The sequence below is a fragment of the Taurulus bubalis genome (genome assembly GCF_910589615.1).
Source record: "Taurulus bubalis genome assembly, chromosome: 7".
In the NCBI taxonomy this organism is placed as follows: domain Eukaryota; kingdom Metazoa; phylum Chordata; class Actinopteri; order Perciformes; family Cottidae; genus Taurulus; species Taurulus bubalis.
In genome coordinates this window covers 17,412,493-17,556,671 of record NC_136595.1, presented here as the reverse complement: position 1 = coordinate 17,556,671, position 144,179 = coordinate 17,412,493, and the positions used below count along the sequence as shown (strand labels likewise).

The window sequence follows — 144,179 nt, the reverse complement described above, 5'->3', positions numbered from 1 at the left end:
AGGTCACCCCAAAAGTCTCTCTCTCTCTCTCTCTCTCTCTCTCTCTCTCTCTCTCTCTCTCTATCTCTCTATCTCTCTCTCTCTCTCTGGGGTGTCTGGAGGGATAAATGGGCGGCAACAGCGTGAAAAGTTTTGTGTTTTGTTTTGTGTGTTTCACTAGATTTAATGTCAACATTTAAGTAATTTTATTACCCAAAGCGATTTATGGCAAGTGAATAAGTGATCACTGGCTTGACCCCGGTAACCAGGTTACAAGTCAATCAAACCAAAGTGGACATGTGGTTGTGTGTTTGTTTATTAGCAGATTGGGTCGTGTTAATGTGTGTGCAGGAGTGTGCGTATATCTGCCATTGACTGAACACTTACTGTGAAGTGGATACTATAAATGGAAGGCTGTCTATGCCCATATGCTTTTTTCTGCGTATGTTTCACTTGTTTCAACATGCATGAATGTTCCATGGAAATGCAGCTACAACATGTACAGTACAACAGGCTGTGCTCCTTGAGCTGCATCAGAAAATAATTAGAGATATTTTATATATATGTGATATTTTCATATAATTAAACACACATTTTGAAAGATAATAATTCTTTCATATAGCGCTTTTCTGAATACTCAAAGACACTTTACATAAGGATCATTCACCCACTGATGAGAGGAGCTACATCAGGACTATCTAGGATTCATACACCGTAGGCGCAACTACAAGAGTAATTTAGGGTTAAGTGTCTTGCTCAAGGACACATCGACACAGGCTGGCAGAGCTGAGGATCGAACCGCCGACCTTCTGATCTTCTGGTTGGAGGACGACCCTGCTCACCACTGCGCCACAGTCACCCCCATGGTGCAAAAGATCCCTTTAATGATGTCGCACAGCAATTATCCTGTCACTTGTAATATTATGCATGTGTGTGAGAGGAATTCACTGCAAAACATACATTTCAATATATTTATTTTTTATATCAACGGTTACTTTATACATTTTTGGCTCATATTCTTTGTGTGGTCTTGTTTATGAAGTCATGAAAACTTTAACTTTCTCCGAACAGAATCTTGGCATTGCAATGACACTGCGTCTGTGCAGGAGCTTCAGACAACCAAGTGACTTGAAAGCCTCTGGAGAATACTTCTGTTCTCCACCCACACTGCCTCTGGTTTATCCACAGAGACTTACAGATATGTCACAAAACTCAGGTGAAAACCCCTATGATGACATTATTACAGTTGCAGTAGTCAACCTATTCTGTAGGGAGATAACAAGAAGACAAAGTTCATTGTAGAATATATTATCAAATACAATCAATGTGATTAAAAAAACATGTTTTAAAAAAAATAACAGGAACACATAACAATATCCATCAAGTCCACACCAGAAACAATTCCTAAAAATGAATCACAGAGTCTATTAAAGACGTTTTGAGGCAGAAAGGGTACTATTTCTTGTAGGATTGGATTACATTATGTCACTGTTGTTGAGGTCATTGTATTGAACCCTTGCATTATCTATCAGTCACTAATAATTGTTGAAGTGTACATAGCATGCATCACAAAATATGCACAGTGTGTTTAATGTGTGAAGATAAAACAATCACTATCAAAATCAAATTTTTACGGGAGCCAAAAATAACAGTCTCTGTCATTGGTTTGACGCCTTTGCATGTTTGATTCATTCTCATAGCTTTTTAAAAGGTATCACACAGTATAGTCAAGTGTTTTCTTAGCAGAGAGTATTGTATTCCTTCAGTTGAAGTTAAAAGATGAAATTACAATAATCAGAAGTTTTCCTCTCAAGCGTAATTAAATTAAACCAGTGCCCCTAATGAGACATGAGTCAGTTATCTTTATAGTTTGTGCTAGTTTTCAATCGGCTCCTCTGTGAAACGCGTGTGCAGTAGTCGTCCCCCGTGACACTGACGAAGTGTCAGATCATAATGATGACCCTGAGGATGTGCCCACATTCCTCTACCCAGCACGCTCCCTCTCTCTCTCTCTCTCTCTCTCTCTCTCTCTCTCTCTCTCTCTCTCTCTCTCTCTCTCTCTCTCTCTCTCACAACTCCACCATGCAGACCCCCAGCCATCATGTAATAAATGTTCAGTGCCATAATCAATTTGCAATGCTCGGGGAGCATCTCTCTTGATTTAGCCTGTAAAAAAAAAAGGGAAAGAGAGAGAGAAAAGGATGAGACAGAACAGAGAGGACAAGAGGGGTCCCTGTGAATGTGTCGAGAGCGCGAGGCGAAGAAGAGGGAACCGGGGGGTCTATTAGAGAAAAGACTTCCCGTGGCGTAAATAGTATTCATGGATGACAGAGTGGTCATGGGGGATAGACGAGGGTCTTCTTCTCTGCGGTGCTCAAACTGACTCATTCTCCGCCTGGCTTTTCTTCCTGACGCGGCCCGCCAAGGGGCTCCTTTGTGCCGGAGCAGCAGGTAGCAATGGAGTGGCAGGTCAACTTTCGGGCCAACACCACTATCCTCTTCTCCCGCTGACCCCTGCTGTGGGTTTCTGTGTGCACGTGGGAAAGCGTAATATTAGCTCCCTGTGTGAGAGGAATTCACTGCAAAACATACATTTCAATATATTTATTTTTTAGATCAATGATTGCTACTGTATACATTTCTTGGCTCATATTCTTCGTGTGGTCTTGTTTATGAACCCTTTGAATCTCATCTTTTGATATGATACACTCACTTTATTTTGTGTGAGAGTTGCCTTCACAGCCAATAAAAAACATATCTAGTTTCGGGTTCATTCAAATTATTCCTAGAAAAACGGAAAGACATATTTTGATGACTCTTGCTACCACCGCACACCTTTGACCCACAGCAGCCGTTGCTTTCATGTTGTAGGTTTTCCAACCGATTGGATGCTTTTTATCCCAGACTATTTTCTTTCTCTCCCCATGGTAACTCAAACAGTTTTCCCAGTGGGTGGTTCGCTCGGCCACGGGGCTGCAGAATGGAGTTGCCCACATAGCACGCAGCCTAATCGAATAAGCGCCCCAGCATGGCGCCCAGCGTGAGTGTCGTCCCCAGAGGGGAGCTTGACCGGAGGCTGCAGGTACTTTTCATTGCCGCCTGGCATGCCGGCTCCTTTCCCCAGCGTCCTGCTGCTAAAAATTTGTCGGCCCCCTCTGGGTTTCTTTTCTGGGAGTGTCAGCTGTGGGGCCCCTGATGGGAGATTTGTTGATATGATAACTCGATTAGACTACAGAATGGATGACATGGTGGCAGCGAGCCAGTCGGCAGCACACAGGGAGGTGTTGACTCTTCTCCTTAACCTCTCCTCAGGAGCCCGACACTCAGCACCTGCCCTCAGCTAATCAGCCTCACTGCCCAGTGTGGTGGCTGGAGGAAAAGGTGGAGGTCATTGCCTGGTTAGATGTGAATTATGGTCCAAACTGACATTGGCCTGTTGCCCCTTTAGCCTCAGGATATCTAAAGACTTTCACTCAGGGTAGGCATCTGAAACATCAGAGGTGTCTCTTATTATGACCTCCATTAAAATATCATGAGCAGAAGCAGACAGCCAAGCACTAAACTTTCTATTTAGGACTATATTGTAATTGGTTGCAGTAGTAATTGTCATGTGAGGTAGGCCTCTGTGATTGCATTACCACTGGTATGTAAAAGGATGCACAGTTTCTAGTTGACCTCACTGGAGAAGTAGTTTCCAGTAATTACGTGTGAAAATAATTCTACATTCTATCATTCATAATAGTGGTCACTGCAGAGGAGTCTTGTGATCTTGTTCAGCATGTCATCTCTCTACATTGCTGTTAACAACCACAGTTCAGCTACATTTCAAAGTTGAAATCAGATGGTATAAAAATTCTCCAGGGTTTCATTAGCTGGAATCGCAGGGGTCGTAAAACCTTCGTCACAGGTTTTCTTTCAGACGCACAATACCTTCTCTGTATCTCCTCCAGGTTATTTCCTACAAGGTGCACCACTGGGGCCACTCAAGTCAATTAAGTTCACATCTCCACTTTGGCCAAACAAGGGATTGTGGTGATATGAGGAGCGCTAAAGACCAACAGGATCCTCCCCTTCCCAGCGCAGGCATTGAGGAGCAGCAAAAAGGACACCAAACAAAGGGCGGCCCCTCTGTGTTTCAATGACTCCTCTCTTTGTTGCCTTCTCGGGCCCCATAAAGGAAGAGGGACGCTCTTGTTTGCCCAGGAGGTGGTTTAATGGCCCCGGGTAGAACAATGCCGCCACATTCAAGCCATCCAGAGGGGCTCATTATATGGGGCCGTCCCAAAGCGCAAGGTCCCTGGACGTTCCCACTAGAGCGCTGGGTGAATGGTGGCGATGGGCGGGGCGGGCCAGGGAGGGCATAAAGGGGGGAGAATAGAGACCATTGAGGTGACAAGCAGGTTCCATCTGCCCCCAGTGCCTCCTCACCTTGCATCACGACAGCTAGGGGCCTCTCCATGCACAAAGGGCAAATTTAGTGTGTCGAGCTGGCTTAAAACGTTCACTTTGGAAGAGACTATTGAGGGAAATATCAACACTGTAGACCATGGACCGGTGCATTCAACCTCTCCTGCCCCCTTCCCATTGACAGAGTTCCTTTTCCTTTCAGTCCTTTTCTCCTTTTGGCTCCATTCAAGTCCCACTTCTCTCATCTCCCAAACTCTTCAGTCCAGGCCATTTTTCCCATACCTTGCAAAGGGGCGGATGACAAGAATTAAGTTAGTTCTGGCCCGGCCCAAAGGTTTTGTCCCCTCTGAGCTGTGGCAGGTAACTGTGGCCATGATGAGATGGATCATCAATCACAAGCCAATCCTCTCTGGTGATGTGACACAGGCAACAAGGACCCTAGAGGTCAACAGACGCCAGTAACAAATAGATTTAGCTCATTTCTAGATGTTGGTGTGCGTGGAGAGGTTTGGTAAAGTTACTGTGATGGCAGGCAATTCTTGAATATTCTCAGTGCTATAAAACCTTTTCTTCTTCTTTCTAGGTTTGTCACAATTCCAGTCAATTTAAAGTTCTTCTTTGCAGAGACTCTTTCCGCTTACATCAAGTGGTTACATCATGTGACATAAATAGACTGGCTTTTGATCTTCATCAGGCCAAACCTGCCTTGGGATTAAGCTAAACATGATGTTCTTCAAACACTGGCTTCCAACAAATGTAATTTCAGACATAATAATGTAATGTAATAATGTAAACCCACAATTTATGTTTGATTCAGATCTATGTTTTCATTCAGAACTATGTTTCAACTTTTTTCAACATTCACCAAATTGCTTTTATTGCCATGCAGATTTATTAGTTCAGTTTCCTCTAAAAAACCTTCAGATAAACATATTCATGTTCAAACCACACAAAATATATGGAGCAATACACTTTCAGTGAGCGAAGATCTCCCATTAAACTAGACTTTAGAGTTGACATATTACAGGAAGTTTGATTTAACACATTAGTAAAGTTTTAGCTTTTCACACATTCACATGTGGAAGCTGCCCTGTAAAAGAACTGTCCTCTATTTTTAGTAACTCAGCATATGGGGGGTAAAGAGCCCAAGGACACCCTGATGGGAGTTAATGAGGAAGAGTTTAGTTTTCTCTCTCATCTTTTTCATAAAAGGCCTACAGACCTTCTAGTCACAACTCTACATCTTAAACAGCTGCCACAGGAAACCCAAGTTGTTTGTAAAATGACAAAAAACTACAAAAACATTTGCTCTGTTTCAAAAACGGAATGTGAACAATCACCTTTAAATATTCAGATCAAAGAGACACAACTGGTACATTTTCATGTAAAGACCACAATTTAACTAATTTGTTAATGAGAATGGATATTTATTGAGGACTGCAAACATATATATTTTGTTTAGTAGACATTGTATATCAAAAATCGAAATAAACATCATCAGGAAGACTCTAACTCATCCAACAGTTCCTGCTCATATATTGTCTTAACTTGAAATGTCAAGAAACCTCTATAATTGTCTGCTTTCATTGATTGTGAAGACTTAAATGTTCAATTTTCAACTGTTCCAATTAAGTTGACCCTTGCTCCTCATAGTTGTGATGCCTCTGTGACGTCAAGCGCATTATCAAAACTCTCATCAGAGATGACACATCTGTCCAGCAGTTGCTGGATGTGACACATATAAAGTCTATTAAATGTTAATTTTTTTCATGGGCCTTTAACGATGAAAACGATGATTAAGCGCTCTGAAATAATTTTCTCAGGACCCTTCAGGTTAAGGCCATGGGAACAGAGATTGCAAAGGCATCGACACAATCGTCCATGTCTAAGAGCATATGACTGGGCCTGAGAAATGCTCTGTCTTCGCGGCCTGTCTGAAGGACAAGGCCTTCATGGTCAACACACCAGTCCTGGCCTTATAGTCTCCACCGCATCTCCCAGACACCCCGCTGTGCATAGCAGTTGGCTCTGGAGCTCCCACTGGGCAAGCTCAGCAGGGGCTGTGGGCGTCGGGCAAGCTCCCCGGGGGCCAGATTGCACCCATTTTGCGCCAGGCTTTTGTGTATGTGTCTGCGTATGTGCGTGTTTTCTAAAAATCTACATCTCTGCACACTACTTAAGAATATTTGTGTGAGTAGGTATCTGTGTGTTTGCCCTATTAGGCCCCATGAGTCTGAGTGGGAGGAAGACGCTTTCCACCAGATGCCTTTGCTCCCAGAGCTCTTGGCGGGGTGCCAGTGATGTCCCACTGGGCCACCACAGTAGGAACATACATCTCGCCGCAGGGGACGGCCATCAGCCCTAATGATGAGTCACATCAGTCTTCCTCTCAGCCTGGCCTGACATGCCCAAGTGTCTTGTTCATGGTGGCATATCCATGGCGAAAGAATGCATATGGTAGGGGTGCTTTATCAAGCCCTGTGGGAACCTGTGTTCACTCTCAGCGGTGGAGAGCATTTAAACACTGTTCAGCGCTGTTGGTGCAGTTTATTCGCTTAGCGGGAGGTTGTGATCTCATTTCTCTGCGCATGGTTTCCCTCCTGTGTCTGCAATTGTGTAATTAAGTTTTTTTTATTTACTTCTCAATCATTGTACTAAAATAAACTGATTTTAAAGGTTATTCATAGGATTGTGGCTGCTTGTAAACTATGAATCAGTCGTCATACCTCTGGTGGTTTGAGCAGAACTGAGTTTCAGGGTTTTGTAGCTTTACCAAAAATACAGAAGTACTGATGTGGGGAGGGATTAAACAGCCTGGAGTATCCGTGTTGAGTTTTGGTTTCAGAGAGCCACATAAAGAAAACGGGCAAAACAGGGTGGCAGGTGTACTTTGAAATCGCCTACGAAGGCGACGCAGTCTTCAGGCCCAGAACAAAAACGGCTGTTTTGGGTTTTTCAGCGATGATACCAGCAAGACTCTTTCCAAAAAGGAGACATCAGAGGTCACTATGTTCTGCCTCGCCAGCACACATCTCCCCCACTTTGCTTTCAACATCTCCATCACTGGGAGCTATCCGCTGCTGCCGATTATATAATGACAAGAATTTTACTTCTGGAGCTAAAGCGCAACGGAAAAAATGAAACAAACTGTGGAGAGAGTTGGAGGAGCAGAGGGAGGAAAAGAGAATAAAGAGACAACGGCCCATGCCTGGCCATGGATGACTCCAGAGGTTGTTTTTGCATGAAAGACTGCTTTTCTCTCTCTCTCTCTCTCTCTCTCTCTCTCTGTCTCTCTCTCTCTCACTCTCTCTCTCTCTCTCTTTCTTTATCGCTCTCTCTCTCTCTTCCTTTCTTGCTTGCTGTGCGGAGAGCGAGTGAGGCTTCGCTTGCCTCCAGCCAGGAGGTAAAACTGAACTGTAGAGCAAGGCTGCCAAATGATGAAAGACTCTGGCATCCAGGGATGCTCTGAGCCTGGACCAAGAGCTCAGAGCGAGAGAAAATGCTCGCTTTTCAACTTAACACTTTTTTTCCTACTACATTTCTTCTCTCTCGTTTTTTTTGGTGTCGGTTTTTCCATCATCAGGGCGAGCAATTTCTTTTCTTTTTTTATGAGTGCTTGCGCCGCAGCCTTGGAGCAAGAGCTCCTCGTGGGAGATGGGTGGATGGATGGAAGTAGTGAAGAGAAGGAGGAGGAGGAGGAGTAGGAGGAGGAGGAGGAGGGCAAAAGAGTGTTTGTGTGTGCGCGTGTGTAGTCTAAACGTGGGTGTGCAGTTTTTTTTTTCCATCAATGATTTCATACCTGACACCCCCAATCTGGTGTTTGAACACAGTGATCAGTTTTCAGGACTGAAATTTAAAAGGTCTTCAGTTTTCCCAAAATCTCATTTCCACATCATCCCAACACTTATAATGATAGCATGTTAATTACATTTTCCCAAAATACACTTTCCAAGAGGTTTTATTTACAAGATTCTGAGGAAAAAAATTATGTCATTCAGAATTACAAACAGTTACAAAGATGGCTTGTATTCATCTAAAAGCCCGTTATATTTATTTGCAGCACAAACACACTAAACATATTTGTCATTTCTCTGTTGTAATTTCAACTTCTTTTATGTTTTTGAGACTGTTCCATTGGATCCATTGTTGTCTCTCAAATGACTGATTTTACCTCAGTGGAGTTCTGCTAGTTGGCTTATGTTGCTTTGAAACCTCACATCAGTCATCAGTCCTCAAGACAAAATCTCTCTAGCTTGCATTTAATCTAATTTGACTCACGTTTACAACAATGGACAACAGAGTTTAATTATTTTGAAAAATAGCTTTCAGTTCACAAGGTTTGATTTGACATGGCATTTCAAGCATGGCTTATTGCCTGTCTTGTCTTCTTCTTTGCATTCCCCAGCATGACGTTTTATTTTATGGGTTGGTGAGAAATGTTTGACTTTTTCTTCCAAGAATTTTTATAATTTACCTCACCTCACAGAAGCACAATAATCTGCCTATATGCAAAAGATAGTGTGCGTGCGTGCGTGCGTGCGTGCGTGCGTGCGTGCGTGTGTGCGTGCGTGCGTGCGTGCGTGCGTGCGGCGGCGTGTGTACACCGGGGCTGAATTCAACCACTAACACAGTGGAATCCTCTGATTCTCAGGTCAGGCTGAGAGTGCCATGCCAAGACTCTGGTTCCCTACCATAATCCTGTCTCAAACAGAGGGGAAATGTGATGCAAGGTGTCAGCAACACCATCAAGATTGTATTTTTCTGTCTTTACAGTAAAGCTACTCCCTTCAAAATTCCAGCCAGGGGTGTAATCCTCCATCTTACACCATTCCCTCTATTCATCACACTTCATTTTTCATCCCTGTGTGAAGAAGGGAAGGTGAGGAAACTGGAGGAAAGACTTGACTGTGTTTGTATGTGCAACAAAGAGACCGTCGCCCGCAACACAATCAGACAGGGAGTTAGAGAAGAAAACACACTGAGGATGTGCAGGGGCATACGGGAATTTTATGGCAGTGGGTTGTGTGTGTGTGTGTGTGTGTGTGTGTGTGCGCGCATGTGTGTGTGTGTGTGTGTGTGTCTGTGTGTCTATGTGTGTGTGTGTCTTTGTTTGTTTGTGTGAGTGTATCTGTCTCTGTGTCTGTATAGCCTGTGAGTAAGGCTGTCTGTCTACAGCTCTGTTACTGTACAATTCCTCAGTGTGATTTAGTCAACCGCCCTTGTTAATGTAGAACAGTAAGCAGAAGTGCGTGTGTATGTGTGTGTGTGTGTGTGTGTGTGTGTGCGTGCGTGCGTGCATGCGTGCGTGCGTGCGCGTGTGTGTGTGTGTGTGTGACTGGTGCGAGCATAAAGAGGAAAAAAGCTCCAAGCAGTGGCCAGAGTCCAGATCTAAAACAAAATCAGTCTCATATGTGGAGGCTGTGTGTGTGCTTGTTGAGGGGGGGCTGTAACCTGGGCCTGTTTATGTACCACACTATGTCTGTGGGGAGGCTTTAAATTGGAGCCATGCTGCAGGGGATTAGGCCAGCACTGCAAAAAATATCCATCTTAACAAGACTTTTAGTCTTGTAACCAGTCTGGAGAACTAATTCTATTATAAACAAGTCTGTCAGTAGTAGAGAGAGCAAAGCACTTTCAAATATAGATGAAGTAGTTCACAGTAATAATCAAAATAATACACACATTTAACCACAATTAAATTAATTTAAGAGTGATTAACTGATTATAAAACTACTCCTGTAGTCAGAATCATGTCAGATGTCAGAAATCAGATTGTTGTTATACTGAATGTTACAGACCATAACAGGTTTTACTGTGAACCTGGAAAGAAAAATTATTTGAAGTATACATGTGATCAGCCCTCTGCCCCGTGAAATTAATTTAAGAATTAATTTAAGAATATCGGGTCGTAGTAGTGGTGCTGGTGACATGAGGTCCAACCCATGTAACCGCAACAACAAAGCAACTTTATGTTGCATGACGTCTTTCTCATGCGTTTCCACAGCTTTCCTGCTGCACTCAACTTAAACCTAAAACTTGCCCTTAAAATTATGCTTATTATTTTCGGTGGGTGAGGTCTTAGACTTGGATCGGGCGTAGGGACTTAAGTAGTGGTGGTAGGTTCAAATAATGTGCTCGTGGGATTGGGAAACCGGCAACCAGTCGCCCAGCCAGCCAGCAGAAGCCAAGACGGATCAGTGCAGTCCTCCATGTGTGGCGGATGTTTTCCACAAGCCAAGCAGCCAGCTTGAACGCAGCTGTCCAAACCGCAGGCCCTGGGAGAAGATGAGGAGGAGGAGGGAGGGATGGGGAAGGAGGAAAGAGGCTCAGGGGGGCAGTGGGGAGGGTGGCGGGCTTGGCAAAGGTCAGACAGGCTGAGGCGGCCGGGAGTGTGGGAACTGTCCGGGAAGGCATGTGCGAAATGCTCCGAGACGAGGTATCATCTTACAGCCAGACCGCCTGAGGGAAAGTGCTGTGTGCCTGCACGTGTAAGTGTGTGTGTGTGTGTGTGTGTGTGTGTGTGTGTGTGTGTGTGTGTGTGTGTGTGCGCGCACGCGCGCTTGCTTATGCCTGCTGCATGCCTCTGTGTCTGTGTGTGTACATTTTGGAGCTACTGTGAAAGAGTGAGCATTTTTTTATATGAAAAGATAGGGAGCAAGGAAAGGAAAAATGGGCTCAAGCATGGAGAGTGAAGGAAATAACACACACACACACACACACACACACTCTCCCCCACCCCCCATCACACATCACACACACAACTGTGAACATTCCTGCTGTTGAATAGGGTTGTCCTTGAGCGCAAGTCATGTCAGCACTAAAGACTGTGTACAGAGGTATGTAGCACATGTGTGTAACATGATTTCATGTCAGGGGAGCACTGACAATCTTAACCGCCCCATCACTGGGAAATTAGCCTGCTGCACCATTAATATTGTTGTGGTTCGGTGGAGTAATGTATGGCGTGTGCTGCTAAACCGTGTGTACGTTATAAATAGCTGTGGAGAGTCTCAGTGAGCTCCTCAGAGCTGCGGCAGTCAGATTCCCTCACGTTTTGTGGGAAACTAGCTTCATAATGATCCCTGTTTGTCTGCATGCTGAGACACACTGATGGTTTTAATGAAACGCAGACATCCTCGGTTGAACTTTAGTTGCACTCAAAGATGGGATGAGAAGTTTCCACACACAAATGCACATGTACACACATCCTGGCATTGGTAGTCTTGCAATCCTGGCTTTGCTCGGCTGAGCATCAGACTCACACAACGAGCAGGTGAGGTGAAGTTTGATTTCTGCAGTGTTGATGCCCAAACATGCAATGCCAACACTACCCTCGCCCCCCGACCCCTTCCTCATGTGCTTGGTCTTCTTAGAAAAACGGAAAAAAACAGCCAAACAAACCCACAATTCGGCTGGATGGAGTTCCATACATCACCCCAACTTTCTGTGTGTGTGTGTGTGTCTGTGTGTGTCTGTGTGTGTCTGTGTGTGTGTGTGTATGTGTGTGTGTGTGTGAGTGTTACTGTCATAACCGTAAGTGTGTGTGTGTACTGCAAACTCCCACTTTTTTCTGCTCCTCCTCCTCCTCCCATCTTTCACCAGGCCAGGCCTTTGAAGAAGACTAATCTGGGTTATTTGCTTTCCCATGCTTGTGTCAGGTCCCGCTCTGAATTGACTGGAAAATACACTCTAGTCTGCCGACCGCTCCCTCTGTCCCTGATTAATCCGAATAGGATGTGGCCGATGGGCGTACATAAAGCAGGCTGAATGGTGGGTAAATATGATCTCACCGCCAGTCTTTTATCCACAAGGCAACACTCTCACTGTTCCTCAAAAACCTTTATGTAGACTGACATCCATTCAGGGCTTGTTGCATTCAGCCTGCCTCAATGAGAGGTCCCCAAAGAGCGCCACGCTCACAATGGGGCCCAGTTCATTACAGTAAATAACAGTGGCAGCCGTCGCATTGTTTCCGCAATGCAAGTTGATTAAGAACACTTAAATGGGTAATTGTTTTAGTCCCCTCTCTTCCTCTCTGGGTAGAGAACCGAAAACAGACCCTGGTGCCACCCCCACCCCCCTTCCTTCAGCCCTCGGGAAGGAGAAGGAGAGCAGCTTAAGAGAAAGAGGCTTTAAGCTGTTTCACGGGGAGAAAGGTGAGGCCTGATGTGTCCTGCTGGGAGAGCAAAAGAGAAAGTTGGTTAACAAATGTGTATGTGGCCTGTTTGAAACGAGAGAGAAAGTATGTGTGCGGGAATCTGCATCTGCTATCCAAATGTATCAAACGTGTGCCGATACAACATGTGGCAGCAAGATTATTTGTGTCTACATGTTTCGATGACATGCATGCACATTTATGGACACCAATGCCCTATATTACTGCACTAGACTTCTCTTTCATGTATGTTTGCGTGTGTAGTTTCTCAGACAGCCAATCTTTCCCAGTGTAGTTCCCCGGCGTTACGCACGAGTCATCGCTCTCCCACAGTCACGCGATGTCCGACTGTGGGCGCCTGCCAAGGCCTTTGCGGCCTCCACAAAGCTGTGCAGCGTTTTCCGTTCCCAGGGGCCCTCGGGACTCAGCCTGGCCTCAGCGCACCGTGTTTATGTCCTGTGTAATTGCAGACCTCAGTCTGAGCAGGAGGCCAGCGTCTGTCAAAATAGCCATGTGTTCCCTTAAAGCAAGGCCTAAATCACATCAACTCCCGCAGTCAGACCGCTTTTCCCACAACCCCCTGCCTGACGAGGCTGGAGGCCCCCAGGCCTGCTGATTGGATAAGATGGAAATGGAAATTCCACTATGAACAATACAACTACCTCTCAAGCACACCAAAACTATAGCTACAGCAGTCTAGTAAGTCAGAACACTTTTACACACACACACACACACACACGTTATATGCACAAAAAATCAAAATACATTATTTCTATTTCATAGCCCCCAACCAGCCGTGGGCCCCTGTGTTTGGTCCCACACCTTGAGCAGGCAGCCGTGAAATGGGGCCCTGTCTGGGAACTGTTGGCAGGCCTGATGGAAACAGCAAAAGCGTGGTCCTCGTTAGCTGTGATGACGCTAGCTAGCCCGTCGTCTCTGGGGAGCATGCTTGGCTGCTGCTGCTGCTACTGCCAGGAGGCTGAGAAAGGAAAGGTGAAACATAAGCAGCTCTGGGGCCAAGGAGTGAATCAGAGGCAGCTGTGAGGCAATTACATCTTCATAAACCAATTATTAAATAGCTAGTTAATAAGTTGATCTGACCCCAGACAACACCTCATTCTCTTGTTACAGTATCAGCAGCTATGACAACAGCCACCGACCTCCAGGTCACCCAACCCACTGACCTATTCTGACCAGGGAGGCCTGACCACATACTTCTCTTGACCTCAGACGCGTCTCTCCCCTCCCACCCTCTTTCTCTTCCCCTGTTGGGAAACAGGAGCAGATCAAGGGATGGGTGGGGTGATGGGTGGGATGGTGACAGGAGAATATAAGAAGAGTGGAAAATTCCTGAGTGCTTGAATCTCTTCACATCCACCCTGGAATCAGGGAATCCGGCTCACATTCTGCCCACACAAACCCAGCCCCTGTGACACTCCTGGAATGCTTTTTTTCTTCTTCGCCAATTTAGGTAATTACCGCAGCGGTCACGGTGCTCACAACAGAGACCGTGACCCTGGGCGGTGCACAGTGACAGCCCATGTTGCTGAGGCGGCGTTCTGCTTTGTGCTGCCGAAAAACAAACCTGCCGACAAATTCATCACTGACTTCTCTGCAACAGCCCATATTTGGTGGCTTTAATGCCTGCCAACTGGTGTATTGTGTCGCACCAGTGATGCCAAACATTCCCATGGAGTGTGTTGGAATAATGATGGCGCACCATTAATTGTGTTTTATGTGAAATAGTTAAGCCCGCCCTTCTTAAATACAAGGCAGGCACATATTACAGGACATTTTAACCCATTTATCCTTATTTTGCTTTTCTGCAGGGCTTCTTATTTGGGGTGCTAGTTGTTGCAGATGTTTGATACCTAATATTCATGTATGTAAATAGTTCACAGATAAAATAGGGACCCAAAAGATGACATGGCATGGAAGCTGGTGCGGCAGGTGAATGAAAATATGTCCAGAACTGCTGAGGCTTCAACTGTACAAATGAAGCTGAGTCGGGGGAAACTCATAATAGCACGTTGCGTGTTATTTTCTAATCTATTATTGTGATTCCGTTTGTGGTTATAGAAGAGAGTATCCTTGAAAATGTCTTCTTATGTGTGTGATGCAATCTAAATAGGAAATAGGATTTTAAAACTCTTAAAGCAAACCCTGTTCAGGAGGTGTTTGCTGACCTTGTAATCCACATATAGTGGCTGAACATATTCTGTGGTTGTTTTTGCCTCCAGGTATGAACTGCCAGCAGTTAGAGCTATCATACATCTTTGCTGTGTCATCAAGTCCTAAATAAGCAAGACTGTTTCTTGTTTGTGCTTTTTTGAAGACAGCTGATGTCTTGTTTTTCTACCCAGTAAGACCAGTTCATATTTGAAAGTGCTCGAAAAATAATCTGTCAAATTTAACAGTTTACAGTTTACAACATCAAGATCTATAGACAATCAGGAAATTCAGTGCATAAATGAGGAATCGACATTACTACACAATGACAGAAATGCATTAGGTTTTTGCCATCTACTGAGCAGAAAGTGGATGAAGATAATACACACAGCCATTTTGATCAGGCACCTATTACAGTGTCAGAAGTCAGTCCAGACTGTATTGTTAAAGCATGCTTTTGAAGCAGGTTAAACTCAGATACTCTCCATAGCAGAGGCCTTGTGAGAGGTTTCAGGGCTCTCTGATATCACCCTTACATCCAGTGGCACTGACGTAAACCTTATATTAGCCTCGGCAACAGCAACCTATAATAATCTTCAAAGGCATGGTGGTGGTATGTCTGGAGTCCAACACACGCTCAGGCCCCCGACCCCGCGCGGGTCCCACAACCCTCCATCTGTGTGGGGTTCAGGTTGCACAGTGTCCAGTAAAGATCTTGTTTCACTGCAGGTGTTCCATCAAAGTGCTTGCTGGTGCACCGCTGGACTCAGACCCCGGCTCCGTTAAACGCCTGACTGGCTACAAAGAGCCAGCCAGTGATTAGACTGCACGCGTGTGCCGTGGGCCCGACGATGGGGCCCACCGCTGTAGCACATCTGAGACTTGTGGCCAGAGGTGTCATCCAGAGGATTCACTCAGACTCCTTGAGGGTCCTCCTCCCTCCTCCCCCCTCTCCGCCTCTTCCTTTTTGTTCCCCGGTGCTTGTAATTGAAAATGTATTTATTGCAGGGCCAGAGGCTGGACTGGGGAGAGGGAGCCGCTGCAGCTTATGAAGATGTGGCCGATGTGAGGGCTGCAGGGTTTGGCTCCTCTTCAGCACCACCAATTCACCCACACAGTCAATTTATTTTTCTCTCTCTCTTTTTTGGCTGCTCTCTTTGTTTATTGCTCCCTCACATACTTCTCCCTTCTAACTACTCTCTGTTTGCTCGTCTTTTCTTTCAACATCTTGCCTTTCATTTTTGCCCTCCTGTCGCTTTTATCCTTTGTCTCTCTTTATCGTACTTGATTGGGCGTGTATAAGGTCCATTTCAAATGAAAATGGTGCCGCTTGGATTGATAGAAGTTATGTGCTGCCATTAGCAATTTGTTCAAAGGGAAGTTTTGTCCACTTTAAATCCAGTTGTTCTTATTTTTATACTTGTTGAGGCTTTCTGAAGTTTGAAATACATTAACTCTACCAAAAAGCAGGCTGCCATGTGATTTGCGTCATTTACAAGATGATCTGTCAAATTTGCTGAAATGAAATATGTTTGATTTCTGTTCATTTTCTTTGATTTGACTTGAAATTTCATTTTTCATAAAATGTGTGCTCTTTGTTGTACATGTTAACAGCAAACCTCAGGTGAACCAGTGACAAAAGGAAAATGTATTCTACGATATTTACATTTTTTCTATTGAAAAAAAAGAAAATACTGGTGCAAGAAGTGACGTTATTGGTAAATTTGAGGGACATATTTTTGTCAAGCCTTAATCAACTTCTGGCAATAATTTCAAAAAGCTGTACAGAGGATTCTCAACCCTCTCACCTTACTGCTTGGGATAGTACACAAACATTTGGAACACACAGGTTTTAAAAAGTATTTGTAAAAAACCTGGCAGAATGACAGTGTGTCAAAAATGTGAATATTAGGGTTGTTTATGGGTAATGCCTTGTTTCTGGTCTCCCTGTGTAACTAAACAGTGATCTCTGGTAGTCTCAGCACTCCACTCTGCTCACCATTAGACTGCAAGACAAAAATGGCCTTTCCCTCAGCAGACCCCTTGAGAGGCCCTCATAGAGTCCCATCTCATTCCCAGGTCTGGCTTGTTGGGGCGCACAGTGCATCCACTTGGCCCCACAGCTGTATCAGACCTGTGGACAGGGAGGAGGGAGGGATCGATGGTGAGGAGAGGTGAATGAGGTGCTGGGAACCTTTCCCCCCCAAAAAACTCTTTGTGTTTGTGCAGGCACTAGATAGAAAGTCATAACCTGAAACATATGTCATACGGGTTTTGGTTCAGTGCATGACAGATTATGTTGCCCACAGCCCTGTTTCCTTTTTGAATTTTTGCCAGGATGGTAAAATAGCTCAAATAGTATTTGAAACTCGGAGCCTCCTCCTCCTTTTCACTTCAGTGAACTCTGATTCATAACTTCTGGAGTTTACCTGGGCGCGAGCTAACAGCGAGCTAGCGCAGACCTGAAAGCAGGGTGAGATGCGTTGTGGGGCGGGAAGGACAGCAGTTCCAAGTGTTGTATAGTGTCCACAGGAAAGTCTGCAGAAAGTTCTTCTTCTTCAAGTTTAAATAGCAGATCGCAACCAACTTGACTAGGTGCATACCGCCACCTACTGTACCGGAGTGTGCAGATTCAGGTCGCTGCTGCTGCTGCTGCTGCTGCTGCTGCTGCTGCTGCTGCTGCTGTTGCTGCTGCTGCTGCTGCTGCTGCTGCTGCTGCTGCTGCTGTTGCTGCTGCTGCTGCTGCTGCTGCTGCTCCTTGTCTCTGTGAAGAATCACACGTACAGAACCCTCCTTGCTGGCAGGATTGTGGAAAACAATGAAATTATAAAATAGATATAACTTTTAATTTATAAAAAAAATTAACAATTTAAAAATAGCTATAACTTTGTGATTCTGTTTAGGCCAGCAGAGAAGGCTTAGCAGGCCCTGACGGCCCGCCACTTGTATACCCTATTGCCTCTCCTCCCTACATATGTCTCGGCTTTGACACAACCTATTTCTAAACCAGTGAAGATCATCAGCAGGAAAGCTTATGATGGCACTAAAATGTGTTTTATTTTTATTTTTCTTTACATCTGAGAGAAATGTTGCAAATTGCATCCCTTTTCTGGAGAGGCTAGGAGGGCGGATGTGCAGGATGGCGTGAGTGTGCCTTGAAATCCCCCACAAAGAGATTCAAGGCTCTGTAGTCTTTGGCTGGGGATGGTTATCACTGACATCCGCTGCCACTGCCTCCAAGACATGCTGGCTGAAACACCAGCACTCCTGGAATCTGTCAAACTGTAAGCAACAACAGGAAAATAAATAGAAGGGAGAGATGAAGTAAGAGTAAAGACCCTTGGCTAACTGAAAAACCTATTCCTGCGAATGGCCGATTGGTAGCTGGCCCGGGGTATGCATTTTGGCAGCGAGCAGCATGACAATGGCGTTTCTGAAATTAGATAGAGAGTCTGAGCTACGATTGTCTTCGTAGCGATTCTTTGACTTCCCTATGACAAATCCTAGTAACACGGACACTTGGCAGACCAAAGTGGGCCACTTTGTACTATAGAGAGCCCTGCACTTGAGAAGCCAAAAAGAACCTTTAAAAACGAAGCAAGATGTAATGCAGCTTTTTTATGCTCATTCTGGGCCTGTGATAGCTGCAGTGGCATGGATTTGTATCCCAGCTACACTGAAAGGGCTGCTGAATTGGATGGAGCTTTAAAGTGAAGCAAGAAAGCTCTGGAAAATCGGCCCTCAAAGGCACATTTCAACTGGAAAGCGTTTCTTTTAAGCTGTCACTCCTTGGTAGTTGACAATCCTATTATGGCACCAACTCATTGTAATTAAGAGGGAGAAGAGATATATGGGCAAAAACACATTAATCGCACCATCTAAGATACAAAGAAGTTTGTTGTTGTTCTGTGTTTGTGGGCAAACGCAGTGCTGAGCAGCCAGATCACACTATTTGCATTCCCATGTGAGTGATGCAAACGGTATCCAGAAGCCAATTTTTCTTTCTCTCCCTGTCCCTCCATCCCTTCACTTGCGGGCACCGCTTTAAAAAGACGTAATGGAAAATAGGTTTTATGGCTTTTCTTCTCTCCCATTTTTAGAGGTCAGAGAAATGGAGCCTTCAAACGGAAATCCTGAGGAGGTAACGATCCCTCACCTCATCAACTCTTCTGCTAAAGTCTAAATATGCTTTGCACTGAAATTGCACCCAAAGCCATATATAAAGCGGCTGGGAAAGGATTGTGACCGGAAAGTCCATATGCTGCCATTTATTTGTCTGATAATAAAAGGATTGCATTTATTTCTTCTTCACCCTCTGCACAATGGGCAGCTTCTGAAGCAGGAACAGATGATGGAGTGGCATCAGCTACCATTGTAGTAACAGAGATGTCCTAAATTTAGGACCGATGAGAGTAATACAAAGCCCCCTGTGCATTGTAAGTATGAGGTGTGCACGTGGTTATTTGGCAAGTGGCTGTCTCTAGGGCCAATAAAACCTAACCTTTGAACTCTCTTTTACTTTTACTCTCTTTTTTGCTACCACATAGCTATGATTGTGACTATGATTTAAAATGAACCTATATCTTATTAATTACACCTTTACATTGAGAAATTGTGCTCAATAATATTTTATTTGTGTTTTTCTTTTTGTTTACCACATACATAAATAGGGCTAGTAAGGTAAGGGGTCAATGGGGTAGATGTGTCTTTTGATCTGATACTCCCATTTACCTCTTTGATCTCCATTCTCTGCTTCTTCTCTATGGACCTGTCTTGTGTTATAAATGAAGGTGCTGAGAGGGTCAAAATATTAAGGGCCAGACTGCTGACATACAAATACGTGGAGATACTCCTTCAGTGCTTCTCCACACCTACCAGCTGTATTTTAGGGCTGTCACTGAGCTCATCTATAGAGACTCTGCAGCTGTCTCACAAATACCCACAACATCATGATTGTTCAGTGGAGAATTGTCCATTTTATCTTCATTTCAGGGCTTTCACATATATTTAAATCACTTTTTGTTTTGGCACTGACTAAAATGGGTTTTCTGGATCTGGTGATTATTCTCCTTTTGAATGTGTGAAATAATGTATGTAGACAAAAACCTATTGACAATTTCAATATGTCATTGCATTTATACATTATATCTTTGGGGCAGATGATGTTTCCTTGTTCTTTCTTCGTAGAGCAACTCTGTGTCCGAGAAATTATGTTTATTTACTAATTTGATTTGCCAATTATGTTTTGACAGTAATCACTTGCATGGATTATGTTCAGTGGCTTTGTGGGAGACTATATCACAAAGACTACATGTTTTAATATGTAGTCTGCACATGTCTAGGAAGATTGTTTGCTGCCAGATTACTTATTCAACCAGACTCATTTTTGCTTATGCATCTAAAAAGCTGAAACTGAAACAAGTAATAAGTAATTTCTTCAAACTAAAATTATTAGTTCTGCAGTCAAAAGCATGGCCAAAAATAAACCTTGTTGTTTGCCAGGCAAAAATTATGTTTGCAAATAAGTTTGAACCTGTCTCTGTTTAAAATGTATGAGCAGCAAAAACTCATGGACAATTATCTTTTTTGTCATCCCGAAAATAGCGAGGTAAGCAAAAATAACTTTTCTCACAAAATAGATTAATTATAAAAAAAATAAAGAATTGAAAAATTCAACTCAAAATTCAATTCAAATTCAACGAGCTGACTGTATTCAAATAGCTGACAGGGTTTCATTTTTTCACACAGGACTGATCGCTATCTAGTCTCGTATAAACTCAACCAGTTCAGATGTTTTGCTTTTGATGACCTGCAGTATTCGATTATCAGTAGTAGTGTGTTAAGGCATACACTAAGACAGACACGCTAAACCCTATGCTATATGAAACGGACAGCTACTCTATTTACTGAATTTTATTAACTGTTTCAAAATACAGTAAAGCTGTTTTAAATGGTTTCTGTATAGTTACTCAACAACGGCCCGCTTTAGAAGGCATCGCGTGACCGGGCATTTTCAATCCACTTGACAAGGGCAGCTTCAAACAAAGCGCTTTGCCCGTTTACTTTCTGTCTCCATCACTAGCAGCCATGACTGTTTCCTGTTTTTTTAATAGACTACAAAAGGTATCCTGAGGAACATTGAGTTCCCAGCTGCATCTCATTGGCTTGTTTTCGACAGTTTTTCATAAACTTTTAAAGATTACATTTTTCATGGAGAGAAAATTTGTTTTTGTCATGAATAAATGTACATGCGGCACCGGTCTCAGGAAACCAATGGAAACACTCCATGAGGCAAAGAAAGTAAAGTGAAAAAACATTATTTAACCATAAGTTAAAGACACAAAATAAACACTGTGACCAGACTACTTGATAGAAGTGAAATATTCAAACAGCATTTGGATAGGAATTACATTACATTTAGCTGATGCTTTTACATTTTTGCTCTATACACCATAGACACAGCAACAGGGAGCAATTAGGGGTTAAGTGTCTTGCTCAAGGACACATCGACATGGACTAGCGGAGCCGGGGCTCGAACCACTGATTCTGTCCCATGCTTTTTTGCCCATATAAGCGGTCGATCAATGTAACCTTGATCACTATAATTGGTCTCCACTGTACCTACACATAATGGCCTTATCCTTGAACCAACCTTCTGGGTTCACAGTTCTTTATTCTATAATCCTCAAGTATCATGAGTGTGCTGCTGTATGGAGGCCCAGAATTTCTAGCTGCAGCCCTGCACGTGCACATACGCTCGCATTTTTAAAAAAAAAAACACAAACACACAGGTAGTATTTCTCAGCAGGAGGCAAGCTGGCTCAGCTCCCCCCCTGTGCCTGTGAGCTTGGCTAGAGTGATTTACATTGTGTGTGAAAGAGAGCGGTTGGCTGTGTCTTAATGCAGAGCACCGTGAGGGAGGGAGAAGTGGCCCGTAATGAATTGGTGTTAATGAGCTGTTAACTCTGCTCCAGCCCAAAGCACCACAGTAACCCCTGCTGCCTGGCTTCCAAGACAATTCAAATATATATATACAATCTCACATCCACGCACACCTACACACAGTGGAATGCATAAGTTTGCTGAGAAGGACATGATTCAGCTCAAACACCAGTCGTCCAAGTGCACATACAGACGTCACGTCACCCGCAGGGTCTCTCACACACACTCACTCGTACATATGTTCACTGTCACGAGTGTGCGTATGCGTGCACACATACTTTCACAAGCACCCATGCACACACACACTCCCCATCCCAACACATACTCAGTCAATCAGCCTCTCACTCCCAGGCTAAATAGGCCCCTGGCTCAGAGGCAGTAAATCTTCCTCATGCTGACATGTACTTGTGGATGGCTTACACCCAGCCGAGCTGCTGAGCAGATCAGAGTCAAATAACATTTGCAAATGATTCTCAGTGTTTGTTTTTTCCTAATGGAGCGCCAGGTGGACAGGGTTTACCATATTTCACATAAGGTCAAGTGTCAGACACCAGCAGAAAAGTGTTTTGACTGTATTTTCAAGTCATTAACTGTGTTGCACAACATTTTCTCCCACTCATATTGTCCTATGTTGTAAACTCAGGATTTACACTTACATGCAACGCTACAGAATTTATGCTTTACTATTTGAAAGGTCCCATTTTTTGCTGCGACATGTTTCAGGATGTACTGGATTATGCAGCTTCATTCAGAACAATGATTCTCATAACTAATCATGTATTAAGTGTTTCTGAAAAGTCTGAAAAGGGCAGTCTGAAATTAATTCTTCTCTCAAGTCAATGTTTGTTGATCTTGACTAGTACTTACAATATTTTTATAAAGATACATTATGATTATGATGACATGCCATCTTGTAAAGTCTGAGGCATTTTGGCAGACCGATAAAACATTCTTCTTTGTTGAGCAATCCGTCATAGTAATGCATCTAATCATGCATGTTGATGCAGTTAATACAACTTCATGAGTGATACCACCAGAATTGCAATGTACCATTAGTTGCCTGTATGTCTCCACTATGTTTTCCTCCGTATATAAATGACTGAGCTGGTGGCTGCTGAGGCAGGATCCCAGCCTGCTCTCTGCCAGCAGGACAAAGGCGCTCTCTCTGCACCCGCACAACGCTGACTGCGAGCAAATCGTCCCAGAGCTGATGTTGAGCCAGATAAGCCGGCTCTACACTTCCTCACACTGTTTCTCTCTCACACACGCAGACATAGACACACATATTCAGTCTTGATGCCCGCTGCCCGCTTCTGCTGTGAGAAATGGAAAAAAGGGAGATCTGCTTGCAGTGTTTAACTCACCTGTGTGTGTGTGTGTGTGTGTGTGTGTGTGTGTGTGTGTGTGTGTGTGTGTGTGTGTGTGTGTGTGTGTGTGTGTGTGTGTGTGTGTGTGTGTGAGTGCATTATACTGTTCTGAGTGTGCATGTCTGCGTACAAATGTATGCCCCCCCACCCCTAATAGCCTGTTGGAGGTAAGAGGCCAATTAACGGAGGATGCTGTTAAGTGATTTTAGAGGCATCGCTGGAGATTTAGGGGAAGGAAGAAAGATGGTTGCCCGCAAGGTGCTTTGATAGTCTCTGACAGCGCTGGTGCTTTATAGCTAGCAGCTGGTCCAGGTGTTAGCCTGAGCACACATGCACGTACACAACGCCTGCCTCATTAAGGTCGGCCCTAACAGGAGGGCTTCTTTGCGGTTTAGAATTGAGTCAGACGCAGTGTGTATTTTCAGCCTGTCTGAACACACATTAAACTGCTAGCTGCTTGCCTCGAAGGGGAGGAAGAGAGGAAAGGAAGGAGAGATTGGCTTGGTTGTCATGCTCAGGCATTCAAATTGCCATTTGTTGTGGCATATAAAATACTCTCAGAAACAACTGGCACGTTTATAGTTTCTCTTCCCAACGCCAGGCAGAGTTTTACAGTCCGATGGTTACAGTCATCACGACCACCACATTTGTGTTGTTGTGTAAGTGACCTTTTACGGTGCTTTACGGTCTTTATTTTCTCCTTTCTTCCAAAACCTGTGTGTATAACATTAGCATGAGCATTAACCAGACTTCTACTGTGCAGTGTTTAACACACGCTGCGGTTCGAGGAAGTCCACACCCTGAAGTGGGAGGGAAGTGTTGCTGTGTCATGCAAAAAAAAAGGATTTATTCGTTTCCGGTTTTGTAATCTCTCATGACTGAACTAGACAACATTGAAAAAGACCACGTGAGTAATTTGAATGAAACACTGATTATATTTGTATTAGAGGCACCTCATCAGCAAACCCTTCCTCTGTGATCATAGCAAGTGTGTGTGTGTGTGTGTGTGTGTGTGTGTGTGTGTGTGTGTGTGTGTGTGTGTGTGTGTGTGTGTGTGCGCTGCGGGGAGATCACCCCATGCAATAATTGTAATTTGGCGATAAGTAGCTTTTCCAACGAGGGGAAGGGGGCAGGGTGCTGGAAATAAAGAGCACCATGGGGGAAGGAATACAAGAGATTATCCGTTTGGAGGGTGCTGCTTCGCCTCTTCTCCTCACCCCCCGCCATGGCACTCTCTTTCCCTCAGCGAGGCCAACATTCACTTCAGGTCAGCCATATCTAATGTTGCTGGACCTTTACTGGCATAGGGTGATAGAACAAAGGTGTACCCTCCATTCTTGTCGTCCACTCTCTTACCAGGTCTGCTAATGAACATTACCGACCGGTTCACTGAGAAGCTAAAGATGCTCGCCACTGGTATTCAGTCCCCCTGTGGTTTCCCAGGAGGACGACCATCCTCAAAGAAAGTGTTTTCTTTTACAGGCCTTTCACTTCTTGGAGTGTCCCTCTTCTTATCATGCATGTCCCACGTCAACTGTATTACTCTCTCATTGTGTGTGTGAGTGTGTGTGTGTTTCTCATTTTATGTACCCCTGATCTGATGTTTGGAATAGAGAAACCTGAAAGAAGACACATTGTTTTCAATCTTAATTACACATGCATGTTGCAAAATCCTATACTTGTATTCACTCAACTGAGACTAATGTTACATATTGTATTTAAATCAAGATGCATGTAGTTCACACTATATACAGTACAATATAGGATACATCCTGAAATTCCTCTGTTCAGCAGGATAATCATTGTCACTTCCTATATTCACCATTCTTGACTTATTGTCTAGTGTTAGGACAATAACAAGTGGGATACAAATGATTCAAGCTGTGAAAAATCATCCATTGCCTCTGATAGTACAGATGCTGACTGTACGAACCAAACATAAGCTCTCTCTGTCTGCCCAGACACCCACAAAACGTGTGCTTTGATCTCAGCATGAATGTGTCTATTTGTGTCACTTCTGACAAAACTTCTGACAGGAAGTCCGACCAGGGTTATACATTTGTTGAGGCAGTGATTTTTCGGGATGTGGTTTTTCTGTAGGATTTAGATCTCAGATGATACAGTTAGCCACAGACAGTCTTTGCTTTGTCATTAACCCTTTTTCTTTGATGGTTTCAAATGTTACGTGTTTTTGCATTCAGATGTGAAACTGTATACTCATCCTAACCAAGTTGAAAGCAGTAAATTATATCACAATATTATGATAATCTGACCAAAAACATATGGCATGAAGAGACAGCAGAAGTATGCAACTGATGAATCAGCACAAAGTGACATTATGGTCCTGATATTTTCCATGGCTTCTGTACATTTTGGCAGGAAGAAATACATACTGTAGAATGTTAAACACAGGCATGTCTCCCAATCTGTAACTGCATGTGTGGGCATGTGTGTCTGGATGCAGTATATAAAGAGGAAGCATGGTGCAGACATGCAGGAACATGACACAGTTCCTCCAGCGTATCCTCACAAACCACAGTGAAGCAGCATTAATGATAAGCACCTGGATTCCCACAAGCTCTCAGTTAGGCCCAATTGGCGGTAACTGATAAATTGGGATGAGTGGGAGTTAGACTGTAGGGCCCAGTGAATGAACCCTTTTCACATCAGGATGCAAAAGAGAGAGATGAAGAGATCCTTTATACTTGCAGCGTGTTCACATGAGAGGAGACCACACTCTTGAAAGAGAATGAGATAGAAAAAGAGAGAGAGGGACAGTGTCTTTCCCAGACAGCCCATGAGAATCCAATACACTCCCACGCGTCTGGGCTTGTGTGTGGCCGCTGCTCACACACACACACACACACACACACGCTACACGCCACATGTGTCCGTGTTCATCCCCTCTTCGTAACATCAACCCTTCGCTCTCTCAATCCGGGCCACACTTCCCGCCGACTTTGATGCGTTTTTTTGCTCGATGTTGTACGACAATAATCTTTTTCACCCCTCCAAAAGAGTGGGCCATGGGAAGAAAGGCCCTGCTCTCGAGGCTTTGCTTCATCTTTTGCTCCGGCTCTCCAGCGAGACAAAATCGCTTCGCCGGCACCACAGTGCGGTTCAACTCCAGCTGAAAAGAGACGGGGACCAAATCCCTCTCATACACAACAAAACAACACTGTAGCCTTTTCAGTGTGACTGCCCACAAGGAAAGGGTCCTTTCTGCTTGTAGAGGACACAGTGTCTATCTATCTATCTACTCCCCACAGATGTTGACACTGTTTGTTGCGGGTTAAGATGCCCTCTAAAGACCATTGTTCCCCTTGTATCTTCTCTGTTATTGAGTTTTCCCTCTCTTTCTAGGCGAGGGCCGGAGGTAGAGAGGGGAGAAAGCGGTGAAAGACCTCCGGATGGCAGTCAACGCTCCGGGGGGCCTTTCTGCCCAGAGAGACCCCGGCAATGGGCTTCATTGTGGGTAGCAGCAGGCAGCCACCAAGGACTGTATGCTGGAAGTATTGTGTTTCTGGATAGACCCGAGTCCCTCTCCTGAACAAGGGCAAAGGTTAGCCCCCCTGTGGGCTGCTCCATACCTGCCCTGCCCCGTCTCCCCCTTCCACTCTCATAGGCCCGCAGAGACACAGCTACACACAATGGAAACCAGTCAACACTACTAAGGAGACTCTTAAGATTGAGAGGTAGCAGAGCGGAGAGACTAATTCAGTGCGCTCTCCACTTTTCGATGAATAGCTAATTCGATTAATGGGTCCATGAGAGGGAATAATGTGCAAGGCAGGTCAGAGACTCTTCTCTGCAGATTACAAGTCCATGTCTCAGCACTTCAGCAGGATTAAAATCTTATCACAAACTCAAAACAAAACCTTTTGATGACATCTCAGCTATCACCGTTATTGATGCGGGTGTGTGAGTCATAAGCTGGTGTATGCATCTGTGTATGTGTGTGTGTGTGTGTGTTTTTGTGTGTGTTTTTGTGTGTGTATGTGTGTGTGTGTGTGTGTGTGTGTGTGTGTGTGTGTGTGTGTGTGTGTGTGTGTGTGTGTGTGTGTGTGTGTGTCTGTGTGGGTGACTATGTGGCTATGTGGATGTGTAAATAAGTGCGCTTTTAGAGCATGTCAAACATTTGAATCTGTGCTGAGCCAGCTCTCGCTCTTATCACCTTATCTTGACACCCCTGTGCATTTAGGGAATGCTTGCTCTCATGCCTCCATGCACCTTTAGATAATGTGATCTGCAGTTCAACCCCTATACAGTCTTCAACCACAGCCATTAACTTGCCATGTATTTTTGTAGGCTGATTTTTATGTTCATATATCAATTTGCCTGTTTATATATCTATTTGTTAGCTGGGACCTCCCAAGGATAAGGAAGTATTGCTAATGGATGAATGGCTATATATATTTAACTCTGGCTGTGAAATTGCTATTCATGAAAATACAACAGTACACTTGTCCATTTAACATGGGACCATTTAAAACTTTTATGGGACATTTTATAGCTGCTAGAATTTTGAAAAGCTGTATAACAGCTTAACTTTGATCAGTTTCATTCTAGGTATTCTTTTACCCATTTCTTCTTAGCAGTTATGATTTATCTGACGGTTTTATTAGTTGTTAACACACTTGAATGGCTCCGCCGGATGAGGGAAGCGAAAGTGCTCTTTTCTGGACACAGAGAGTCATTTAGCTATGGCACCAATGTGCAGTGTTTATGGCCGAGGATTCATACTGGTAGTCATCACTGATTGTTGCTGTCAGTGGTGATGTATGAGTGTGAAGGGGCATCTCTGACCTCAGATTAACAGTACATTAACCCTCTCCCTAGGCGAGGCCAGCGTGCCTCTTAAACCCTGACCCCCTGTCCCCTCACACCACCACAGGGGGCCCGCAGTCACTGCTCTCCCTTCCAAACTCTGCAAGATGCCACATTGTGTTCCCTCTGGACTATGGTGTGCAGCACTAAATAATATGCCGTCCACGTCCCCAAGTTCCCATGCTTACTTCCAGGGAATGTTCATGGCTGCAGGGCCGGAGTTGTAGTGTCCAGTTTGAGTGTCATCCCAGAGGGGAGCTTGACCACAAGCTGCAGGTAGCTTTCATGGCCGCCTTCCCCCAGTGTCCTGCTGCTAGAAATTTGTTGTCCCCCTCCGGGTGTCTTTTTTGGAGTGTCAGCCGTGGGGCCCCTGATGGGAGATTTGTTGATATGATAACTCGATTAGGCTCCAGGATGGATGACATTTTGGCAGAGAGCCAGTCGGCAGTACCCAGGGAGTCACTGACTCGTCTCCTTAACCTCTCCTCAGGAGGCAACAATTAGTGGTAGTAATTGGTGAATTAGCAGTGTTGCTACAAGTATTCTCTACTTCCTTCTCGCTCTCTGTGGGATGTGGGTTGACTAGAAGCCGAGCAGCCGAAGACTTCAGCACCTTCTCAGTCAACAGTTCTGCCTCAGTGTATACATTTCTTTGCATTTCATGTAATTATTTCTCCCACTGTGTGCCTCTGAAAACACAAAGTTACTGTCCAAATATTTAAAGGAAGGTTGGCCATGGGGACTGCTTTTTCTTATTCTCACAGATGCCATTCTTTATGTGGTACCTTGCCTGCAGTTCAGAGGAGATAATTCAAGTAATGCAGCCAAGGTCAGCATTTCAAAACCTGGCCTTTTTGTCTGAGAGATTTGCATCATAAAACTCTGCCACGCAGCTGAAGGTCCTCTAACGTTGTTATGCTTTTAAAATGTTAAGTGTGAAGATGGCAAACTGAAATATACATTAACTTTCAAATAAGGTTGTTACCTCGAGAAATTGACATCTCCATTGTTGTCTCATGTTAATGTATAACTGCATAATGTTCATGAAAATGTCAGTTCATTACAAAATACAAAGGAACAACCTGTTGGCATTTTTTAGATGTGGTTTAGGTGTTACCTTTAAGATTTCCTTGAATGGTGACAGGAAATTACTTTTACTTCAAAAGTCTGGTGGAAACGGAAAGAATGTTTCTCAGTTGTACAACTGGTGTGCTTTTCCATTTCCACAATGAAAAGCTGAAATGAAAAGTCATTATGGCCATGGTTTAGTACAATCAGAGAATTAAAAAAACAGGAATATTTCATTTAAATGTTTTAGTTTACCGATCTTCGCATTTATTTATGTCAAGATTCTTATTTTGATTATTACTCAAAATAAACTACAATAGATGTGATAATATGACATTTGGAATGCATTCTGGGAGATAATTTCATTTCTTATTATTACATTACATTTCTGAGAAGGATTCACAAAGTAAACACTTTCAAAGCCCCAAACGAGAGCACACACAACTCAATTAATCATAACTGAAATCTAGTAAATTTGTTAAATTATCTATTAACATGTGTGATTAGATTTTCCTCTAATTCTAATTAATTCAGGGTTTGTTGTGTGTGGTTTGCCGTGGTTTGCTGTTCTTTGCGAATCCAGAAAGATCTTACAGGCCCCTTCCAACGTAATTACCTCGCATCATCTTCCACTCGGGTCTGTAGAGCTTGTCGACTCTGCTGACCTCCGACCTGTCATGCATTGTAGGTTTAGCCTGACGTATTCAAGGTGTTGCCATCTGTGCCATGCCCCCTGTCCCCAGTCTCTCTCTGAGGACAAGTCTTCTGTGTCCAGGCCCACTGGGCTGGAAAAGTTGCTTACAGTGGACTGTTTGTTTGGCTTTGTAAATGTCTCAGCCCTGGAGAAAGGATGGAGAGAGGAGAAGCAGGGCTCCCAGAGGACACTTGTGTTTTCTATTTTTTTTTTCTCTCTTTTTGGTTAACAGTGCTCCAGAGGACTGTGAGTCTCTGCACCTACGAGTTAACTTGTAAACCAGTGACCTCTGACTCGATGTACCTAAACAGAACAATAGCTGTTTCCAAACTTTACCTGTGTGTTTGTGTCGTATATGAACTGCCTCAAGCAGCCAATATATTTCACAGTGGGAAGACCAGAGATGGTCAGAAACTCTAACTGATTAAAACAAATATATTACAGTAACTTAACACTATTCTATATTTATATATATATATCTATATATATACAGTATAGTTACTATATTCCATAAACACATATTGTAACACTTTAGTCACATTTTGTATAACATAAGAGAAAAACTGATCAGTATGTATCATGCTGATTTATCATGTAAAATATACAGCAATCTTTTATGATAACGTTTTTTTTTTTAAACGAAAAATAATAAAACAATTTAAGGGCTAAAACAAAAGCCTGTAGTCCCTTTATTGACTTTAAATTTGTTTTGAAAGATCCTCAAAAGTTGATGGCAGCATCTTGTAACACAGAAGTTACAACAGGTGGCAACATATATTCACAATGATGTGTCTGCACATTGAATGTTTAGCTTGTTTTAGCATCTAAATTAACATGTGAATATGTGAAACGGATCCCTAGTTTATGGATTCATCTGGTCAGCTCTGTCAGTAAGTGCCGGTGGTGGAATAAATATTCAGATATTACACTGTAGTAAAAGTAGCAATACAACACTATATAAAATACTCCAATGCATGTTTAAAGTCCTGGCTGAACGGTAAAGTATGAAAAGGCAAATGTCCTTGTGAAGCAGCACAATTATATTGTGACTGGTTGAAGTCACAATATAAATGGTGGTTGAAGACATTTCAAACTACCTTCTATATTAATGGGTTTCAGCAAACATTTTCGATAATACATCTTAAACTACAAACTAACTGCAGCTGTCAGTATAATGGAGTGGAATGGAAGTTAATGTATCATTAAATGGAAGTACAGCACTCAAGTAAAGTATGGTGCATACCTATAGTAAGTACTTACTTTCCACCACTGTTGTTTTTCCAGTGTGTGTGTCTGTGAAGCCTCTGGGTCATTCTCCACGTTAACAGTGGTGCTTCTTGTGTGAGTGGGTCATTCGTTTCCAGCCCTTTGCATGCCTGAAGTTTTGCCAAGCAGCCACAGCTTTTACTGTGTCATCCTGCTGACGTGTCACTGACGCTCGAGGGCGACTGTCAATTGAGAACCATCTTTTGAAGGGAATTTCAGTGACCTCTTCGTGGTTTAAATAATTTCTGACAGCCAGTGTACAAACAGCTCAACCAGCTAACCCTTGTCCCAAAGCTTTAACAGATGGCTTTGTGGCGTGCGTACACACACACGCACACGCACACACACACACACGCACACACACACACATACACACACACACACACACACACACACACACACAGGACAAGCTCTGTGAGTGATTCTGTAGTAATGACATTGTAAACAGGATGACTTGTCCCAGACCCTGAGCACACATCCAATGTCACTCATATTCATTGTTGCCTCTCCCAAAGGATGTTTTTTAATGCTGATAGTGAGAGAATATTTCATTCCTCTCTCGCATCCATTGAGTTTTACATCAATAAGACTGTGGTATTTTTGATGTATTTCATAACATGCAATACATGATGCTTCTTGGGAGGAAGTATCAGGGGAAACTATCACTCACTGAGTAGGAAGACACTGTCACCTAGTGGGCAAAAGTCTGCATAAACTTGAGCTGCTGAAAAGCTTGGGCAGATTTTTCTGGAGAAATTATGTAAACTGTGACAGATTATACTGGGAAATTAAATGAAACATTTGCATCAGTAATTTAAAAGGAAAAATACAAATGTATTTCACTCTTCATAGCTCAAAGCTTTTTCTCACTGTTTACTTTAACGGCCCAATTTATTTGAATTACTTATGATGTGGCTTAACCCGTGACTGTGCTTAATCTAAGCGTTTAAACATACAAATAGAATATATCATAATTAAAGGAATACATTCCGTTTGTTTTCTGTCCCCAATATGTATTGTTGCACACAAGTTAGTCTTTGAGATTTTTACTGGGATCAATTGTAAAACTGTGAAAGCAGCATTGGACAACAAATTAATTGATAGTGATTACAAATCAGAAAACGATTTCATAAACACAAGTTAGAACAAAGTTATGACAAATTAAATAGTGTAGTAAAAAGAAAACTCATTCACTAAGGTGTACGCTAGCTGTCAAATTAGTAACATTGTCCCTCATACCAAGAACATATAACCACAGGAAGTACACATTAGGTTCTCAATGGAATTACAACACAGTAAACAATCTAGTCAAAATACACTGAATCCACAGTAGTAAAAGTATGAGACATCAAATGAACAGCTGTTATCCCTACTGTTGCTTAATTTAACAGAAAATTCAAATGTTGCATTAGGAACACATAGAACGTCAAATTATCACAAAGTTTCGAGGAATAAAATCTCTCTACATAATTTTTCTTACAGGCTACTACAGTGCCCTCTTGTGGAATAACTTAATAACTACATGCATGCGTAAGCAATTCCCATCAGAAGAGTTAGAGGGCCCCCAATAGCCAAATGGTTGTTGCATGTAATACCCGTATGTCTCTCTCCCCATGACTATCCGCTTTCCAATAATGGAAAAATGCCACAAAAAAACCTTAAAAAAGTAATAATTATACAACATCAAGACACTGTTCACCTCACAAAAGTGATGGGTCAGCAGATAAACCTTTGGAAGTTATGTGACTATGAAAAGTTATAGTTAATTATGTTGCTTTCATGACACAAAGTGGTGATGTTTAGCTTTGATCATTTAAAGAAGAGTCATTAGTTTGATTCTCTTTATCAGATGACACTTAATCTAAACAACTTGTTCTTCATTACATTTCACTGACCCTTTCATCCAAAGTGACTTACATTTTTTGCTCTATACACCGTAGACAGAGCAACGGGGAGCAATTCAGGGATAAGTTTCTTGCTCAAGGACACATTGACGTGGACTAGCGGAGCCGGGGCTCAAACCACTGATCCTCTGAATGAAAGACAGGCATGCTAACCACTGAGCCACAGTCGCCCCAATTATAGACTCCATATTATATTCGTAAGTTGCTGCAGATATTTGCCTGCTTGTTGATCCTGCCATACTGCGTGAACTATATAAAAATATATATATATTTATTATCCACCCCTTTTTTAATTACAAATGAAATATAGTAGCAACAATGTTATTAGCAAGGACAGTCAAAGAATTAGCAAGATCATATCAAGAAATCAGAAAAATGTAAGTTTTGTAAGAATAGTGAAAATCAGCATATCATGAAAGAAGAAACATTGTGTGGAGTTCTCATGTTCAGGAATTTCCCTTCAGAAGTGACATAACTGCAGAAACCGGTTTTGGTGTCTCAGTTTACAAAGGCACATCGATGCATTCTTCTACCATCACTCCAATGGAAGCATTTATGTTTTATTTAATTTAATGCTTTTTTCACATTTTAGGACTCAAGACAATAAAACTATAACATTTTAAAGTCTGTGTAGATTTTACTGAATGATGATGTTAATGCTTTACTGTATGCACATTATATTTTTCTTCTACATGATTAATGTAAAAAATGTTGTACTCTGTTTACATTTCTATTTTTGTTTTAATATTGAGTTAAAACTTCCAATGTGCTAAGCTTGATTTAAATGAGAATGTTTGTTTATCTGTCTATATATATATATATATATATATATATATATATATATATATATATATATATATATATATATATATATATATAATGTGTGTGCGTGTGCGTGTGTGTGATAATAATAATGTAGTGTAAGTAATACAGATAAGTTGTATAGTACTTTAGTATTTCCCCCAACACTCTAATGTTTCAGCCTTTGTGAAGAGACAAAACCTGCTGAAATGTAATACCCACTAAACAAGGTCTGGTTCACTGAGTGTTGTTTAAAACTAGGCCATTGCAAAGTTTCTTCTCCTTCTCCAATGCGTTTACCTTTTTGCTCAGCATGAGAAACAGGACAGCTTGTTTCGGGGCTCTGCAGTTCAGAAGGACCATAGTTGGTGTTGGTTACTTGTTTTTCTTCTTGCTTCTTGGAGCCATATTCGTTGGTAAGCTATTTATACGATCAAATTAATGACAAAAAAATGTGTTTGTGCTGTTTGACAGCGTTGTGTGTCACTCTGGCTTTCCATGATGACACCAGTACCATTATTGTTATTGTATAGTTAAATGTAATTGGCATTGTTGACCATGTTTGACAATAATGTAAGAAAACAGTTTATAAAAATGCAACGATGACCATAAAGTGTTAAAGAGAAAACAGACATTTGTAATCTATGTATATATATATATATATTTAGGTCAAACAAGACAAGTTGTATTTTGTGAAAGTGACCATAACAGAAGTTATTAACACATCCAATTAATGCCAAGCATGAAGCTATATGGCCACAGCTGTGACTGACATGAAACAAGTTATCGCTCTTTTATAAGAACATAGTTCTTGGAAGTGGAGAGCACAAAATGAAGTGGTAGCACATAAGCTAGGATATAGAAAAGTGGAAAAAGTTAATTTTATGGCACTACAATTATTGAACTGCAATGAACTTCACAATATCCACTTTTATTTGTAAGACAGGTGTCGTTGTTTATTTAAAGCTGTGTACCTTCACTGCTATATTCTTCTTATCAGTGTGTTGCTTTTTTCTCATCGGAAGTTTCTAATTTCAAATCTCTAAAGTTTCAAACACGGCAGTTTATAATGAACATGGAAAACTCAAACAATTACAGGATTAGAGACACTGCAATGCCATTCTGTTAGTTTGACCTTCACCAAATAAAATGTCTCAGGTTCTCAGGCGGAGTCTAATTCGGGGAGAAGAGCTGCCTCCAGGTCATCTGAGGATCAAGCCCTCCTCCAGACTCCACATGACACCAACATGACAGAACACAATGTCAGAAGAAGAAGAAGAAGAAGCAGCAGCGCTCCCGACACTGACACTGGAAACTCTGTTTTGCCTCCAAAGTTTCTGACTGCGTCTCATCTTTCTTCTCTCAGAGAGCTGGTGTCAGACAAGAAAAGCACAGGTTGCAGAACTTTACCAAACCTCCTCACCCAACTCAAAACAGCATGATGAAATACAAAAAAAATTATCTGTCAACTGAAGACAGGTTGACCTGGTCAGAGGACTTTTAGCAAATATTTTATCTTGTTGTTTGTTTCCCTTTGCTCCAGTGTCAGATGGGTACAGAGCCAAAACATGAGAAATATTTAGCATTTAAAAAGGCCCATCTGCACTCGTGCTTGTCTACATCCTGTAGCTAATTTAAAATGTTTAGGCGATTGAGAAAGGTGATTAAATAACAGATGCACTGAATCAAAAGCACTCTACTCTATAGGTCAAATCACTGCACAGCTGTAAAACAAAACCTTTGGCGGTGGGACAGACAGAGCATGCGCCATTTTCAACCACAAGATGGCAGCTAAAGAATGAATTTTCATATCTGATTATTTGTATGCCAAAGCTACTTAAAGTATTTACTGTTTCTTATAAGGTTATATTTCCTGTGCAGGTGTGAAAGTGTTTTATTAAAACAGTAAGAGAGAGAAATGTTGAACAGGTACAGATAGCAACTGTGGCCATAAAGAGAAAATAAGACACTTGGGAGGTTTACCTCAGCGCACACATCCCTCCATCATTGGTCACTAAAAATCTTCACCACTGAATTGATCTAGTGCGTTACCTTTATTGTTGTTGTATGCTTGTGATTTATTCACAACAGAAAGGACATTGTGTTACTGTGTCTATGAAATCTGGTCTGACTTGGATAACTCTGGGATGTATTGCCAAGTTAAAGATTACTTCATTCACTGGTCAAATTACTGAAGATTTTTTTAATAGTGAACATCCATAACAGAGACAAATTGACTGGTTGATATCTGATAAATGACCAAAATAACCAATATATCAGTGAGCCCAATATATCCCAGAGTGCACACTTTTAGCCCAAGTCTGAACATAAAAGCTCAAAACTGATGTGTGACTTTTTTGGCACATGCAAACTGAAACCATTTCAATTTATGCCACCGAAGCTTGATTTTATATTATCACTATGAAGCGATTCACTGAGAACGTCTCTTTTATTGCAGTTCACTTAGTTCTCCGGTACTCTCTCACTGGTCCAAGTGAGCTCCTTGACCCTCAGCTCCTCCTTCACCTCAACAAAGATGTCAGTAAGTTATATAACACACTTGCATATCTTTAAATGCAAATAAATGTGTATTGTGTTCTTTAAAATGTGAACCGTATTATTATACAGCTTTCCCTTGTAAAAAAAGATGTGGTGCATGTAGTTTGGAGGGATTGCAGATTTGATTGAAAGGAATATCAACAGTGTTTAAGAAGTGAAACTGTTACAGCCTGCCTAGGGTTCCTAGGGGTACACAGGCCTAACACACATGTAAAGGGTAAATAGCCTTGGCAAAAGGTGGAACAAGGAAGAGAAACAACAAGGCAGGTGAGATTTAAGCGGCAATAAAATAATTTATTTACAGCTTTATCAGGTAAATCAACTAAAATCTAAAGGGTCTCAAAGGCCAAAACAAACAAAACCCCCACACTAGCTAGAATAAAGTATTTCTTGCCTATCGTAGCAGAAAGAAAAAACAATACTGACCTCCCTGTCTAGCCACAAAACAGGAGAAAACAGAAATGACAGAGAACCCCTACACAGCTTCCCCCAAAATGCCATAAACGGTAGCCTGCACTCCGGCACCATACAACCCCAGGTCCAACCGCTCGCGGCTCAGAGAAGCTGAGAGAGAGAGAGCACTGGATCTGGGCGGCTATATTTCCAGCCCACTGATTATCTGATGGCGCTCAGGTGGCGCTGCTCCAGGTGCGCCAGATCTGAAACAATCAGATAGTAAGAGGGCGAAGTTAAATCAGGGGGGCGTAACAGAAACAGTAACCTCTGTCAGTTGGACTGTAGGCTAATGACATGACATCTGTTGGAAGAAAAGCCAAACAACAAACACAACGCCCAGATAGTCAAAGTTCAGCAAGTCCAAAGGCCAAAGGCCCAAACCTCTGTGTTGGCTTTGATCAGACTTTATGGTTTTATCATTTATTCAACAGTACACAATAAGTCAATCCCACACAGACTGAGTAGCTGAAATTATTTCATTTTGAAGTAAATTCATGAACTCAGTGGCAAATCAAACTAACAGCACATTTTATTTAAAGACATGTTTGGATTAAAGGATTAGAGTCTAAAGGACTCAGCAGACTGCTGGTGGGGATTTAAGAGTGAAAGGCATTTTTGAGTTTACAAAGAAATCAAAGTTGACTGCTAAGTGTAAGTTGAAGTTAGTGCTTATGACTTTCCTCTCTTTGTTTCTTCTTTTCTGTATGAAGCCAGGAATCTACAACATTGGAGGGAAGGCAGGACTCTTTTCAATGAAAATAGTGGGAATAAAGAGAGTGACCTCTGCACCCTGATTCCATCATCCCAAATCTATCCCACAATCTCTTAGATTATTTCTGAGTATTTTTTTCAAACAACTCTTCCTTCTTCGTGTTATATGATGTTGTGTAAAACCAATGTTTTGTTTTTAGTTCAGTCATCCATTAAAGTTTTTTGTGGATATTTTTGCTGTTTTTAATGCTTTATTATTTTCATATGCCTATCGTTGATACATTTCTTATTATTTAAATATCTTGACACCTATTTTTGACCTTTTTACTTTTTGTTTTCTGTCACCCAAACATAAACAAACAAACAAAGTAGGCTATGATGCTTAATTATCGAAGTATACGTTTAATATTTCATGATTATTTATATAATATGTTGTTTATCAGTTACTTTTACTGTATTTAAAGAAAGCACATTGTTTTCCAAAAACGTTTTGGGTTTATTCATTTTGTAAAATTCCTTTTCAATACTACATATGTCCTCTACTTTTTCCCAGCCACTTGTTGACTTGGGAGGTTCCTTTTTTTGTAATGTAATTCTCAGGATTCCAAAAAGATAATATGAGTAATTACTTACGTATTCTGTTTTCTAGGTATCCCGCTTCTAAAATATCTGACCATGCAGCTCCTTTGTGTAATTTTTACATGTAAAGAATGTATGTATATGGTCTGCATTGTTTCCCCCACATTGAGCAACTGGAGTTGTGTATATAATTATCAGTTCTTCCATTTGTCTTATAAGCAAAATGTTCCTTTAGTTTTCCTGGAGAATTTGGTTGATTTGTTCAGTTGTGTATAGGTGGTTTGGGGCTTTTATGAGTCTTTAATATCTATCTCAGAAGCGGCTGGGGACCCCTAACCTTTCCAATTTGGACCTTTTCTCTCTCACTGGCAAATATGTGATTACTAAAGTGATTACTAAAACATTTATACTTTATATATTTGAAAAAGAAACTCTTTAATCTTCGTTATACATTTAGTTCAAAACAATTATTCAAACAAAGTTTTATATTTAGTTTTACTTCAAGTTTAACGTCATTAAATTTGAAACAAGCCAAGTTGTATTCGGTCACGACAGTTGGCTCCGCCCACCAAAAAGACCAGCCAATAGACATCGACGCTAAGTCTTTAGGCCCACCCTCCCTACTAGCGTTACTGATGACCGTGAGGAAGTTTTCCAACAGGGTAGTAGTGAATGGCTTGACGGCTCGTTGTAAATAAAACGGATCCGCGCAGACGTGTTGGCGCAAGGATGGCAGCCTTCCATGAGCTACCCGAGGACGAGAGGGAGTTCCAGAAGATTGTAGCTTTAATCGGAGGTAAAGATCGGATTTATTTGGTGAGTGATGCCTGTACAAGTAAAGAGGTGGACGGGGATGACGCTGGAATATTGCAGGAGTTCATCCGGGAAATGTTTCACAGCAGCAGTCCGGCGACCAGCAGCGGACAGCCTCAAACCTCTCCGTCAAGCAGTCACGTCGAGGCCCCAAGTGCAAACCCACCTTGCGGCAAGCCAGAGACTGTTAAAAGCAATGAAATACCTTTAATAGCGAGGCCCATGGATTTGGATTTGAGAGCCTGTCCGGTGGAAGAGGACGGGGACAAGGAGAAGCAACCAACGCGCAATGGCAACGCTCAGAAAACAGCAACAAGGAGGGCGAACATATACAGCCTAGAGCGAACCATAGACTCTCCTATCATCATATTCCTCTTCAGACAGACATTTATCAGCAAACCATCCAACGAAGTGTCATTAAAAGAGACACTGAAGGACGTAAAGGCACGCACGAAACGTGCCAGGATCGCCCGACCAGCTCTGATTGGATTAATACGCACTGGACAGGAGAGCGCCGAGACGCATCAGTGTGCGCAACTCCTCGAGCGCTTGATCCGCTCAGTGTTCTACAAACAGTCCCCAGAGACGATATGGGTCGGCAGTTTCATCCCGAAGACAGAGGCCAAAATGCTCAGCATCAAGAAAAACGCCTGCAAAGTTATATACTCTTCTCAAACAGCAGGTGTAATAACATACATCTCCCACGTTCTTTTAAGTTTGACACGTATCAATTCACTGCAGGCAATATATGCCTCTGCGTTGGTGTAACGCACATCTTGTTTTCTCGTTTGCTCAAGCACAGGTCAGCAGGGTAGATTTGTCAACTTGGAGTTTGAACCGTGGTGTGTTTAATCAGACCACCCTGCAGATTTGATGATGCACAAAATATTGGATTGCCAAAGTTAGGAGCTACAGAACTACAGATTTGAAGACTTTTAAAAACACATTAAAGGGAGTCTTACTGTACAGATATGACTCAAGCCTACAACCAATTTACATAATTATTACTGATTTCATTTAGAATAAACATTATAACCCGACAAGTGACTGAAGGGATATGACAGGTATTCATAGTAGACACATTTACTTATGATACGATTGTTGTTATTGTAAGCTCAGTATTGAGCACTGTAAGTTCTATGAGAATAGTTGGCAAACACTATAGTGATTTGTGTTAGTGAACTCCATGTAGGTCAATTCACAAGATTCACATGTTTCTTCCCAGGCATGGCTGCAAAGGCCCGAGAACAAAAGAAGCATTCATGAAACAATCAAGCCCTTAGATAAGCTGCCAAATTGTTAAACGCTCATTATTGCCTTTCAGATAATACCGGGTATAGAGGGAACCAGCTTTTCTGGCCATTCCAATGTTTGTTCTGGGCTCAGAGAAGAGGCCAAGCCACCAACTCTTCAACCGGCAGGCAAAGAGGTAGTATCATTCCAAAGTTCAGTTTGACTGAGGCATTTCCATTTCCACATGATTGTTTCAACTCGTCTTTTCTTCATCCAATTCATCCACCACCTTAGTAAAGGGATGCAGGGGACTGGAGCTGAACCCAAAGTGCACTACGTGGGCAAAAAGCATGACTACAGGTTCCCAGTCTATCCCGTGGCCAACAGTTAGACAAAGACATTGCCACATATACTCTTTATGGGCTTTTCTTTGGATCAGATTATATGCAGTGAAGATCAAATAAAACAGTGTCTAACCTTTTTTAATTTAAGAAATATTTTTGCTCTCACTATCACTGTCTGCCAATTGAGGCAGACAGTGATAGTGAGAGCAAAAGTAATGTACAATTGGGAGAGAGAAAAACACCTGATGAGGCAGGTTGAAAGAAAATGGGTGCAAAAAAAAGTAGATTGAAACACTTACAAATGATTTATGTAATCCATCAGATTGATCCTGCACAGAATGAAATTATTTTTTTATAGGGATCACATAAATACTTAAATTCCCCGACAGCCAAATTGTATCATATTTAACTCACCGTAAGTTACAATGTTTCATTTTTTTTTTTTAGGTGACACTGGAAGTAAAGAGGAAGGCATCCCTTTGAAAATCAGTTCGTTATCTGCTGGACCTCATGTGAATGGAGAGCCAGCTGGAGGAGATAGCTGATGGCGTGACATGGCCTGCAGACAATCCTGTTTTAACTTGGAAGTGGTTAGCCTTGTGATGCTAAATAGCCTTACTACATGTTACAGTGTTGCTTCATAGTGTTCATTATTCCCACTGCTGAGCTATCATGATTCTTGTCCTGAAAAAATATTTAGCAAAATATTCAAATCTGTCCTGCTGATTTACACATTGTCTCTGATGTACAATGGTAAAATGTATTTACTGTGTATGTTTGGGGATGATTCAAGTAACTGTTAAGTCATATGAACTATACCAAATCATAACACCACTTTTGAGGCCTATAGAGAGATTTGTCTGTTATTTTAATACATGTTCAAACCGCAGTATGGCTAATTTAAAGCAAAAGCGTAAGGCAAAAGTAGACCAACCCTATTAACATGATGCAAGTAGAGGGCTGGGTTGACAACTGGTCCCTAGAACTCCAGTGGTTTCAAAAGGCTTATTGGGTGTCATTTGAAATATACATCACCAAAGCACAACATCAACGGTCATAATAAGGGTCTTAAATGAGGTCCTACTTCATTAATAGGGACCAAGCCCCAGAAAGTCAATCCAGCCATGATCAAGTACTGTGAATCTTTTCTCTTTTTTCTTGGTAATTTATTAGAATGATGTGCCTTAGATGAGTGCTGATGACAAAAGCATTATCTGCAATAGAAGTGGATTAAACAAATGTTCACTTGTTATGTATTTATGTAGGCTATTCATTTGTAAATAAACACATATAAGTTTTTTATGAGTGTGCAGCTCTCTTTCTATGGACATTCACTTTAAATGATTCCAGAAACTAAATGTGGAGATTTGGTTGACATCCCAGTATCAATTCCTTAATTAACACTGACCTGTCATATATTTAGTCATTACTGACTTGACAGCCACGTTGTAGCTTTGAATTCTGTAAACATATCATGGAGCTGGTCATCCATATATAAAGGTAACTTAGATCACGAGACCTTCTTCTACAACTATATTGATTTTACGGCAGTCTAGTTGCATATAGCACATTGTCTCCACTCCCAACGTGGCCACTTCCCCAAACAAAATATGCCTTTCTTCTGATGCAGTGCAGTCTCCATCACTTCACATTCATTACAGTTCCCATCCTGTTAACAACAGTCATCCCTTCAACCTTCCGTACCAGAGTCTGATATACCACCTTGGAAAAAGCCAGTACATAAATCGAATTTTTTCAATTACTACATCTCCATAATTGTTTTGAAGGGTCATGGACAATTGTACGATAGTATTCGATGTTTTTGAGTTACTACGTGTTGATCAGACCAAGAAGGATAAAATGGATAATATTATATGTCTGCGTTTTAATCAGGCGTATGAGAGGCCAGTCAACGTTGAGGTCCTCAGGAAGGGGACTTGCGGCATTGGACAAAAAGAGATAGCAGAGTCTGCGATTGTTCCCCACTGTTGTGGATTTTCAGAAACGACAAATCTTTTCGTTTCATTATCCAACCGAGAATCGCACGGTTTTCAACCGTTGAACCTGAATCGTGGGGCTGAGGAGGGAATAAAGAGCCAATCATGATAACGTCTGCCGGTAAGCCGTAGAAACTGCTTGTATTTTGCTAGCCGCAACTTTAGCTAGCTGCCATTGATTTAGCTGAGTCACACGGCTAATGTAGCAGTTATCCGCCAGTTGTTAACCGGCGATAGCTTATAACTCCACCACCAGAATGGAATAACACCTTGAAATGTGACTTTGGTAAATCTATGCGGTCGTTTTGATTACGGCAAGGCTGTTTTAAAGACAATAATTCGCATTAAGTTATCGTAACGTCGATGCTAACATTCAAGTCATCGTTACCGTTGCACTGTACAGGATCTTAGCTCTTCAGCTTTGACGACAAGGTGTTTATGTTTTTACATACATGAACGTTTTTCATCTTGAAAATAATTCTCAAGAAACGCGTGCTAAAGTATTATCTTATATACGTTGTATTCTTTTGTCCTTTAACTGTCAGTGTAGTTTGGTAAAACCGGTTCGGATTTCAGCATTGACCCTGTGCTTTCGGCTTGTTAGCTAAACTACAATATTTTAAATAATTTGAATGTATTATCAGCTGTGTAACTTTTGATCAAATGCACCTGACATCTTATATCTGTTAAACAATGATTATGGACATACTGTATTTCAACCTAATACTAATATGTTTACCGTTTGTAATTCTCCAGACGGCATTGCAATGTAACATGTGGCTTGTTTTGTAAAAACATGTGACATTTATAATCCGTACAGTGTATGAAAGCGAAGAATCAAGAAACCGCTAATAGATTTGGTTTCTCTCCTTTTTTTTTCAGCTGGAATTATTTCCCTCCTTGATGAGGAAGAGCCACAACTCAAGGTAAAATCTGGTTTGAGAGTATCTGAAGATAGCAACCTCCCATACAGAGATGATGTAATGTCCGATCATATCATGTGAAACGGAATTAAGGAGATTACATGTTATTACTTATTTGTAAAAGCACACATTGGAGGAGACTGGCTTTCCATAGAAGTTTTCACAAAGAGGCATTAATCAAGCGCTCAAACTAATTTAAATGTATTAATGTACTGTATGTCAAATTTTTAGTGGCTCCTGGAAGTTTCTTCAAATGTTTGGAGTGTTCTCCATGTACTTAAAAGGAGACATGTACCGCTTCATGGCTAATAAAGGGTTTTATTGATCTGTCTGTCTTCTAAGTGTATTAATTGGTTTGACTTCCAATGCATGATGGGCCAAGGGAAACATCTCTCTTTTCCTTGCAGGAGTTTGCGCTGCAGAAGCTAGATGCCATTGTGAATGACTTCTGGGCTGAGATTTCAGGATCTGTAGATAAAATGTAAGTATTACTATTGATGCAATGGACATTATAATCCTATTCGACAGAAGAATGTTACATCAGGTAGCAATAACATCAACTCTTAGTTTTGTTCATATTTTTTTCTATTTCTGCAGTTAGAAGAAAGATTTACAAATCTATCTTGACACACTAAATGATGAAAAGTAGCAGCACAGGGTGCAATGTGCCTCATAATCACAAGAAGCATACTGAATATTCTTTGGGGCTTATGACGGAGGAGTATCCTTTGTCATGCTTCTTGATCCGGTTTGCTGGTCAAAAACGGCTCTGTAGGACAGATAAATATAATTTAGAAGTAATAATTTACTTTTTTAATTTATGAAATTATTGAAAAATGTAAGTGACAGAAGTAATAATTTACATTTAGTAATTATACAAAAAGATCACTTTTTGGTCAAGATTTTCAGCCTTATGTAACGATCTGTTGTCTACTCACAGCGAGGTCCTGTATGAGGATGAGACGTTTCGGAGCAGAGCATTTGCTGCCCTGGTGGCCTCAAAGGTTTTCTACCACCTCGGAGCCTTTGAGGAGTCTCTGAACTACGCTCTCGGTGCTGGAGATCTCTTCAATGTCACAGATGATTCAGAATATGTGGAGACCATTATTGGTGAGTAATCAAACAAAAACACTTGATCATTTACCTGACTTGCCTGCCTCTTTAGTGATGATGTGACATTCCTGTTGTTTTGATACTGCTGTGACCCTCATACTATAGGCAGTGTGAGGTAAATAATATAAAGAAAAGAAAAAAAATCACATTTCTTACCTTTTTTTTTTTTTTTTTTTTAAAGCCAATGAATGGCTTATGGAATACGATTTTGACTTTAACTGCATCATTTCATTCGGGAGTAAAATGGGGCCCCTCTTTTGTGTTCGCTGATAGCCAAATGCATTGACCACTACACCAAGCTGCGAGTGGAGAATGCAGAGCTGCCAGAGGACGAGGAGAAGAAAAGCATTGACCCCCGCCTTGAGGGCATTGTCAACAAAATGTTCCTGCGTTGCCTAGATGATCACAAGTACAAGCAGGCCATTGGCATTGCCCTGGAGACCAGGCGACTTGACATGTTCGAGAAGACCATCTTAGAATCAGTAAGTCTCGGCTGTCATTCACAGCTGATTTGTGATTGTTTTTGAATACCTAATTGCAGCTTTAAGGCTCACTAGGATAGTCCTAAGTCTTGTCCAAGAGTCTAGCAGACTTTGTATGATGCCCCAAAACTTTGAATAAAGTGATTCTTATAATCTCTATCAAAGACCGTAAATGTTTTTCATTGTGACATTGACTAATTTCCCAGTACAGAACTTGTACAGGCATATTTCTCCCTGATTTTGATCACTGCTGTCGATTGTCCGAATTATTTCTTCCTTTTCATTAAATAGGTAATTAATTGTTATTTTGCTTCTCTTGTCATGCAGAGTGATGTGAGTGGCCTCCTTGCCTACAGCCTGAAGGTGTGCATGTCCCTCATGCAGAACAAGAAGTTCCGCAATGAGGTGCTGCGTGTGCTGGTCAAGCTCTACATGAACCTGCAGAAGCCTGATTTCATCAATGTCTGTCAGGTAAACAATCAGATCCTCAAATACACATTATGCATAATTTCCCTGACCAATCCCTCAGTTTCTGTTCAATCTTTTTAATATACTTATTACACTATTAGTCACTATAGTTACCAATCACTATTTACTTTACAATGTTTGATTGCCTGAGTTAAAAAATGTTCAATACAAAACCTGATTTGTAAAGATAGTTTTAGAACACAGTTTCCTTGTGTGTTTTTTATTTGTAATTATTCTTTTATTTAAATTTTTGGTCATTCAGCCCAAACAGGTTCTTTTACGCTTTGTACTTTTAAAATAATGTAATACTTTAATTGCTTGTAATATTTAATGAATGTTTGTCTATTTGTTCTGCTGATGCTCCTATAACATACACTCAGTTGCCAATGTATGCAGTCTACTAAAACAGTCCTGGAATAATTCCTAATAAATCGGCAACTGAGTGTAGTTTAGCGTGAGCTCAGCTTCATACTCAAGATGACATTTCGCTTAAGCTTACCAGCAGTAGCGCGGAGTCATACCTACAGCTATTTATGCGCTCCAATTAGAAGCAATATATTATACTGATTAAATCTATTTCTCTACTTTTCACAGAATTCAAATTTTCCAAAAAGATAGTCGGAACCTAAAAATCCCCCTCTAATCACCTTTTGTCCTCCCCTCTCTAGTGCCTGATATTCCTGGATGACCCACAGGCTGTGAGTGACATCCTGGAGAAGCTAGTGAAGGAAGACAACCTGCTGATGGCCTATCAGATCTGCTTTGACCTGTATGAGAGCGCCAGCCAGCAGTTCCTCTCCTCCGTCATCCAGAACTTGCACACTGTTGGAACACCCATCCCTTCAGTCCCTGGCTCTACAAATACGGGCACTGTGCCCACACCAGACAAAGACAGGTGGGCAGGGAAATACAACAAGGACACTAATACTTAAGCTGAAGCATGGTGACATGTTCACACAAAGGCTTTGGGATTTTTCACAGTTACGGGTTTTTGATCTAAGTTTTAGAAAATCTTTTTAGACTTTCTTTGAGGCTATGAGTTGTTAGGAAAGTATCCAAAACCTCAATGTTTATAAGCACAGAAGGAAAAGAATCATCTCAGTCTGCAAGTCCTAAGGCACGCTGTAGACACATTGAACTTGCCAGAAGGAAGGTTCAGTACACAAATTCAGAGTCAAACTATTTAGATGCCCTACAAGTTCTATGGTGTGTGTTTGTTTTATATTATTGCTTTATACCTGCTGATAAGAGAGTTTGATTGATTTTGAATGAAACTCTACACCGGCTTATTTTAGTCAAATTAGTTACTTATGATCAAGTGATTCAACATTGATGACATTTTTATTTTATTTTGTGTGTTACAGTGACGCAATGGAGACAGATGACAAGGCGGGCAGCTCCCCTGCTGGAAAGCCAGTAGTAGAAACGGTACGCCCTTTTGGATTGTTTTGTACTGTAGCACTTTTTTCATACCAGTTTCTAGTAATTCTTCTCTTGTCTAAATAGAGCAACTTTGGTTTGATTGACTTCTCATCGTATTGCTTCTTTGTGTTATTGTAGAAAGATGAGCCCAAAGACCAGAATGCCAAGATGATCAAAATCCTTAGCGGGGAGATGGCCATTGAGCTGCACTTGCAGTTCCTAATCCGAAATAACAACACAGATCTAATGATCCTCAAAAACACAAAGGTAATGTAGGCTAGCAACAAGATTAATGGTTTCGAGAACACAAATTAATGACCTGTTGTTTTTGGTCCGACTAACTACAGCTTCTGCCTGAGTTTCTGTTTTATTTTTTCTCCATCACGCCAGGATGCAGTTCGAAATTCGGTGTGTCACACAGCCACAGTAATAGCCAACTCTTTCATGCATACGGGAACCACAAGTGACCAGTTCCTCAGGTAATCGTGCCCGCAGAACTGAAACGAATATTTCATAGATTGCATACTTCCTCAAAGTGAGATTTGACCAATGATTTTGTTTGACCGTGTAGAGAAAACTTGGAATGGCTTGCAAGAGCCACCAACTGGGCAAAGTTCACAGCAACAGCAAGTCTGGGTGTCATCCACAAGGTAAAATGATGTTACTTTGATGATAATTTACATACACTTATTTAAAGAAAAATATTTAAATTTGAACATTACATGCTGTGTTTTTCAGGGCCATGAGAAGGAGGCTCTCCAGTTAATGGCCACCTACTTACCCAAAGACACCTCCCCTGGCTCAGCTTACCAGGAGGGAGGAGGCTTGTATGCTCTGGGGCTCATTCATGCCAACCATGGTGGAGACATCATCGACTACCTGCTCAATCAGCTCAAGAATGCCAGCAATGATGTTAGTTTTCTACATTTACTTTGAATGCTGGTTCTTTTTCAATTATATACTAGGATGTTACGAACAAAATGATTGCTGAAAGAAGGAACACTTGTTTTTTTTAATAACTAAGTTAAAACTTTTCCCCTCAAAAGTATAATGCTTTACAATCAAAAGCCTCAGCTAGAAGTTTGTAGCCGAGACCAGCAGCTCGTTTAAGTCACTGGTTCATTTTCAGTGTTCCATCTCTCATGGTCTGCTTTCTGCTTCTGTTTCACAGATTGTCCGTCATGGTGGCGCCCTTGGTCTTGGCTTGGCGGCGTTGGGAACAGCCAGACAAGATGTTTACGACCTCCTCAAGTCCAACCTGTACCAGGATGATGCTGTTACTGGTGTGTATGCCTTGTACAAAATAGATTGCTGAAATGCAACCCAGTTTTTGCTCACCACTCTGCTTACTAAACATAATCCTTATTTATACTGTCTACTATGGTATAAATATTAATGGAACAAATGTCTCTGATATGCAGTACTGTTAAATAGAATTTATTTCTGAATTCTAGTAAACATCTGGTGATTAACCAAAGGAAAACAAAACAAACCATTCTGAAAATATCGTGTAACCCCTCAGGTGAAGCTGCAGGCCTGGCCCTGGGTCTGGTCATGCTGGGCTCCAAGTCAGCCCAGGCTATCGAGGACATGGTGGGCTATGCTCAGGAGACACAGCACGAGAAGATCTTGCGTGGTTTGGCTGTGGGGATTGCTATGGTCATGTACGGACGCATGGAGGAGGCTGATACCCTCATTGAAAGCCTCTGTAGAGACAAGGTAAGGCTGACAAGCCCCCAGAAAGCATGTCATGGATCAAAGATAATTTATTGTCATTATGCAAAACAGGAATGCTCAACGAAATTCAGTACTAGTCCATTTATAACACAACAAACGTATGACAAACAAAAACAGTAGTAGCAGGGCATCTTTTTGAATTTGGACTGTAAACAGGAGCAACAAAGACACATACACCATGAAATCAGAGTTTTTATTTTTTTTTATTTTCCAACAATAAAGATTGCAGTGCTTTGTTTTTGTGGCATTGGTGCAGTTTATGCATATAGTGACACGATACATAGGGATTGACACAAGCTTGATAAATCCCTAGAGAGAAGGATATGTGGAATGTACAGACATTTATTTTATCTTACGAGATCATTGCTCTTCATAAAACCTTCTGAAGCAATGTTAAGTTCCAATGTTTGATGTATTGAGTCCTGTATGTTATTCTACAACCCTAGCTTATGTGTGTTTTTCATGACACACGTGAGGCTCTTCCTCTTAACTTCGTGCCAAGAAATCCTTCTATATGAGCTTAGATGTGCGTAATGGCTCAAACTTTGTTGATCCTTGAGACTCCATCCACAAAGTCTCAAAGCTCTGTTTTCCTTCACTGTCTACGATAGGACCCCATCCTGCGGCGCTCTGGTATGTACACAGTGGGCATGGCCTACTGCGGTTCCGGTAACAACAAGGCCATCCGACGCCTGCTTCATGTCGCTGTAAGTGTTTCTGTTTGGCCCTCTTAACAACAAATTATTTCAGAGGAGAAGACAGGTTTATCATTTTGACTGTGAAGCAATGCCAAAATCCGGGGCTGCACAACCGTGGCTGGTATCTTAATTCAAATTAGTTTAACATGGTATTCTGATGGTTTAAATAATCCATTCTAGGTTCTATTGGGAAGGAAATTTCCTGTCCATGCGGAAACCATGCGATTCAGCTTTAACATAGCACATCAGGGGTTTCCTTTTGTGCCTGAGTTTATGCAACACTTGAACATGAAAAAACATAGGGTTATGACATTAAAGGGAATTTATGTATATACCATTCATTGAGCCGTCAGTGCTAACTCAACATACTTCAGGGGTGTAATTAACTTGTTGTCCTGTAGGTGGCACCTTATACAAACTGAAATTATTAGATGGTGTGATAGAGGAGCATATTCCTCACACTGCAAACTAAAAGGGAGTTACATCATTAAAGTTAGCTAGTTAATAGCAGGAGTCTTGGTGTCATCTTTGGTTATATTAGTTCTTTCCTTTTCTTAATTAAGGTGAGTGACGTTAATGATGATGTCAGAAGAGCTGCGGTCGAGTCCATTGGCTTCATCTTGTTCAGGTAAGGACCAGACTTAAGTACTTGAGCTTGAAACACTCCTTTCCTCACATGCACCAGAGGCCTTTCTCAGTGAAGTAGCATTGTGACCTTTTGTATTGGAGTCTCGGTACTCCTTCTTTGGGAACCATTCCTTGTTTTAGAAATTATTTTTTGTTTTCATTATTCTTGTTTCAGTTTTGGTACTGCTGACGAGATGTATAATACTAACACCATCTCTATGGGGTGATAGGATAATTAAGATGCCACTGTGTGGGATTTAAATGACTCTGGTAGTCATGGAAAAAATTCCTGTATCAGAGGAAGCTGGATGCACTGTCACTGTCACTCACACATTCTCTTCCCAGTCTATTTATAATGATTTATCACTCAGAGACCAGAGCAGTGTTAAACAGCACCTAGGCAGTGAACCAATATCAGGGTGTACATTTTAAGCCCAAAAAAGGCTGCGATATTTTGTGTGATCAATTGGCCGCTAGATAATCTTTGTGTAAATAGTCACTGTGTTTAGAAAGACTTCTGAACCAGAACAATTCAGTTGGCCACCTTCTCTAACTTCCTTATGGCTCAAGGATGACTCCCTCAACATGAACACCAGCACACAAAAACGTCCGCTTTAAGTATATATATATATATATATATATATATATATATATATATATATATATATATACACACACACAGACGTTCGTTACCAATGAGACTGGGTCGGTATAGGCAATAACAAAATGGTGACTCACCCCAAACTCTCAAACCAAGCTTGTAGAGCATTATCCAAATCTCCATATTTCTTGCCACATTGAGCAAACACTGTTGTGTATTTTGTTTACTCAGTTTCTTTTAGGCTGATTAAACTACTATGTATTTGGATGTCTTCTGTATTCTGGCTACAAACAGCTGCTGTTAAGCATAAAGGGACTGTACAAATAATGATGGTACACTGTCACACACTTTTCTTACGTGCGGGTATTCCAGTCTTTACTATTTGCTGATCTAAAAAAAGAAGCATAAGAGTGAAGATATCGACGATAGAACGATTTGTGCAGTTTTCTTTCACAACAGTAAGACAGACAAATATTTAGTTGAACACATTGAGCTTTCTATTTGATCTGGCTTTTGGTCTTTAGTATATACAGTCTTTTATTTGGAAAACTTCTAACATGTCAAAACATCAGCCTGCAATACACATACAAGAGTGCTTGTCAAAGGTCCAGCAAATACAATAAGTATCATTTCAAGAGTGCAATGTATTGTATGTGTCTGTTACAGAAAAGATTTGAAAGGTAGAGTTAGGTTTGTTTTAACAACACATATTAAGCATGTGGTCTGAGATGGTCAACAGCATATTCAAATAGTCTAGAAAGGATCAGCAGAGGAATACATGGTATGTCTGTATTCACAAAGAATTTAAAGGCTGTCATTATGTCTTCATTCCCATCAATTTTGTCTGGTGGCCAGAACTTTGTCGACTTTTGGTCTTTCATTCATGACATGATACTCCTGTGTTCTCCTTTTTTAGTTGACCTGTTACAGGTCATCACAAGGTTTTATAACGTTTGAAAACTCAAACTCTTGCTGTCTTTGAGAATTCACATTATTTATTTGGCCTGTGTTAAAGGCCCAGTGAGAAATATTTGGACCAGATATTCACATAACAGTGAAGTTTGACTTCTGCATGAAATGTGTTTCTGAAATTATCATAATTGAAAATGTTGCTTTATTTAGCTTTTTGTTTAAGAAAAAAAATGCTACTGATATAAATAATCATCAGCGGACAACAGGTTGGATGTTGTTGTAGTTTACAGTAAGCACTGGCATTAAACTGTTTGTCAATCAAATTGACAGCAGATTCAGAGTCATGCATTTTGAATGTTAGTTGGGAGGCTAGCCTTCATCTTTAAAAGGTAAAAAGGTCACACCATAAATCAGATCCATTTAAAGTGCTCTCTTTTTCATTGGATTGATTTCTCTGGTATTTCTATACACAGCTAACATGTTCTTCCTGCTTGCTGCCTTCATATTCAGTCAGGCCCATTGTGTCCAGCAAAACGCCACTAGATGACGGTACAGGTGCTTGCCGGCTACTCGGTGGACTTTGATAGCTAACTGCTCCAATGCCATTCTTCATTCCACGCTTCATGAACAGTTTTGAGTTTTCTGCCATGGAAGATCTGAATGAAATCCGAGTAAGGGTCCGATCTGCATTTGATGCCCTTGGGTGCCTTCCTGGACCTTGACTAGCAGAGTTTTCATAATTACAGGTCATGTAACGTGTGAACGCTTGCCTGAAAGTTTTGTTGAATAGGGTGTAGACCAACGGGTTGATGCCTGATGACACATAACCCACCCAAACAAAGATCTCCATGAGGCGGGCTATTACATGAACATCACAGCTGGTGCATAGCACAGAGGTGATATTAGTGATGAAAAAAGGACACCACATGACTACAAACAGGAGGAAGACGATGCCTAGCACCTTAGAGGCGCGCTGCTCATTGCTCAGAGTCTGCATTGACTTCTTGCCCATTGTTGACATTCTCCGAAAAGATATTTCGTCTCGTGTAGGCGAGTTTGTTGCGTCTCCATATGCTTTTTCTTGCATCCTGGGAAGTCTGCTGTCCAGATTGTGAAGTTGCTCTGCTTCAGGTGGAGTCACAGCCTGTTCTCTTTGAAAGACTGTGGAGACTGTCGGGGAGCTCAAGCGCTGAGTCACCTTTGACCTGAGCAAATAAACCTTTTTGCGCAACACCTGGACAGTAAGTAGGTAGATGACCATCATGATGGTCAGAGGAATGAAGAATGCCGCCAAGGAGCCAAACATGATAAACTCCTGGAAGGTGTCCGTTTTCAGCATGCATGTGTGGTTACTGTTGAAGGTGATGTTGTTGGGAAGATGGCTGTTCTTTAGCCCCTTAATCGGAATCGGGATTGCAATACCTGGAAAATAACAAGGACCGTTTGTATTTGCAAATATTGACAATCAATTTATTGTAATATAATAAGGAATTATTTTAATTATATTCAACACCAATTACAGAAGTGTTTGGTTTTCATCTGAGGGAAAGACACTACCGGTACTGTGTTAAATTGATAATATGATTAATATGAGTGGTGCTCACTTCATTCCATCTGATCTTCTGGCTTTGGTCAATGAAGCTCAAATTAACTCGAATCCATCAGTCAAACCGAGTGCTTTTAGTGGACTCGGTGAATTCTGCCACATTTTTACCCTCTAGTGTTAAACGTAATGGACAGAAGCTACGTTTTAGTTGCTTACTATGATGCTGAAATCATCATCACATCTTGACCAATGAGCCTCAACACTAATACAAGACCTTTTGAGGAGAAATGCATTTCTTAAAGTATTCTTAAAACGGTAAAGGTGATAACGCCCTATGATTCTTCGATCAAAAAGACTAGCAAGCAAGGAGCTAAACCAGCCTCTCAGTCGATGCTCTTAAAACACTGAAGCACTGTTTCACCTAGGGACACATTTCATTCGCTTTGCAAGCTGCACCTAATTAGCCACAACCATAGTGCAGCTTGCTTTGGATGCACAAGCCACATTGCCCTTTGGACAAACTCCAGTTCCTCCTGAATTTTGACTGGGTTGTCCCCTTCGGACTTTGTCGGTAACATCTTCATTCACTGTTACTGACAAAGTGTGAGAATAATGTCCCACCCGCCCCTTATACACTGCAGCTGACTATGTTTATTGCAACTAGCAAATATTTTTGGTCTTTTTAATTAGGTTTGTTATTCATACAAAGTCAAGAAATCACGCTGTACCCGAGACATGACTAATCAAAGTAAAGACTATTGCAGAGTTGTAAAAGTTAAGAAAATCTGAGTTATTATGCTTACAAATCGATATGAGCCACACCAGTGCAATCTTCACCATTGCGTTGGCTCTGGATTTGTACTGGCTGTGTTGGATTGGCTTCTTGATGGCAATGTAGCGATCCAGTGAAATGGCGCATAGGTGCATGATGGATGCGGTAGAAAACAGCACGTCGAGGAACAGCCAAATAGGGCAGAGGGGCTCCGGGAGAGGCCAGTCGGAGTCTAAAGAGAAGAGAAGGAAATTAGTTTATTGCTTTTTTTTCTTTTTGGGACATCACTTATCTGTGGTAGTGTCACTACAATTAGTATCTCTCTACAATGTACCTATATGGTATAGTTTCATTCCAAAAATAATTTGGCCCTACTTACCACTAGTTATGGGAGATGTACCACAATGGCAAGAGATTAGAAGTAGCACTCGTGCAAAAGATTGGTGTTTGTTTATCTCTGTGTGGAATGACTTTACTGGAAAAAAGAGGGTTCACTGACTGTTTATGGAGCTAAAAGCTCTTTATGTAGATGTTCCGGAGACTATGCTTAACAGTAGTGTTTATTTTCACTTCCAAGCATAAAATTGGCACGTAATTGTTCTGGCATTTGTCCTGTCACACATTGACATTGTCGGAAATATTCCTTTGCATAATTTTGTTTTGCCACCCTCTTCTTCTTTTCCTTGCACCATTTTCTAGTCTCACTTGGAATTTCTGAGTCATCGTTTTGATTAGGTTTCATCTGGAAGGCCTATTCATTGACAAATACTTCACAAAGCACGTACCAAAAGAATTTAGTCCTATGCCAAATTCAATAATTTGTTTAATTGGATTAAGGAACTTTAAATGAATTACCTTTTGGTTAAGCATCTGTAATAGGCCAGCGCTAGGTTTTTGTGTTTTTTTTGTGTTTGTTAGATTGTTTCACAGAGGGTAATGGATGGCTGTGGTCGTAGTGTGTTATTTTTGTGACCTTGTGTTGTTCTTAGTTTACAAATCTTTACTGCACCGTTATTACATTTTTTTTTTTTTTGTATTCAGAATGTGTTTTGGCATCTATTGGTATTCTTTTTTGTGGCTTGGGTTTACTGAACCAAAACTCATTGCGATATAAACATTTCGCAGCACCGAACATAAAAAAGCATGTAGCCCACAGAAAGAAAGAGAATGGAGAGGTAGAAAAAAAAACATGTATAACTAATGTATGCATGAATGATTTCACACCTTTACTGCACTGATTCTCAACCTAAGGCTTAGGGTTTTTTTTTCTTTTTCAACAGGGCGTGAGATAAACCCTTGGATCTCAATTCAGAGAGCACATAGACAAAGATGTATTAGTATACATGCCTTAGTAGATGTAATGCATGCTGCTCCTTATTTGTGTAGCCTCTGCATGAGGAGGAGATGAAAGCAGCACCTGTGACCAGATATGTGAAGGCCTTTCAGAGCAACACATTCAGTTCTCATGCAAAACATGATTATTTTGTTTGAGGCCGCAAGACCACAGATAGGCCTGCGTCACGCTATACTCCACTCCTATATATGGGTGTGTGTGAGACATAATTATGATCTGGCTCATTATCCTCCTGTTGAATTAATGGGGAGCTTTTGCCATAGCTCTGTGTTTTGCAGTTGAGTTAATGCGTCCAGAATAGATGTCTAAATCGGTTCCATTACAGCTGTATTTACACAGCACTGTCCCAGGAATTAAAATAAAACACTTTTTATTTCTATGGGTAATGATCCCATAGACCAGTAGTGTAGTCCAAGCTGTGCAACTGCCAGAGGAAGTAGCATGTTTATTTTCCACTATCTCTTGTTATATTTCATCGGCAATAATTTGTTTAGTGATAGTCAAGATTGTATCCAGTGTTGTTCACAAACTATTTTTATCCTCCCTTGCTACCCGTAAGTATGCTTGCCTGTTTTCCTTTGTAGATTATTAAGATTAAGAAAGGTTAAACACAATTCTTTCAATGAAAACTTTATTTGGAAAACGTCTGGAACGTTATGTGCCCCCCATCCGACGGCCACATAGTCTTTCACTCACTTTAAATCATTGATGTCTTTTTCTAGTAATGGTTTCTGGGTATTGTATGTCTTTTAAGGGTAATGCCATTCATCATTTCATTAGAATGTTGTCAAACTGTTCAGGGCATCCAGCAAGGAGATGTTTTTCCAGGTAGTCAAAAGTATTTATTGCTCTTTTACTGTACAGGTTTTTTTTCAAAGATGAAACGTGTTTTCCAAAAGACCCCATGCTAAACCTACCGTAGAGAACCGTGACGAGGGCTATGGGCATCACAAGGAGTCCCACCAACAGATCAGCCACAGCAAGCGACATTAAAAAGTAGTTGGTGGCGTTCTGCAGCTTTCTTTCAAGTGACACAGCAAGAATGACCAGGATGTTTCCTCCAATAGTGGGGACGATGACCATGACCATAAGCAGGGCCGCCCATTTCAGCTCAACCCCAGGTTCTTCTCCAGGCTGTGAGCCGTTAGCCTCGAGTGCAGCTGCAACTGCTTGAGACATGGTGCTGCAGAGGTAACAGCAGGCCTTAGCGTGTGTCGGGGCTCTGATCCTTCTGGTGTTGGACACTCGGTCAGCATGATCACTGTGTCCCACAGGCAAGGACACGGTGTAGGGCGTGACAGCTCAGGGTCAATGCACAGGATGCTTCATCCCTTTTGCACTGTACAAACCAAAAGAAGTAGCTCAAAATCGGTAGAGGATCCACTGCTTGGAGAGGATAAAAAAGAAAAGAAAGAAAAACACTACAAACTCCAATGCTGGCAATAATCCTGACACGATTAGTACTTCCGCAGTGAGATGTTACCAGGGGTCCTCACTTTCCCAGGCAGTTGATGCTCTTGTCTTCCATTGCGCCACTTAAAAGAACAAACGGGTTTGTTAAAGCAACAGCAATACCTTGTTACTTGTTAATTTATCTGAATGATGGTATAATAAGATGAGATATTTATCGTAACAAATAAGGAGGTCTTCACCATAATGTGGAAACCGTAATTGTCACTAAACTAGAAATTCCCTTTTCATTATCTGGAAACAAGTTGAAAATATATACAGAACAATTCCATAATGCTTTTTGCTATTTCTGTTTTAAAAACGAAAAATTATTTAAATGGTCGAAAGAAACATGTTTTTATACGTTTTATAAGTAAAAAAAATAAGGCAATCATTGTTTTTTTTATAAAACTGGTACAATAATGTGACCGTTTTAAATATAAAAAATCTCCATGAAGGTTTCATCACACTATACTAATTCAGTCTACAAAGATGTACACACACACGACTAGCCGTGGAAGTGTTTACAAAGAATCAAACTTTATCAATTATTTAAAAAACACTGTGAATTAGCATTATCATGATAGTGCTTGGCTTCTTACCTGCTCCTGAAGGTAACATCTGATGTTTATTTAAGTTCTTCGTTGATGTTGAGTAACTCCTAGAGTATTTTTCTGTGCCGCTACGTCTTCATGTTCATAAACACGAAAGCAATATTTTGTTCAAGGAGAACAGTGCAGCGTAACGTAACGCCCAATGCATTTCAGTATTTGTAGCCTTCTTAGTCAAATATCCTTTTTAAGGTCCTCTATCTCTTTACATTTCCACCCTCTCCAAATATAAACGTGACAGAGAATGCCTTCCCTCAGCGGTGAAACCTAAATCTGTCTCTGTCTGAAGCAGTCCATGATGTGGAATTTGTTTTCCTTCCACATGTTGGAGGAACCCCCAGTCTTGGTTCGCATCAGCTACCGCGATCATTGGTTTAAAACTTTCAGATGTTGTCGTCTCTGTCTCTCTCCCGTTCCTACTCTCTGCATCTTGTTCACAGCCTGTGATCAGCCCGCACACTCTCCCGTCTTGTTCGTTCTCTCACTCCTCCCCTCACCTCCCTCCCTCTCTGTCTTACTTGTGAGTCGGACTCTGTATAAAACAGATGAATGTCTTCTGCTGGCAGTATGCCAGTGGTTCTGGGAGGTAATTTCCCTCAACACAGCCGTCCCACTGTTTATATTTGTCACTTTCTGTTCTCTCCTCCATTTGAAGCAAGCAGTGGTGGGGCATGCAGCGGTAGTGGTGTATTGGAAGAAGCCTCCAATGTTGTGCGGTGCATGGAAATTGTGCTTGTATCCCATAACGTTTTTGAATTTCATCCAGCATGAGCTCATTAAGCTCTGGAAGTCTTTTAAACGCCTATCATATTTTCTTTGAGATGATTACTTTTTAAAATTTAGACCATATTTGTTTTTCTGCCTTAACAAGTCAAAATGTGTTTTCTTTCAGTGTATGTTCTCATTGTTTCACTTTTAAAAGCAGATGCATGAAGTTAAAGGATGTTGGCATAGAATATACCTTGAGTTTACAGTAACCAGATGATGATTCTTCACAAGAAAATGTGTGAAATACTGCCAGTAGATCCCCACACAGATCTGTGTACCCGTAGGTTTCCCAGGGAAGAGCAGTCTATATAAAAAATGTTTTAGTTAAAACATGCTTCCTAATTTGCTTATGGTGCTAATACCCCATTAAAATAGTCATTCCTATATAGGCTCATTTTGGTGCACCATTTTCAAATTGGTTTAGTATGTTCAGATCCAGGAGCCTCTACTGCAGCTTTAATGTCTGTCAGAAGAAGGCCAGTGCATGTCTAATGTTTGATAGCTTCAAGCTGACCCAGTGTGATTACTGGGAAAAATCACTCGGCCCACAGTTTCTTGATCTATACGAAACAAGGTGCAGCTGAAGGTGGGCTGCTAGTATAATGCTGACTTCTGCTCACACCACATGAAATGCATGACTCAGATTGTAGTTGTCAGATTTACACTTTGTACACTTTCAAACTGCCGTAGCAATCAGCAGTTATTATTATTATTGTGACATTTTTATTAGTATTACGTTCTTTTATTTAAAAAATAGTTCCGTTGTTGATACTTTCAGGGCTTCTCTCTTGTTTCCCTTTTGCCAGACATTTGGTACATTTTTAATTGAGTTTAAGTGTAGACTCTAAAAGCTATGCAGCCTCTTTGCTTTGTTAATACAACATTGTCCAGGTACTTTCACAATGTGTTTGGGTGACTGGTTGTAACGGACAGGAAGCAAGCTAATGAGATCGGCTCTCTTACAATTCAAGTGCATTAGTAAAGGGAACAATCACATTTCATGTGGCAGAATCACATTTCATGTGTCAAAAATCAACCTATAATTTGTTTAGCTCAGCTGTATCCATGCTTCTTTTGCCTACCTTCAATGTTTGTGTTACTTCCCAGGGCACAGGGAGTTATTTAGTTGCAGCTGTATCAGCCGCTGTCACTCACCATTATACATGTGAGGCATGCACATCTAAGCATACAGTCCATTAACCAGTCAAGTAAAAGCCTGGAACATTCTTAAGTAAATATTTCTAAATTGGCTCGTATGACCAATAAATTACAGAAGCAACACTGCACACTGCTGAAGGGTTCATTGTCTTCACGTCATGCTTTATGAAATGGTTATTCGTTTCCAAATTATTAATTAAAATGTCCACAGCAGGCTGAGTGTGCCGGCAAGCCTTTCGCAAGTGTTGCATCTAATCTGTTTTTAATTAGGGTCCGAGTGACTGACGTAGTAGGACCCTATTGAAATTGCCGGGATTATTCTTGATTATTCTGATCCTTATTTTTGAACATTGGACTGCTTTTTGGGGGACTTGTCATATTCAAAAATATTTACCAAATTTGGAACGCTCGTCAGGCCTGGTGAAAATAGACATCTATTAAAGCCGGGCGGAAAAGTTAAAAAAAATCACTCTCTAGCGCCCCCTACAAGTTGGACCGACGACGCCCCTCGCCCAGAATGTTTTTTTGACTTGAAAAAATTCACACATGTCCATCTCCACCTGCTCTACATAAAAGCCTCTCAGACCCATAAAGTCCGCTTATTAATATTTTCCGCCATCTTGGATTTTGTGAAAAACACATTATTGTAGTTAATTCCTAAATGCTTGCTCTGTTTCATACCAGACATGGTATTGGAGCTCATCAATACTGCATTGAAATTTGTTTATCTCATTGCATTGAGGAGATAGCGACCAATCAACCTCTTAGGGGCGTGTCTTGTTTTTAAACACTCATAACATTAAAACTATTTGGACAAACGTCTCCAAACTTGGGTTATATGTGCACATCGCATCCCCTAACTTGCAGTAAATCATGCGTCCGATTTGAACAATAGGGGGCGCTACAGTACTTCGGCCAATTTGGCATTGTCGGCACATTTATGCTAATTTTAGCATATATTTGCATTTACGCCAAATACTACTCCTCCTACAAATGTTATACAATCCACTTCAATTCTGTTCTAAAGTGATCTCAAGACTCTCAGGAGTATGGGGTGTGCTGTCGCAACGTTTTCACTCAACGGCCTTGACGTGACGGGGACCCAAAGACGCGCCTACTTTGAGCCTATTCGCTATATGAGAGAAAGCTGTTGTAACTCCTCCATACATGATGCAATACTCCCACTTCTCCTCATACATGATGCCGGTCAAGGCTTGAGTACATGTACATGAGCAATATTCAGATTGTCATAGCGCCACCTACAGGCAAAAGTAAATCAGCCAAAAGGCATCGGATTTACATCTAATTTACATGACCTGCTCTACTCTTCACGTAGAGAAACATGATGCCAAGTGTATGTTGCATTCTCTTCCTGCACAAGAACAGTCTTCCTGTATGGGCGGCCTTTTTGGTGAAATAATTTACCCAGCATGCTTTTTAGCGATGTCATTTTCTTAACACCATTAATCAAGTGAGTTACCATGAGATGTAAGTAGCGCCGTCCACTGCACCTTCAACATCAAGCTGTGAATGTTCAATCTTGTGACCTGCTGAAAGCAGTGACTGGTTTGTGAAATGTTCATACTTGAAACCGGTGTGTACTGTTTGAACTGGGCGAGTCGGTGACATGCCGGCTACCCCAAATGTGCCGGGATAAGCGAGGACCCGCTCACAGCTGCTCGCAGCTTTAATTATCTTTTCTCTTCTCTCCTCTTTGAGTTTTTAAGTAGTTCAGATCATTGTGAGGTTTTTAAATACATGACGCATTATGTGGATATTTAAGTTGGGCTTGAAATACAGACGTCATTGCTTCACTGTCCTTTCAAACTAAACAAATGCTGGATATTGATTTCTTCTTTCCATCTGAGTTCTTCCATTTTGCCGGTTGTTGAAGGTAATTAGATTATATTTTACTTTGAAAGGGTTGAGAAGGTTTTAAATTAAACAATTTGTAAAAGCCACTGCAACGTTTTTGTAAATTGTGCTTCTGTAGTCCCCTATTGATTTTAAAAAAGTATCATAAATTAGGTCTCAGGGTCTGACTATTACAATAAAAGAAAACTTTAACTTGTGGTGACCTGGTTCATAATTTGTATCCTTTAATTAACATACCGAATGTCCAAAATCACAAATTTGTTTGAGGGTTTTACAGTCTGTATCAAAGTATTGGTTTAAAGGTCATCATCAGACTACCAAAAGGGAATCAACTAGCCCCAAAGGTGATCTTGATTATCCCATCAAGCTTTTAGCTCCAGACAGACTAGTGGAGATTATACTTGGAGGACTATGTCCTTTCATATTACTCATGAACTGACAACTGTATTAAGCACAGTTATCATTATTTATTTAAGTATTAATTTATTTGTTTTCTCTATCATTTTCGATTTTTATCTGGTTAATTGCTTTGCGCTGCATCATTAAGCAAATACACAAACTAAAACCAGCTGTTTTTAGAAGCTGAGAGCCAAGCACAGCTGGGGGATTTAGTCTTCTCTTTTTCGCTTGCTTTTATCGGCTCAATGAGCGTTCAGTTATGTGTAAGAAACTACAGCAGCCTCTCCAGTTGCACTGAAGTGTTGTCAGTTTATACAATGTGACATTAGTGAATTGTGGAAAGTAAAACCACAGAGATTATGTTGCTGACTTCTTGACTGGATTTATAACAAACTCTTTGTTACTATCTCTTATTTTTTTTTATTGATAATAGCTTGCAATTGGAACCAGACTGATTCATTCCCAATGGCTGTTTGAGACGGACCAAACCTTTCTGTGAAATTCAAAGGCACTGAGTAATATTAACAATCAGTGCATCTGTCAGGCCAAGGCAGAGCTGGTGTTATCAACACCTCCATTCAAAAGCAAATTGTCAGATAACATTCTTGGTTATTAAATGGAATGCCTCATCCTTTTATCCACTTTATTTCAAATTTAAATATCTTTGTTCGACCGGTTCAACACTAAACATGACTTTAATCTCGGCAAAAAAAAATGAGAACACCGCATGATGATGCTTGGCAAGGTTGGCATTTACACCTGGTGACCTAAATCTAATGCGACGAGTCTCTACATTAGTTTTCATCACCAAAGCAGTGCATGTATGTGGCATATACTGATCACATAGTTTCTCATTGGGACTGGAGAGCAAACGGCACAGTTGGCCTCTCATTTAGACCTCATCAAATTCACTCGGATTGCCGAATAATTGCGTATGTTCTTTGAAACACGATGCTTTTGTCATGTGGTCAACGGTACGCTAAGTCTTTTGCTGTTTAGTTACTCGCATCTTTATGCCGTTTTAGTGCTTTTGTTTTTCTACTACACTGCCATAACCTTGAATAATCCACTTCCATTTTTTATAATGAACATTTGGGGAAAAAGTTATGTATACCAATGCTTTGCACATTTTAACCAAGATCCACAAAAAACTGTTTCTAATGTACAAGAGGTGAAAATAAATCATTTAGAGCCACATCATTTTCAAATACGTAATTATTAACTGTAGTTTGGCTCAGTGATTATTCTCTAATGGCAGAAAATTAATAGAGACTTGGAGTCTTTCTAGCTATAAATCAAAGCCCCACATTTCATACCCATACTGTTTCACTCTTCTCTCTACACTTCATCTAATAACTAGGGATGGGTATCGTTTGGGTTTTTTCCGATACCGGTGCTAAACCGATACTTTTAAAACGATACCGGTGCCTGAACCGATACTTTTTTATTGCCAAGGCAATTTTTTTTTCTTCAAATTGAACAATATATTAACTGTTTAAAGTATACTAGAAATATAAATAAATACATACAAAATATACTTGACTTCAAACTACAGCTTCAAACCTTTTAACTTCAAACTATAAACAATATATATTTAAAAAAAGAACAGACACAAGCATCAAGTGGCCTGATTTGGACTGGTGCAACAGAACTCAGACACTGTTGGATTCTACAAACTGCTGCTTTACTGGACTACACGTCACCATTAATATCAACATGAGAGATTTGTTCCAGCAAGCCGAGGATGGACGTTCAAAAGCTCGTGCTCGTGTCTTCAGCGATCTCTGTCTGCGCGCGCTGTGTGTGTGAGCGCTGGAAGCCCCGCCCCCTTTAAGCCCCGCTCTGCATGCAGGCAGACAGAGCGCCGCAGAGAGCGCGCTCTGATCCGCGCTATTTTAATAATCGTTTTTAGCGTGCGGGCACCGCGCTACCCTTTTAGTATCTATATACCGTGCAACTTTACAAAGTAGTGTAAAAAAATAAATATTTAAATCGGCTCAGGCACCGGAAGGAAGCACCGAAATCTGCGTTGCTTTTCGGTCCGGTAGGTACCGGACGTGTTGGAACCGGTGCCGTGTTGGAACCGGTTCTCGGTACCCAACCCTACTAATAACAGGGAGTCTATAGATCCACGGCCAAATGCACCTGTGGCATAAACATTTTATCTTAATGGTATTTAATCCTTGGCACTTTGTGCCCTGTTGTACAAATGGCACCATATTGGTGTAAATACCAGCCGTTTGACAGATGGCCAAAACAAGCATTCCCTATCACTTCAAGATATCTATAATTATTATGGTTCATGTGGCTCTTTTGCTCAAGACCTCAAAGGGCATGACATCATATGGAACAAATCACCTCATCCATCACTTAAGTGAAGCTTTTAGTCTTCATATTCTTGTGGGTATAATGTTTCCCGACAAGATTTTGTGAGACCAAGGTGGGTGGACATCAGACTCTTCAGGGAGTGCAGGGGGAATGCTCCCCTGGAAGAAAGTTTTGTACGTTTTAACATTCAATGCATCAATCTGGTGCACTTTCACAGCAAAATTAGGAGGCTAGATCTATGAATATTTTGGTGCTCTTGGAAACAATTTTGTGCTCTTGTTGTAGCTGTGATGAAATGTAGCTAAGTACATTTGGGCTACACAAGTACTGTACTTTAATTTTGAGGTACTTGAGTATTACTATATTATGTAATGTTTTAGTCCACTACATCTCAGAGGGAAATATTGTACTTTTAATTCACTACATTTATTTGCCAGTATTAGTTAATAGTTGGCCTACTTTGCAGATTCTGATTCTTAATGCAAAATACATATCAAACAATAAACTACATTGTATTATAAATAAGTTCATAGCCTAATTATTAGGAGTATTTAAACTACTTAAAATTAGCTTCACCTTTACCAGTTGCAATATTAAAATGATGAGAACATTAAATGTGCAAGATCCGATATGTGGAGCATTTTTCGATTTGCCTCTTAACATGACGAAATAAATGTGCACAGAGGACCAGCTAGTCGACCTGTTGAGTGTAAACAATATTATGGGTTCATTATGAATCTGTGATGGGAAGAAATAGACCTCTAGCAGGCCGCCACAGTCTAGGTCATTATTGGAAAACACATAGCATAGTTTGTAAAACGTTTCCTGCGCACATGTGCCACAGACGAACAATAATAATTTCAGAAATTGATTGTAACACCTAGTATTCTTGTTGGGGACATTTTACTCAGCATGGTGTAATCTTTAATGAGAAAAAACAAATGATTCTTCCAGCTGTTTTTCTCAACTCTGTCGTTTAATGGTTAACTTAAATTGCCTCTTCCTCACTCACTCTTAATTTATCTCTGTCTCTCTTAAGGACCCCTGAGCAGTGTCCCAGTGTGGTGTCTCTTCTGTCAGAGAGCTACAACCCACATGTGCGTTGTGGGGCTGCCATGGCCTTGGGTATCTGCTGTGCTGGGACAGGCAACAAGGTGAGTGCATCCCCCTTCATTTTTATTCTAGTGGTGAACTGCTGTTAACTAGACACATTGTTCAAACATAAAAGCTTACCAGGAAGCAGAATAATGTTGCTGTCTGGTTTGTGGACTTTTAAGGTAAAACATGGAACTATGTTTGACATAACACTGATTAGGGCTGTGCGATATACCGGTTGAACCGGTATACCAGTCTCAGTTGTCCATATGGTACGAATTCTTCACACACCGTCATACCGGTCGCCGTAGTTTGGCAGGCAACAACATTTAATGTTCACAGCTTGAAGCTGAAGGAGCAGTGGACCGAGCTACTTACGTCTCATGTTAACTCTTTGACTCAGGGTGTGCAAAAAATGACATCGCCAAAAGGCATGCTGGGTAAATGGCACCGCCCACACAAGAAGACTTTTCTTGTGAAGAAAGAAGTCTTTTCCTGTGCAGCACAGTGGGCGGGCTTTACCCATGATGCCTTTTGGCGATGTCATGTCTTGCACACCCTGAGTCAACTTCTATCCGTGAGACCTAAGTAGCTCAGACTGCTCTACATGTATCTGTTACTGTAAACATTAAATGTTGCTGCCGGCTGAAGAATGACAATAGTCTGAAGAATGACAATAGTCGTAATGCCGTGTTCACACCGGATCCCAACTCTGGCGGAGAAATCGCGTGACGCAAAGTTGCGGCAGCCAATCAGCGTTGAGAATCAGCGTTGAGAAGCTCCGCCCGTCACCACCGCCGTCTCCCCGTTTCTGAATGAAACTGCTGCTGCTCCGCCTGAACCAGCGCTGGTAGCGGCTTCATTGAGACGCTGTTGTGGGACTACGGATAATAGTATGAACCCAGACACCATGGAGTTTGATGTTCCGACATATGTGGAGTTTACACAAAAAGTATAAAGCAGAACTGGTGGTTATTTCCATGGTGGATGGCATAATCGGTATCGTTTTACGGAGATACGAGAGACGCAGTTCCTGGAGGAGTCGTGAAATTCACCGAGCTGTGTGCGGCTACGGATGATGTTATGAACTCAAATACGAGGGCGTTTCATGTTCCGACATGTTTGGGACTTCCACAACAAGTATAAAGCAGAACTAGTGGTTATTTATTCCATGGTCGATAGCGGAAATGAAAGCTTCGTCGCTTGTCTCTCACAGAGGCAAGCAACCGAGCTAAGCCACGCCCCTTTGGTCGCGCCGCGAATTCGCGTTTGGTGTGAACACCCTCTTTCTACTCGCGCGAGTAAACTTCCGCGGTGGACGCGGCGCCGCAAATTCGCGTCGCGTCCGGTGTGAACACGGCATTACGGTCGCGCATGCGCCACTAGTATCAAGGGATTCCCCTGGGTCCTAAATCCCTCCAATTTAGCACCCTATGTACCAATCAAAATAGCTGCTGGCCAGTTGCGAGCGAGTGGTGAATAACGATGGCGGTGACGGTCCTTTTCAGCGTCAATAAATTAACGTGTTTATTTGGAAAAAAATTACCGTAAAACCGCCAGAATCTTACAAAATACCGTGATATGAATTTTTGGCCATACCGCCCAGCCCTAACACTGATTATAAAAAGGGGAAAAAGCAATAAAGGCCTGTTTCTAAATAAAAGCATGGCGACTATGTGAGAATGAAAGTCTCATGCTCCAGCTCTCATTAATGATACTATATAAGGGTGGATTTATTTCGCAAACCGTGCCACACAAATGGGTTCCCATATAATGAGATGTCTGCACAAGGGCTCACTCCGGTTGGAATATTCTTGCATACAAGAACAGCTTAAATAGCATATTCTTTTCCTCAGTTATACGGACATTATAACACGGATGCAAAGACTGTCTATGCTGCACAAAGGGTTTTCTTTAAAGCAGCCAATTGATGGCTCTTTTGTGAGGCGTATCTTAGATGAGCAAGTACAAACTCACTTTCTATAGCTGCTGCAGAAGTTACTGTGAAAAGGTTACTTTTCTCGTCAGATTTAACAATGCCACCAGAAAAAAATGTTGCTTAATTTAAAATGAATTGTCTGTAATGCTGTTGCTCAAAGTACAAGCTGTTATTATCCTAGGATTATCTTACAAGACTCATCTTCCTTTGAACCTCATCTGGTTCAGGACAATTTTTAAATTGTGCCACAGTTTGCTCAAATGCCTCCAAAGTGATTTAACCATTCTCTTAATTACTTTATATAATGATTAAAAAAAAATAAAGTAAGCAGCTACTTTTCTTGGAATCTTGGACTTTTTAATGGAATATCAACACCGAGGAGCTAATAAATTGTTGAAAGGTCTCGTTAGATTCGCTGATAAAATGGTCCAAATTGGCTCACAGTCACAAGGCTGTAGCTTGTCATCGCATTTGGGTTCATTGGAGTCCTAAAAGGAGAGTGAAGAAGACAGAAGTCAGGGTGCTGCCAGTTCTAGAGTTGTTTAAACTATGTGGGCTGATCAGTCTCAGGTGGCATAGCTGAAGCGGCGTCATGCCTCATTGCATCCTGAGCCTTGAAGCACTAAAGTGAATGTTTTGGACCGGCTGAGACATGCTAGAGGTGATCAGCTCCAAAGCGCTGCTGCTTGGTTTTTCCAGAATAAGACCTCTAGCACATTAGGTCCTGGGTGAGAATAATGATGTTGTGGTGAGAGAAGTGGGTCACCTATTAAGAGGGATCATATTCCTTTGCTATCATTTTTACACCTTGGGCTTTGGATGTCTTTACTTTATACGTAGAAGAAAAAACGTAAAAGAAAACACTGCATAGGAATCCTGTTTGACCTTCGTCTGTATTTTTATTTATTTTTTTAGCTCATTTTGTGCCATAATGAAAATCTTAAATACTGTTCAGCTTGTTTGGTGAATTTAGTGGAAGCATTGTTAACCAAAAACCAACTCTCATTTCAGAATACTGTCATATAATATACTTTTTATAAATATGTATGAAAATGGAAACTTTGTCGTGATAAAGTGTGTTCGGCACTGTTCCATTTATACACAAGCTTCGAGCCAGGTCCTGAATTTAATTTAAAGTTCAACATCTCGCTGAGGCATAAGCCTGAAAAACAAAAGTCAGCTCCTGTACGCGCAGGTACGCTAAGAGGGTCTTAAGCAACCACATTATGTGTCGTCCTGCACTGTTGATTGGGCCTGACATGAAAATACTCTCAATTAGACCCCTCGACAACCTATTAGGAACAGGATGTGGTCCACTGGTGTTGGCTTTACACTCCAACTTATCATCCTGGTGCACGATTGTCTCAGCCAGCTGAGCCAAGAGCTCGGATGAAACATGGTTTATTTTACCTCCGCTGTCATCATCCTAGTTTGTTTCTCTTTCCTCTGCGGAGCTGACGCCTCCCTCTGAGTCTGGTGGTGTGGGTTGCAATCATTACTGCTCAGCTGAGGACAGAGGAGAGTTCAGAAATAAAAGAAGGAAAGAGGTGGTCCTCCCTCATTTTTACATTCAGTTATCATGGGAGGAAACTAAAAAAGGCGGAGCCGTCGCAATTCAGTTTTCCTGGGCCACCAGATATGGATGACACTAATCTTATTAATGTGTGTGATCTGTTTGCCTCTGTTGATAATTCATTCTCCGGTATTCAACCAAACAAAAGTGTTCCCGTTGCACTGATCTAGTCTGTTGGAAATGGCTAAATATAAAATGTATTTGGAGTAAAATACGTAAAATTATCATTGTCACTTTGGCATAATTAAAAGAGGTCATTATTATATATTTTGAAGGTAATACTAAACAAGTAGCCTTGCAAATGAGCGCTTAAAGTTTGTAGCCTGTGTCCATCATTGTTACTTTTATTTAGCATTTTTAGCTTAGCCACCTGCTTCAAAGCAAAAAATCCTTGATTCCATTGAAATGTGGGGAATGCACAGGACACCACCACCAATGTAACCATTTTGAGGTCTTTCATAACCAAATTATGGTTTTCAGCCTGGACACCAGTTCTAAAACTTGATGTTGGGCTGTGGATGGCCCGGTCTTGAGACTCTAGACTACAGAATATACTAGAGAAAGCAATCCCTCAATCCCTTGTACAAGCATTTTTTTTCCGTGGATAAAACATGCTCCGTTTACTATTTAGTTCATCAGTCTCTTATTTGTGCTCAAGTTCTTTTGTTTTATGACTACATTATTTAAAAGATCTAGATTAATTGATGCCTTAAAGAAAATTATACATTGAATTATATGAATTGCTTCTAAATAAGCAATTACTTGAAAGTACACTTCATTTTAAACCATATTGCCAACTTCTCTGCTCTGCCTTTTATCTCTACAGGAGGCTATCAATCTGCTTGAGCCAATGACTAATGACCCAGTCAATTACGTGAGACAAGGCGCCCTCATTGCCTCTGCTCTCATCATGATCCAGCAGTCCGAAGTCACCTGTCCCAAGGTAAGATCCAAACGTCTGCGTTTCATCGCCTCTCAGTGACTATTATGAAATGTATTTTTTTAAGCAGTCAGGACAGCCAGGATTATAGTTTTGGACAAGATACTTTTTTTCGTAGGTCTAGCTGACCTTTACTCAGCAACAGCTTTGGTCTGGATAAGGTTCCTACTGTTTTAAAGAGTGAGGATAAAAAAAAAGAGGAAGACTTGACCAAAAGCAGAAAGCATCAGATGTCTGTGTCATGGAAGACTGGAAAGTGACTAGTTCTGGTATAACTGCACGCACTCACCCTTGGATCACCCCATACTTTGTCATAGACAGTTAAGATTTGCCAGACACATTTTCAAAGACTCTTCATCTGCACAGCAACAGTCCTTAAAGCTCAAGGCGGCATGCAGGATTGTAAAATAGGCAGTTATTTTATTTTTTTTAACATTGGAATGTCGGAAGGTACTATATCCATAACTGTTTATTTCAACTTCCCATTCTTTGTAATTTCCCACTCTGCTTCATAGTTGTAGACGGAGGTCTTGGGCCTCTAGTTTTAGGGTGGTAATTTTGCCCAATTTGTCTGCTAACTATGCAGCACAGTGTTTATGCAAAGTTTCACTGTGGTTATCGAGATATGCCGTTAGTGCCAGGACTCCCACATGTATTACACCATCCTCATGGGCGTGGCAATGCTGATGTGGCTTTGTTCAGAATATTGTGCTGACAGAGTGCAAGTTTGAATGTGGCTGTAATACAAACGTATCCTCCTCTTAGTTTGGAGAGCCTCTAACAAGGAGGCACAGACTTGGATTTGTTTAAATTGAACGCCGTTGGTGTAAATTAATGTCATACAACATGTTCAAATTTACATTTTGGCAATTTTTCTGAAGTCAAAATCTCACATTACTGTTGAGAATAAAATATATTTCAATCTCTATTATTTACTCTTAATCTCAAATTCAAAGAAAGGCACCAGTTGATCCAACGTATGTTTACAAATGCAATGTTAGATTTAGTCATTAGTGTCACACCATCAGTTCTGTGATTCACATTAACATGCGTGTCCCCCCCCCCCACACTATTATAGGTGAACCAGTTCAGGCAGCTTTATTCAAAGGTGATCAACGACAAGCATGATGACGTTATGGCCAAGTTCGGAGCCATCCTGGCCCAGGGAATCCTCGATGCAGGTGAGCCTCAAAACACGTGCACAAGTATTTAGCTTTTCATACGGTGGTAGAGATGGCTCAGGATTTTCAAATAATCATTAAATTATTTTTTTTAAATCTAATAGTCTAATGTATCGTCTTGTCTTTGGGGGGGTAAACATGTTGTCGTCGCCGATGTGATCTGGTGGTAACGTTACTACCAGGTGCTGGTAAAATGTGTGTGGCACATTCAGTTCCACTCCTTTCCATCGGTGTGTGTGGCGCGCCCCCGTAATTGGTACCATACTGACATCGAATGAGTGTTCTGTATTGGGACTGAAAAAGTTGGACTGGTGCATCTCTAGTTCTGACAATTTGCTCATAATAAACCCTTAATTCCTAGAATTAGATTTGAAAATGATGGTCAAATAGTTCCTAGTGATTATCAAGTGATGTAGTCTGTGAAAAGGAAAGACACCAGCTTGATCTCGATAGTAGCCAATGTCGTCTGTCACTGAGCAAGAGATCAAACCAGCCCAAATACTTAATTCCACTGTAAAACAAGTGAACTGCTTGAACGCTCATGTGGTTTGGTGTGAATGTTGTAATTTTAGTTCCTTAAGCAAACCCAAAGTAACCCTCTTCGGTTGACCACCCGTGCACTGCGTCTCTGGAACGGATCACCCTGAGGTGCATTCGCACCTGGCGTTCCTACCTCTGCTCTCAGCCATGTGGCCTGTTGGGCTCACACTGGTGATTACTGTTTGTCTGATGGTCTCTGTGTTTGTATGTATGTGCAAGTGTTTGTGGACACAAGCATGCCACATACGAGAGCTACACACCCGCGTGCACACAGCACTTCCATATTCACATGTATACACAAAATCTCAATGCAGGCAGGAATCAATTTTCTAGCACTAACATAAAACCCTGTGTGCTAAACCAGAAAGAAACCAGCTCTGTTTACACCCTGCTGTCTAAATACACTATCTGGTGTTGCAACTTACACAAAGTGAAGTCTATCAAGTATTTGCACCATTACTTGAAAGGATAAGTGCAGTTTATGTGTATGTGTTTCTTTTTTTCTTTCCATGTTGTGACTCGTGAATGTTTTTCATCAGCCATATATAATTGCCTCTTGATTAAGTCCACCCCTCCTGGAGCATGATTTGATGGTTGTTTCTGTTCTGAGCAAGTTAGCCATCTTGATGACAGACAGGACCTCAATCGTATATATAAAATCAGAAAAACCCTGACCACTGGTTTCATTTTTCATACAGTAGACACACTCCCTGCTCTCTCAGCTTTTTATGCCAACTCTAATTCCCAGTGCTTTACCCATGTTTTCAGTACAATTCCTTGTGAAGCTTACAGTTTAAACACATTCACGCAAGAGACACCACTCCTCCTGTTTGAGTGTCAGACACGCTCAAGCTTGTGTGTAGTGAATGTTTGAGTAGTCTGGTTCTTCGACAGAGTTAGGAGATTTTGAGGTGCACAGGTTTATTTAATTTGACGGGCGGAAGCGATTAGAGGTCAGTTTCCTGATCACTGGCGCTCATTACCCAAGAAATGTATCTCGCTCGTTTTCTCACCCCTACATGTTCTTCCTCCATGTATAGACTTTCCCTCACTTATTGTTACGGTCCTTTTAATTAGCTCTATACTGAGCATATTTCGTTCTTTTAAGCGACACAACGGACAGGTTGATTGTTGATATTGTCATGTAACACCTCATGAGGGATCACTCCTATCCCCGTGCCTCCCTCACAAACTCCTTGGAATGAAAATTGGCCCACCAAACTTAGAGTTGGCAAAAACAGTGGGGCGGGGGGGTCTGCGCTGCTGCTGCTGCTGCGCTGCTGCAAGTCAAGTGCTCTCAACCTCTCAAGTTTTTAAGAGACTCTTAAGCATCCAGTTGTGGTGCAGCAAGCAGACCTCGTGACTCATTCAGGCCAACGTTCAATCTGGGGGACTGGAATGGTTTCAACACCGGTTCAGATGTCAAGATAAGGCCCCAGAGCGCAAAGCAAAAAGACAGCAGATGATTTAACTGGTATTGTCTGGAAAGATCAAATATATGTTTGTAGTGCTCCTCCCTCGGGGGATACACCCCCCGTAGTAACCCACCCTCCTTTTTAAAGGAAAGTATTTATTTTCTTCCCGAAAGAAATGACAGCTTTATCATGGTTACCTCCTGCCGTCTCTTCCTCCCCCTCCCTTTGTCTTCCTTTCTGCAGTCCCTCCTTACTGTTTGTCCCAGAAGGGCCAAGGGAGGTCTGTTACTCTTTGGTACGGCTCCAAGGAGCAACCTTGACCCCTATTCATCGCCATCTTTCTGGTCAGCTATACAGACAAACTGATATTAATCAGTTCATATTTTGTCGAGCACACACTTTCATCATGAGTCGTTTTTCTTCTTTCATGCAGGATGCACTAGACAATGCATTCTTGGATTTAATTAGCTCGCCAGTTTGTCCTTGGAATATTAATCTTTGCCGTGAGATCAACACATCAGACAAATTGAAGTTTAAAGTGACCTTCTCAGGGTGGCGACCATCCTGGTCTCTGCTCCCATTAACCTCCCTTCCATCTTACGATAACAGGTTTGTTTAACAATGAGTGATCAGGATGAAGCTGTTTTAACCATTACCCTTTTCTTTTTTTATTATTTTTTTGTATTTGCTCACGGTAATCTATAAACTGGCGGGTTATGTCGAGTGCTACTGGTGCTCATCATGGATTCTCATGGCACTGGTTTCACCCACAGCTCTCTTGTGACCAAATAACATGTTCTGCCTTTAGTTAAATTGTCCTCTACTAAACGACATGTATTTTTTAATCTAAATTATATCACCATATTATAATAATAAGAAATAATGTGACGGCAAGTATGTTTTATCAAAGAGATGTGATGGGTAACAATTAGCACACGCTGTTTAACTTCTAGTATGTGGAAAGAAGAAAAATGTCTGGAGGAAATGTTTTATCACAGTTGAAGTGACATTTTTAAATTGTGCTATAGTTAGGAAACGTTTATTATTGTCATATTCTAGTTATTTTGTATAACATTTGTTTTTATCTGGTGAATGACGAATGTCATGTCGGTTTGTACCTGAAAGCCTCTCTCCCTCCTCTGCCCTCTGTTGTTCAGGTGGACGTAATGTGACCATCTCTCTGCAGTCCAGGACGGGTCACACTCACATGCCGTCTTTGGTCGGCTTGCTGGTCTTCACCCAGTTCTGGTTTTGGTTCCCCCTCTCCCACTTCCTGTCATTGGCATTTCAACCAACGGCTATAATCGGACTCAACAAGGACCTCAAGGTACTTAAGTGGCTAGACTTGCTGTGTTAGAAGGAATGTGTCTGTATGTGTAAGCAACTGTTAAAGGTGACTTATTTTTCCAACACGGGTCTAAAACTTGATTTAAGCAAATGGTTGCGAAAAAGCGAATTTTTCGCCGGGCAGCGCAATAGAGGCGAAAAGGCGTTGCGCAAATCCGCTTTTCCGCCTTTTCGCTGGCGTTGAAATATTTCAACTCTAGTGAATAATTCGCCCGACGCGGAGTTGCTAAAGCCAATCGCCGTTGAGAAGCTCCGCCCGGCATCACCGCCATCCTGCCGTTACTGAATGAAACTGCTGCTGGTCCGCTGAAGGAGCGCTGGAAGCGGCTTCATTCAGACACTCGTCCTGGAGGAGTCAGGGCTGTGTGCGACGACGGATAATATTATGAACTCAAACACGGGAGCGGTTGATGTTCCGACGTGTGTGGGACTTCCTCAACAAGTATAAAGCAGAACTAGTGGTTAGTTCCATGGTGAATGGCAGAAATAGTAAATGTTTTCACAGACAGAGAATGGTTCCGAAAAAGTGAATTGACCACATAGTCGAGCGAGTAAACTAGGGCGAAAAATTCACACTCACAGGATGGGCAGTAGTGCAACAAATGTCATGACAAGCAATCCGCAAAGACAAACGTTGTTGTTTCAATGTGTTAAAATATAATTGAGGTGGTGTGGCTGTGGAATTTGTATCTGGCACTGTCTTTGGGCTAAAAATATTTAGCTTCTTCCCTTGGTAACTGTCACCCGCAGTCTATCCATAACAAGGCCCTCCTGATTGTGGTCCTGTTCTCGCACACTGATACCAAGGGATCACTGTGACATCTGAATCTTAAACAGGTGCTGTTGATTTGGGTGTAAATTAAGGGGATATATCCCATCAAATGTCAAACACCAGAGACTCTGACGCACTTAATTGTATTGTGCAGCCCCAGCTTTACAAGGGCCGGGAGAATACACTTGGTGTAAAGACCCACATATTACACCAGGGATGGAGAGCAGAGGGGAGTTGGGGACCTGGGTTTACCAGACTTTGTGCTGCACCCTGCCAAGGCTCGTCAGCACCTGTTTAACTCCACAGCGCGAGTCTTCACAGACTTCACCTCCGCCCATTAGACATGGAACATCCTCTTCATTTACAAGTTGTTCTTTCTAGCGTCAATGAGAATACATGAGAAGTCACTTCACTGCTTCTCGTTCTGCCTCCATACATACGGCAGTGAAAACGGCTGAATTATTAGGTGATAAAAAAATAAGAAGTCTCCTCTGATTACATATTGTGTGCTCTGTTGGATCATAGGGAACGTTGAGTCATTTAGTTTCAGAACAATGTTGTAATTTGAAGGCTCACACTAAACAGAAGGCAACTGGTGCTGCTCTGTCTGGAGAACTTCTTTTGTATTTGTCTCGGTAAAGTTGACGGACCATTTTTACATAAAATGACGCCTGCAGCTAATCGCTGAAGGAGGAGGTTGTAGTCGGTGCTTTTTCTTTTGTCTGGGTAGATGACCAGATACATGTAAATTTAACTTCAAAACCTAACTAAGCCAAGCTATTTCCAGTGACAGCCCTTAAAGGACAATAGACGCTTGCTTTAGACGATGCCAAACTGAATAACTATGAAAGTAACGAATGTAAAGCAGTTTTATTGAGACACTTTTTTTACATGCATTTAACCAAACTGAGCGCCCCTCTAAAATCATCAAATTGGTGTTGAAATATTACATTTGACAACATGATGTGGCATTTTATCTCAGAAAAGAGAAAAGAAGCACTTTTGTTTCTGCTTATCTTCAATTCAGTCACCATTCAGTCTAAATGAGTCTTCCTATAATAGAGAGCTGAAGACGTGTCCCCTTTCCTAACTAGCCTGTGTTCCACTAGCATGAGTAACTCAAAAGATTTAACGAAAGTCAAGTCATCTCTTAACTAGAGTAACATGTTTTACAGATTATCTGTGCATATCCAGAGATAAATGGGTGTTTACTACTGGATTGTGTCTTACACCTCCTCTTTTTAACTGAGAAAACTTGACAAGTTAAACATTTTTGAAGGACAAAACAAGAAGGTCCTTCAGCTCTACGCTGATTTCAGTGATTAAAGATGTTTTCGTTTCAATAAAGGCCGCAACACGAAAAGCAGTTGACAAAAACGTCTAACCTCATGGTCCGTTTTGTCGCTGCTTAATGGGCCTTAATGGATTATTGTCTCTAAACAGCACTGATCATCATGCCGGTCATGGTAAAGGAAGTCCATTCAAAGAATTAGGTAGAAATTTTGCTCGACATCTATTGGATGAATTGACATGATAATTTGTACAAAGTGGAACGATCACTGCCTCCCCAAACCGCTAGCATGGCGACTCCCCACACAACAAATGGAAATGAATTGCTTTGACTTGACTTTGTCAGCATGTGAGAGGTTCGGTCACTCTGAAGTGTTCGTGGTTCGGTCACGTTAAGCTGCTAAACGTCTTTGCGTCTTCTCTCTTCCTGTTTAGATGCCCAAGGTGCAGTATCGTTCTAACTGTAAGCCCTCCACATTCGCCTACCCGCCAGCCCTGGAGGTTCCTAAAGAGAAGGAGAAGGAGAAGGTGAGAACTTCGGCGCCAGGAACGAGCAGCTCGTTTTACTTTCCTTTTTCTTAAATTATTAGTTGAGGAAAGCCAACCTCACTTCGTATTGATTTGTGAATAATTGTGAACCCTCCCTCATCATTTTCTTGCCCGTTTTATATTTATTATTTCAGCATCTCTGGCCTTTTTTTTTTTCCACACTTGCTTCATTTCACAGTCGTAGATGCTCTTGGAGAATGTAATGAAAGACCACGCAGCGTTTATTTTGTGGTTGACTAGTTTTGTACATTTTAAGTCATGTTTGTAGAAGGTCAGTGTCTATGGTATTGTCTTACATTGTGGAAATATCTCTGCTCTCTCTGTGCATGGCAGGTATCCACTGCTGTTCTCTCCATCACAGCCAAAGCCAAGAAGAAGGAGAAGGAGAAGGAAAAGAAGGAGAAGGAGGAGGAGAAGATGGAGGTGGTGAGTTCAAATGCACAGCCCTCAAAAAAACTTTAAATGATTTCCTTGTTTGTTTTTCACATTTTCTTTTTAAATGAGTCGGGTCTCACAGCAATACTGCAGGCTGCTTGATTTAATTTAGTTCATTTATTTAGAATGAAGGAGTAGTGTTTTATTTACTGTCACAGACAGATCTACCCTAAATTAACCCATTTTAATGGCGGCCTGCCTAAATTAAAACAATTTGACGATTTTAAACCCTTGCCATGTATTTGAAGTGAAGTTTTTAGGGATTTATTACACTGTTGGACTCCCGGACTGCTTTGACGGTCGGGCAAGAGACCATATAATATTCAGGTGTGTGCTCTGCAGCGCATTATACCGGGAGTATTTTTACGACAGAACATTCTCTCTTGTAGACCACATGGCAAAGCAGCCACAGCGCGTGTCCCGGTAGTGATGTTTTTAATTTAAACATTACATGCCACAGACTGCAGACTGCCAAAGTGAAATTACACACTTCAGTGAATTACCCGCTGGTATGCAGATAAAATCCTAAATATCCAGGTTCTAAATGGTGTTTCTGAAGCAGATCATGCACCCTACTGTACAGTCTCTTTTGCTCTTCGACGCCACATACACACAGCTACTTTTTTATTTATTTAGTTCTTTTCACTCACCCACACACAGTGTGTTCACGGAGAGGTTCTGTCAGTGCACTCTGTCAGCCAGTATAACTTTCAATGGAGTTTTCTCTGGGCGTTAGCGGCACGTTTGATCCGCTCTGACACGCTACATCTCAGCTCCGGTGCTGAGGGACGAGCTTGGAAATGTCCGGCCTCCAAACAGTTTAGGATTTTCATGTGGAGGTATCCACTCACGCTGGGGTCAGACGGTTCAGAATTTGATTGTTGTCCTTTTGTCGACCGTTTTATAGAGCTGGCTTTGGTTTTGACCATTTTGTTTATCCTGACTAAACGTATCAACACGGAAATATGTTTGGATTGAAATGGAAATAAAATGGCAGGGAAAGTAAACCGGGTATTTGACAAGTACAGTGTAAGTTATGTACAATATTATAAAACTGAAGAGCTACAACAATTGGTTGATTAATTCAAATGTTGCAGTTGCCAGCAACTGAAATGTGAGGATTTGCTCATTTTCTTGACTTGGAATCAAATAAATGTAATGCCTTTTGGATTGAGAACTGTTGGTAAGACAAAACCGCTTGAAGACATCACTAACTCCGGGAAAAATGTATGTATATTTTTCTAGTGTAATCTGTTGTATTATACACAATCTATTATTGAGAAAATAATCAATATATTTGGAATGGTCTCTGCCTTTTTTTTAAATAGTGTATTTTCATTTTGAAATGGGTAAACAAAAATGGAGTGTGTACATAACATTTAATGGTTACAAGGCTGAGGATAAGAATATTCAATAACAGGCCTGTTGAAACTCCAGTTCACACCTGAAGCCTCTCTTTAGAAACCGAGCCAGAGGAGAAAAGACAGCCTCAATGTTTCAGAACATCTGCAGGAGATGATGTAGCTCGGTCTTGAAATACAAACATGTGTTGCCAGCTCCCTTGGCACCTTCTGTCCTTCAGTGTTTTGTTAATGGCTGATATCTTTACAAATCACTGGCCATCAAGGGTGCCAGAGCAGGACTGAATCACAACAGAAAGAAGGAAAAACATAATTTATTACTCATAACTCCTCTGAACTGTCAAATAATGTAAAACGTCTCCATCACAAATATATTCTGAATGTGGTGTGATTATGGGGGGTTTAAAAGTATCATAATTGTGGATGATCAGCAATTTCCCCTGATTAATTATCTGAATTGCATTTATGTTTGGGTTTTTTCTCTCCATAAAAGACAAAGTATAATATACATACCAAGAGAGGTCAAAAATAAAACAGAAACGGAAGAACACACAGCCGCAACCTCATCAGGGATAAGAACGGAACAGATAAAAAAACACACACAAATTACTAAGACATGAAGAAAAATAATCACAGTAGTCCTGATTGCTGCTTTTCTCTCACAGGAGGTCCAGGAGGCGGAGAAGGAAAAGAAGGAGGAAAAGAAGGAGGAAAAGAAGGATGAGGAGAAGGAGAAAGAGAAGGAGAAAGAGAAGAAAAAGGAGGCAGAGCCCAACTTCCAGCTCTTGGAGAACCCGGCCAGGGTGATGCCAGCTCAGCTCAAAGTCCTCAACATGCCGGAGACCTGCCGCTACCAGCCCTTCAAACCGGTAACAACACACCTCTGTCTGTCTGCCTGTCTGCCATTACAATTATTCAAGAGGCGTTAGCAAAAAGTCTTAACAAGAGTTCTACGAAGAAAGAAATTACAAACGGAAATCAAAATTCACTTTTTCAATTGGTCTCATATTAATTCTATTCATCACTTTCACACCCGCCTAAACAATCCAAAACCAAACCGCATATGCCATGAGAGTTGCTTCAGAGCCCACCAAACGGGTTGGGTACCATATGTCTCCTGCCATTATTAATATCTGGCTCCATTTTGTTGGTATAATGTCAAGATACTATTTATTTTTATTTTTTATAAACAAGCTTGTTGGTTGATTTTGCGGAGCACAAGTCCAGAAACGCTTCTCTTCAGGCCGATAAACCAGACGACTGTGGTCCCGCTCTACAGGTTGACAGTTTCCCGCAGTAAAAGGCAGGAAGGCGTGCGGTCATCCAATGAGAACTCACCCGAGTCCTGTTTAGAGGAAGAACTGTTTGATTGTGTGTCTCGCAAGCTAAGCTTGGAGTATTGCGTTGTACGACGTCTTGTGTGCCAACAAGGTGCTTGCCTAAGGTTTTGTAGTGCTGCTTTCCCTTTAAGGATTTGTTTTTACATTCAATGGCGAGTTTAGGAAGTGAAGAGGTTTTATAGACTTATCTTGAAATCTGCTGAGTGTCTGGAGGTTTATTGAAGCCCTTTTATGTGGATCAACATACGTTAAAGTGAAGTTTCCATTCTTTGATTCGGAACTGAATGAATCCACAAAAGGATTATCTGAACTCATTTTGTCCAAAAACAAAACCACACGGTACACATATTTGTCATCTTGGCTTTTTAATGAATTAACCCCAAATCCAGTTGTTTCCCTTCTTATAACTTCTTGTTGATCCAGAATGTCAAACCGACATATTGTGGATGTGAATAATAACATTGTAACGGTAGTTTAACTCTACATGTTTTGTATCTTCTTTATCTGGGTGCACATTTAGTTGGTAATATTTCTTGCACCACTAAAAGCCCTTTATACACCGATCTTATAGGGTCTTTACAAACAAGATCTAGAAGGGCCTATATTGATAAATATTTGTCTTATTTTGTTTAATTTAGGTTATTTTATATACACTCTATAATGTACTTTGAGCATTTAGTTTTAAAGCTTTTCATTTTGTTGTGCTTACATGGTGTATCCTCCCAAACAGAATATTTACTAATTAGCTACTAAAGGGTTAATTAATTCACTCAGTTTGCCCCGGGCTCCCTGCAGGATTGATCCGGCCCTGGGAATTAAAACAGTGTTTGGTGGTTCCAGCAGGATTAGAGTACTGGAAGAGGGAATTGTTATGGTTGTGACACACTTCTCCCTTTTTACCTTTTTCGTGTGCTCCATCAGCTGCATTCTGCTTGGTCATTATAGTTGAATTAAATGCTGAGCTCAGTATCTTTCCAGCTATTACGTAAGCATCAAGTTCCTCATCAACAGTGAGGAGTGAGATGTAAATAAATACAGTGCACTTTGAGCAGGGGTACTTTAAACATGAATACCCTTTTAGTGTATCAACCAGCAATGGCACTCGACACATTCGCTAAATGCTGTTTGCTGATTTTTCTTGTCTGTCACCAGCTCCATAACGGCGGCATCATCATTATGAGAGACACCAGTGAGGAGGAGGAGGAGCTGGTGGAGCCCGTCTCCGCTCACGGTCCCAAAATTGAGGAGGAAGAGCAGGAACCGGAGGCACCCGAGCCCTTCGAGTACATTGACGAGTAGAACCGCTCTCGCAGCAAAAGGTATGCATGCCTGAACCCCGTTACTCTTCATGTCTTCAGCGTTCCTGAAGCGTCTGCTGGTATCGCAGCCGTTGTTTTGAGGTACTAAATCACTGGGTCGCAGTGTGAAAGCACAGTTGCGTTTCACTGTCGCTGATGTCTCCACCTCTGGCTGTCAGACGATTTATTATTTATTTTTAATTGGAAGTTATGTTATGTGATAACGCAGAGTGCAGCAGGTCCGTCCTGTTGTTTCCAAGCCTAGCCCAGTTTCCCTCGTCACTGGCCGAGGAATGTAAACACCGCCGCCATCTCCAAACACCAGCTCGGAGGGCAAACCTTCACACTGTATTCGCCGGTGAAGCGAGCGGCCTAATGATTCCTGGCTGCTCGTGTTTGTGTTGGACCGCCGCAGCTCGCCTCCCATGTAGGAGCTCGCTGTGGCGTGTGATGAGACGATGAGGTGTCAATGACCAAATTAGGGCCTGGATGCACACTATGTCATCTCTTAATGAGGCTCATGTGCCGCGACGGAGTAAACATCAGAGATCATCGTCAGGCTGAATTCAAGGCAGCGCAGCGGTTGGTGACCGAGTTGTTATAGAAGGTCACAAGTTTGATGCCTAGAAAAGAAATGTGTTCAGTCACAGTGCATTTGAGAATCTGTTTTACTGACCTATTTATTTGTTGGGGTCTTTAAGCTCCACATCGCAATGCTCCACTCATGCAGGTGTTTTCACTGAATCTACTTGATTTAAGTTTAATCTAACCCGCGTGCGTTTCTTTTCCTCAGGCATCTGCAGAAGCGAGATCTCGGCATGTTGGTCCAGCAGCTCACCTCTGTGCATCCATCTATTCATCCAACCTCCCTGCTTCCTCTTTTACACGTTTCTTTCCTGTTCTGTTTCCTCATTTGCCAGACAGGGAATGTTTTACATCCTCAAATTGTATAATTTTCTGTCCGTACAATAAAAAAAAGTGATATATATTGGAGGCTGGAGAGTGTGTGTTTATTTGAGTGGGTATTTCACACGGCTGCAACAAAGGAATCTCTCTAATCCCATACATTTAGACTGGTTTACATGTTCAGCAGCAGCTGCTTCAGTCTGTGTCTGTAAGCTGCGAGCTGAGTACTGTCTGTCTATTCAGTTGTTTGAATGTGAATAACTTTCCTGGTACCTTTAAGGTCAAGTCAGGAAAAAAATATTTAAAAAAAAAAGTGATAATGAACAATCCATTTGGGTATGATGGAAAGAAAAACTTTAACTCAGTTTCTCTTATCTAAAATGTATTTTTTCTTGTTCTCAGTGACGGTTATGAAACTTTCTGTCCACTAAAAAAACTTTAGTTTCTGCAGATTCTAAGAATATATTTCAATAATGTGTAGTTCAATGATTAAACATTAACACTTTGGTCACTTTCAAAACATTTTCAATTGAGTTGAACTGGCTGTGTACTACTTCATCTACTATCTATCTAGCATGTTATGTTATATTCATTTTTTTTATGACATAATATTGCAGCATACTATGCTATGACTATGCAATTTTTCACAGCATACAATACTGACTTTTTTACTGTCATTTTAAAGATACTGTTCCATGACTTTTCTTGGCCATTTTTGTATAACATACTTTATTATGATGTTCTGACACTAATTATTCTTTTATAAAACATCTGACCATAACTATTTACGCCAATTGACCAACTTTTCTCACTTTATTTTTACATTTTGTACTTTTTAGGCTATTTTCTATGACTTTTTATATTTTATGATTTTATGTTACGGCGCATTAAGGTATGACTTTGTTGTAGAATTTTCTATGACATGCTATACAATTACTTTTATGATTTTTTCATTACATTACTGCATACTATTCAGTTTATTTTATACAGCCCATCATCACAAATACAAATTTGCCTCTGAGGGCTTTACAATCAGTACACAACATCCCTGTCCCGGGACCTCACATCGGATCAGGAAAAATTCCCCCAAATAAAGATAGTAAAAACCATTCTATGCCATCACTTCTTTATGAGGCTTTTTTAATCGTTTTTAATGGAATACTATTTTCTTTACTTTATGATCTCTTTTTTGTGTGGCATACTATATTCAACCAAAGATCAAGTTTGTCATCTTCAAGTGTCCAGTTTCCCCAACCGAAGTGTGATTTATATTTGGAAAATGAAGCTTCATGTGGAAAAGTGGTTTGGCAAAGGTTCAGGAAATGATAACCCAGGCAGTTGTTTTCTGCATGAGATGTGTTGGAATGCCTCTCATTTGATTTGAAGAAGGTGGAAAAACGCCTTTGCCTTGCAGCGACTGATCGTCAGAGATGATTTGCAGCTCGTCCACTTCCATCAATGAACCGTATGTACATTCTGGCCAGACACTAAGTCTAATCAACTCCTCCCTTCACATTCCCAGATACTTGGTCATGGAGGACTGTTTAATAACTTTATCGACTCCACAGTCTCTGAATATTTCCTCATCTCGGTTGTCTGGGATTGCTGTGCAACTCACACACACACACACACACACACACACACAGGAACACACTCTGAGGTTCATCTGACTTTGACCTCAACGACCAAATCCATCACCGTTATCACTCGGCATGAGATCCTGTGAGATGGAGGGAGAAGCATCTGCTGTTTGACTGATGCAGAACTCCACGTCTGACTCTACGTATCCTAAATATAGAGACCGTTGCGTCCACAGCTGAGAGATGTAACTATTACAGGATCACATTCCTGGAGATGCAACACCTTGTAGTCTCCACAGGAACCTCTCTTTGTTTCCATCCAGGTCTGCTGCAGCATTCACTTCCCGTACATACTACTGAAGAGCGGGTGGGATGAAGATGTATATTAATCAGTGTGTGTGGAAAACGTGCCTTTATACACAACCATGTCTCATACTCCAGACTTCTAAAACATTTATACCCACATTTTTTGTGTGATGAAGTGGACTTCCTCCTCACACCTCTGTCTTTTAAACTAACATGTGATATGAATCAGTTATTCACCACAGAATCATGTAAAGCTCTCCGTTGTTTTCACACTTACTTACGGCAAAACATATTCTTGGAGCTTTGTCTCGTCTGTACAGCTCGATGTTTTGGAGCCCGAGGCGAAGTTAGCTTTGGGCCCCTGCTGTAGCCGTGCTAGCTCTATTCATGGCAGCGTCAGTGGACTCACTACTTTGGCGGTCCAAACTGAAATATCTGAAAAAAGTTTGGCCTTTGTAGGGATCGAACTTGTGAACCTTTGCTTTCAAATTCATAACTCAAACGTCTGAGCTTGGACTTGTGTTTTCTAGGAAATGTGAAAGAAAGGTCGTGGCTCCAGATTCCATAATGAGTAGGCCTACGACAGCGAAGCACCATAGAAGGCAAAAGGATCCCTCGGTTGCATCCAGTCGTGCCAGCCAGCTGTGCAGAGGAGATGGAGGCGAGCAGCCAACCAGCAGCGACCAACGTCTGTCAGTAAGCTGACAAACCAAATATCAAGACATGGGGAGGAAGAGGAGAAGGGTGATGGTTTGCGTGAGCAGACGGAGCATGTAGTCACCGTCTGTGGATGCAGCGGTGAATGTGTCGACGAAAGGATGGAGGGTTCAGCAGTTCAGTTAAAGCAAACAAATGGACCCACCAGAGAGCTCATTGGTCAGGTTAGTGCCTGTGGAAAGGGTTGAAAGTTGCTGAGCGTTTTTGGCTGGTAGCGACACCAACGAGTGATGCGCCGGTGGTCCGTGATGCAGCTCTGGACTGAGCAGACTGTTCCTTCTCCTCGGGATGGAGGTTCACCACGAACAAACTGGTGGAGTTTGACCCCAGTGGCCTCTCGCTCCAAGGTTTCCTTAATTCTCTGAGTGTGAAAAGACAGAAACCTCCTATAAGGAAGCAGCAAAGTTGAGGTGATATAAGAGAGTTCACAGTTGCTGGTCCTGCACAGGACACTGAACAAGTTCTGAATTAATGAGTTGATTACTGGATTATTTGACCACACTTTTAAAGTTCATATGAAGCAGAATGGCTCAAATATGCAGATTAGAGCATGACTGACGCTGTATTTTTGATCCTGTTACCACAGTGTTAAAAGTCTGATAACAATAAATCAGCCAATATTCATTAATTCAGGAAACATATACATGATTTAGGTTTTATATACATCACTGATATAAATTGGCTGACAATATGGGCTGTGCTGCTGTACTGTTTGGGCTCTTATGTTTTATTGCTTGTATCGGTTTAATTTCATCATCCATGCAATAATACTAATTTAATTGTTAGTTAATCTGCATATTAAATGATCAATGGATTAATCATGTGGTCCAGGAAATGTCAAAAAATGTCCCTATTACTCAGAGCTCAGTCCAAACTGCTTGTTTCTTTCCCGACCAGCAGTACAAACCACAAATGCAGAAGCTCACGACCAGCCTCAGGAAGTACAAGTTCCTCGTCTCTCCGCCTGTTTACTCAAACCCGGCTCTGCCCGGGGACTAAAGTTTACTGTGTTGACTTTCACTCAGCTCCTAGATAGGGCGACTGATGTCAAAGCAGTCTGAAGAGTTATATAATGCTCTTCGTCGTTGCTGGCATCAGTAAGCAGCAGCTGGGCAGGTGAGCACTGAAGAACACTTCATTGATGTATTCCCTTCCTCAAGCCTCTGAGCTCTGTGCTGGAATTCCACAGCTGGAAATGCAAAGTTTCAGAGTGGAAATTACTTTCTTGATTCATTTTGTATTTTTTGTCATTTTGACTGAATGCATTTGATTACAAATGTCCCTCTCCACTCAAACATGTAGGATCAATTTGTCTTTAAATCGCATCACAGGAGGTGTTGAGGGAGAATAGGGAGGATACTGTCCCTGGTGTTCCTGGCTGGTCAAATAAAGGTACCCAGCATGTGTCTGGCTACAGAGGTCATTTATCTGACCTTTGGGTTCCCACTGTCCAAATCCGATAGCACAAGAGGAGCGCTGGCTAAATGCTCCGTCAGCCTGAAAGCAGGTTTCTATCCTCTGGGTGTCGGAACAGCTGGACACCAGACCTCCTCAGCTGGAGAAACCTGTTGGAAAGACTGACAGCTCACACCGTGAAGCACTGCTCTCTGGGGAGGCTTCACTCAGAAATGAAATCTCCACAAAATGGAAAGGAAAAAAAAAAAAAAAAGAGGCTGCCGGCTCTGCCCATTCTGGGAACACAGGCTGGAGACAAACTAAACAAGCAGCAGTTTTGGAGAACGAGGCATACAGCTGCGTCCTCGTGAAGCTGGTGCATGGTACAGCGCGTTACTGCACGTTGTCTAACGCCTCAGCCGCCGCCACCTTTTCCCCTCCTTGTCAGTGTGAGTGTGGTGGAGGATATTGTGGTATGAAAGCATGTGCTCATAACACTGCGCCTATTCACCGTCTGTTCATTCATCATCAGCATTTAGAGAATACAAGCAGAGCTGTTTGGATTCCCAGCACAAGGCCGCTCCAAAATATGAAACCTGAGCCTTTCTGTTCAGCGTGGACACGGGCGGAGGAAATATTAGCCTCATGGTTGAAGACTTGGAGGCCAAGGTTGTGCTGCGAGCAAAAAATGCTTCAACAGAGCTGCGGTTCTGCCAGGATGAAATCTTTTCTATTGAAGACTGGAGTCTGAGAAAGACAAACTTCTCCGAGGCAGAGAAAAGCAGACTGATGAAGTTCTGACTCGCGACGCCGTGTCTCGTCTTTCAAATGCACAACCGTGGAAAACGGAGGGAAGTAACATCAAAGTACATTTACTCAAATATTGTACTTCAGTACTACTTTATACTTCTACTCCAATACATTTCATAAGCAACCAGAACACAGTACCTAGAACACTGGGCCTATTGCGAGACTCTTACTTGTGTGTTTGCATTACGGTATTGTTACTTTAACCTAAGACATTGTTGGCTATTGCAAATATAATAAAGACTTTGATTTTTATTCTGATATTGCTAGCCGACACTAACTTTCTTTTTCTACTGTGCAGTTTGAAGAGTAGCTTTGCGAAAGCACCGCTCTGGTTAATATTCTAGGCATTATTGTGCACTTCCCACTGAATCACAAACTTGTTCCTATCTAAATCTGCACACATTTAGATCTAAGCCTCCCGTTTATTTTACCAATATGATTTTTTTTATATTCTTACTGAACTAAACTCTTTAGTTTTAATTCTCAGGTTGAACCATTTTATAGCGTGTTCTCTTTTTGAACATAATTATTTTGCAAATCCTTCGTACAAAATACCTTCTATTTGTCAAGAGGACTTTCTACAACCTAAAAGCATAAAATACCAAATATAAAGTAGTCCTCTCAATCTAACTGTGTACCAAACCATCCTTTAGCGGCAGGAAATGCAAAACCTTTGTTATTTTTTTGATGGTGGAGACGATGATTGTTGATGTTTTCTGAATCGATGCATGTGTATAAATATGTATAAAACACTTGTGAATGCAAAACACCTTACTCGGTCAATGTCTTTGAAAGCAACGTTATCTAATTACCAATCACCAATCAAAAAACCACATCTGAAACATTAGGATGCTGATTTTAACGAGTTGTAGATTCACATTTAAAATCGGATGCTGATGTACAAACAAATCCATTCATTTTGCACTACATACCATAAATGAACAATTACAATGCGACAAGTCTTCACATCACAAGACCGACCTGCAGAGTCCAGCAGTTGTTTCCTGTTCCCGTGTGTGTACTCTGAAACTGTTGAACAGAACAGAACTGAACATGAACAGAAATGATTTTGCTGTTCATCTTTCTTTTAAAAGATACAACTTGATATATTTCATCACCATCCCTATTCCTTACTTGAGTATCTTAGTCAAAAGCAGCGATTGGGCAGAATGAAGGAGCCTCTTCAGTCAGATCTGGACTACAAGTCAGTCAAGCAGACAGCTACGATTAATATTGTTGTGAAACTATAGTGTCAGTATACCGGAGTGAAACAAATCAAAAGTTGTCTCTTATTTCAAGAACATTCAGACTTGTGTTTTTTGCATTGTAAGTAAGTGTAATGATCTCATCCAGCTGGCATTATCTTTGTATTTGTTTGATGAAAGTAGACCTCAGTCACCGCTGGACTCGGTGACTTGTTAACATGAATATGCTCTGCTGTTTGGTCCCTGGCGGTCTGAGCGGCATTAATGGGGCTTGGCCCTTTCAGCGTTTGTTCACATGGTGTTTTTATGGAGGGAAACATCTCCAGTGGCGGCCCTTCATTTCTCCACAGGCAAGCAGACCACAGACTTCCTGGAAAAGGCGCGGTGGCCGATTCACTGAGAAAAGCCTGCGAGCCGGGCCCAGCGGCCGGACCAGAAGGGCATCAGATGACACATTTAAGCCTTTGTAGATGGTTAAAGTCTCTTGTGGAGTGCATGCATGGTGCTGTAATCTTCCTTAGGCAGGAGAAGTATCTCATTTTACTATGTTTATGTATTTATTTATTTGCATTTCTCCCTCTTAGAATTGGCATGTACAGTTTGGCATGTTTCTACATGGGTTTTTTTTATGTTTATTTTCTTACTATTGCACAGGGTTTGAACAAAAACAAAAAAATTTCAATATCAGATACAAAATCCAGTAAATGAGGCTATAATTCAAAAGGCAAGTTTTGTATATAACTTTGATAGAAATGTCTGAAATTGTGTTTCTTGTGCATCAAAACTGCTGAGACTTCCTCTTTCTGAAAGTTAAATGCAAAGTTCAAAATGGCCACCATGCAAATAAAGAGTCGGCTGCCTTTGGCAGTAAATCCACACTCATCATTTTGTGTCACTCTGCTTTTCCTTCATCTTTCTTTGTCACAACAGCTCACGCACAATATTTTGTGAGATGTGAGAAAAAGAAAAGAAAACTTAATCCCTATAGCAAAAGGTTGTTTTGTATGTTTAACATTAGCGTGTCCAGAAGTATTGAGGTGAATTATGATCGTCTTTCATTGTTGAAAAAAAGCGATGCATTTTTTTTCTAGGAACATTAGTTTGAAGCAGACTAAACACACACACACGGCTTTTAGTCATTTGAAGTGGTGGGCACGGCTGGCATGCACGCCTCTCATTTAAGCAGCCGCAGAAGTAAACACGCTGTAATTATTAAAGGTGGAATGGGATTTGGTAATATATCCACAGTTGTGTATCAAGATTGGCACGAGGAGAAAGTTGTGATCTCACCAGCCATGAAGGAAGCCTCTGTGTATTTAAACAAATAAAATGTAAATATCCATCCCGGTTTGGGGTTAAACATAAAGCCTCAACTGAGTTTGTAGATTGTGTTTATTGTAATGACTTACCAGGAGGAGTTATTACAAATGATAAACTGCTAATAATTATAAACAAAGAGAGCAGAAACACGTCACAAAAGAAAATCATAGGATTTATGTGAGGCTTGAAATTAACTTCAGGTGAAATCAGATTAATAAATATAAAACCAGAGTAAACTCAGACTTGCCTACAGTTGCCGTTCAGGATGTTTCGCTATATTTTTAGGTCAAGAATTGTTTCCTCAAAAATATGAAAGATTGAACCTCCCCCTGCTGGACGACTTACACGGCTGTTTCTGCTAAACTTAACTCGGTAAAGGCCTGAAAAATTCAGTGGAGGAGGAAAACACAACGTGATGAAGTTGCAAAAAAAAAAAAAGGGAGTCATTTCTGATCACCTCTTGTACAGACTAAATATTCCCCAAAATATTCTGCAAAAAGCCATTGGGATTTAAATTCTAAACCACATTCAAGCGTGGTGTGTGTGTGTATTGTGTGTATAAAGACATTCAGATGGTGTTTAACAAGTTGTTTCTCTAAAAAATATATTTCTTGTTGACAGATTTGATTTAGTTTGAAAGTCCTTCAACCGTATTTGAAGAATGAAGATGTAATTATTGGTGTGTGACTTACATTACAAAGTAAAGTAATTGACTTCATTTAGCATCATGTACATAGGCAAAAGTTAAATAAACTTAAATTACACATTATGACCAACAAATAGAGAGGTGGAAGTGAGAGTATTTTAGACACTTCATTTTAAACATATGACCTAAATGCAAAACAAAATGGACCAATTCTCTAATACCTTTAATAGACCAAGTGCTCAAAGGCTGGCTGATGAATTCCTGCGTTGCTCTTGAAAAACTAATTAATGATCAAGAGGAAAAGCTGTGCCTTCAAGAAAATGGTGGACTCTTATGTTTTTTTTGGAAACGAGGAGAAACTCATTGAAGCCTTTTTGTCTAGAATTCTTTTGTGCCATTGTGTGTATTAATACCATTTATTTTCTTTATTCCTTCCTGGTTATCATTTTGAAGCTTAAATGTAGAGGGAATGCTCGACTGGGTCTCGCTGTTCAAACTTCAGGATTTTAATGAACATCTGAAAACAAATGAATGACAAAGTACTGAAAAAAGAAATAAGCACCTGAGAGCAGCAGTGAAAGGACTTTTTCTTTTAAACCATGTTAAATACCCGCCAGTGGAATATGGCGGGTGTGTGTGGCACTCGGCGTTAACGCCACTTCTGTCCGAACAAACACATTCCTGCCATGACTTTAATGAAGTCATATCACACAACACATTCTGTGATGAATCCTCAGTCCTTATGTATTGAAGCTCTTACATATTACAGGTGGAATATACAGTACATGTATACTGGCATACAGACAGGCAATATAAAATAGGCTAAAATTACCAAAAGATACAAAGAACAGTGTATATATATATATATATATATATATATATATATATATATATATATATATATATATATATATATATATATATATATATATATATATATATATACACACACACACACACACAAAAGCTTATATAATGATTCAAGTACCACTAACTTTATACTTCAGTTCTCTGGAGAATTCAAAATCATCTGTACAAAATGTACAAGAATTGTATCCCATGCTGTATTTGCCAAAGGTTTCCTCTGCGCATATTACATGTTATTATATACCGTTAACGTCAACGAGAAGATTCAACTGTTCTTTTAAAAGACAGACAAATTGCAGAATTAATTTACAGACATTTCAGTGCAGTCGTCTGATGTCACAACGAAATCAATTTGCTGCTATGACAGGGAAATTACAGGAAGTGTTTAATTTGTACAATTCCAATTAATTCATTTAAATGATTTGCCTGTTTTACAGAATATTTTGCTTGAGAGAAAAATGACAAGATGGAAATCAGCTACATTTGCTTTCTTGCGTTGATTGAACGAGGGGACACCAACTCCAGTTCTCGTTTAATCTCAGCAGAATTGGAGAAACGGGGTGTTATATATCCATATTATTGTGGAGTTTTTTTTACTTTAAATCTTAACTTTGAGACTGAATCTACAAATGAACAATCATCTTAACACGACTGAAACTATAATCAGCACGCTGAAGGGCTGATTGCCTCATTGACGCGTACTGCAGGTACTGACATGGACCATTTAAATCATTCAGAGAAAAGTGTAAAAAAAAAACACCAATTAAAAAGCAAAATAAATCATCTTTTTAACATTGCAGACACATCAATAACATGTTTACTTTCATAAATCACTGTACATTGTTTAAAATGTCAAAGCTTTACCATCAAAGCTGGTAAACATCAGTGGCGATTTAAGATAAAGGGATTTGTGCAAAAAAGTAAACGCATATTGTTGTGTATAAACTTCAATATAAAAAATATGCCTTTAATCATGAAGACAATCCTATTGAACATTTTTGAAAAATTGAGTATCAAACAGTCTGTCATGCACTTCTTTACAACTCTGACAGCACAGATTTTGTTTTTATATAGTTCTAAAAGATTAATCGTCTTTGAATTTCTTCTGTTAAGAAGTGTGACGAACAATTTAAATAACTGACAGCCTTGATGGCAACTCTACATTCAGATAGTTAAATTATAATTTAGACTTTTTTAGGACTTTGCAAAGCCTTTCAAACACTGTACCATTCAGTCATTGTAATAATAGAGGCACAGTAAAAACAAAACAAAGTGAGGTTTGCTGTTCACAGAAGTTCCCCTTAACTTGGGGGAAGTGGGGCTGAATACACAGCTGCAAGAAAACAATTTGATAAAAAAGGAGCTTTGGTCACATTACGGTGACGCACGTCCAGCTTCGGCCGCACTAACCAGCTTTAACGCTGGATGGAAAGTGGACAACGTCTTGCCAGACGTTGTTTGGTCTCTCCTGGGTCGAGCAGACGGCATCCGGGTGCTAATGGACGGCGGTTCTGTTGCGTCAGGGTCGCTGCGCATCGTACTGCTGATAGCGGTTCAGCTTGTCCGGGTCATTGGAAGCCATGTGGGTGAAATCCTGGAAAATGTCTTGGTAGGTTTCATCTCCTGCAAGAGAAACAATGACACAAGATATTGATGAATAAATAAAATAAATAAAAGTCAGACATTACACACATTTCTCTTTTCTAAATTTCCTCTAAGCCTGTAGAATCTTTTCCAATTACACATTATTACTTCATATTAAAACAATCTGCGTGGTCCTCCTAACAGTATTATGTATCACAGCAGTGGAAGGAATTACTTCATGTATGTTTTGCCTTGGCAAGTGTTTTCAGAAGACATACACCGTTTAATATCACATACAAGTCGGATTTTGTTACTAAAATGTTAACTTTTTTCAGATAAATCAGTAAGTTAAATGAAGGAAATAGTGCCATTTGAATCTATCAGGTAGAGCTGCACTTTGTGGCACTGTGTTGAAGAAAAGCTAAGATACTGATGTAACAACAATCCCTTCATTTCCTAACTCTTCTCCATCCTCACCTGCTGCAAATAAGTTCAATAAAATATTGTGAAATAAAATATCACTCATGTCATTAATGACTAAGACATAAACAAAATACTGCCTCATCATGCAGGTGTAAAGCGGCATAAGAGTGATTTTCAGAGTGGAGGGCTCTTGCAGAGTGACTGTGAATCTCTCTTTCTCTCTCCCCCCCCCCCCTCTCTCTCTCCCCCTCTCTCTCTCTCTCCCCCTCTCTCCCTCCCTCTCTCTCCCTCTCTCTCTCCCTCCCTCTCTCTCTCCCTCCACTTAGTTCCCTTTTGTCTCGATACTTTAGGATTATTATCTAGTGCCACCTTTGTATCCGTTTTGGTAAAGCTATTTTTTTCCCCCAAGACTCAAAAGGGGAAGTAAAGGGGACAGTATCATCAGAGCAAGAAGGAAAAAGGAAAAAGTTGGCCATACCTGTCAAGTGTGTCGGCGCAGCTCGAAATATGAAACGGAACAATGCAGATGCAGTAAAGATGGGAAAGAACAGAAGAGGCAAACAGCAGGAGAGCTTATTCAATTAGCAACTGAAGATCGACTCAGGAAGAAAAGACAAGCTCACAGAGATTCATTTTTTTTTTAACAACTGTATTGTGTTTAAAGTGCAGGAGTTTATGTACAAAAATACAGTTGTATTGGCCTCAGCACCCCAAAGAAAACATGAGAACAGAAGAAAGGCACAAAACTCTGGAGAGGAGAGTGAGGAGAAGAAAAAAAAGCAAAATACAGAACCGAGAGTGAATTTACAGAGAGAGACAAGTGGATGAGAGCAATAAAGAAGAGTGTGTTGTAGAAGTGAGAGAGCCTCCTCTTACACAAGAGCAGCGGTTTTCAATCTGTTTCAGTTTCAAGTGTACATTTTCGCCTTTTCAGGCTTTTAAACAATTTCTAGAAGACAAATATTGATCATTGAAGATATTAATTTAAAAATAATTGTCATTATGTTAAAAAAATATACACTTCCCCTGGGAGTTTCCTAAATTAATGTTTAAATACACAAAAAATAAATAATCACAGAGCAACCCACAGGCTGAGAACCAGCACTCTGCACTTCTTCCACACACTCAATCAGGGAGAAACACTTGAGTTGAGGGAACTGTTATTCTGATAAAGAGACGGAGGGTGGGCTGATGAGGTTAATTCTCCTTCTCATTCATTACCCCTGAATATCCTTCATCAACCCCATCATTCCTCAGCTGATTGGAGGCGCTGATGAAGAAGCCCTTGAGTATCAAAGAGGACGGCAACAAGACAACTGCTCTTGCAAAGCAAAACAGCAGGAGGATCACTCAGTGACTAGAAGCACGTACATCAGACTCTATTCTGCTTCCTCGGCTAAAGACAAACCTCCTTCTGTTCCTCTCATGGTCATTGCAAGTGCGTCTGCTGTTTGGCTTTAGGGCAACGACATCCAGCAATAGTTTCTGTACCATTCCCCATCAACAAGTATTGCACACGCTAACAAAAATACTTAAGAAAAAGGATGCATTCTTTGTCATTCAGGTCCAAAGCAAAAAATTACGACGAAGGATTATTCCACTTTGAAAAAATAAGAAAGCAGCATTCAGGCTAATAACAGTCCTAAAGCAGCACATCTAGCCCTCAATATAGGATGCTTTACTCTTCTCAGACTAATGGACAATATGTCTGAGCGTAGCCCACCCTCCTGTGGTCAACACACACGCATGCACGAGTCCCTCTCAAGAAACCCCTCAGCATCTACTCTGAAGCACACAAGTACTTCATGTACCTGTGAACACAATCAACAACACAATCAGTACTCTCTATTCTAACTACCCTACTGCATCCCCACACGAGTAAGCCATTCAAAACATCACAAACTGTTCCGTTAACACCAGGGGGCGCTGCTCCACCAATGTGATCAACAGAAATGACCATTTATCTGTCCTTTCATCCTCTTTTTGTAAAGCTCCCTTATGATTAGGATAAATATAAGCTAGGACCAGCAGGTGATAAGAATATATACATACATGGTTACATGTGGACATTTTCCTACACTATTGCACTTGTTGATGAACCATCCTCAGATGGTTTGTCTATATTTGATATATTTCATATATCTGACATTCGATACAATCAATGCAACGGCACTAAAAGGCCTTCACCGTCTTACAATTCTGGATTTCCTGCGATTACAGTCAATGAGTAAGCACATAACCGACTAGGAACCGAGACACAATACTGTCATAACAAGAAGTAAATAGCGTTCAATCAGGAAAGGAAGGATGTGAACACGGGGCCCCTCGTGGCACTCACCCCTGTTCAGCCAGAGTCAATCTCCACCTTGCTTATTCTGTCCTATGACGAAATGTACGTATGCACATCATTTACAACATGTACGGTAACTATACGTATTATATGGTTCCTCAAATAATGTATATAAAAAGAAAACTGTTGCAAAATATACTTTTTTTTCTAACCAGGTCTGTCACAACAGCAAGATGCATTATGTTTGGACATCAAACAGTTAAAATAAGTGAACAGGTCTTGAAAATGGTTAAGACTTAAAATGGGAACCATACAATATCAGGACAAAGTACAGTAGTTGCATAACCATTGATAGGAATGTGCATAAATTACTTTTGACACGTCATTTTAAAATTAAACTTAGCTATTTATAGACACACTACGTTTCTCTGGACTGATCATATGAATACAAAAAATGTCATTCAAAAGTCACGATTATTGCCAAATGGTGAAAACTGACGTCACTTTGAGGTCACTGGATATTTCTGGCAGGTACTGGTTAGCTATTTCTTTGCAAAGAGACACAACACTAATTGAAAAATGAAATGTATTCCTGCCCAGTGTATGTGTATATAGGGAATCAGCAAAGGCTATGTAATTTAAACTTAAAGGGCGGAAGTACAGACTATCTAACAGTCACTTAATTGAAAACGTGGATGGTCAACTTTGGAACAAAGCTCTTCAGAAATGTCCAGAGACGATGGCTTTATCTGTCACATCGATACAAATAGCACCCGACGCTCTACCACACCAAGGCTAGCAGGCAGCCGGCAGGAGCTGATAGTAACTCACAGTACAGCAGGGACACAGGAGCACAACCGACCGAGTTAGGCTCAGTTCTCTCTAATCAGTGGATCAAATGTTCCTTCACCCTGGGGCACCCTCTTAATAAATAAAGCAAACTCTAATTTGTAATTAGAAATTATTAACTGGGTTATCTGGGTATTCATTTGCAGTTTTCAGACAAATGACCCCAACTCTGAAACCTGGGCTTTACATTTCCTCTGATGAGCCTGGTTTCACAGTATGCTGCCTGTGTCTCAAGAGAGCGGACAGTTATTAAGTTTCATCCAGCTGCAGGCTAATAAACTCCTGCATGCACTTCCTGTACTGCATCTCGGTGGGGCTGTTGGTGGTATATTGACCTGACTGGCTGTAGGGCCCCTCCGCCTCTCGCATCTCTTCGTTCATCTTGGCCAATCGCAACCTGGGGGTGCAGGTTAAGAAACAGGAAGTGACAGATTAGAAATCAATAATCTCTGTCACACTATTGTCGGGGCTCTTTTCCCAACTATTCCCACAGAAATACTCATCTTTGATTACAAGCCACTGTGTTACATTTAGAGGTAAGGGAGTCCATTTTGTAGATCTGTAAACTGATTAAGTAGTGACACCTTGTGGAGAAAGTTGTTACTCTTTGGTTAATGCAGACAGTTAAGCTGTTAAAATGCCTGTTGTGTAATGGACGTGATGATGTACCAGTTGGTTTGTTTTAGAAAATAATTCTCTATTGGGTAAATTGTATCTGGTTCTTGTTTTATTCCATCAGGGTTTATATAGTGATATCCCTTATGAAATATTGCTATTTCAACTATTGCACTCTCTAAATGCTGTTGATTTTTTTTTTTCACATCTGTGGTCAGTGTTTTTCTTGAGGCACCCCAGCGGTTCCATGTAGATGACAGCTGTGCTGGTTTGTTTTAACAGTTTGGAAACTCACACAACTCACAGAATAAAATAATAATACAAATATTTGATAAGAAGAACAATACTCACAATGTAACGATGTCTGCATTGGCTGCATCCACTGCTATCGTCAGGGGGGTTTTCTCATCAATGTCTGCAGCATTTTGATTTGCTCCTCTTTTTAAGAATAAACACACTTGCCTAAAACAGAGAGAAGGTTTTAGCTATTTTTTTTTTTGTCAACACATGTATCAGTACAGCCCAATATCAATATTCTCTGCGTAAAGGTTTGGTGAAGCGATGATGATGAGATGTGAAGACAAACCCTGTGTGTCCCAGCATGGTGGCGTGGTGGAGGGGTGCTCGGCCCTGAGCGTCCTGCTGGTTCACATTAGCTGCATTTTGGAGCAGAAACTCACAAGTGACCAGTGAACCCTGAAAGGAATCATTTAACAATCATGTGACACGTTAAATCACATTCCAGTGACAAAAAACATTAAAATAATAAGTGCTATTATTATTTAAAGATCAGTTGCTCTCTTCCACTGGGAATTATTTGGCTGCTCACCCCCTGCACCGCCATGATGAGCGGCGTCCTCTTGTCGTCCTCCGTGTTGACCCAGTTGACCTCGGCTCCGTGGGCCAGTGCCTCCGCCATGTCCGGCAGGCTGCGGGCACATGCAGCCCAGTAGAGCTGCAGGCCCGAGCTGTACTCCTTAGGCTCATAGAAAACAATCTTACACGGAGACGGGGGAGGCAGGGTTGCAGGCATTGCCATGGGGGGAGGCTCTGCAGCGTCTGAACCATGGGAAGAAAAGAGAGGTGAGACATTTCTTCTCAACAAGAAATACAACAATAAGTTGATTAAATGCGAATTCGTCTGTGTCTTGTGGTACAACACTGGTAGCTTTTCAAGCTGTGAGGACGAATTCCAAACTTTTCCAGGATGGGAAAAACATTATATTCCTTTAGAAGGTTTTCCAAATCTGCTCTAAATTACTGGAGAAAACGTCCTTAACTCTCCAATAACTCAAGAGTTTTTCCTTCTGGTCTTCCAACATAGTGAAATATGACAAAAAGACAAGAACATTTTTGTCTTTTACAACAATTGAGCACGTGGCGTTAGCTTGATGACACTGGCACAACCTTCTCTTGTAATCTTACCAATAGCACAGATGAAGGCACTACTTATTATGATTATGTGTTTTGAAGGTTTGTGGATAAGCCAAACTACAATAAGCACATGTGGCTCCTTAACTAACCATTTCTTCTTTTTCTTGCAACATTATTGTCCCCAAAAGCTTATATATATGTATATATTTAGTTTTACTTAATACATTTCCTGCTTTAGATTTAAACATGCAGGGACGTCTTTGTGTTGACAGAGGTGTGTACGTCTATGTGTTTGTGTCTTACCTGCATCTGTCAGGCTGTTATTGGAGGGGGTGGTGGCCAGCATCTCCCTGCTCCCATCAGCGCTGTTCTGGATGCCGCTGTCTTTACTTTTTACTGTAACACAAAGTATGAATCACGACTTGTAGAACAAAACACAGGTGTCATTCACTGAGTGTATAAAATAAAAGGAACACCTTCCTGCTGATTGTTTTCAGATCATCACACAACCCCTTGATGTAGGCCCTCAGAAACCTTTTGATAAATATGTTTTTTTAAGTTTTGACTTTGAATATCTGGTGGCTTTTGACAGCTAATTTTCCTCCAGTATGATTACAAGAAACAGCAGGTGGTCCTAATATTTTGTACAGTAAGTATAAGTAAGTAAGTCCCCGGCTGAAATCAACAGAAAGAGAACCGGAGGATAGATCCCCACCATCACCTTATGTTTCAGGTCCCTAAATAGCAAAACAATTATGAGACAGATACAAATACCAGGAACTGACCAAAACCATGTGTGAGTGAAACACTTCCCAGCCCCGGGAAAAACTCAATATCTGCAATGCTCTTAACATGATGGGATGGTCCACTAAGAAGGTCTGCATGAAGGAGTAACAGAGCAGTGGATGAAGGGTTGTTAGTCCAAAGACTCAAAGCAGGGAACACAAATGGACAGCAGGGATGGAGAGAAGCAAGCCAAACACTAAGCATTTAGTACTTACTGCTCCTGAGCTTGGCAGAGTTGTCAAAGTAGGAGAAGAGTGAGTCAAGCTCGTCAGCACAGAAGAGAGAGTCGCGGCGGGCCTCCATGCCGCTGGCAACAGCTACGTTAGGGATAATGGGAGTTTGGAAATTGAAAAGCGGAGGGTGTAAATTGAGTGGCAGGGTGGGGAGTTAAAGGGTAGGCAGTAAGAGCAGTGGTTAGTTCAGAAGCACATAACATGACAGTAGGGGGAAGAAATATTGAGGAAGAGGAGAGAGTGGAAAGCAGGGTAAAAGCAGAGTTAGTAAGACTACCAGCTCGGTCGACACTGAAGTCTGGAGATGGACTACGAAAAGCAATGGGAGGCAAAGAGGGCTGAGGCATAAGGTGTTCACAGAGAACATAAAGTATGCTGATGGGTGCACACTTCTCCACGACGGTGCTTAAATCACAGAGAGGATATTATAAAAAAAGGGGCAATACAATCACAAAGTACACTGACTTGTCACTGACTTGCCACCTTGATGCACTGCAATTTTGTTTCTGAAGAGGCACCAACAGTTCTGCATTGCAGAAACATATCATCTCTGAAATTCTATTGTATTCATTTAGAAAATGAAAATATCTATATACAACATTGCTCATCATCCAAGTCGCTGATCATTGGAATGAAGGGAAGATGACAAAAACTACTGATGCAACAAGTTCATTTTTAAACACTGCAGGTAAATACTGTATTTGGTACCAGCAGCTTGTTGGATCTCGTGGTCTCCAGCTAAAATCCAGTACACTTTTTATCGTGGTAATCATTTGTGTTATTGACAGAAACCAATCAGGTCAGGATCAGTACCTTTTAATTAGTTTTTTTGTCAGTTTAATCATTAAGTTCAGCGATGAGTGAAAGGTTAGAGTCAACAAACTCTTGGGTCGATAAGTGTGTTATGTTGTGTTCTTTCTCTACTGACCTGACTGACCGGGTCGGAGTTTCGGGGTGGGTGGCGGCGGTCTTGGGGGCAGATGCTCGGAGCTGCTGCTCAGCCTCTTCTCCTGTTTGCTCAGAGAAACCACTTTGTTGCGAAGCTCCTCATCTGTAGGCCGGCGTACAAACTGCCGGTCCACGTATTTGGCTTTGATGTAGGCCTCTACCTCATGTCTGTTCAGAAGCAAAGGGCGTTGTTTGTGGATGAGGTGAGAATTTAAAACCTTCTTCGAGTTTATCTACTCAAACCAAGTTCAATTTGATGCAAAAGCTGAACAACTGCTGTAGATTGCATATATATTGTATCACAATGCGTCTATATAAAGATGATAATGCCTCTATTCTAATACGCTATCATGTGTTTTCAGTCAGAATATGTTGACTGAATATGCTATGCTGTCGACCAGTTCTGCACCTTGGATCTCCTGGTTGTGGTTTTCTGGATCCCAGCTCCTCTCGCCGAGCCTCGTAGATCTGATTGATCGCTCCGTTTCCAAGTTCACACATTAACTGTGAAAGGTTCAAGAAAATTACATTTAAAGTAATTTGTTAATGGCGCTTGATTAAAAGTAAGACTTTCATTTCTAACTAGATGTTGGTGTATATTTGTTCATGTACATCAGTTTTTCCTCCCTCACCTTTAGAAGCTCTGGCTCCCATGTATCGAGAGTCAAAGACCGAACTTTAGAGAAATGCACTCCCAGACTCCTGCAGGTCAAAGAAGCACAATGGCATTGTTCATTACATCTTGTGAAATAGATAATGCTGGAAAGTCTTGACGACCATAATACTTTTCAACACACTTTGGTTTGAGCCATAAAGTGGTAATTGGGGTAATATTAACCACAAAACCCCCAGTATGTAGAGAAGGTAGATCTCCGATAAACATGCAGTACTCTTGACAGCTCTACGCCTTTGTTTGAAATATATATATAAAAAAATCTTGAACTACTGTTGAGGCCAGAGATTTACAGAGGCTACAAACAAGGTAATTTAAGGAAAAAAAATAAAATAATATATATATATATATATATATATATATATATATATATATATATATATATATATTCATATTCTTGTATTATTTAGTTCCTTAAATTTCTGAAAAGACTCTTGTTAGACAATCACAATGAAGATAATTTGTTTAGGATGTAGTGAGAAAGAAAGGCTGAATCCTTGGACACTTATGTTAATTAAAATGGAAACTAAAGTAATAAAAGGTCGTCACAACATCCCAAGCAGGCTGGGTGTTCATAGCAGTGAGTTTACATTTCATAAATCCCTCAACACCAACAGTTTGTACAAAGCATTGAACAGAAAACATGCAATGACTGCTTATAATAATTTCCGGTAATCATGGAACCAAAATGAACTCAAAATGAACTGTAGTCATGCAATGTGGTAGATAAATAAATACAATGTCCTGATAATAGTTTCCTCAGTTTATTAGTTTCCTATTAGTTCCTTCTTTCTGGAATAAACCACTTTACTTTTCACATGTATAAGTTGGTTATTTGAGAATTTCATGACTTTGTATCTTCCTTTATGATTTTTATTTTATTTTGTCTAGCTCTTCTAAATTTTACTCTACCTGTGGATACCAGAGCACTGTATACAGAGGGTGATGCCCAGATTGATGCTGGCCCAGCGAGGGTCTGGCTGGCCACAGTCGCAGCAGCAGGTGTTGCCCGGGATGGCCAGGACCTTCTGCAGGAGACTCTCTCCTTTGATCGGCCTCTCCTTCAGCTCCCCACCAGAATCAAGGCTCCCAGTCGACGTGGACGACTTCCTATCAAGCTTCTGACATACGAGAGACGGGGGACACAGACAACCAGATGGATAGTAAATATCTATTAACATGGTATAAGAGGAAATTAAGTTAAATTAAATGTTTATTCCTGTGGTGTAATCGGGGGTAAAATAGCAGCAAACACTAACAGTCTAGACAACTGAATGTAAAGTTAAGTATGGGAGACTAGTTTTACATGAACACAGGTTAATTAATGTTTCCATACATGATCTATTTATCCCTTTACTTAAGTAAAGTATATGTGAATCCCTTCAACCATCTACTCCGTATCTGTCAGTGTGTTTGGTTCTTACTTCGCCTTCTTCTCCCTTGTCGCGGAAGGCGGTGGCGATGCTGTTCTGAACAGCTTTGATCCAGGCCTGTCGCAGCTTCTCCGAGTCCGCCTGCATCATGCAGCTCCTGTTGGGACAAACAAGCATCACACAGCAGCTGTCTGCTAAATGTGTGTCGGTGTGTGCAATTGGGATAAGGTGGGTACACTGCTACTCCACCTCCCCACCTTTAGTACCATATTCCAGTGCTCATTAGACTAATAGGGACTTCAACTTACTTGGTGGGGGACACCACTTCGAAACAGAAACGGCGCTCTATGTCCTCACAGTGTTTCACGGTACATAGCCTCAGGTCTTCCACCACCACTGTAGGGTTGTCCTGTGGGCACAGCACATCAGCTTTGGTTAAAACACAAAATACACATTTCTTTTCTTTTCCCTACCTATATTAAAAAGAGATTTACAAACAAATGAAGTGCTAAAAATATCAAAATAGAAATGTTTGCCAATATTTCAATTAAGCAGGCAGTATCTTTGGCAACTTCACTGACGATATCATGGGTTGGTGTGGTTATTCACTGCTCTCAGGGCGTAGAAAAAAAAGAAAAGGAAATGAACGCAGTGGGGAGTCACTTGACAAACCTTAAATTTCTTCTGGTAAACTAGCTGATTGTTCTGGATGGAGAACCAACGCCTGAAAGAAAGAACAAAGTCACAAGCAGTTGCTAGTGATACTCCTAAAATAACACGCTTTGACTTAATTCTAGTGTTGATGAGAGAGATGGCAAAGTCTAGAGTGAGAGAGCTGATGAGTATCTAATTACAGTAAAACTACAATCTGCCAGATTCAGTCAGCATTAATATTCACTTTGGAATTAAATTATGAGAAGAACAGCAACCCAGGCTGGAGCTTCATATATGTTTTATTAATGTTTGCTGAGTTGAAAATTATTCTAAAACCTTATGGGTCAACCTTAAAAGAAAGAGGTGATGATTGTCGGGAATGGCATGAAAAAAATTATCAAAACTTGTTTTAAGTAATTTCTGAGAAATTTCAATTTAAAGCAATTTTAATATCTCAAGTCTAAATTTTGATGACAGTGCTTGGCCTCCTGAATAAAAAAAAAATCAGCTCACTATAATGAAGCAATTCCATATCATAAAGTTGAATTGTAAATGTATGCATAAGGAGTTTATTGAGCTATATCTTTCGTACCTATTCCACGTCTTAAAGGCATTGCTGGCCCTCTTAAACAGATAACCCTCCATTGCGATGCCGTTGTCTGCATCCACATTGTACTCCAGCTTGGTGTCGTCATTCGAGAAGTCCTGAATAAAAAGAAAGAAAAAACAGAAAAGTAAGCAAACATTAAATACAAACTTCTCACATTACCAACATTTAACATGTTGATATTTTCAACATGTTAAACAGTGACAATTTTCCTAGGGGTAAGCAGGGAGTCACAAATGAGGGCCATCAGTTATGATAAGTGACCTTCAGCAGAGCAGCACTGCTCATATGGACCTGAATGTTTCACAAAAGAACAGACAAGATACAAAACACATATCACAAAGGATGGTTGCAGAGTTACAATCTATATCAGGCCTTTATATGTATTGTCTGAGAATGGGGGTAAAACAAAATACTAGAAAATTCTCTAATATTGAATTTTACACCACTTTAAAAACCCTTGTGTTGTCTTCGGGTCAAAATGACCCGTGTACGAGTGTATATGTATGTGTGTTGATGGGTCATTTTGACCCGAAGACAACACGAGGAGTAATAAGATTTGTCTTCGCAGAATTAAGGCATCCGTATATTTTACTTTCTCTGTCATCCATATCTCCCTCCGTCTCTGAAGTTAAGGGTGCCTGTGGCTCAGTGGTAGAGCATATACTCAGTGGCTTGCCAACTAGACCCACCACGTCCAGTCTTCCAATGACGCTATACTCACACACGATTCCTTAAATTAAGACTAAGGCTACATTAACAGATACTGGAGGTGTGAAAACAGCACTAGACAATGACATACATATTTCATTAGTTAGGTATTCAGATACATAGTTAGTTATTGTCTTCCAAAGAGTAAAGTTGCTCAGTCTTCATACATCCTTCCTTTCACTGAGTTGTGTTGTCATGAAACTGTCCCTGTGGCCAGTCTGGCTTTAACTACCTGAGCTGCTGCCACACTTTCCTAACACCCTCCAAGCTTTCTCGACTTCATGTGATATTGAACACCATGATGCATTCATGTGTGCGAGTTCTTGTGGAGTCAAGTTACACCTGAGTGTCACCATCTCCACAACCAGTCACAACTAGATGTGTTACTGGAGTGAGCTGTGGAATAACCTTCCCTGTGGTTCCTCTAGAAACATTCAGAGTCCTTTTCTGACACAGAAAGAGACTCAACTTGTCCTCTATTATGAAACACATTATGACGTGGTGCTCCGATAGAGAAAACAAGTATAGCCCTGATGAATTGAAATGAGCTTCAATCTTGAGAGCAGAATAAACATTAGTATGGAAGTAAAATATGTCAACACTAACAATTATGTGAGTAGAGATGACCTCAGTCATTTAGCAGGTGGTAACAATGACAACTATTTCCTCTTAGCTTCCTGGAAAACAACCATGCTAAACATGTGCATAACAAGTGGACAAATATATATTAAGATTCTACACATTCTCAGTGGCGGAAACTATAAAAGGTTGGCTGCTTTCACTCTTTGTTCTAGATGTTCCTCTTTACAATGTCATATTTTTTAGTGCTTTATTTAAAATGCTTCTACAAATCAGATTTTTCTTTTAATACAAAATAGTGGTTGATTGGAATTTAGGATGAAAGCATTATCAAATGAAGTGTACGCAAACATTTATACTAATCTATGTTTGCTTACGAAACTTTCAGTCAGGCATGTGCTCTGGAGTATAGATTAGATCCAACAAAAACAATCTACTAACCACATGTTGAAGACTCCCACATTGAAAAGTTCTACTTCCAAAGACACTCAGCAGTCTACAGATTTAGTGAATAAACTGTATGCGTGTTTGATGTTGTGCATTACTTGTCGTCCATGGCTGCACGTAGTCTCATTGCTTGGATCTGTAAATGTAACCTGAGCTTAAGTTAAACCCCTCTGCCCTATGATACCATGGTGTCTCTCACACACACACACACACACACACACACACACACACACACACACACACACACACACACACACACACACACACACACACACACACACACACACACTTTTCCAGCATGACATATAGTGGGACAACTGAGGTTATTTCGGGTGCACAAGGGGAACAAACTGTGTCTGTATTAAGCTTCTGCACAGAAAGATAATGGAAAGCACCGGTCCAGGCATTCAACAAACCACCTTGAATATGAACCCTGAGAGTAGGGCCACACAATTCTCACAATTGTCCTGATAACTATATTTTAAGCAAAACAAATGCATAACTCAGAACCCCAGAGGTGGAATGATAGCTAATTTAATGAAGGAAACCAGTCATAATTTAGCTTTGGCTAGGGAAAACTTGACAACAACAACACTGGCTGCCTTTAATCAGGGGTTCGCCCACACACAATCATAAAAAAATAATCAAAAATTAAAAGGCAGAGGCCAAAGAATAAAAAACATATTGTGCAAAACTCTTGCTGTCATGTGAACACCTTCCTGGTTCTCTTGTTTCAACTACAGATTGAGAAATGACCGTAACCGCGTGGGCGCGGGAAACCCTAAACATTCAGCTGTCAAACTAAAAGTCAGGCTGTTGTTCTTAGCTTCTGAAACATTTTAGAGATGCAGAGTTTTCGCCCGTCAGAGATAATTTATATAATCCAATGAGCAAAAAAGTGACAATGGACTGCAAAGCAAAAAAACACTCACTGACTTCAAACCAGCAACCTGAGTTCACTGGAGCACACAACAGCACCACCAATGAGGCATCAAAACAAACATGCCGCATAATCAAAGCACATCAACACCAATGCATGTATGTCACTCTAAAATGAGGAAAAAGACAAAGGTGCAAACATTTACACAACCACTACAATGCAGTCTATTAGCGTGTGCAGGACAGGAGCTGGTAGGGTTACAAAGCGGAAATCAGATGGAAATCGATGCGGTGACTCTACGTACGGAGGTCGACCTCCAAGCGAAAAAGTTGCGGCAGTCTGACTCGAGCCCAGTCACCTCCTAAAATGTCACACAAGAGAGCGCCACACAGAGGAAATAAATATGTATTTCTCACGCTACCACAGGAATATTAGACATCATGGATTTGTCAAAATAAAAATGGCGTAGACACAAGACAAACCAATCACACGAAAGGAACACAAACAGACTATTACTATAAATAGCCATGAGCACAGAGACACTGACGCATACATGGACACACAAACACTAACTCAACTTCCTTCCTCTAGGTGCACTCACCAAATACCAAACGTAGTGAAAACGGCTGAAAATCTTCATTTTTCGCAGGTTATTATGGAGTATGAGCCCCCTTTTCTGTGTGCAAGTGTTTCCCTGTGAAGCCAATGAATCTTTGCTGTCTCAAAGTCTCTCTGTGTATCATCTCAATGGCAGTGTGTCACTCTAAGCAGTGTGGCCTGTCTCTTCAACTGACCCTCACCTCCTCCTCTCGTATAACTGTGTACGTCTATCAAAACTTTCGTCACCGATTCTGCTGCTGCTCCTCCTCCTGAGGGCCTAAGCGAAGGTCACCATGTGTGTGAGCGTCTCTTGTGTGTGCTGCTAGTGTGACTGTTGAGTTAGAATAATTAAGTGGGCCGTGCAGGGGAGCTCAGGCATCAAACATTTATGCTGACTTCAATTTAACAGCCGTGCACTGAGCTTTTCTCCTCACTCTCTCATCTCCCCTGTGTGTGTGTGTTAATAAATTAGCTACTCCTTGAACAATGTGGAATGTCTGAGCTTTTGAATTGGCATTTAGTGCGTGTCATACACACTAAATGCCAATCCGGCATATTCTTGCAGAAAAATAATCAGATTATTTTATTACCATAGCCGTTTTAAACTCAATGACACGTAGTCTCTTTCTTTATGAGACAAGATCAAAAAATCATTAAGTCAGCAGCCCGTCAGTCTCTCTTCATTAGCTCCATGATGCTGTAATGCCCTGTGGTCACAGTGCTGCTGCTGCTGCACAGAGGCAGATAGGAAGCATACAAACACAACACTGGGTCGCCCTTCAGCTCTCGTGCTGCTGGAAGGTTTCATCAATACAACGATAATGGGAAAGGTTTGTGTGGAAGCACAAATCAAGTGGACAGTGTATCAATAGAACTGTCGTAAAGTTGGCATTAACTAAAGGTTTTGGTCTCAAATGACATACAACACATCATGACAGATGATAACATAACAGGTGGCTTCTATGGTCATTCAGTAATACTAACAACCAATTACTGTAGAAGACTTCTGGCTTTCAAAACTCACTTTCTGGCTCATACTTGGGTATAAAAGACGTATTCTCTGCCAGTGGAGTTTCACAACACTGCCAGTGTGCCCAGCCTTCACACATTAATCAACCAATAAGTGATGAGGACAAAACAACGTGTAAACTGTCAAATGCAAGAGGAGGAATCAGAGATATCCATAGAAGTCAGTTTACTTGATGTAAATGCAAATTACCCTCTTCACTAAGGCCAATACAGGCCATTAGATTAGTTCAAACTAATTATAATATACTAAATCAGCATTGTACGTTGTATTGAAAGGTGGTTGACCATCTTCAACCCATCAAAGCAGCTTCATGGGTTGAAGAACCGGTCTCGTCAGGCCATAGATATAGTCGCTGTCACAGCCATTACAAATGCAACATGCTGAAATGCCTTTGAAAATGTGCTAAAGCCCAACCGGGTCACTCACTTAAAGTCAGCCTGAGAGAACGTATTAGTCTAATATTATATTAAGTAACATTTGTGCACTTTGATCTGCAACATTGGGGAAATATACATGTTCTGGATATTGCATTAAGTAACGTAGTGAAGCCACTGTAAAGTGTTACCAAATGTTGCTTTTGCTCATTTTCGAAGTAAATATATGCAAGTACAATGCATTTTTTCCCCCAATTTTGAGAATGTCATACCCATACTGAGTACAATTAACAGGCTTCACTTCATTCAACTCGAAACATTTAAGAGATAACTGAAAAGACATGTAACAAAGACAATCACAAACACATTCTAGTTAACATATGTAAATAACTGAACCAACCGAAGCACAAAACAAGCAGCATCATACTGCTTGTTTTGTGCTCCGTTTGTGCTCGCCCTTGTAGATCAAGGCACAATTGAGGTATACTTATATATACACTAACTGCAAAAGGCACAGTGTCACACGTGATGACATCAATCTATTAATTATCATCATATCATGCATGTTGCCAGTTTAACTCGTGATGAACCTGCTCACTCTTCTCTTTGCAAATTACGTGAGCTGCTGAGGCGGAGCCCACGCAGCTACATGTACAGTATCTATTCAACCATGCAGACATGAAACAGAAATGACAGTGAAGGAGAAAAAAGGAAGAGTAACACAGCTTACCTGCACAGCAGCCTGAAGTGAGTAGAAAAAGAAGAGTTGGGGAAAAGGAGCAGAAGTAGAAGAGACAGTTGGTTAGGTGTGTCTGTATAGAAGCAGCCAGATGAGAGAAAGAGAGAGAGGTGGGAGGGAGACAACATATAAATAGCATCTAGATAAATTGAGAGAGGGGAGGTGGAGGATAGGTGCTCAAGGACAGGCGGAAGTTGGCACACGTACCATCACTGACTGAGCAAGAGGGAAGAAAAAGAGGGAGAGAGGATGAGGGTAAAAGAAAAACAGATGGAGAAGATATTCAAAAAAGTGACAAAGCAGAGGGGAAGAACAGAGCTGGTGAAAAAAATAAGGAGATCTCAGAAGATGTACTGCCTGCACACAGTTGGAGACTGAAATGAAAGTCCCTGATAGCCAGACAAATTAACAGAAGCTAAGCAGATGACAGCTTGGTAAAAAGCTGGAAGATGTCTGGAGTTAATGATGCTGAGGGATGTACAATTAAAGTTAAGGACAATTTACCATGACGTACAGTAATGTAATACTCCTTGTCCTGCTTTCCATTTTTTTATATTGAGGGTTCAAAGAGCTACAATTTCATAAAATATGAGAGAAATATAACATTTTGGGGCAATAATCCTTTGTTAATTCTAAGTATCACATTTCTGGTATTGCCTCTTTACATTTCAGTTTTTGTCACAACAACTTTCTGGTATATAACACATCAACAAGTGTGACTCAGTGGGGATATTAGGGTTTGCGTGGGTGCTGACCAAAGATGGGAGGGCGCTGAAACTCAACCTTGTTTGTTTGGAAATGGGTTTCCGTCAGTCGTCAATAATGCATGGGTGTGTGGCTGAGATCATCCTGAGGGATCACCTTACACATGGGGGCGGAGTACAACCGCCATTCACTCAACTGACACATGTACAGTGAATGGATGAAATTGTTAACTGTATTCACAATGAATTATTGTGAAATATTTCATATGCAAAGTTTTTTTCCCCAATTGCAAATAATTGATTTGTCCTTAGAATATGTATTACCGAGCAATGAAAGACTTAACTGTCCTACAGGGTTGTGATATTTTAACTTTGTTGTGACCCCAACATGGACTGAGGGAGGCTGTGATCAGAGGGCTACGAGCACAAGAGGCTGTGAGGTAGAAGATAAGTCCTACAAGATCCCACAAGAGTGATGTGAGTTTACTTTTAATAGGAGGAGCCTGAGTGCAATTAGAAAGGCTTTGTGGGATCTAACAGCCATGAAGTCACTACACATGCAAGAGAATCCAGGCTCAGAGTATCTTTGCCATGTTGAGCAATGTGTTTGGATTTCTGTGTTTTTCATGTTGCTGGGCAGAGGAAAAGAGGATAACGGTGTAATTTATGATATATAATGACAATCGTGCACCTAATAAAGTTGTAAAAGAGTTTAAAGTGTGAAAGTAGTTTAGTTACCATGTGCTTTGTGCATTTGTCTTTACATGTAAGAGAAGATGGGACCATATTGAGTGTACCTTTTGCTGGATGGTGGAGTGTTTCTGCTCCATGTCCCTCTTCTCTTTGGCTGCATCCACCACCAGCTGGTCCAACTGCAACAGACAGAACAACCAAGTTAAGCTTACCAAACCACACGTATTTAAATCAAAACATCATACACAAACGTTTAAGACACATTGCTCGAGTTGTTTTTAGAAAACGTATCTTCTGTATTCTGTAAATTCAAGTCAAGATGTTTTGCTTTGCTGCCTACAGGTTTCCATTCCTAATACAGGTCAAATATGAACGCGTCACATTCTTTCTTTTCATTTATCTTGCCATACAATTGTGTGTGAAAGTCTTACAATCTAACGCTGGGCCAATAAGATGAAAACACTCTTTCGACTGCTCTTGAAAAGGTGAATGCAAGCGAATGTGCACAGAAGCTTTCCTTTCCATTCCTGAAGGCATTCACAATTCAAGCAAATAAACAACTTTTCCACAGGCCACATTGAGAAAAGACCAGCCTTCTCCTCTAAACTAAATGGGCCGTGCTGTGGAGACTTCATCATGTGTGAAATTGGATGGGGGGTGATTGATTCTCCTCGTCCCCACGAGTAGCCATCGCATACAGACAAAAAAAACAAAGGATCTTTTGAGCAGAGAAGAAAGCAAAATAAAAAAAGACTTTAATGAAGTGCTGGAGGCTATAGGGTGATCACGAAAATATGGTATTTCACCTCAGAGCAGTGAGATTCAACTCTGCGCCCTTTGGTACTGTGTGATTGCAATCTGACCTAAATCATTGGGTCCCGAGCCTCAAACAGAGGGATCAGTATCTGTGTTACACAGAATGCTGCATGTTTACTACCGTTTAGCTGTGTTCATCACATGGTTTTAATGCCTGCCGTGGCTTTACAGAGCCCAGTTTCTGAACCACAACTTCAAACTAAATGACGATGCATACTAATGGGATACAGAGAAGTCAGCTTGCCCAAATGAGATAAAAGAGAGCAGAACCACTTTACTTCCTTTCCGATGGCGCTACAGTTTGTATTGCAACGTTCAGTATTTGACAGGTTCAGCAAAACAGTATTCTATTTATTTTGTCTAATTCACTTTACTTCACTAAATATATTACTTTTATGGAAAATATGACAGAAACGCTGCGACCTAATTATTTCAGAGAAGACAGCATTTGAGGGAGCCGTATCTTTTGTTTTGTTTGGAGAGGAAATGGGTGGACGGTAGAGCAGCAGGCCGATAACATCAGTTGGGAAATGTTTTCCTGTCGCAGCATAACTAGTCCAGTCCATGCCGGCGATCTGCTTCTATATGTATCTGCAAAGGCTCGTGTGCGTTTCCATCCACCCATATTTTGTGAAGGACTCACCTTTCACATCTTATCTGTCTTACTATGCAAGACGTCAGTCTCCTAGCCACCACAGCAGCACACTGAGACATGTTGGTCTCTTAGACTTCTGCTCAGATCTGTCTTAACATGTAACACTATGATGAAAAGCTGCATGATTCACGGAAAAGATACGAAACAACCTTTTGAATGACTATATTCACTCGACCCATGTTTAATCCTGAGGCTTAGTGTCACGGAAAGATGAAATCAGCATAATATCTTATATTTAGAAGCGCTCAAGCTGTTTCCAAAGGCAAGGGTGAAAAAAGTGGCATATTTAACATGAATCAGTGCTCATATTTAACATGAATCAGTGCTCATTCAAACCCATTGGAAAAGTAACTTCTCCCGTCTTAGTTTATATGATGAACAAGATATTTCCATGTGTCTTATATTGCCCCCTACTGTAACCTTCTCTGTCATTTAAAGAGCTTTATCTAAATACCAGCTCAGTAACTCATTACCATCATTTCCTCTCACTAAACTTTACAGAATATATGTAATGTACTAGCATTTTGTTGGTTTCTAATGTTGACTTTCCCACCCTTGATCTCTTTCTCATTTGCTACAGGCATCGAGTCATATTATCAGACCTGTTGACAGCTCCTCCACACCTCCCTGCACATCCTCTCCACCTTCTTCAGCTTCATGATGGAGAGAAGAAAAGAAATAATCCACAATCCTCTTGTCACTGCTTCCCACAGCTCGGCCTCTGATCTTCCTCTGCTTTCGGTTTTGCACCGTTCCAAATTCAGTGCGACAGGTTTACAATCCACACAGCGCCGTTATACTTCTGTAACAAGCCCTCTATCTCTCTTTTCCAGGATCTGGTTTCTAAAACAGTCTTTTGCACTTCTCTCCTTCTTTCCTCATACAATCCTTGCAGTCTTTTGAGTGTTGAAGGCTTACAGTCCATGCTTTTCCATTCTACTTCAATCACGTTTTGCTTTGAGAAGATTACATTTCGCCTCTTATCCTTTCCTATAATCTGTTTTTCAAAGTTGGTCCTATGTCCCCCCCTTTTCTTTTCCCGGCACTCTTTGGTTCTCTCTGTCAATTTCTTGATAGTACCAACGTCAAATGGTTCCAACTTCAGAGCATGAGGGTTAGAAACCACACTCTTCTCTCCAATCCACTTTAGAGGACCACTATCCCAACTTCTCAGATCTGGCTTTTAAAATGGTCTTTTTTTTCATATAAAAAACACTCTTCGGTTTCTTTGTATAATTTTTTTTCTTGGTTCAAACTTCAGAAAAACATGTTCACAAGCCACCCTTTTCTCTTAAGAAGTGTCCTCTACTCTTCTGCTCCTCTTCTGCTCCTCTTCAGCTCTCCAATGTGACTCCTTCCTTCCCTGGTCCTGCACCCAATTTTGAAAAATATCCTCCTCTCGTCCAGCTCTTATACAACTACAGTCTCAGAGTTTATAGTCCACAACCTTCAGCATCAATCTCAGATTTCTATGCCGTGTTCACTCAGCTGATAGTCAATGAGTCCGACTGTGGGAAAACCCTTTTCCATCCCTCTGGCGGCTTTCTTCCTCATTCCTGCTCATTCTAACAACAGCTCCACTGTGATAATCATCTTAAAGTCACAATCGGGCCATCCTCTGGCTCAGAGGGAAGGCTTTGTTTATCAGAGGATGCACACAGACTCACACACAGAGCTGAAATATCAATTGACGAAAAGAAGGCTATAAACACACACACACACATACACACACTGAGAGGTTAGGAACACAAACACAAAGAGAGGTCATCTGGAGGGCAAGGCATGAGACCAGAGTGCAGTTGCACTGCTCCCTAATGATTGAGGTGTAAACCTACGACCCCCTTGTGTAAGAAAATGACCAAAAGTTCAATTTCAGATTCCCTCCTGAAACAGGCTCTAAATGAGCCTTGAACAAGAACGCTCTTTAGGTAATCAAACAATATTGTTCTCGTCTAAGTAGTAAAAAGGGTTTACCCATGATACGTAAACATAGCTAACATTTATACCAGAACAACTGTTTATTTAGTAAGATTACTTAAAATCGAGCTTGGCTGGATGACTTCTGTCAAATTGAGTGAGTGTGAGTGTTTCAGATTTAAGATTTACAGTCACAGACTTGAGAGAGAAAACAGAACACTGTATAACTAAAGTTTTGTGTTTCGGTGACTATCAAACATGTGAATTCACAGAGATGATGCATTGCTGTACCTGTCCTCCAAGCTGTTTCATCAGCGGTTGTAGTTCACTGAAGAGGTCATAGCCTTGATGGAAGAATGTCAGGTGGGCGTACATGAAGGACAACATCTGTGGAGAAGACGGTGATATTCAGAGAGCAAGTAGGGCTGCTGCACGGATCATTTCATGTGAAAGAAAATTGTACTCACTGATTTCAGGATTTCCGATCTTCTCTTTGATTGTAGCACATTGATCTGTAATGACCAAAACAAACAGTTAGAAGTAGGAAGACCAAATTAAAGAAAATCTACAGTGGTGAATCTGGTGATAGCTCAGATATATTTGAGAAAAGAAAAAAAAAGGAAGAAAGAACTTAAGACAGAAGGGGAAATGAGGTAAGATGTGGGGGATGAAACAAGAATAACTTCTTAAGAAGAGAACAAATGAAAGAAAGTGGACAAGCGTGAAATTAGTCAAACTGAAGCAGAAAAATCCCCCCAAGCATTAGCTGCAGCAGTTCTTCCTCACGACACCAGGAGGAGCTCCGTGTCTCATGTTCAAGTCAGGAAAACTGTTGTAGCTAAAGTCTCACCTATTATCTACATTGCCCTGCTGAATTCATTGTAGCCTCCTGTTTCTGTGTGTGTGTGTGTGTGCGTGTGTGTGTGTGTGTAGCAGACTCCTCTTCCTCTACAGTTTAATCTACACTGTGAGGCTCCTCTGGCCTGGGAAGAGTAGAGATACATTGTAACAGGTTGTAAATACGGTCATGCTGGCTGGCTTCATTGTGACAGTAGGCTCTCTGACTGGACGTGGTGCATTTTAATACTCAAGGAGAGGCAGCTTCTGAATGAATTGTAACACTCTGCCTCATGTTTATGCATGGTCCAGGGTCCAATGGTTTTCCTTTATCTTGGTTATGAAAACGGGGACATCATACATTTTATTAAACTGAAGTTAAAATCCCTCCTTGTGGCTGTAAGTTTTGAGTCCCTTTTCCTTAGTAACACCAACCACACTTTGTGTTTATATACACAGATGGAACTCACACCCAGGGGAGGAAACTTATTTTAGCCACAGCGACTGATGCATCACATCTTTTACAAGCCCCCTCCTTCCCTCGATTACAGTCAATTAGTAGTTTTGAACGGAGTGGTACCTATGAGCGATGGTTGTTAAACCGGCAAAGTGTATCATGGTGTCAACAAACGCAACTGCCACAAGCACACTTTATGAGCATTATGTTGGTAAGTTGTGGTAAAAAGATTTAGGCTTAATTAGTCACTATTGAGGGTGGGGGAATTTCAGGTTTGTTAAGTTTAACAGCAAAACAACTCTTATTCATCTCTACAAATGTGCTTCTGCTTTTCTGTGTCATGTGAGTATTTAAATGTTAGATACTGGTTTGTGTAGTGTAGACACGCTATATCCGCATGAAGTCAGATGACTTGATTATCTGTTTTACACTATGATGTTTTTTTCACGTCATTCATTACATTTAATGTTGTTTTTCCTCGCTTTGACCAACATTCAATAAAGCAAACCCAAAAATGTAAAGTTCAGTATTTTATAGTTCTACGTGGCACAGCAGGGTAAAAGAGAAACGCTACATTCTTAAAATGTCATGAATGCATGTCTGGCTTACAACCTCTCTCATATATTTTCCTCTCCCTCTACCATTGTGCATGTCACTGTAAACTGTGCACTATATAATTAGCAAAAATGCCACAAAAACAATCTAAAAAGAACAAAAAAAATCAAGTTAGAATCCGTCCCAAATGTTTCCTACAATCAAAGCTGCAGAAGTTAGCAACATTATAAATGTGCTGACAGCATTAAACTTTAAAAGGAGACTCATTTATTTCAGCTGTGCAAGCTCTTGGGTTCATAGATTTCCTATAAGCAGACTAAAAGGCAAGATCGAAAGACAAAAAAAACTTGACTAATTTCTCACAGCCAGGCTTCATTTTAGAGAGCGTGATTACGCAGTGGGCCACTGGTGCAGACTGCCAAACCCATTTTGAAATCTGCTCTGTGGTTTCTTTTCAAAATCTAATTTTGGAGAAAACTGTGCCCATAAAGCATTGTCTGCTTCTTTGGAGTGAGATTCAATAACAAGGCTGGCAGCTGGCTTATCACAAAGCATGAAGCACCCATCAGTGTTTCTGTGGCCACGAGGAGAGACTGAGTACTCAACTGTATTCAATGATTAAAAAAAAGATCTACCAGATGTTAACAGATTCAAGCACAAGAAGGAGGTGTTTGATTTAAAAACTAGATGTAGCCCCTTGAAAGTCAGTTTACACAGAGGATTCAACCTCTGAAAAGGCAACTGTTTTCATTAATAATTAATAATTTGAATGTAACTGAATCAAACACAGCTGCTGTTCATGCCTCTTTGTGACACATCAGCCAATTTTAACAGCCGCATGTCAACAATCTCTTACTGTTTCACTTTAGAGAAACTAATGTATTTTTTCACGAGCTGTAAAATGTGGATACAAATGAGGCTCGACATGAAATAAATTAAATGATTACAACATGTGTTGAAATATACTGGATTGGGCTTTTCTATAATTTCTCACACACTTCAATTGAAGGTATATAATGTGTGTGTGACGTGGCCGTGCGGGCAATTACAACCCTTGAAGATGTGGAACGCAAAGATCACATTAAAGACTTCTGACCTTTTTCTCCAAACAACCAAAATGACATCTGTTGCTATGTTGATTGTGTTCATTACCTGCCACTTAAGCAGTGTTACAATTTAAATCCCGAAGCCAGACTCTGTACAAAGGTTGTTTTCAATACATGAGTGTAAATATGATTTGAGAGATGTTTGTAAGTTAACTGTACAAAAAGCTAAAAAAGGGATTAAAAGAAGATGTATTTCTATTGTAGGACTTCAATTGTGGAACAATGCTAACATTAATGTAAGAATTGTCAACTCATTTTTGGTTTTCAAAAGGATTGCTTATAAAACATTTTTTGAGGGGATAGGAATATATAAGCATTATGCTTCTACCTATACATTTTCAGTCCATCTGTTTAGAATATGACATTGTAGCTTTACTCATTGTATTGTAATGATTGACTGAATAAAACAAACAAACAAACAAACAAAGTGAGTTGCTGTACCTGTAAAACGTAGTCGAGGACGATGTGTCGGAAGCACTTGCGTGTGGCCGTGAGGATGTTGGTGGCCTCCTCCACCTCGTGCTGCTTGTTGCGGGGAGCCTGGGCGTTCTTGATCAGGGCGCCCTCCTTCTCCTCGCTCACTTTGTCAAAATGCTTCTTGGCTTCTTTGAACTTGCGTATGTCACTGACAAAGGAAGGGAGGGGACAGAGGTTTAAAACAAACACATAAATGTAACTGCATATATTGTACAAGTACTTATTAGTATGAAGGAGAGAGCAATGGGGAAATCAAATTTAGGAAAATAATCTGCTGTTGATTACATTTAAGATACTAATAAATTCATTTGGATTTGAAAATAAAGGTTTTACAAATGAGTTATTTGCTGTTGATCTATACTCTGGAGTGGAAATACTCTAAGATGCTGCCACAAGTATTGCTGCCACAACTATTTAAAGTATTATAACTATTACCCAAGGTCAAATAGGACAAGTCCCTTTGTTGTCAACAATGTTGTGAGGGGAAAGGTAAAATGTTAAAGGAAGCAAAGTTATCTCTGAAGCAACACAACCATGGTCAGGTAACAGGAACACGCAAAGGTTAAAGGTGATTTCATAAATCTTAGTCAGAGAGAAATCCAAGAAGGTTAAAAAACAAGATTACTTTGTAAAATTACTTAATTCAAGTCTTGCGTCTCCGTAACCAAGAGTTAAAACACTTGTCTTGAGTAGGAGGGCAAAGTGCTCAAACTTTGCGCCCCACGTTTGTTCTTTGGTGAGATTAGTGTTTGAGTGCAGGAAGGTAGTGAGTAATAATGATGTTTCCCAGCCTTTTCTGAGAAGCATGGGTGCTGCTGATGTGGGTGTTAAACCCTTGTGTGCCAGGGGGAAAAGCTGCTAATCCTTAAAATGAAATAAACCAGGAGGCCCCAATGCTTCCTACAAGCAGTCAGGAATCCAGTGCTGTATTAGGAGCCTTTAAACCGGGAGATATGAATGGAAAGTATTGTCAAGTATACTAATAACTTAGTCCTTACATGTGCTGTCTGGTACTATCTATTAGCCCATCTGATACATCTAGTGTCTACTTTATATTCATAATATTCAAAAGAGGGCTTTCTGAATTCAATATCTACTACACTTTTCCTCCAGCATTTTAAGTACAAGCAAGTTCACTTCATATATGTCCAGCGTTCCTCTTTAAGGTGATCTGGATACAATCACGAATAAAAATCTAAATGTGCTGCAGCTTGTTCTCAAACAGAGATGAACCAAAAAGTAAAATGAGGCCATTCTTCCAAAGTACAGATTGCCCAGAGGCATAACCAGCTTCTTTATCCATCTATATTCAATTAATACTCACTCTTTGACAAACGTTTGAAGCTGGGTCTTGATTGATCTCTGGGCCTGATCGAATAATATCTGTGAAGACAGAGGGAAAGAAAGAACGATTCAGGCATTTAACATTCCTAAAAAGGCACTTCTCTAAGAAAGCGGCAGAAAGCTGATGCACGTATTCACTTTCCAAGCCACGGGATGTTTTGCAAGTCAGCAATCGAAACCTCTGATTCTGAGGATTTTTGTTAACATCACAGGGTACATTTAGAACATTTAATTTACACAAACAACAGGACTTTGCAAACTCCCCTCAGAAAGAAACACGAGAAATAACGGGATTTGCCTATTTTTGGGACTGATTCATACTCTCATTAACCTGCATGCGTCTTCGAAAATGAGCAACAAGCAAAAGGCCGAACACTTAACTCTTTTAAAAGGGGCTTTAGTGTGATTTTCTGGCCAGACAAGACAATATGAGCAGTGTGTCTGGGAAACGCTACCAGTGACAAACAGATTGAGTACTGTGTTTGAGTGGATCATGTGCGGAAAGACGCTGAGTGACAAAAGCCTATCTGAAAGTCAGCTGACGTGACCACAGTTTCCACTGTTGAGTCACAGTCACTGGCCTGCACTGTGGCTCCTGGAGGCTTTTAGGGGTCTAGCCGAGGAAGCTGATAAGTGGTTTTGGTGAAGAAAGACTCAGCTGTTGAATCATGGGAGAGTGCCCACCGCAGCATTTTTTTAGATACTACCGTAGTTAAGAAGACATACAGTATCTCATTTAATCTGGAAATGTTACAGTCTGGCTTCAAGGTTTAGACTGTCTGTCGAACCCAGTTAAACCAAACTGGAACCAAATGAGCCAAGACCTCCCATTGAAATGATACCCATGTAATGATGTAATGAAATGTGAGATTTAGTCCCCATTTAAGCCAAATTGTCTTAATCAAACAAATTAAGTAATCATAAATGTTCTGTTTGTACTAATCTATTCATAAAATAATACATCTGCTCTTCACCTATTTTACCATTCTCCTGCTTCACTAAAAGTGGTATTGGTAGTTGCAATAACAGCAGCCGTAATAGTACCAATAATGGAATGGCGGCTTCAATAATGTCATTAGTTACAGTGATAAAGTCAAAATGTCTTCCACAAATTAAGCCTTTTAATTTCCATTCATCATTTGCATTTAACAAATAATTTAATATTATATTTAATAATAAGGGATGCACATTTATTTCAGGCGTTCCGTTCCCATCCACAATGATTGTAAAGGTTCAATTCCCAGGAGCAAATTCCCCCGGCTCAGTTTGTTCTAACAAACATGTCGCAGACAGTGTGATGCTGGCTGGGAACTCACTCTGAACATGTTATGTTGAGCTAATAGAAACACGACATGACAGCGGAGATCAAGCAATACAACTTTGTTGTAGAACAAAAGCCTCAAGCTCGCCCCGTGCCTTCTTTCTATGTTCAAGGGATTCTTAATGAGAGAACATTTCTGAATGGCACTTTCGTTCCTACTAGAGACTGACAACGCTAACAAAGGGACTCTGGGAAAAACACCTAATCAGATCTGTCCTTCAGGGCTCCTTGGAGAGTTTGGTCCATATCTAGTGGTTGGAAGTGGAGTGCATTAGATGATCATGCAAAGTCAAAAGAACAAGTCTTACTCTGGCCATTAGCTGAACTACAGGAAGAACCACTCTGCCTCCAGGATGCCAACCGCATTGTAAAACATTGACCAACCATTACCATTTCTCTGCTCCACAAAAAGCGGTATTGGTAGTTGCAGCTGTAAAATTATCAAGTAGGGAGGTGCAGAGTAGGTCTTTTTAACAGGATGCCAATCACATTGTAAAAGATTGACCGTGACCATGTTTACCTCAGTAACGCATGATTTATTCCAACAGATACCACAACATGGGAGGCAGGGAATTCAGTTTATGAGACAGGAAAACCCTCTCTCTTTACCATGGACTTTATATGCTGGGAGAAGAAGTAACTTTGGGTATTTTTGTGCCAACAAATTCCAAAGCTATTTTGACATTTAACAACAAACTTAAGAAAAAATGGTGTTTAGGCATCTGAACCCAAAGGTTTCCCTTTAACCACTTTTTATAGAGGACAATGTCTGCACATTTTTATACTTACATGAAATCCAACCTGACCGCTTTGTGTTATAGACACTTTCTTCTAATTCTGAATAGCCCCATGAAGGCAGTTGAAAGATAATGTTATGCTCAAGGACACCCAAAGATTATTGCAAAACCTTTTTAAAGTATTTATTATTTATTTATATTTAAGTATTCATCTCACAGATCTCTGTCTAGCAGTCTGCTGCTGTCCTTCCCAGCAGTAAATAAAAACTGACAGTTAGAGAGCTGTTCCAGACAGTCGGCCCAGCTGACTTTTGTCATCACAGAAGCCGTAGCGGTGGAGAAAAAGAATATTGACAATATATCCAGTTTCACATGGCAGTGATAGCATACCGTGTGATAGTTGATCATCTCCTGCAGGCTCTCGGCAAATTTTGTGAGGCTGGACTGTGGAGAGATGAGGCCAGCCATGAAGGCAGAAAGAGAGAGAGAACAGCCCCACATATTATTATAACAATAACACACAAAGCAAGCCAACAACTAAAACAAGGCTTGTATTAAAACAAAATAAGATGCAATACTCTATTGCATGCTACATCAGACAAACTCTTCTATCAGACAGGTATAGCTACACAGAAACTGTGGTCTTTTGGAGACACAATAACACACTGGGAAAGAATTCTTTTGGCTAAGTTACTCCCTTTAAATACATGCAGTGGCTGAACTTCAAACCCAAAGGAGAGGCACTTAGGGAAATAGACAAAGGCAGAGAGGAAGTGCTTGCCTCGCAAAATTCATGTGAGAAAACAAAACATCTGACCTCGACAAGACCCAGTGGACAGTGCAAGGTTTCACCATATTTTTTTAATTTTTATATAATCTGGTAGTCAAGGAAGGATGAAAACACGTTGCTCATAAGAGACAAGAAGGAAGTGCACGCTAACAAAGAGGGAGTACAGTCCTCTTTATATCTGAGAACTAGGAATAAGTCAGCCATGGTTTTACACCGTGCTGATTTTAAATATACTTCTAACAACTTTAAATCATATTACATATGCAATAATTGCTTGTCTCTATAAAGACCGAAAAGAAACAAAACAAAACAATGGAGAACTATATAGAAATAGAACTAATGTTGGTGACTTTCTATGATTCAGATAAAGCCAGGTTGTTTTTTGTTTACCTCGATGACCTCATCTTTGGTGGACTGCTGGGCTAGCTCCCGGATCCCGCTAACGAACTGCTTGTTGGCTGCATTGTAGGCTTTTCCTGCATCAATCATCCCAATACACAACTTCACCAACTAGAGAGAGAAAGACAACGAGGCAAATGCTTAGGGGGTAAAAAGAGAAACATTAAGAAAAGGCAGTAATAGACAGAAGTGAAGAGAGAATGGAGTGAAGAGAAAATTGAAACCGTGCTAGTCATTTCTTCAGGACATTCTCTCAAATTAACAACATTTGAAGTTTGCTGTTAAAAATGGATTCAGAAATTGTATATTTGCTGGAACGTGTTGCTGCAGAGCAAAAAGGCCGACACTGATGCTTAGTCAGTTTCTTTGAAATTAACAACAGCCACTTCTTTTCCCTCTGACTCATTGGGGGCAAAGATAATTCCAGGTTACGTAAACTCACAACAAATGCTGGCCGTTCTCCATCCCCTCCTACACAGGAGATGACACAGAGCCTGAATGGGCCTTTGCAGCCAAACTAAAAGCAGTTTCCTAGATTACAGAGTTATTAATACATAAAAAACTGATAGAATACAAAATGCTTTGTCTTCAGAATGTGGTATTTTCTTTAAAAAAAACATAACAGATATTTCATGTTTGAAAAACAAAAAATAATTCAGTCCCAAACATATACCTGTATTGGTAGCAAAGGTTTTATGCAAACAACTATTACATGTCAGCAGGTCTTGACATGGGGGATGATAATATTTTACCTAAACAAACATGCACATGCTAACACTCACACTAATCATCATAATTTTTTCTCTTTATTTTTGGTTGTCTGCCTTCTAAAACAGTTTAAACACAAACTGAACATTATAACGTCATGAAGGTGTAATTTACATATTCATTTTCCCTTTGAATGTCCAAATTAAAAAGGAACTTGAACACCATAAGGGGTGCTTTCATTACAAAGAAAATGAACCACCAAAAAAAAACAGCTAACTACTGTTACACTCTCAAGTCTGTTGGGGGGGAAAAGCTCATGTTATGAGCAGATATAATATCGACTCAGTTAAAAGTCTGTTTACTTTTGACAGTATGGCTGTGTATGTACATGTCTGGCAGGTAAGAATCTCAAAGGAAAAGTTGAACTCTGGTCTCTTTAGCCCTTTTCCACTGGACCCCGAGCACTTACACGCACGCGCACGCGCACACACACACACACACACACACACACACGCACACACACACACACACACACACACACACTTCCTCTCCGAGGCAAGAGGGGAACTGAGTCACAGAGGTGGTGTGAGGAGAAGGGCGGGACTCTGTAAGACTTGAAGTCCAGCAACAATGAACTGGGATCTTCCGAGTTTGAGGTCTCGCCCAGCTAGTGAAAATACTCTCAGCTCTGCGGGGATCCAATGGGAAGAGGGATTGGTTTGCCATCAGGGCATGAAACAACTTCTGATTAAAACCAGTTTGTTTGTTCGATTTATAAATTGAGTCTAGTTAACTTGAGCAGAATGGCTGAGATGAACTATGACGCAGCTAGGAGAGAAAATATAATCTGAACAAGCAACAGGAAACAATAGGGATCCTGTGTGAAAGTTAGCCGTTACTTAGAAAGTCAGGCATAATAGAAATAAGCTGAAACCTATTATGGACTAGGGTTCACCCTATATAGTTGCTTTGACACCACCTGCCACCTAAAACTCTAACCTTGTTTTACCATCATAGTTTGGGATAAAAACAACACAAACCACATGGCAAAATGTTTCCATTCTCTGGACATGGACAGAACAGAGTCATTTTTATGATTTTGATAAACAAAATGTAAATTGTTAAGAGAAAAAAAGATGATTAAAGGCTCATAAAGTGAACTAATCAGGCACAGGTAAACCGCCACTTGGCTGGAAGTTGACGTTAATTTCCCACCGTGTTGGCAATAAATGGAAATGTGATCCGCTTCAGAATTACGGGTACATCCGAATCAGTGGAGTCGTGATTTTTAGGAATCATAGAAGTGCATACTGTACTCCAGTGCAAAGGGGGTGTTTCTTCTTATACTTCATACACACCCATATATTAAAGTGAAAGTGAGGTGCACAGTGTTTATACGAGAGTATTTTTAAAGTCCGGGGGAAATACTGGGGACAGTTCACACTTTAGAACAAATGAACAACTAAGCAATGTTTATCATGGGTGGTACTCACTTTGTCGAGCTTGGATTCCAACTCACACACATCCCCCTCCACTTCCTCTATGGTGGCTCTGTGGGGAAAGAAAAGAAGCATTTAAAATCAAGTGTTACAATGACTCAATACTGACAACTTCACTGACACTTAGAGGCATTCATATGCTGGATGGCGAATGGAAGACAAAAGACACTGCAAGGGAATCCTGATGTAAAGAACATGAACTTGCTCGGTTCTGGTTTACAGTCCTACATTATTTTCACATTTACCATATGTCCTGCGTTCACTACATAGACTATATCAGAGGTGGACGTAGTCACCATGATAATTGGTTTGTGGACTATTGTTTTGAAGCCCAGACTATGCATTCGGCCGTCGTCAGCTAGGTTTTTTTATGTCAGACATTTTCTTTTCTTTTTTTACAACCAAAAGTGAAGCAGATGGACTAGACAAATTTGGAATAAGATTTTTTTTAATGCACCAAAAAGGAATTGAAAACACACACACATATTACTGTTGTAAAAACATGGACAACTCCCAGACCAGTCAATACCACGGTAGCAGCCTGTCAATTCTAAAATAGCCACGCCCTAAAGCATGCCCGGCTTTATAGTCTATTTTACTCTAAATGAGACCATAACATACTAAATGAACATCACGATGTATTTAAAACTTGAAACGAGAGATTGAGACCATATACTCATGTTTACAGAAGTAATAAATCAAGTAAGAAGTTGAGTCATTTTCTCACTACACAACCAGAGGAGTCGCCCCCTGTTTGCCATTTGAAAGAATACAAATTCAAGGCACCGGAGGTTTCTGTCTGATTAAAGTAAGAATATTTAAGAAAATAGAAATATCAACTTATTTCACAAGTTACGGTATTTCATGTTCCACATTCACTTATAATAACAATCTAGGCCTGTCAGTGGAACTAGATTACAGTGATTACATTACAGCCTGTTTAGCGACTGCAGCGTTCTCCCTCAAAACCGAAGTCATTTCAAAAATGTTTGTTCCCATTACTCACATGGACACAAAACATGGGAAGATAGGGTTGAAAAATACAGGCGTTAACCTTTAAGTAGAAGATAATAAATAAACAACAGCACAGGCATATGAAGCTTTAGAACACTGCAATTATTCATCACATAATATCTTGATTGCACCAGATTTATGTGATCATGCTCTATGATTATGGGAAAAAATATTTGCCTGCCTGTTATATCTTATATCAACATCTTAACCGTTTAAATACAGGGTACTTCAAGTTAAATGTAACAATTCAATATCACCAAAAAGCCCATTTTCTACAAGTATAGCCTCTGAACACTACAATACATGATATTATACACTTATACGGTGTACTGACTGACAACCATGTGCAGAAACACACACCAGTAGAGGCAGCCAAACTGAGAGCTGCCATTTTGGGTAATGCCGCAGGGCTGGAGTCAGGTCTGGCAGTCTGCCTCTTAAAATGTGACAAAGCCCAGCTTGGTTCTCCACAGGATCAACAGCCTACGAGCAAGTGAGTGCCACGACGGGGGAAGAGGAAACTATCATCACAGGCTTGGTTAATTAATCAGCACTCATTTTTGAAAATAATCTATGCAGTTAAAGTTGTTACCGTGTGACATTCATCCGGTGTAGGAAATGTAGCTTCTGATTAATGGCTCTAGTTCTGTGCATAGTGAACTTACAACAGACGTAAAACACAATAAATAAGCAAAGCAACCAGCACCAATAATGTGAAGAAGATGTGTTTTTACTTTACCCTACCCAAAGATATACCAGCAGAAAAAGGTCTGAACTTCAGGTGTGTCTAATAATTACACCATAAGGGCAGATTGTGTTCAACACCATAGCCACTATTTATGTGGACAGCTTCAGCCACTTTAAAAGGTTATTTGTGTTCATTCTCCGTCAGAAAAAGGCACAATTGCAAGATTAACAGAGAGCCAGAGAAGAAATCTCTGTTGGAATTTCTTCACACATTTTAAAAACTGAATGTATATGACACACTACTACTTTTGTATGGTGTTTATTTAGTCTTATGTCATCAGTGGGTGTCAAACCTATGGCTCGGGTACCACAACCGGCCCGCCAAAGGGTTCAATCTGGCCCACTGGATGACTTTCCAAAGGGTCAAAATGAGTCGCCATTTCAGGTAGTAGGTCGTATTTTGGATATGCTATTATAGATCACACATGGACGTGAGGAAAAGTGGATACTGGGTGTCGGGTTTTACAGAAAAATGAACCAGTCCCTGTTTCTTCATAGAGTTAAATGGGAAGTTAATGTTATGACGTGTTCACAGCATCCTTCGGTGCTCAAGCAATATATTATTCTGTGCCACAATCAGACTAGTCACGGCTAAAAATACAAGAACTTGCAAAGACAACTGAGAACCGAGGCAATATGTGAATTGTTGGCAGGCCTGAGAAAACAGCAGTCTGTTTTTTGTTGTGGTCAATGGTTTTACTGGTCTGGCCAACTTGAGATCAAATTGTGTTGCATGTGAACTAAAAATACTTGGAGCTATATCCTATAGCTAAACTGTGGCTCTTAGATGATGTATTGTCCACATTTACAACAGTTTAGCAGGAATAATCTACAGAAAAGGAAAGTGTACTCCACAATGGGAACACTGGAATGGTTTCTACTGGCGCAAATGGAGCACTCTGTGCCGTTTCTGTTCAAATATTGTAAAACTGATCATCTAGACTTCAGCTTCATTATGTTGTTGCCCACAGTGTAAATCACTGGATATATCGTGTTGATTAAAGCTTCTATGTAAATGTCATTGTTTTTATTTAAAGGGAAAAACACAAGATATCATGCAGGACTGTGAGAGTGTGAGTGTGTGTGTGTGTGTGTGGGGGGGGCGGGGGGGATTAACAGAGAAACCCTGCAGTAGCAGCGGGTGGCATTCCCCAAACCCCCTCCAGCTGTTTGATATTTCGGATGTTGTCACACCGACAGCTGCCAACATCTGGTCACTGTCAGGGAAAAAGTAGAGGCTGACTGAGCGAGCTGAGTGCTTTCAACAATAGTTGAATCAAGGATTCCTGTGTACATGTACTCAATCTTTTTTTTTTGTTATTTAAAAAAAAAATAAAAAATTGTATGAGTTTCATATTTTGATACTGAATCTAAAGGCAATTTATTGGTATAAGCATAATTGTTTAACAATAACAGGCACTACTATAATAAACGTTGTATTTCAAAGAAGGGATTGTCCTAAATAACAAGTAGATTTTTATTGTCACTAGACTCTAGTCTTCCCTCCATTTACAGTCAATACACCTTTATAATTTTCTTTATGCTTCGATGCAGACTTTCTGAGCTTGGTGCAGTTTAAAGGTTGGTGTCTTTTTATGAAGGAGATTGTAATGTAAAGCACAGCTTGAGATCAGTCAGATCTTCTTCTTTGTAGACTGAAATGGATCGGAGAGATGTCCATCGGAGACATGTCCAATACATTTGTCTTATTTACATGTGTGCTTCTTCAGCAAGTAACAATGGTGTGCAACCTTCAAGCATTTGGATACACTCCTCCTGCAGAACATAACTGATTCAAGTAAAGAATTACCATAAGATAGCGGTCTCGACACTAAGGAACACCAATATGTTTGATAAAACCAAGATAAATATCAGGCAGAATGCTGATATTGGTGAAAACCCAACATCTGGCTGCATGAAAGTCTGGCCTTAATGGTGCAAAGAAATCTTTAAGTCCATGACCAAGACATAAAGCCCCACTCAATTCAGGAGTGGAGCTCCATTGCTGAATCTGAGCTCAAATCTTGCTGGCTGGTTAATTGTTGGTTATCACCGTTGAAATTGATCCATTATGATGTTCACATGCTGGCTATGCTAGCAAGAGGAGGACATAACTTGGTATTGTAGCTAAACGTAGGTTACATAATCAGAAAAGAAAGCAAGGAAGCAACTCACTCAGCAAATTGAAACTAGGGCATGCCAGAACCACGCCTGCAGAAACAGACGTGCCCAATTCGGTCAAATATGTCTCATGCTGGTCCCTTAGGAGCTAAACCGACACTGGATAAAGGATGTACTGTATGACTTGCAGTACATCACTTACAGTATCACTATGCAAAAGATAAGTTGAATACCATGAAATGGCATCAGTTTATTCAGTATATTATACCTTCTGTACTTAATAATGCAACAAACCTGGTTTACAAGAAATGCTTGCAATGTCGTTACATTTTGCTAACCCAAACACAGGGGAATGAACTAAAAGCTTAAATATATCCGGAGGGCCAAAACAGGGTCAAAAGCAATAAAGAGCTTGCCTCTTTCACAGAGAGATTAATCCTGTTCAAATGCTAAAGAGCATGTTACATGTTTGCATTTGTCAGTTGCTACGGGCAAAGTCCATTTCTTTGATGAATCCGCCAGATGATGACTGTTCTGACTCTAGTGTCTGAGGATTTGGCCTATTCTTAAATGCATTTACATTAATACACTGGGCATTTTGCTGATATAAATGCAGTAGTTACCGTAGTAAGCACAAGCTGCAATCCTTGGTTTTGCCAATATAATCAGCAACCAGAGGACGGGCCAAAGCTTTCACAGAGCAGCATGTCCCAGATGCGTCTTCCCTGGAAGATTTGGGTGGGATCTTAAGAATCATCATCAGGGGATAATTGCAAATGAAGGATTAGATAATGTGTAGAGATAATGATGATATTGCCCTAAACAAAAGGCAACCACAAAATATCTTGAATAATCAATAATAAAAAAATTATTGATTGTATATTTGCTGGAACGTGTTGCTGCAGAGCAAAAAGGCCGACACTGATGCTTAGTCAGTTTCTTTGTAATTAACAACAGGCACTTATTTTCCCTCTGACTCATTGGGGGCAAAGATAATTCCAGGTTACGTAATCTGTGGTTTCGTAAAACGCTTCAATTCCTTAATACAATTAAGGAATTGAAGCGTGGGAACGCACATTCCTATGCAATTATCAACTTATGCAAAAAATACATACTGTAGGCAGATTCTGTACGATTTTAAATCTAGGAATACCCTTTATTCTTGCAACAACGCCTGTCGCTCAGCCATCTTTCCCTGGTAAAACAACCTTGTGGTTTCAAAAAATTTGCCTCGGAAATGTAATCGAAATCCTATGTTAGTCAGTCACTCTCTGGCTTTCGATGCAACCACGAGAACATGACCATTTCCTTCTAATCTCGAAACTTGAGCCTGCAGGGTGAACTTGTGAAAGTGCTGACAGAGGATAAGAAAAGGAGGGGGCCTGGCAAAATGAAAATCTGGGCCATTGCCTCACAGCTCTGACCTTGGAGCTGGTCCAGCCTGAGTCTGGATAATGAGCAGCAGAAGAAAGCTTGAAAGAACGAGACACACAGAATTTTAATTCTAACCCACCCACACTTGTATGTGGTTGTCATACAGACTTCCTAGAAAACATGACAATCTTACACAGCAAAAATACGTTTAAATTCCACAAACAGATCCACGGTGCAAATCACATATACACAACAGTACATATTATGAAGGGAAGTAATACAATCAGATACAATTCTTAGAAACACCAGCAGTCCTCAGCTTGGAAAGTCAACTAATATTGATATACGGATTGCTGATCAATACTCCTTCCATAGCTGGCCTCTGCTTGGCCGAGTAGTTGGTTTTAATGGTTTCTTCCCAATAGGGGCCCCAAGAATTTTGGTAGGGTTGAAAGTATCAATGAATAGTCTGATACGTCCCATTTGGGGTCACACAATTCATCTAAAATGTTCCGCCATCTATTTTGAAAAATGTAAACACTTAAGTGAATGGTGTTCTTAATGAACCAGATGAAGTTTCAGAGAATAATGGTGGCATTGTGTGGCCTTCAGCCACGACTGTGTGAACATAGAGAAAGTGGGACAGTTTTCTTTATGGCTAGAGTACGTCAATAGTTTATTATACCTAGCTTTCGGGCATATGGCTGTTATGAGAACACCAAAGTATACAGATAACACCGCTGCAACTGCATATTGAACTGTGAACTACCTAAGAGCCTTGTGATCTGCTACCCAGGTTAATAAACTAGGAATCTCTTGGTATAAAAAAATAAAAATCAAGGGATAAAATGTCTTAATGTAAATGCTGTTCTCCAAAGATGTTCAAAAACACATGTGTGCATTTTTGTTTTAGAAGTTACACAGAGCTAAAGGGTATATGTGACACAATGCCCTTCAGTCACTGCACAAGGAAGAATGTGGTTTAAATCTCTTAATCACAAATTCTCTAAATATTATAATGGAGTGTAAACTACATAATAGGGTTTTGTTGTCAGTTCCTAAGTAGCTATGAGAGGAGTGCAAATAAATAATTATGTAAGATACAATTGCGAGGATACATCTTTGTTGATTCAACAAAAAAAGTGCAACTTCACTGAACGCACTCAAATGTTGTGAATGTAAATATCTAGAGGTAAAGCTTCATATTAAGTCATTGAAATTGTTTTTGCTTTTTCAGTTAAATCACTGCACTTTGTTTTTAGCTGCATCATTATAAACAGAGGAATGAATGAACAACAGCATAGCAGGTTGGACAAAGCTTTGAAATGACCTCTACAAAACTGTGACGGAAGTCGAGAAGGTTAATGGAAACGGAGAACTTTGACACTCTCAGCTCTGGTGCTGAACGTTAACCAAGTCTGTTAAACTTCTTTACTACAACCTCGACTTCTGCCGTCCAGAGTGATCGTCTCCTCGGCTGACGACAATCTTAATCTACAGTAGGCTGATGAAGATGTTTAGTGTGTGGGCTGCAGCTCTGCTGAACAATAACTAGGCAGAGGGATATATATATTTCTCATATCTGTTGGTAAAAAAAAAAAAAAAAAAAAAAAGGCCATGAGAAATAATTTTCATGCCCTCTCTGAGGCTTGGCAGAGATTATTCTGAACACTCTGAAAGTCTTAGAAAATAAGAGATGTAGCATATTTCCCAACTTTAAGAAAGATCCATTTCTTATACTAGTACTAAACCAGTCAAAGAGGGCTTTCCACATCCTCAATATAGTGGTACAATATTGTCTCAACACTGCATTATGGCGTCATTAAGCTTGCGCCTCTCAACAGCACACTCTGTGTGATAACATACACTGGGTGATAAGCAGACCACCCGGATGATGCAGGTATTCTGCTCTCAGTGCAAAGAGCTTCTGGCCAAACAGCTGATATCTGGTTTCTGCCAACTAAAAAGAGGCAACAGCTGCCGTCAAAGCAGACAAATAGGGAGAACCTTATGTGAAGATTTTATCATCTCATCTAATTTCATAAATAAACCAGACAGCAGTCATATCATTTGTGCAATTTGTTCTGAAACATGGAATGGGCCCTGAATCTTTGCAGTATTAAGTATTATCTAAAATACAACTTATTATTGTTTGGACCACTATATTTTGTTTTATTTACTTAGTCAGCTGATTACAGACTAAATAGTGTTTTAGAAAAGGTACGTTTTTGAGTTTTAGTGACCTTTTGTTCGGTTTTCCAAGTTGACCACCAACACTTTCAACTTGCGGTCAAATAAGATAAGATAAGATAAGATAGTCCTTTATTAGTCCCTCAGTGGGGAAATTGCAGGAATACAGCAGCCTTGCACACAATAGAGACACATAGTAAAAAAGTAATATAAATAAAATAACAAATAAGAAGTAAACAAAAATAAACAGAAATAACATAATATAGGAAAAAGCTCAGTAGTGAGCAGGCGCTGCTGTAAAGGGCAGCCACTCGTGCGGCGCCATCCTGTATTAAAGAAGTAAATGATTCAGAGTTCATGCGAGTAGCTTTAAGTATTTGCTGTGACTACAAAGTGTCGGGCTTTACTCATTCAACACCAAAGAGAAATTATATCCACCACACTGATTGTACAGCTGAGAGAGGACGCTCCCTGTGACAAAACTGGGGTCCCAATGAGTAACTTCCAGCAGAAAAGTAAAAGGAAACAGCAACATATTATTACTCGCTTTTTCACAAAATGGAACAATATAAATTAGGAAACCAAGACATCCTGGTCTAAATGCTGTTTGGGTGCGAGTCTGAAGCTGGGGCTAAATAAAGAGAGATGTGTGGGATGAATTACATGACAAGAAGAAAAAGCGTTCTAAGTAAACCACATCAGTGAGAAAGATGCCAATTCAGCATTATTGAGGGAACGTGTGGGTTCTATTTCGCTTTAAGTTGACCAAGATCACGCAAAGGGGCCCTGATCCACAAGCTATACCAGACAGACGTCCACAGTACTGTACGTCTAGAAGAGAAGCCAGTTTGGGATTATATTGGTCTGCTAAAAAATTTTTAACTTTTAATGTAATTGGCCGTCAGTCACTCTGCCTTATTTCAATTATTATACATTCAACCTAGTAACCAATTAAGAGCTGTCAACATGAATGTTTGGCAGTAAGCAAATCAAATCAGCTCTAGATGATGTAAACAAAGTTCAGTTCAAGTCAGATTATACCAGTTATCAGTGTTTGAGTTCATTTTAGTTTATAATTTGTCAGTTGTAAAAAAAAAAAAGTCCATTTACAATTACGTAAAAAGAGAAAAGCATCAGATTTTCACATTTGAGAAGCTGGAAGACGGATCCACTAAAATCTTTGCATCCGTGATGTTACTCTGAGTAAACAAACATCTCCATGAAACGGTGTTATTTTAGAAGCGGGTGACACTGCCAACAAGCAACCAACACTAAAAACAGAAACAGACAAAGCCTTAGATCCTTCCTGTGAGACTCACCCTCCACCTATTACTCAGAGCTCTGACGACAGAGTAACATCTTACCAAACGGAGACACCTAATTCTTTTGGAGTGATTCAGTGACCATGAACCAAAACAAAGAGGGTCGGCTCTCTGGCTCTGTGTGGCTGTTGGCAGCGGGTCAGAGGGCCAGCAGGCTGTGCGCGCTATGCAAGCAGGACTGAGGTAGTTGAACAGGTTTGTCATTTATACACAAAAGAGACTTATGTGGGCCTCTGGCACAGACCTCTGCACTTCAAAGACATGTACTGACAATCAAAGGCCATCTGTTCTTTGCATACTTTCACTGTCCTCAAAATTGGTAGATATGTCCTGATGCAGACTTACTGCATTCAGAGGATCGGTCTGACAACCAGTTTCCACTGTACAGCCTCTGTATTATCTTAACCAAAAGATTTACAAAAGATTTGATTTATTTTTGCACAATTCAAACAATAACATTAAAAAACAAACAAACATAACAGAGATAAATGAATATCACAGTGCAAGAAGAGGCAAAAAGCCAACTGGGCATATTTGAAGCCTCCACCTATTTAATAATTAAAATTTTACAAAATTAAACAAGATTTATCAAGATGATAATGGACAGATTAACCGATAATGAAAGTATCTGACACCCAATATCTAACGTCATCAAACACGTTTTGCTCCAGTCCCAAACTGAGTCATTTAATGTTAAGTATCTGCCAACATAGAGCCTAATCCCATATTTATATTTTCCTACTTAATACAGCTTCAAACTCCACTGTAAGATCAAAAGCAGGCTTACTTTCAAAATGACTATAACTAATCCAATTAAGATATGTCTGACAGCTGAATAGTTACGCATTACAACTTCCCTTTGATGTTTTCCAATTAGATTTTGTATAGCCTCATGTCCAGTAGTGTTTTGGCATCTCTTCTTCTGTTGCCTCAGCCTTCAAGAATGGTTTAACGTATAGAAAGATTACACATGGAGTTTGCTTGTACTGTTTATAATTTACATTCTTGTGTCTGCCATGAGGAAATAGATAAAGTTATTCTACTGGACTAAAATGACAGTGGAGGAAAACGAGTCACCATCACACTGAGAATCTGTTACTGTGGATGGAAATGTGAAGAATAGAGTGAGCTTCAGTGCTGTGACGTAGATCCTGTAATTGTTAGAGAGCAATGGTGATATGGAGGAGGGGGGGAGCCGCTGTGGTAAAAACCCACCATTAAACGCACAAGCTTCAACATCAACAAGATGAGGTCATTACTTAAAGATAGACAGTAACACAGGCTCTTCGGAAGTTCTGCTAGTTGTTGTAATGAATAAACATTTAAGTTAATTTCGCTTGACATCCTCAGCCTTCCTGTGTCTTACATGAGCTGGAAGAAGGAACCAGACTGAGGAGAGACTTAATCTACTGTAAAGATTAAGGACGGATCATCAAAAGTGAAGAACAGGAGTAACGACTTTGACAGCAATAAAGGGGTGCAACCAACCATTATTTTCATTATCAATTTATCTACTACAATTTTTTCTTATTAATTTGATTAAACATTCAGCCTACAAATGTCAGGAGTTGGTGTAAAAATAACGCTTTCTAATAGTCTGTTTTATTCACTTTGCTGCCCCTTACTGAAATACAACTGTGGCAAGCCCTGCCAATAGAGCAGGAGAGCAGTCAGTCATGACATTTCATTAGCTGTTAACGCTCTTTATTAATTACCATTAAAATTAAATGAACCGCTCAATTAAATCAAACTTCAACAAGCTCTGCATGCTAACAGGCCTTCAGCTGGACGCCCATGGGAAACTAATCAGGGACTCTCGCAGTACCAGAGTCCCTCATCAGGCTGTGGGTTCTGTACTACAGAAGACTGAAAGTTATCTGCCAGCTCTACAGCTGCCGTCAGTGACTCAGGGGAAACTGCAACCGGGGCTGTTGGACCGATGACTTCATAGCATGGCACTCCGCCGAGCTCAGAATCAGCAAAACAAATCAGGAGCAAGCAATCACGTCATTAAGATTAAGAAGGGGTTGAAGAGAGCGAAACAGGTTGCTGTTTGTTACATAAATAAGATCACTTTTGGGCAGTTTGTGTCTACTAGGTATAAAAACGTCCATCCTACTCTTGTAGTGTGTTTTATTTTCTAATCTCTTGGTGTTGCTCGATACTTTCTTGTGTGGTCTATTTAGAATCAGATGTTTTAGCATTTCAGGTCCACAGAGTTTTGGTCAACAGTCGTCATTATTGTTCTTAAACACCCAATGCAAACAAAATACTGCCAACTTAAAATAAAAAATGTGCCTCCTTTGGGGCCTGGCAGGAAAATAAATCCTATTAAATATGTAAAATATTTTCTTCTATACACGTGGGGAGAAAAGTCACGGCCCACTGAAGGGAGCGTTCAACTCTCATAGTTGAAAAGGAGCCAGGGAAGGCTGAGTCGAATGTCTATCTTCAAGTGGAAAACTATGCTACCAGGGTTTACTGCCAAAAATACATAATTTTTGCACTTGTGCGTTTCTCCTCCGGGCTGAAAGCAAGACAACTTCCAAACTAAAATTAAGACGAGAGCAAAAAAAATAGATGTAGGGTGTGCCAAATTACCACTTGAAAACAACCCTCTCCACATTTGGGGGCTCCATATTCTCTGGCACAAAGTTGAAAGAAAACACCAAAATGGAAACAGATGTTGAGCGAGTGAGAGCTGCTCCACACACTGGTGTGTATATCCGTGTTTTCATCCATTCTTTCTTTCTCACTTGCAATGTCCTCTTCTCTGGCCAAACATAACATGTGCGAGGTGGAAAAATCAAACGATGATTGTTAAAGTGGAAAACTGTGCTGTGAAGCTCAGTCCCAACCCATCAGGATGAACCCACAGTGGATTTGCATTCAGGAAAAGTTGAGAGATGACTGTCGTAAAAGGACAAAGGGCACTAAAAATATAGACAGAGGTGGGGCCAGCTGGACTCTGGTTACAGAGAATCATAGGAAATGGCTTACAATTACATGAACATGATAAAAAAATTTAAAAAAAACACATGATCTACTGCATCTTAAAGCTGTAAAAAAAAAAAAAAAGAGAAAGGATCAATTAATTTAATTTTCAGTATCAATTAATTTGCCAATTATTTTCTTGATTAATTGTTTGATCTGTAAATGTCTGAACTTTAAAAATACTCTCAATTGCTATATTTTTCTAACCAACAGTTCAAGACCCAAAGATCTGTTTATAATCACATAAAACAGAAAATCTGCTAGTCCTCAACATTTAGGAACTGGAAATAGCATTTGGGATATTTGCTTGAAAATGTGATTATCAAAATATTTGCGAATTAATTCTGTCAATTAACTAAAGATGAATAAAATAACGGTTTCAGTTTTAAGTTGTATACAATATTACCGATACAGTTAGCTGCAATTGCAGTTTGTTTTGAAGGCAATGTTTTCATAAATAAAGTAAATTACAGGCTGAGCCTTCCATGAGCCTTCCATGCTGGAAGTCATAAAAACCTCATGAAAGGATAAGAATGTAACTCATACAGATTTTGGAGCTGGCCATTGTTGACTTTTAATGAACAATCGGCGCTCAAATTTTACACAAATAATTGACATTCAAAAAGGGGAAGAAGCGTCCTGTGAAGTCTACAGGAAAAGGGGTTCAATTATGGACTGAATGGTTAACGGTTTCAGTTTCAGACAAACAATGAATTTTCACCACATCCTCCGTCTGCGTCTTGTTGATTAAATGTACATCATTGACACAGACAGCTTCTAACTGTCTGCAGGTGAGTGTGTATGGGGATGATGGCAATGATGATGAAGAGGATGATGCAAAGAAGGATATAAAGAAAGTTCAAAGACTCTCACAAAGTTGCAACTAAAACCGCCATGTGTTAAAAAATACTAGACCGATCAGATCGCTTGCCTGAACATAAATAAAGTATAATGATGACTGAGATTCTTAATACATAAGCACTCTTGGTGACACACAGGGATGTAGGTCACTAGAGTGTCAGACCAGCCAAATTCAAGTAACACAGCTGACTGGGAAGTTCCCCCTTTTTAAAAGCTCTGCATGTTAACATCTGGTCCTCGTTTTTGAGAGAGAGGATGTTGCAGCATTAGTGGAGCAGAGCTGAGGGAGGAAGGAGGCGCTTTCTCAAATCTCTGGAAAATGCACAGGGAGTGAGGAGGAAGTTGAGAGCAAACTGAACATTTTCACAGCTTTTAAGCTCACTGAATTGAAAAAAAGAAGTTGTGGCGAGTGATGATTTTAGAAGTAACACTATTGCCAGGAATACGACACATGAACACATGAGAGTGTGTTTTACACTTTTAAGTGGACTGTGCCATTATCCACTTCATGTAAATGCTAAAAATGGATGATGAGTTTTAAGATGTTCCACTTCAAGTGGCTAGTGGGAGAAGAAGGGTAAGCCCTGTACTGCTTAAACCATTAATGAGTGGTCAATCCACAGACAAATGTAATCAGCAACTTTATCACTAAACTTTATTTATTTTTTTTCTTCATCTTTCATCTTCTTCAATGTGACATTTTACTGAGTCTTCAACAATATTCATCTTAATTATTTTGGGCTGTTGGACTTTCACAATGTCTCAACTTGGGCTTTGGGAAACTGATGTGCCAAACAATTAACCGACTAATTGAGAAGATAAATGAAGGATGAAATTATTGTTAGTTGCAGACCTTTGTGTCCAATACAAGCCGACAAGAGTATTTAATTCCAGTCAGAGCAGGTCGATAATGCAATATGATAATTGATGGTCTTGCAATATAATCATGTCATAAAGAAATCATACATCTACATATTGTAATATACAATTACGTCGCATGATCAAATACCTGTTAAATCAAACTATCGTCACAGAATAACGCAACTCTGTATTTGTGTGCGTGCATGTAAACACAGTCAGAGTAGCTGCAAAATATTATATATATATATTTGTTTTTCCTCTGTAATTTCACTTGAGACTGCCATGTCCATTTGACAATAACGTCCTCAAATGCAGTTAAATAAGTAAGCACGGCACAGTGTGATGTACTTGCACGCACTCATTCTGTACGCTTGACATTGTATAAACAATGGCAAATTAAGGTTAATGGCACAGACGCATTCATTTTTAATACATATTCATATTTTACATAATTTATATACATAAAAACAACCAGACCAACCGGCTCCCCGCACCGGTCAGTGGGTTGGTGTTGGTTTCCGGTGGCCTCGCTCTCCGAGAGACACAAATAGAAAAGTAACAGAAGAAGCAGCCAACAGCTAGTTACTGCTGATTAGCTCGAGTTAGCGGGAAGCTAGCATTAAGTTAACTCACACTTTCTCCCCGTTGTGACAAATACATAACCACACACACGAGAAGCAGCACTCACCTGAATCGCGGGGAGTCCTTCAAACATTCCTCGAAATCCACGGTGATCTTCATGTTTGCCGCAGTGAGTGAAGAACCCGCAGACTTTTGCGCTGTTCTTTGATTAAAGACAGTTAATCCCGGCTGATTAGCTCGTTGGCTAACGTGCCCGTCCCTCCCTCCGTCCGTCCGTCCGACCGGCTGTCTTCCCTCCGTCACCGCTCTGCTAGCCGGCTAAGCCCCAACGGCCGGCGGCTACGATTAGAAAGAGGTTGTGGCAACGCAACCATAAAACGACGGTGTGTTGTTAATGTGGAATTGCCTTAAAAACGCGACGAGGAAACTATTTCAGACGCAGCGGTCGGTCCCAGAAAAAGCAGAAATTGTCTTCGGGTAGTAGGTCATAGCACCCAGTGGGAGAGGATCCTGTTCTTCAACGCAGATACTACTGCCTCGCTCAAAGATCGTCTATGCTGGAGCGGGGGGGAAAGAGGGATCACTATCCAGAGCGCATGTGCAACACAAATAAGTATTAGAACATAATATTGAGAACAATGATAAAAGGGGAAACCATTAAGGACTTGCAAGTTGCACGTCACGTGTCTGTGAATATCAACTCCTATTGAAAACATCTAGTAACCTAAGTCTGTTCCAGTGTATGGAAATAAAAACAAATCCTGTAATCCATTGCTAGCAAAGTGACAACAACTTTTGATTTTCTATTGTGTGGTAATAGAAGGGAATGATTCCATTATAACACATTATTTACTGCTGAATGCTCAAGGATGAGGAGCTGTTGATCACTCTCACTCACATAAAACCTAGATGCATGAGTAATGCTTTAACCATGAGTAACTGGGTTTATTAATGGTGGCTGGATGTTCTCAAGGACACATATTGTATCAAGTGTTTTATGGGAAATTGTATGGTGGATTATAAAAAAGTGTTCTCAATGTCATCATGTGCGGTTATCTCCTCCAGTTTCACATTCTTTACCTGTTTGCGGGACAAATTTTATTTGAAGGACAAAGATGTTCAGTTAAACTTAAGTAGAAGTTGCTTTGAACATTTTACTGAATAAGTAAAAATAATTTATAAATAAGATTACAAAAGCTGATTAGAAACTGGCCAAGGAGTGGGTTGGTATTCAGGCTCTGTGTAGGATGTATATACAATAATTAGTATCACAGTAGAATAATACGTCCATGCTTTGCAACCAGGTGAAAAATTATGTCCACAAAAACTAAGAGCGATGCCTCTGTATTTCTCTACACGATCTTTGTGTCAGTTGACAGACGCCTCAGGACGGCCTCCTCCTTTCTTACTCTGCCGAACTTTACACTGTAGATTTATTAACAACAAATGACACTAAAAACTTTAACAAGACGAATATGTTGAATATTTGACGATATATTCAAATCCGATAGCATTTGAATGAAACACTAGAATATGCTTTAATTCTCAGCTGTAAACCCTCTCAACACCAAACATGTGGGATAATCCTTGTACGAACACAGTTCCCTGCTTTATCCTATTAGAATTACTAGAAAACCAACGGGAATGGTAGATACGTTGTACAACAGCGCCATCTAGTGGTTACATAGGGACACTGTCATTTCAAAGATTACCTCAACGTGCGTGTATTCAAATGTATTTTGTAATATAGTAAATACATAGTTATTATAACAAAAAAAATAATATTGCAATGTCCAAACTAACTACACGTGGACTGTGTATCGCATTGTGTGAGTGTAACATTATCAAATCAAGTCATCGACAACAAAGGTGGAACATTTCTGGTAGACTACTGGCACTTCATAATATTTCAATGTTGCTTTATTTTTATTTCTATGTATTATAGACCACAGACATTCTAAGATGGGTTTTTTTTTATATCAGGGTACTTCATTCATTCATTCTCATAATAGTAAGTAAATCATCAGACTCTTCAGATCAATCACAGGCCACAACACATACTCGTTCCCAACAACATTTATTTAATGATAGGAGACAAAAACAAAACAGAAAACACACAATCCGATGATTAAGGACATGCAAACTGGAAATACAAAAATACGTGGATTCAACGTCCACGTCATTTTTGAGACCGACACACAGTGTTCAACAGTCTGTAATTCTTAGAAAACAAACCAAACAGGGCAGAAGTGGTGCAATGACAAAAAAGCGAGACAGAAGACACATGAGGCAAAAGTAAAAAGGTAACATGGAGCATAGCCTGTTCATTTTACACACATGTACATAAATACACAAGAGGCACATTTGACAGGTAATGACCACCTACAGGGTGATCATGCCAGTCATGTTTTGGACATTTGTCATTTTTGTCTTAAGTGAGAACATAAACTGAACTTCTCAGCTTCTCTGCAGTCATCTTTTCTATCTGCTCACAAAGTCAGTGAGCAGAATAGAGAACAACAGTTTCGTCAAAATATGTATTTCCAGACATATTCCTTTATCTCCAAATTAATCGGGTGATAATTAACTGCTTGGTTGCAAGCTTGTTGATCGGTGGAAATGACTGAAAGGAAGTTGCTTTAATGGAGAAAAAAAAAACACCCCCAAATACTAAACTACAAGAACAACGTGAACTACAAAGGGGACGTTTTGCAGAAGTCATAGTGTTGCTCTGTGATCTTTTGGAATCAGAGGAATTAAAGGGTCAGAAGAAAATGAAGCGAACACAACACGAGACACACTCAGGGTTCCCACATACTTTTCTCTCAGGCTGTTCGGTTCTTGCCTCCACTTTGTCATGTGAAGGCATACAGTGTATAGCACAGTCATAGTAAAAGTAATAATTCCCCCTGAAACCGACAGTCAACAACTACATGAGTGCAATTAAGGTCCTACCACCAGAATCAGTCTTTTTTTTTTTTTTTTTTTTTTACCTCAATACTTTTGTCGAATGCAACAATTTAAGACTCTCGTGAGCACTTTGTCAACTCTTGAATAAACCCCAGCCATAACAATAAGCCTTCATGGTGAACTCCAGTCAGTCGCATCAATAACAACTTTTCTTTGACATTTCCAAGCTGCGTCGTACAAGACACTGAAATAGATCCGACCACTTTAAATCAAATGTGATGAAGCCAGGTAAGAAAAGTAACACAAAGTACATGATTTTACCTTTACTCAAATGCAATTACACACAGTTATGTCTGGTGAAGCTCCCATGCAACAAGAAGACAACATAACACATCATGGAAGCGAGAACGCTGGTTTCTTCTTTGTCAAACCTACATTAGAGCCTGGCGCTGGAAGCCGTAACTCGTTAAAGACGGAACACTGTCCTGTTAATCAGTAGCTCGTGCTGTACCTCAGATGTGGGACTTCAATACTGTCCCTCACACCAACTAAAAGAAACACAATATGTGGAGTGCCGACACCATTACCTTTCTGCTGTGGCCAGGAAACACACAGGGGCCAGAAGCCTGACTTAGACTCGACTGAAAAAGTTTATTGCCAATTTAAAATGCAGGGGATTTTACTGAAAAAAAAGTTTCTCTTGACAGACAACCTATATGCCAAATGTATCCGTGTATTCAATTTTGCAAAGAAAGGCCAACTGTCTGGTTTTATGAGGTACATGTTTGTTTTGTTTAAATGCCCGAATTTGAATTGAGGTGTGGTGTTCTTGCTTGCAAAGAGAGAAGTCAATATAAATTTATGGGGCAAAAATCAGCAAATTGGCAATATAATAATTGGTCCGTGTTGTTTTACTTGATCTTAACCAAAAAGCAATATAAGTGCAAGCATCAAAGTGAGACACCACAGCATTCATGTGTCAATCAAGTATGTTGTATATTAAGTATGTAATTAAGTATGTACTCTATGATGCCAAATGTGGATGTTTCTTTATCATGAAATTTAGATGATGTAGGTCATGTATTCTTGTGCTATTAGAGACTAATATTTAGCTCCTAAATGATCATAACACTCGTATGCCAATGTGAATGGCGTACCTGAATCGCAAGGTAAAACATAGATGACAACCCAAACTGGTCGTCACAGCGTCCAATTTTATCACAAAAAGTACTGAAGGAGGAAATAAAATGCAGCAGAGTGGTGGGTTACAGAGCAAAAAAATAAAAGCCATCTGAAGAACACCCAGTATAATCGCTGTCGTCATGTCTCAGATATGCCTTTTGTGAGGCTGTGGGGTTTCCCCTGGCTTCCTCCAGGGCTGACGTACTGGCTCTGTGGCCGGCAGAAGGGCTGTGGAGCGGCCAGACGGGAGTCCTGGTATACAGAAGTTTTTTTTCAATCATTTTTTTTAACAAGACCTTGATCCTCCTTTCAGGGTCAAAATCACATATCCTTCAGTGCGATGCCAGTCCAGAGGACGTAGGAGGGGGAAATTCTTGGCAAAAGGAGAGAGGAGGAGGAGGAGAAGGGAGCAACAGTCTTCTCTTGTGTGTTGCACTGACTGGGAGATAAAAACCAGGTTGTTTGAAGGTTATATTGCACAGTTCTAAGGAATAGTAGAGACAAACAGGTGACCGGGAGGGAATTGGCTGTTGAGGTTTATTATACGAGTAGTGAAGTGGTGTCTGCTGTGCGGCCCGGCATTAAAAAAAACAGAGCGCCGCGGCATTGTCTGTCCGGATCTGGAGCCGACACACGGGGCTGAATGTGGGAGAGAAGCCTCCTCTACGAGTCCAGAGAATCAGCTGGAGAGCAAACGAGAGACAAACAGACAGACGTGAGAACAGAAGAGATAGGCAGAGCTAGAATAAATATAATTTCCTTTTCCTCTCATGTACCGTGATCCAATAAATAGAGTAGCAGGGGAAGCTACACACAATTACACCCGTTGCGCTAATCTTTGAATGGGCTATACAAGTACTTTTTGCATGATGTTTTGATGTGAAGCACTTTGAATTGCCTTGTTGTTGAAATGTGCTATACAAATGAACTTGCCTTTGTTTAAAACGCTGAAACCTCCTCCTGATGCAGCTTTGCAAGTAACTGAACCACGGGGCGGCACAAACAAGCCGGCTGTTTGATCTGATGACATCCACACTGACGGCGTGCATCAGTGCGCAAAACCATTATTTGTGAACTTCTTCATTATCTCAGTGCAGATAGAAAATATCTGTTGGACTGGAAACTGTCCAAATGATTTATTCAGACGTGCACAGCGTTTCCTTCTCCCTACCTTCCTGTGGCGGATCAACACTGATCTCCTCCGTCTCCTCGGTGTCCTCCCTCGGCTCATCAGTGTCGTCCCTCATCTCCTCGTCTGCATCCTCGTCCTCTTCTAGCTCGCTGGCAATGAGTTGGCGGGCCAGCTTGATGTTTAGGCCCTCATTGTAGTGCATCTTCCTCATCATCTGAAAATTTGTCTTTTTGGCTGCAGAGGAAGAGAGAGAGATATATATATATATATATTTTTTTTTTTTTTTAATCGCTTTAATTTGCCAAAGCAATGATTGAATGCAGAATTTAGAGTGGTTAAGTATACTTCTATTATGAGTCTACTGATAAAAATCCTAGTTCAACATTTGCATCATAGTCAACAGATTTGTTTTCCTACATTCATACATGGAGGCAAAAATATTCTCCTCCATCTCTATTGTTCCTGACAAACCTATTTTGAAAAAAGGGGCCAAACTCCAAATGGGACACTTATTTTAGTAAACAATAACTTGCACGTGTTTGCTGCCACCTCGAGATGGATGGCAATTGTACTAAAATAGGGTAGAAGGAGGTCGTGCACAGACTTTATAAAAGACTAAGAAAAGTTTTGCTGGGCTCTATGTGAGTGATGTGCCATTGACATATTTGGGATTTTAATGTGTGCACATCTGTGACAGGTGGAGATCCAGAGTAAACAGTGGCATTTATGGTGAGGTTTATTCAAATGAATGAACTCTCTTAAGTTTTGATTTGAAATTAAGAGGTTAATTTAATCTTGGCACTGCCAGACAGCTCTTTAAGTCTTGCACAACAATTAGCAACTACTCTCATTATTGAAGTAAACAGAGTGTTAAGTTACTTTGGACATAAAATCTCCAAAAAAGACAAATTACTTTCCAAAATAAATCACTTAAGTCAAACAAATGTGTTTTACGTATTGTAGTTTAAAGGGCCCCATAATTAAATATGGACATTAGAACAGATATATTGTGTGCTTGTATATAATATGTCTTGTATTTTCTGTTGACTGAACAATAGGACTAAACATGAGAAAATATTTGATGTAAAACAATTCTAGTCTTCACCTGGAACTCAAAAATGTCCTAAAGGTGGGACAAGTTGGCATGATTAAAACTGTGGACAAAACATTGCTGAGGCTACAGCTCTGCAGTGGAGTGTATCGATCGTCTTTGCAGTTTTCCAGACTGTTCTTTTGCTTTTACTGGCATATTTCAGAAATAAATATGAAACAACGCGAGCAGGCATGCAAAACTGTTCAAATTCCTGTGTGTTTGTACATAGAAGGTCAGCAGAGAACAGTCAAAAGCATACTGACTGTGCGTACGTGCGTGCACTGTCGCTCTACATTTAGTCATCTCTTGCAGCTGCAGAGGACACTTAGTTTGCATTAAGGTGAACTGGAGGATAATATTACACTGAGACTTCATAGATGAGGGCACTAGTAGGTGTGGATGTGAACAAATTTTATAAAAAGGAAAAGAATCGCCATGTTAACCTTGTTCTTCAGGACTCAGCTCCTCTTCCTCCTCCTCGCTGCTCTCTTCGTCTTCCACTTCTTCTTCCTTCATGAAGCGAGGTTCTGAGCCCTCTGCAGCCACCAGCCTTGAAAAGATAACACACAGAGAGGAAGGGATAAGAAATATAAATGAGTTGCCTCTTCACAGTGTTTGAAATCCCAGTTTTCGACGTTGCGTTACGACCATATTTAATTACCAAAGAGAGA

The 144,179-nt window shown here is 40.6% G+C and overlaps 5 protein-coding genes across 7 annotated transcripts in view; 2 read left to right on the top strand and 3 right to left on the bottom strand.

Moving 5' to 3' along the window:
- Nucleotides 1-38,613: 38,613 nt before the first annotated feature.
- Nucleotides 38,614-40,819, top strand: LOC306738847 (uncharacterized protein; the record flags this gene model as incomplete). The annotated part of the gene is made up of 3 exons (XM_079220769.1): nt 38,614-39,379; nt 40,022-40,126; nt 40,722-40,819. The coding sequence occupies 3 exons, from the start codon at nt 38,614-38,616 to the stop codon at nt 40,817-40,819; spliced, it is 969 nt and encodes a 322-aa protein (XP_079076895.1).
- A 1,476-nt stretch (nt 40,820-42,295) lies between these two features.
- On the top strand, nt 42,296-81,580 carry psmd1 (proteasome 26S subunit, non-ATPase 1). The gene is made up of 25 exons (XM_079220639.1): nt 42,296-42,392; nt 43,154-43,197; nt 43,602-43,675; nt 44,135-44,304; nt 44,581-44,789; nt 45,117-45,260; nt 45,926-46,152; nt 46,622-46,685; nt 46,818-46,946; nt 47,070-47,158; nt 47,251-47,329; nt 47,418-47,591; nt 47,851-47,962; nt 48,202-48,398; nt 49,028-49,123; nt 49,678-49,742; nt 64,554-64,668; nt 68,948-69,064; nt 70,140-70,242; nt 73,355-73,524; nt 76,042-76,134; nt 76,489-76,581; nt 78,617-78,820; nt 80,444-80,610; nt 81,383-81,580. Exons 1-24 carry the CDS (start codon nt 42,377-42,379, stop codon nt 80,588-80,590), a joined length of 2,931 nt encoding a protein of 976 aa, XP_079076765.1. The 5' UTR covers nt 42,296-42,376; the 3' UTR covers nt 80,591-80,610; nt 81,383-81,580.
- htr2b (5-hydroxytryptamine (serotonin) receptor 2B, G protein-coupled) lies at nt 51,718-56,105 on the bottom strand (the record flags this gene model as incomplete). The annotated part of the gene is made up of 3 exons (XM_079220947.1): nt 51,718-52,676; nt 53,604-53,804; nt 55,844-56,105. The coding sequence occupies 3 exons, from the start codon at nt 56,103-56,105 to the stop codon at nt 51,718-51,720; spliced, it is 1,422 nt and encodes a 473-aa protein (XP_079077073.1).
- Nucleotides 81,581-91,287: 9,707 nt separating the features above from the next.
- Nucleotides 91,288-137,385, bottom strand: LOC306738642 (arf-GAP with coiled-coil, ANK repeat and PH domain-containing protein 2-like). Of its 3 annotated transcripts, none has more exons than XM_079220522.1 (24): nt 137,298-137,385; nt 123,120-123,177; nt 120,910-121,029; nt 120,120-120,173; nt 117,652-117,710; nt 116,292-116,475; nt 113,363-113,407; nt 113,187-113,282; nt 109,612-109,686; nt 102,736-102,848; nt 102,162-102,213; nt 101,798-101,898; nt 101,541-101,646; nt 101,029-101,237; nt 100,076-100,145; nt 99,853-99,947; nt 99,424-99,611; nt 98,478-98,579; nt 97,780-97,872; nt 96,932-97,161; nt 96,689-96,798; nt 96,454-96,564; nt 95,823-95,884; nt 91,288-91,964 (listed from the first exon to the last, which is right to left on the bottom strand). In XM_079220522.1, the coding sequence occupies exons 1-24, from the start codon at nt 137,348-137,350 to the stop codon at nt 91,861-91,863; spliced, it is 2,490 nt and encodes an 829-aa protein (XP_079076648.1). In that variant the 5' UTR covers nt 137,351-137,385; the 3' UTR covers nt 91,288-91,860. The 3 variants fall into 3 exon arrangements, with proteins under 3 accessions (XP_079076648.1, XP_079076649.1, XP_079076650.1); XM_079220523.1 differs by having other exon boundaries at nt 96,932-97,152; XM_079220524.1 differs by lacking the exon at nt 98,478-98,579.
- Nucleotides 137,386-141,946: 4,561 nt separating this feature from the next.
- Nucleotides 141,947-144,179, bottom strand: part of ppp1r2 (protein phosphatase 1, regulatory (inhibitor) subunit 2) — a gene marked incomplete at both ends in the record, with an annotated part of 12,322 nt that continues 10,089 nt past the window's right edge. The window contains 3 exons of the mRNA XM_079220768.1: nt 141,947-141,966; nt 142,455-142,649; nt 143,952-144,058. Coding sequence (XP_079076894.1) covers nt 141,947-141,966; nt 142,455-142,649; nt 143,952-144,058 — 322 coding nt within the window. The remainder of the gene's footprint in view (nt 141,967-142,454; nt 142,650-143,951; nt 144,059-144,179) is intronic.

Coding starts and splice junctions, on each gene's coding strand:
- psmd1 (XM_079220639.1), top strand. Junction 43,676..44,134: donor TCAGGATCTGTAGATAAAAT/GTAAGTATTACT, acceptor GTCTACTCACAG/CGAGGTCCTGTATGAGGATG. Junction 47,963..48,201: donor CCAGGATGATGCTGTTACTG/GTGTGTATGCCT, acceptor GTAACCCCTCAG/GTGAAGCTGCAGGCCTGGCC.
- LOC306738642 (XM_079220522.1), bottom strand. CDS start 137,350: ATGAAGATCACCGTGGATTTCGAGGAATGTTTGAAGGACTCCCCGCGA. Junction 97,162..97,779: donor TAACAGCCTGACAGATGCAG/GTAAGACACAAA, acceptor CCCATGGTTCAG/ACGCTGCAGAGCCTCCCCCC. Junction 91,965..95,822: donor GGGGCCCTACAGCCAGTCAG/GTCAATATACCA, acceptor TTTCTCTTGCAG/GAGATGAAACCTACCAAGAC.